Source organism: Lacerta agilis, chromosome 6, assembly GCF_009819535.1.
Source record: "Lacerta agilis isolate rLacAgi1 chromosome 6, rLacAgi1.pri, whole genome shotgun sequence".
Classification (NCBI taxonomy): Eukaryota; Metazoa; Chordata; class Lepidosauria; order Squamata; family Lacertidae; genus Lacerta; species Lacerta agilis.
In genome coordinates, this window is record NC_046317.1 from 50,077,300 (window position 1) to 50,219,790 (window position 142,491).

Here is a 142,491-nt window from a genome sequence, read left to right on the forward strand (position 1 = left end):
GTATTGTACAGGAAACAGAGCAATAACTAGTATGAGGTAGACCAAATTCTCAGAAGCTTATCCTATAGGAGGGCAAAACCTATATTGCCTTAATTGTCACTAGTGTGTTGTATACTTAGTTCAAAAGCCTTTTGGATAGCAATTTTTTTCAACCCAACAATGGCCTCAAAAGCTGCTGCACTTTACTGTTGGTACTAAAATAGTAATCCTAAAGTATTGAGCTTTCCCCCCCTTCTAAACTTCAGATTTGGGGAATGTTACACTTTTTTATAAGCATTGTCAAGAGAGCTAAAGATGATTCCTTGTGAGATTTATGTAACTGCATTCTACGTGGTAGTAAGAGAGAAATCACTGTTAATAGCGTTATTAGGATACCATAGTTAATACTGTGAAAGGAGCCCTGCTTTTTCATATTCTTTCCCTACTTCTCACCCTCAAGACTCTGATTAATGAAAGCTTAGGAAGTTGCTGCAAGCAGAGAATTGTAAAATGTAAGTGTTTAGCTGGTGGCATAATATACTTTGGAGCTTTATCTTTCTGAAGCTTGGATGCAGAGAGCCCTGATGTGCCTTTTGGGATAACCTAGGAGTGCTCTACAGGAAGTAATGGGATCATAGTGACTGGTTGTTCAAAGGATCTATATGGTGCAGTTCCACTTCTTGGGCTGTTGCCATTAGGTGGCACTGACCCTCTGAGTGCCCTCCCAGGCTCTGCATGATGCAGCCATCATTTGGTGTATCTCATGTAGTTCACCATATTGTTCAGATAACTAACTTTGAAATCATTTGTTCAAGACAATGGTAATCTCCAGACTGAGGGTGGGGGCAGGTAACGGTACAGGAGGAGACCTAGTGCATCTGGAGCCAAAATGAAGGCAGGAAAGCCAGAGGAGGAGACCTAAACATGATGACTTGGGATGGTCCTTGTACATCAGGATATGTTACCGGGCAATTTAGTAAAAACATTAAGCTTTCCTTTAGTAAGGTGCTCTGATGCCCAAGTAGGCTGAAAGAAGCTGAAGTCCTTTGTTCTTGTACAAAGGTAGGGATCAGGATTCAGTTGTAATTTAGGAGACAGTCGTCAAATATTATTGTTGTCTCTTGCCTTTAGAAGATCTGATGAAGCCTGCAATATTTCAATAACAGATGTCTTAGTCATTTTCACTGAATGTGCATAATTATGCAGTAGTTCACTTGGCCTCTGATGGTTCACCTGTCCTTATCAGATTGGAGTTTTAGCAAATTAATTGGAGGGATTACTGTGCTAAAACATTAAAAACTGTTTTAGTAGTGGTTGTTCTCCACTCTGCACTGTTACACATGCCCTCACTGGTAGGCAGTCTTATGTACTGGTTTGGAAATCATCATACCATGAGTGTTTCCTATCTTTCTTAGTACTCCTATAAATCCAGATAGATCCCATTCCTTAGTTTTCTAGATGTGGCAATGCACAGAAGCTTCAGAGAGAAGGTCACTAATGTAATATTTTGCATTTAGGCTTTGTCCGCAAAATGTATCTAGAGAGGCTATAGGGAAGTAACCCTTAATCCTGCTTTAATATATCCTCTGTGCCTAGTTTGTAATTATTACTGTGCTCCAATGACGTGTCCCACATATGGTGGGGCTAGAGTTTTGCTTACTTGTTAGATAATGATGGGTTTAAAGTTAAATTTCTGGTGCTTGCTGAACGTTGAAACTATGTAGCATACATAACTGGTGCTTTAAAAGCCTTTTTTTAAAAAAGCTGTAGAAGGTCTCAGGATAACCTGATTGCCTAGAGAGCTGCCCAGCCAATAACTTGCACAAAAGGGAAGAAAACAAGATTCTTGTATGCCTCTTTGATGTTTCCTTTTGCATTATGACCATTTAGCAAAGCATCTCTGTGCCACAGTGTGACAGATGAGTGCAAGCATTATGTGTACGTGAGTAAATTAAATTGCAGTACGAGGTGTAATTTTCTGTCTTCTACTGTTGGGAATTTTTGAAAGATTTACTTTGTGTATTGTAGTGAGAATGAATATAGCATATTGTTATAACTGAATCCTTGTTCCTGTAGTCTCTGCAGCAGCCAAGAGCATAGTTGAGTTGCCAGAGGTCACCCAGTGTGCTTAATTAACACTGCCAGTGCAGTGAATGAAGGCTCCCCACAAATAAGGACATTATGCATCAACAAGCTTATGGAAATGAGAATTAAGCATTTGCGAACTTGGAACATCCGTCTAGGAACCATTTTCTTTTTTGGGGGGTGGGGTAAAATCAATGCTGCCCTCATAGCAGCATTATAGCTTGGATTCCTATGGTTTTGGGTTTTTTTAAAAACAACAACACTAAAACAGGAGTATTAACTGATATCATATATTGGCTGTTGCAAAGAATGTTGGCTTCCTTTTAACAATTTTTTTAGAGAGCTTCCGCATGAACTCTGTCACTGCAGTAAATGTCCTCTTAAATCAGTTAAGTATTCTGTTGGCACTAATTTAGAGAATTAAGGTTCTCATTTAACCAAGATCTGAAACCTGTATTTAAATCCTAGTTAAACAGGAATCCCAAGAAGCCTTAATGACCATTGTAAGTGTCAATGCTTAATGCCAATGCTTAACCACAATTAATGTGGCAGGGAGTGCACAATCCACAGGTGGCTGCCAATCTCCTGTTGCTAGCTCTTGTCACCCTGCAGCAGCCCATAGTAAATTCTAGAGAAACTGTTGCCTTTCTGGGGTGGCACATTTCTTCTTCGAAAGCAGTTTTAGATCTAGAAGCCAAACAGTTACACTGCTTACTCATAATTCAAGTTGGTATCATTTTTCTGTTTCCTGCTCTACTGAGGTATTTAGTAACGCTGATGTCTCTCTGGCACAACAAAAAGCTGCAAAATACTACATTTTTGGCGTGTCTGGGTACAGGAGAAAATTCCTGGCTGAGACTTAAGATGAGCAAAGCTGCCAGTTGTGTGTGATTATTAGCAGAGTATTGCACTTAGGTACCGCTTAACCAATGTGCCTGGGTTCCGCCTTATGGCAGATGAAAATTGATTTTGTATCTGCATACAGCTGTAACTACTTGCAGTGTAAAATTTCATATACTTTGTACATGATTCTGGGGTTTTGTGTGAAGACCAATTTTTATGGAAGTGTCTTTGCATTCTGAGCTGTTTAAAATACTTCCTCAATAAATGTAGTTTTGCTAATGTTTTGTGAGTTATTTGAATTGAAAAGCTTATTGTTCACAACAGATGACACTGAGGTAATCAAAGGGGGGGGGTGCCTGGATGTATTTGCTAAGTGTGTTGATTAGGTGCAATTAGAGTGAATAATGAGCAATAGACATGTTCACGTTTCCAGTCGCTGAATCCCCCCCCCCCCGACATCTTCATTGAAAGTTCAAAAAGTACATAATTATATGTGCACTAAACATGGTGTGATGTACATAAAAGAGAAAAATGAAAAGAGAAACAGCACCTGTGTAAAAGGGGAAATAAAGGGGGGAGGGGGGAAACCCAGTTCCTGAATTTAAGTTTTGGAAATAGCATAACTTCGGTAAGGGAGGCAGGATAGAAAGGGATACAGAGCACTGGATAATTACTGGGAGGGATAGGATGGGGAACTGTAGATAAGGCCTGCCTCTCCAAAGAAAGTGTCGTAGAAACCCTTTTGGTTATGCTTGAGAGCACTTACGAGCATCCTCCTCCTCAGCCATGCATTTTGCAAACTTTTGTTCTAACATGAAATATTTTCAAGGTGGCTTCATGTGTGTTAGAGATTGGGGTGGCACCAGGTGTTTCCTGTTACACGGGATGTGGCTATATACATTCTTTATACCATGTGTACACACAGGTGGGGGCTGGGGCCAGTGTGGCTCCCTCCAGAGAGTACAGGTAGTTCTTTAGCATCAAGGAAATGCAAAGAAAATGATTTTCCAAACCATATTCAAGTTGACTAGAAAAACAACAACCAAAGAGAAGACACAGCATTAGAAACAACGCATCAGATAAAAGGCAACTCTGAAAACTATGATGCAGGACGTAAGCAACTACCAGAAAAGTATTAAAAAAATTTTTTATTTAAAAGTATGATAATGTAAACACTGAATATTGAACAAAATAAAAAAGGAGAAACTTGTCTTTGTGCCTTTTTAATTACAGGTAATGGAAGAGGAAGTAAATCACCCCAGAATAGAAATATCCCATTAGTCCAATATTCCTAGTTGGACAATGCTAAAGTATTAAAAAAAAATTATTTAAAAGTATGATAATGTAAACACTGAATATTGAACAAAATAAGAAAGGAGAAACTTGTCTTTGTGCCTTTTTAATTACAGGTAACGGAAGAGGAAGTAAATCACCCCAGAATAGAAATATCCCATTAGTCCAATATTCCTAGTTGGACAATGCTATATATATATATATATATTTGCATCAGATATAAACACATTGTTTCTTTGGAAAAGCAACCTACTGTTTGTGAAAAGCTTTTAGTGGCTTATATTGGCTCTCTGAATGTTCAGTTATAATTTGGAGTTAAGTGTAATCTTGCAAGTCAGGTTTGACTTTATTTGCAATGGGCATTCTTCAAGTTCATTGCGGTTGCCTCACTTTTGAAGTTCTTTGTTTTTGGAATCCTAAGAGTTGCCTCTCATTTTCTGTGGCAGTTGTCTTTGCTTTTGCCTATACTAGTGTGTCTGCTGCAGCTAATGTAAAATGTGAAGGTAAGCTATATGTTCCTTGAACATGCAGCAGACATGGTCATGTTGTTATAACCATTGTGGGCTCAACATGCATCCCTCAATGTCTAGAAACTTATATCTGATTTTTAGCACTTTCTTTTGGAAACACTAATGCAGCTGTAGCAAGCATGGATACTATATGAAATTGTGATCTTCTAACCAGCTACTCTGAAAATTCCTAGGTTAGTTAGATATTTTATCAAAAATTCTCACCACCCCCCTCACAGGTAAGTAGTTTCTGCAAAGGACAAGCACATCAAACCAGCTGTAAAAGTGATTCAATTTTCTATCAACATTCAATGCATTCATGGGAATGGGTCTTACACGCATGTGAGAATGGCAAACTTAGCTTACCCAAATTTTGCCTTTATTTTTGAATTTAATACTGGAAGTATTCACCAATAATTTTCATGTTGGGGTTTCTTTTAATGTTGACACCCGTCTATAAATCACCCTATATTTTTCTAATTATATACTTTTAAAAATACCCCCTTGCACAAGTAATGTGGTTTGTATGCTTTTGAAAAACGTTGCTGTAGGCACTTTCGTGAGAGGTTGAATGGCTGTTTAAATAAAATAATTGGAACAGAAATGATAAAAGCTTCCTTGATACAGTTCTAAGGCTGCAACCCTATGCACACTTTCCAGAAAGCCCCTTTGAACATAATGGGAATTACTTTTGAGTATTTTTGTATAGGATTGTGCTACAAGTCTGCTTTAACATCTTCAACAGTTCAACAATAGCACAGTCCATTAATCTTGCTTGGAAATAAAACCCTAAAGTTTAATTGAAAATTAAAAATAACATGTGTTACATAAATTAGTGACCTTGGGCGATTCTCCCTTCACAGGAAGTATAAACTCGAATTATTCTGACTCTGGAAAGCTATCTCCACTATCTGGCAATATCTATTCACTTAATTCCTCTAAGCAGATCCCAAGTAGATGGCAGCCAGCTACACATTTGTTCTTTTGAGACTCTTAAGATAGAGATATTTGGTGCATTGATTTTTTTTTAAAGTATATAATTGCAGGTGCTGATAGTTGCAAAGTCCTCTACATGTTAATTCAGACCAGCATTAGACACAACCTGTTCTAAAATCACGCTTAAGTTGTTGAAAATTTAGGACTTTAGGTGTGTATTTGCTTTCTTCTGCAGTAAGATTCTTCATTTGAATGTGTCAAAAGTTTTTTCTCTACTTTGCAGACGATGGGCTAAGCTTTTGAAGCACCTTAATGTAATGGGCAAGTGCATAACTCACATAACTGCCAATTCCCACCCATCCTAACTACCAGCATGTTTCCCTGAGCTCACCCATCAAAATCTCCCTGTACACTGAAAGCTAACATTCTGGTGAGAAGTGCTAGCTTTCTTCATGTTAGGGCATATTTTATTATAAAATCTTAAATCCCACCAAACTTTTTTTTAAAAAACATTGCAAGGTTGGTAATGATCCGAACATCCTAGCACCGAAGAGCAGCATTCCCTCTGCCCCTCCCATCAACAATCCTAAATCACAATTTCTATTGCAGCCATTAAAGCTAAACATCATCCAAAATCAAGACGGGCATTTCTGCTACACGCATTGTGAAGTAGTACAGCCCCTGCAGCGCTAATACCATGTGCTGTTGTTGAACATTTGAAGAGGTTCAATATTATATTTCACGCAGGTGGCAGCAAGATGAGAGTCCTGAAACAGATCCAAGTAAGTAACACAAAATAGAGAAGATTGGCAGGGCTATGCTGATAAAAAAATCATAATGTTTATGCACTCACTGTAACCTTAAAAGATATTCCTACTAATTTACAAGGAGTCATAATAGAGAGCAAGTTACAGATACATCATGTAGAGAGATACTTCTTCATTTGTATGGCTGATTATAAAGAACTGTGCCTTGAGTTGAAAAAGCAGCATTTTGTAGTGCAGACTGGTATTTGGTTTCTTGAAAACTGCTGACTCAGAGTGAACTTGTTTGGTATTCCTCTGAATCACAAGTTTTCAATCTCTTCCCAGCAGATCCTGGAGATTAAGAAGTAATTTAGGGAGTTGGTGGGACAGCTACGGAAACGGAAACTTTAAAAGAAACAACACTGGACTGCATATCCTATCCATTGTGTAGCTGCACCCAACTGATGGGAAGCATAGTTTTTTATTCTTACTGATAATTTCCCCATGATGGTGAAGTCGTCATTGCTATAGAGCTTGGCCTATTTGTAACTAAGCAATAGCTGCTAAGCATTAACACAGAACTGTATGTATATTTACACCATATTTATTCCAATTCAGTAAGAACATTTTATTTCTGTTCTTCGACAGGGTGAGATGTAAACTTAATTCCCAGAGTCCACGTTCTCATTGGAGAATACTTGGGAGGCCTCAGTAAATGATGTAATAACACTAGTCCTTTCTACTTATGTAGAATGTATTTAGAGAATACAGCAATTATGGTAATGCAATAGCTTTTAAGAGATCTAGTTGTATGAAAACTAGCAGCAGGCCGATCTGGATATTCTGTCCTGAGCCAATCAATCAACCAAATCCATTTGAGAAAACACTGCACTTTAGCTACATTATTCTGGAAGCTCATTAGGATCCATTTGAGAAAATGGTGCATTCAGTCTGTCAAGTTCATCCACCTGGGGCCGGTGATGTAGCATAACTTCCTGGTCTTCCGCCACATCTTCCCCTACTGCCACGAGGTTTGTTAGAGATTTGCTTCTAACGCACTGGAAGTCAACATGGCGACTCTTTCCCTCTTCCTTTTCCCATGACATCTGGATGAATGGGCGTTGCACATAATTATAGATAACTTCCGAGCGCCCTCCAGGCCTCCTCTTCACTTTCTCTTTACAGGTGGGGTAACCTGAAACAATTATTTTGGCACTGTTAACCACCTCGGTCTACCCCAGCGAGCAGCCCAAAGGAAGAGAATCCCCAGGGTTCAGACTAGGACTGTGCTGATGAAACTGTATAGGCTGTATACACAACACTGTTTAAAGTGGATTCAAGGCATCCCATGGGTGCATTTTTTCCATGCCATCCACATGGCATTGTCCTCATCCAAATGGCAGCCTGTGCTCCCTTGTCTCTCCAACATTTAATTTCGATTGTCCTGATCTGTGGACAATGCAGTAAGAAAGGGGCGTGGGGTAGGAATACAATATAAAACTTTCCCCAACTGCAGATGAACTGAAGCACATTGTGTCAGTATTCTTGTTGTGTGTGCGGTGATGTTTTGCTGGGTTTCATCTATCAACACACCCCTGGGTGCAACACATACACACACTTTTTTAAAAAAAGTAACCTGCCTTGTGCAAGTCCGGTATACCTGAAAACGTGCATCCCAGAAATACAATAAAAATTGGCAGTGCACACAGATGAACAAATACTGTGTGCGCTATTTGTGCAGTATGGACTTCAGGTTTCCGGAACTCAAGGAGGGTGAAGAGGGGAAACCAAACACTGTACACCTGCCTCCTAGAGTGGATGGGAAACACTGAGGCAGAGTTCAATTGAAAGCACTCATGTGGGTGAACAAACTTCCCCAAAGCATACATGGAAAAATAGAATCTGAACAACCCACGTGTGCAATAACACTGGTGTGTACACAGCCTTCAGCCCAGGGGTGACTGCCAAATAGCATTTCCAAAAAAACAGCTAACCCCAGGGCTCTTGCCAGCAGCTTCAGATACAGGCAACGTTTAGGGCTTCCTCTGCAAAAAAAGGTTAGTCATGAAATTGGTGACCCAAAATCGAAGGGTTCCAGAGCAGCAAAGTTAGTACATGGGTGACTGAGCTATCTGTTAGTAGACCCAGTAAATGCAGAGTTGCTACAGGAAACTTCTGGCTTCTTTTGAAAAGCTTTTACTATTTAGAAAACATTGTACTTGCCTTCAATGCCAATTCGGATGTTTTTCAGACCACGTTCTTTCAGAACCGTTTTTGCTACATCCCGATTCTCAATGTACTTGAAGAATCTGTACAGCTTAGAACTATATAGAACTACAAGAAAATCGTATTTTAAAAATCTGACAACTGTAGCAATGGCTAGTTTGACAGGTTAGCAGTTTTTTAAAAAATGAGTAGAGCACTGGGAGGACAGTTAAAACCTTTGACACTAGCAATTTCACATGTGCTGGGACATTCACTGGTTCTAAAGTCTGGTTTTTTACCATTTTTTAATCAATATTTTGTGTAAAACCACTTAGAGGTTGATTTAATTTTTAACGGTATAAGAATCTTGTTAAATAAATATTGCAATAATAAATAATAATGCCGAATAATAATAATAAATAATTGTGATATTGAGCACCATTTGCTAGAAAGGCAGGATACACATTTCTCAAACAATATTGGGTTGCATCCTGACTTCACCTTCCACACATGGAACGTATCCTTCTGCCCATGGACGGAAGATGGCAGATCTGCCTCCCACACCAAGCGGATATTTGGAACGCACAAGGGGAATTGGTAAAAGTTGCCTCTCCCACCTCAATCCAATTTAATACAGAATAATAAATAAATATTCTGCAAACCATTAATAATAGCAATGCAAAAATTTGCTTCAGAAAGAACTGCTTCCGCCCCATGGCAAATTTACTGTTAAGAGGGAGGGTGTGATGAGTTCAGATGTTTGGATCCTGAGCAACATTATGAACAAAAACTACAGATTTACTACATGTATAGATTACTGGGTTGGTAGGCATTCAGCCTATTATCTTAACATCTAGCCATAGTTCTTACACATGGTAATCAATTGGACTTTGATAACCAGACACTGAAATGCAAGGATTTTTGGGAATAAGCCTCTGCACAAGGCAAAAAAGAAATTCCTATCCATTTCTTATTCATTTAACCATTTTATATGATCCTTATAACATTTTAAAAATGTTACACAATAATAATTAAATGTTATATAGAGAATAATAATAATAATAATAATAATAATAATAATAATAATAATTTTTTGTACCCTGCCCATCTGGCTGGGTCTCCCCAGCCACTCTGGGCAGCCTCCATCAAACATTAAAATACATTTAAAATATCAGAGATTAAAAACTTCCCTATACAGTTTGGATTTTTTTTTTTGGTTGGTATAAGTGACCCCCATTGTAACTGTATTTTCTTTCTTTTTTCAGCCTTTGCTAAGACAACACACACCATGTATACCATTAAGTGGGCTTTTAAAATAACTTTCTAGAAATTGTATAAATAAAATAAATGCAGATCCCTTACTTTGTGAGTATTCTTCTCCTATTGGAGGTGGGTAGTCTTCATCCCAGTCCACTATGTCTTCATCCGTTAGCACCACAATGTGACACTCGCGTTCACCCTTCTTGGCATTGCCCACCATTATAGGCAGGATCAGCTCTTCCAGGTAGCAGTCAAACTGCTTGTGAGCCCCATCGTTGGACAGCTCATGCAATAATGCACCTAACAGGAAATAAGTCACATGTGAGCCCTTTGCATACAGCTGGAAGGACATTAAGAGGAGCGCTGCTGCATCAGGCAAATGGTCCACTGAGCCCAGCATCCTGTTCTCACAGTGGCCAACCAGGGGCCTCTTCTGGAAAACCCGCAAGCACAAGATCACTCTCCCCGCCTGTGGTTTCTAGCAACTGGTATTCAGAAGCATTAATGCCCCCGACCGCGGAGGCAGAGCATAGCTATCATGGCTAGTAGCCATTGATAGCTTCTTTTAAAGCCACCTGAGAGAAAGTCAGAGACCCAACTCCCTACATCTCAAATGCCACCCTGACTAGCAGGGCCTGGAGCGGAATGGCCCCGACATGCGCAACATTTACCTGCCACTCATTCGACTTTGGCCACACTTACTTAAGTCTTGACATTTGATTGTGTTGAAATCAAAGTTGATGCAAAGGTAGTCACATGTGTCTCTGAGATCCGGAATAGAAATCCCATCGGGACAGTTGATGATTCCAGTTTTGTAATAATCCTGAAAGGAAAGTACAGCTGTGTTTATTATTGCTCTTGTTTATTTCACTTGTATCCTGTTCTTCCTTCCCAAAGTATGGAGGGATGCACCCAGGGCACCAGGCAGCCTCCCATCTGGTTATTGACGGAAGTTCAACTAATAGAATCGTAGAGTTGGAAGGTCTCGTGAGGGTCATCTAGTCCAACCCCCTGCAATGCAGGAATCCTTTTGCCCAACATGGGACTCGAACCCACGGCCCTGAGATTAAGAGTGTCATGCTCTACCAACTGAGCTATCTCATTACTCTGATCTAACACAGAAAATGGATTAATGCACCTTTTAAATCATTGTGTTTGTTTTTTAAAGCTCAACATTATGAATTAGCACCATATTCTACCATGACACCAGAGCTGGCACCAAGGATTGGCATAGTTGCCCCATATCCCATCAGAGGATCCACTGATGACGAGAGTCCCCTGGATCCGCTCCTTCCCTTCACCATTGCAGCCTGCTTGTTCACCTGCCTCTCACTCTGGCCTTCGAGGGGATCATCAAGCAAACAAAAATGGTGGAGAGGAGGAGGAGGAGGTGGTGCAGGAGCTGCTGCCTCTTTGCTCATTGGCTGCCTGGCAAGTGAGCAGGTGGGAGCAATGACAATGAGGTGGCAGAAGAGCAGCAACAGCTGCCCATAATGGCCGTGAGGTGGTAGACTCACTGAGGGAGGGGGCCACCACTGGGGGTGTCTTGTCCAAGGACATCACCAAACCTGGAGCCAGCACTGTGTACATACACCATGAACAAAAAACATTACTAGTTATATGGGACAAAGCAGAAAGTGTTATTCCCAATAATACACATTTATCAGTGATAGGCACTGACTTAGAAGTAAGAAATAGGAAGGAAACGAGAAAGAAAGATCTATAAATAAAGCAGAAGATACATGAGGAGCTCAAATTCCCTCTGAATGTGAAGGCAGGAATAGGAACTTTACAAACTGGAGGAAGAACCCCACTTCTGCAGCTTTGGGAGCTTCCTCACCAGCACAGTCCGGAACACCGTGGAGCTGATTCCATCCGCAATCTCATATTCACCCTTCTCGTTCGGCCGAGTGAAGTTATATTCTCGTCCTGGTCCAAACATTCTGAAATGATAATCCATACATGGGTTTAAGATGGCTGTCCCCAAAAGCCAGCTGGTGTATTGAAGTAAACAGAGCACACTGAAACTATCTAAATAAAGAGTTATCTAAATCATGGCAAGTGTTTCTTTGATAATGCAGTAATTATTAAGCCCTTTATTAAGATGGATGGCATTTTACACAGCTGAGAAAATGGCATACAGTTCTCAAAAGTTCAGATGTCATAATCTGAGAAGGAACTGTGTGCCCACATAATTCCATCTTGCTCCTGCCTTCATGCATCCGACTTTGACACTTACAGGTATATCCTTAATTCCTAAACCAGGAAATGAGGGTTTACATGCTGCCTTCAAATCAGGATATAATCAGGATCTGATCACTGGACGTGAATTAAGATAATCTAAAAATGTGCTGAGACTGGCTATGTCACAAAAAAAGCAGCCACGGGGAGGCTGCGGGTGAGTGGGAAGGAATTCAGATCAGGATGATGTTATGGTGGGATGGGAGAGCTAATGTCCCACACCAGCGTCTTGCCAAAAATTGTCCCCATAAGCTGCTATTTGCTCTATTAAAAATAAAACTAAATTGGGACAGGCACCAGTTACTGGGGGCAGAGGAGAGAGAGCTAGAAAAGGGTTAAACCACTATTCCTCTCTTTGTGGCTGCTTTTTGTAAATAAAATGAAAATGTATAAAAGCCTCTTGTGGTTTGACTGTAAGAGAAGGATAGGGAATCTGTGGTCTTCCAGATATTGCTGGACTACAACTCCCATGGTCCTTTAGCATTTGCCAGGCTGGCTGGGGCAGACAGAAGTTTTAGTTCAACAACTTCTGGAGAGCTAAAGGTTCCCTATCCTTGCCTTAAGACTGCTCATATCTAGAGTGGCATTCACCACATAATCTTTGGGATGTCTCATAAGGTCAACATACCATGAACATCTCCAGGGGAACCTTCATTCTGGTCCCTCACGCTAAACCCATTTACTTGGGAATTAATCTGATTTCACTGGAATGCATTAACAAGTTAAATGCAAATAATCTCGTGAAGTGGAACACCTTCAGATTCGAATGGGATTTTAAGGACTTGATCGTGCCCAAATGATGAGGACAGAATTCTAAAGCTAGGTGGTCTTCCAAAATTACAAAGCATCCTCCTAAACCTATTAAGGCTGCAAAGCACACCATCTCAGCATCAGTAGCGATACACTTTGTTTCCGTTTATGTAGTCTGCAAGGTTTAAAAAATGGAATGAAGACGCTTACCTTCCTAACATAGTATCAGGATGAGCTGTGAAAATCTGGGGATTTACAACAAATCTAGTGCCATCGACGACAAGAGTCACTTTCTCTGGCGCTTGGACTTGCGTACTGTTGTTCAAGCTGCTACAACCGCTCCCAAACTGCTCTTGGCTAGTAGTGTAATACTCAAGGTTTCTTTTACTCCCCACTTGGAAGAAAATGCCTTTGGTGTCTTCAAGAGTGTTAGAACACTGAGGACTTGCTGGGTGGGAAGCGTATCTGAACTCTGCATGATCTAAACAAGGCAGATGAAAGCCGCAATTGAGTTAAATGCATTAGATAGATTGCAAAAAAAAGAAGCAATCTACTGTATAACAAAAGTTTAATAACCAAATAGATGACAATACAATGCTAAGAGTATTTGCACCATTGACTTAGTAGATTACTAAAACACCCTGACACATCTGTAAACGGCAGTCCATGACATACAAATCAGTCATGTAAGCACAATCTGATCATACACATACAGGTATTGGTATGTTCAAGTTAGCACACTCACATTCATTTTAGCAACCATGCTCTCCTTGATGATAATTCAATCTATTCTTTCTTCCACCTGTTTTCTGTCCCATTCCCCCTTAGTCAGCATCCATGGCCAGTAAGCACAGTCTTTATGGGACTTAAACTTACTTTTTTATGTGTAGAGTGGGAGAGTTCCAACTTCTGCAAACCTTAATATTCCCCCAAACCTTGGCATCTCTCTAAGCCTGCTGATACCTCCCCCTTGGGCATGGGTGGTGCTGTTTTGGCTACACGTGCAACAGACATTCACAGCCCAGTTCTTTTTAAAATTTCAAACACCATCTATCTATGTGGGAAGGAGGCTGATCATGGCGAGGGAAGGGGTTAGGGTTAGCTTAAAAAAAATTCCCTCCATCCCATGCAGCGATCCCTATGAAAATTCCATTTCCTCCCCGTGGTATTTGGCATAGGAGGGAGGCTGTTTCCTACTCTACAAAGTAACAGCTTGGTGGTGGTGATTTTAATTAGGGCTGTGGCATGGGAGGAAAGAGCTTCACCCTTTCATGTGTCGTGGTCCCAATCCTAATTCGGTCTCCTCTCCAAAGCAACAATATAATGATTCAATGCTCAAAAGATTCATTTAGTATCATGTGTAGTTGATCTGAAAAGGATCAACAGGGCTGGGCTGTGCGTTGCACATTCTAAAGCAAACACTCTTGACTTTACCATGATTTCTGCATAGTGGAGATATGGTAATGGTTTGCCCACACTGTTTCTGGCTGCTTTCTCCTAGATCATGGATTGTAGAAGTCATGTTTTCAGTCATCTGACAAGATTCTTGATTGCTTGATCGTTCCATTCCAGTGACACGATTAATACTCATTTGAGGCATCCGTAATTCAAAGTGACTGCTCATCTGGAGAAAAGTCCTGTAAGGAAGAAATGCTAATGAGGGTTACATCTGGAAGAAAGCTCTTTACCTGATGTGGCCTAGCGGGAGTGGCCCACACCTATGTCCCATCAGCCCCAGCCAGCAGGGCCAATATTCAGGAATGATGCGAGTTGCAGTTCAATAACATCTTAAGAGCACCAGATTCCCCATCCCTGCTATAAAGTTTACTGAGCTTGCAATCCCGAGTCCCACTAAATTCAGTAGGACTTACTTTTCAGTATATATTTTGTAGAATAGGGCTGGTTTGGTAAGGGCTGCTAGGAATTCTATTTACAGGTGGGTAGCCGTGTTGGTCTGCCATAGTCAAAACAAAATCGAAAATTCTTTCCAGTAGCACCTTAGAGACCAACTGAGTTTGTTCCTGGTATGAGCTTTTCGTCTGAAGAAGTGTGCATGCACACGAAAGCTCATACCAGGAACAAACTCAGTTGGTCTCTAAGGTGCTACTGGAAAGAATTTTCGATTTTGTTTTAGGAATTCTATGAGGGGGTAAACTAAAGTGCCCAGACCTCTGAGAGAAAGACTGCGCTTCGAATGTGCTTTAAAGTTATAATGTGTACAGAAAAACCAACAACAGTGTTCCTCTGTCCAATTTTAATATAGAAAGCAGCTGTTACCACATTGCTTGGTGCTGGGGGGGGGGGGGATATCCTAAGGCTTGCTGTGTTAACTGCCAACATGGACCACAATATTACATGAACAATATTTAACACCACTCTGGAAATCTAATGAAATGCCCAATGGCTTTTCCTAGTCTGCATCTAGCGGTCTAATGTTAGCAAAACTTAATCACATTGTTGACATATTATTATCCAGTTTCTGTATACATAACCTTAAAACTGTGCCCTAGAAACATAATTTGCACCAAGAGGCAGAGCGGACTTGAGGTCACCCTCTGAATGCCACTGTGGTTCCCCCCCCCCTTTTAACACAGAGTTACTCACTACGTGGCATATAAAAAGTGTGTGGGCTGCAATGGTTTTTCTTCTAGAGATCCGCCTCTTTATCCCTGCATCTCTCACTCCTACAGTCACCCCCTTATCCTTACTTGACATCTGCAGCATCACAGCCAGGGCGGGCTGAAACCAGCAGCAAGAGGAGCTATTTTCGGTCAATGAGCACCAAGCCTTCAGTAGTCAGTGGGGTGTGTGTGTGTGTGTGTGTGTGTGTGTGTGTGTGTGTGTAAGGAGGACTCAGCTGAGCATAAGAAATTGTGCCTTTGGAGATGGGGATTGTGAGTGAGGGAAATAGATCAGTGGAGAATGGGTCATTCATTGTAAGCACACAGAGTTATGCAAAACAGCATGTTTGCATTAAACAAGACCTCCTTTTCACAGGAAGGTTTGTAGTAACTGAGGCTGTGCGCACCCCCCTCCCCCTTTACTTGGCATCCAGAGTAAGTATGTCACAATCCCTTATTTTTTCTCCAAGGAACTCAGGGCAGCAATAGATGCCCTCCTGTTTTATTCATACAACAACCCAGTTAGACAAGAGGCTACAGACACATCACTGGCTTAAAATGGACCTAAGTTGTTCTTTTTTCTCAGTTCAGAATGAAGCTGGCTTAGGGGAAAACACATCAAAATACAGTATTTCGTAAGAAATGACAGGATAGATACAGAATAGATTTGGGCTGTGCCTAAAACCATGTTTACTCTGCTTCCCAAATCAGCAGTGGGAGCACACTGGATGCAGAGTAAACAGGAGTGTGTACACAGCCTGAGAGATCATGATATGTCTAAGGTCATGCAGGTGAAACCGAGCCCTAAAAATGCCATAATAAACCTAGAAATAAACTTCAGTACTGAAGATGTCACCAATTCAGTTACTGTGCAGTGCAAAGCTCATAAACAGCTCAATGCAAAGCAACCCAGCCAGATGGGCGGGGTACAAATAATAAAATTATTATTATTATTATTAAGATAACAATCAACACAACTTTTAGATGAAACTATGTGGTTATACTACCCACTCCAGCAGCTAAAATCCTAACAAAACCAGGCAAATCCACCCTAGAACCAGCAGAAGCCAAGAGAAGAACTAGACACAACCGACTGAAATGACTCCATTTGTTTATTTGATGCATACGGCCTCTTTTCTCCAAGGAGCTCAGGACAGAAAATACATGGTCATGTTTTCAATGTGACTCATGCCCTGTTTTCCCATGTTTTTCCTTGCAACAATCCTGAGAAGGTCGTTTACACCAAAAGCTAGGCCCAAGGTCACCCAGAACTTCATGGCGGAATTGGGAGATTTGAACCTCGGTTTCCTGTGACCTAGTTCAACACCTCAATCACTTTCCACAATAAAATCTAAATTTCCATAAGTATAGCTAATGTGGAGCGGAGGTAAAATAGGAAGATGTTCTGTTGTTCAAAAGACATTCTAGAAATACACTAGAAAGAAAATAAACTAAAAAGTGTCCTCACTGATGGAGACGCAGGATAGAACCACACCTCCAAGATGAGCAGTTCAAGCACATCTTCATCCAAAGCCCATCTCTGGGCCATCTTGCCATCTGAGGTAAAACTGGTGACTGTGCAAGCAATTGCTCCCAGGCTCCAGAATTCCTGTCTGGGGAAATTGCTTGGCTCTGTGGCTGCTTCCAGATGACGTGTTTATTGTGCTTTATTTGCACACATTTTGTGGCGAATGTACCTGCTATTTATTGAGCGTTTGTTCCATTTGTTTCTGGGGAAGTTATACGACCACTGCAAGAAGCAATTGTTATCACACACTTTGCCATTGCATTTTCCTACGACTTTTCTTACCTCAAAAAAGTCTTGATTTTGGGGAAGTGGTTTGCTGCACAATAACAAGCCAAATATTCCAGCCAGAATTTGTTGTTATGTGATTGAATCCCACCTGAAAAAAGCACCCCATATGCCATGAAAACCCTACGGTTTCAGAAGTCATTTGGGGAAACGGTATACTGACGATGCCCTGATATTGCAAATTGTTACGTCTGTACTAGTGATTTTTTATTTTAAAGGATTTTATTTTTATAGTACTATGACTTTTTAGGACAGTGTGGCATTTAAGTGATCAGTTTGTGTTTTATTTTTTATTTGGTTGTGTGTGTCTATGTGCATGCATTTTATTAGAGGCCTTATGTCCAAGTGACAGAAAAGCAGAAAAGGAAAGTTTGCCTGGCACCTTTAGGCACCGGGCAAAAACGTTCCTTTTTAAGCAGGCCTTTGGTGGATTTGATTGATACCCTATGCCCTTTAAAAATGTGGGGTTTTTTTGGGGGGGGGGTTAGTGGGTTGTTGTTTTTATTTTGATTATATATTTTGTGGTTTCATATTTTGATTTTGTTCTGTGAACTTCTTTGAAACCTCCGGGTGTAGGGCGGTATATAAATTCAATAAATAAAATAAAATAAAATAAATAAGCAGGATATAAGCATTTTAAAATAAATTAACAGTGGGAGAGAGCTTTCTTGGGAGCAGCATCGTGTCAATTACGGCATCCATTGTTACATCTAATAAAGTTGCTCAGTATTGGGGGAAATAGCTTCTTTTCCTTCAAGGAAGGAGTGGTTATGAATACTGTTGTGAACTGCAAACAGGTGGGGTGGAGAGACAAGTGTCCTTATGGTGTCCTTTTATGGTATATTGGAATCAACATGATGCAATGGCGAGAATCCCTGGGATTCCTCGTACATACCTCAAAAACAGGTTTAAAAATAAAATAGAATTAAAATAGAAATGTAATTGAAATTAATAGAAATAAAATAGAAATGTAATTGAGATTAGTAAGATTTTAGAACACAGAAATAAAGAAAATCATCAAACCATCAATTCTAGCACGCGGGGGGCTACCTAAATTATATAATCTGGTATTTGAACAATTGGTATTATTAACTGGATTATAAATTGGCATTGTTATAATGAGGCTATTACTGGAATGTAATTGAAAACTAATAAAAAATATTATATATTTTAAAAAATAGAAATAAATAATTAAAGGTGCAGTACACAAAACAACCGGAACAGCTATCCTATTCCCCCCCCCCCATTGGACAGGATAAACAATGTTGGGATTTCTACCTATGGGGCCTGCAAAAAAAAAAAAGAACCCCACACTGTAAACTGTTTATGGATTGTAGAAGACCTATTAACAGATTTCCGTAATGTTTTAACAAAGGATTGTGAGAAACTGTACACAATGCTTGCTGCCAAGTTGCTCTCTGGCAGCTTCCCAGAGGCCTGCACTAAACATGGAGCGGGGACTTCATTCCAGCACAAAATAAAACAGGATGTTTTCTATATGCCAAAGCAAACAATTTTGCCTTTACAGGGGCACCTTTTATAACTACACACACTGAACTTTTCCAGTTCTTAAAAATGCCAGTTTTGGGACTTTACCACAATTCTTATTTTCACACGTCTTAATTACCGGTATATAATCTGCATTTAAGACACTAGAAACCTCACACATTTGTTTGTTTTTTCTTTTCATTAAAAAAAAATGTTCTAAGTTTTGGATATAATCACAAAAGCTCTGAACAATTGAAACACTGATCTAAACAATATCGAATTCTATTATCGGAATCAGGTTCCCATAGGGACAGATACATTTTGAGAGCAAATCAAATATCGTCTACTTACCTAGATGTCAGAAAAACGGTCCCAGCTGATCAAAATCAGGTCAAAATCTTGAAATCTACATTTAATAAAGAACGTGGACAAAACCAAGCAGAATAGCTGACAGTTAAAATTGTTTGTGCTGTTGCAATCGAATTCTCCACCCCCTAACTAAGCTCAGATGGTGAGTCATGTACATATTTCAAATTAAGAGTCCCTGCCCAGCACATACAGAAAACAAGAGATGGCATGCCTATAGCCAGAGCCTGGAGTTAGCTCAGATACAAGGAAATAAATAATATGGACATTCCTGGAATGTCTTAAAAACATATATCAGAGCAAGTCAGTTTTGCTCTCTACCCAAGAACCTATCGTTGCTGTATTAACCCCTTCTTGACTCAACATTGTTAAGTTTTAAATATCTTATTATTTAACCAAGAGAAAAATATAATTAATTAATTAAATTCATATGCCACCCTCTCTACCTGTAGATCTCACGGCAGTTCACAGCATAAAATTACAATATAAAAAAATACAAAATGCACGATAGAAATAAAAACAGAAAGAAACCAACAACCCCCTCTTCCACAACACATTTAAAAGGGCATTGGATGTCAATCAGTCAAAGGCCTGGTTAAAGAGGAATGTTTTTGTCTGGCGCCTAATGGTGCCCAGAGAGCTTCCCTGGGGAGAGCATTCCACAAACAGGGAGCCAGGGGTGTAGAAAGGTAAATTGGTAGGGGGGGGGGGCAAAAGTGCTCCATTGAACTGAAATTTCAGCTTTCACAACATAGGAAAACAGCCAAGTAAACAGCTATTTTGGTGCAGGAGGGTTAAGATATTAACCAATATGCATGAAATTTCATATATAGCTATATAATCCCTAGTATAGTAAGACCAGACCTTCGGAGCAGGCATTTTTAAAAAAAGTTTTTATGAACCGCCCTAGTAGGGCAATAATTGTTCCTTGAAAATTTGTCACCCCCTCAATTATGGAATGTGGGGTGACCCGCCCTCCCTTGCTACGCCCCTGGAGGGAGCCACTGCAGAAAAGGCCTGTTCTCATGTTGCCACCCTCTTGTGGAGGAGGCACATGAAGAAGGGCCTCAGAGGGTGGTCTCATGGTCCAGGTAGCTTCATATGGAGAGATGCGGTCCTTGAGGTAGGCCTATTGCATCCAAACAGAATCGACAACTCATTCTCAAAAGGGAAGAATCACAGGAATAATCAACATACACATGTAAAAATGTATATACAGTATATATCATTATATGTCATGAGCCCTTTCACATGCTGTTCTTGTTTGGAGAGAAACTTCTAGACATGCCTGAAAATGGCCTCAGCTGCGCGTGCAAACCCACCCACACAACCACACCCACCCCTTTAATTTTCAGATAAATGAACTAGGAATAACTATCACACTCGTGATTTAGACACAATTGCAAATGCACCTTGGATCATACACGCCACAGTACACATTGAAAAAGTGGGCAAAAAAATGATGCTATTGTTCACCAACTTGAGGGTCATTTCCCATAACAATTATGTATCTTGAAATACTTTCCATGCAGATCACAAGAATCCCAATCTAATTATCTAATCATATGGGACAAATTCCCATGCCTCTCTTTCACTGGGCCGGTTCAGACATAACACAAAATTCAGCACTGCATAAATAAGCCTAGGTGAGTCTTAGGGCTCAAATGCACTCCCTTCTCCTCTGGTGTCTTTCCTCTCCTGCTCTGGCTGTGAGGAAATGAAAAGCTTTCACTTGCATTTTAGAAGAACCGTAACTTGCCATGTCATCTAAACCTAGACAAACAGTGGTTCATTATAACCATTGTCGGTGGAACAAGCAGTTTCCAACCATTGTTCATGAAGTCAGTTTCATAAACCGATACAGTATGATAATCTTGTTGGTTTAGGGTTTGGATAACATGCTATATTCCAGTTAATCTAAACCATAGGTTGAAGCTGGCACTCACCTGCCCATAGGTACTTTGGTGCTGGCAAATGACAACTATGGGGAAACAGATATGTGCATTCATTATTTCTAATGAAAAATGTGTGAAATTCATGCCATGGGGAAATTTGTGTTACAAATTGGGTTACATGTGCTTTTAGGGGGATTAAATCAATTAAAAGGGTAACTAATCCACAAGTTGCTATAATTCCATACCAGTTGCTGGAAACTGCAGGAGGGGAGTGTTCTCACACTCGGGTCCTGCTTGTGGGCTTTGGCAAGCCCTAGGCTCTGTGGTTTAACCCACAGCGCCACCTGTGTCTCCTAAATGGGGCTTACTCCCAGGTAAATAGGCAAAGATTGCTGGCTACATATTTACCTCAGAGTAAGCCCCTTTGAACTCAATATATTTACCGGTAAGTTGTTCGTGTAACTCTGAGGAGTTGGAAACAGCTGACTTCTAAACCATGGTCACAACCAGGGATTAAGAGTTACATAAATCTGGCTGTTAAAGATTGCCTTGTGTACTTACCAGGGTTTTAAAATTCACATTTTAAATCTTCCCTAGTAGGTACAGCGCTCTCATTTAGGTTTCATAGGATCAAAGAATTGTAGAGTTGGATATCCCCTCCCCCTCAAAATAACATTCATGACAGTTTGGGGGTATATGTTGTGAAAACCTGGACACCATTTTCATAGAATCCTAGAGTTGGAAGGTACAGTCCAGTGCTGGATTTACATATAAATTAAACAAGCTATAGCTTAGGGTCCCACTCTCATGGAGGGGGCCCAAAAAAATTAAAGAAAAAAAAACTGGATGTACATTTCCAAAATACAGTGTAAGATAAAAAAAACAAATAAAATAAAACCTACATAAAGCAACAGTGTTTTGTGTTGTGTGGGCTCCTAGGATGTAATGGGCCCCCGCCTGCTCGCCTGCTCCCTAAAATATCACTGGTTTGCTCATTTCTATATATAAGCTGCCTACATTCTGCATGGACTGGTTGCATGGCAACATGTGCAAATGGCTTTAGATACCTGATAGGTCCATAAATTACCATCTAGCCTATGTTCAACACAAAAAACAGCAACAATTTGTTGTTGACAAAGGACAGCTGTGTGGGATGTCAGTCAAGTCCAACATCCTAAGGGAGGACCAACTGCCACTTTGTGCCAGTTAGTTTTGGTTTGTTGGTCGGTTAGGCTGCTGCTGCTTAAAGATGTGTTAAGAGACTCACTAATATAGTTTATATCTTTTGTTTTGTAACCTAAATATGTACATGAATGAATCTGTCAGTAAATTACTTTACTTTGGTTATTAATCAGATTCATGTGTATCTTTATTTTGAGGGGGATAAAGGGATTGACAATCAAGAAAGGACGAAAGACTCAAACGAGTCAGCAAGCCGTTTGCCCCTGTACAACGTTTAATTCTGCTACTATATTATATAAACGTTCCCACAAGCTGGACATATAAAGGGCCCCATTACCTTCAGTAGATTAGGGCCTCATCAAACCTAAATCCGGCCCTGAAGGTACCCCAAGAGTTATGCAGTCCAACCCCTTCCAATGCAGGAATCTCAACTAAGGCATCCAAGACCGATGGCCACCCAACTTCTGGTTATACAGGTTTCGTCGTCCATTGCACAGTGAAACTGATCGATTTGCCTTCTGCAACTAACAACTGCATCGTGACAGCAGCTCTACTGAATTGAGGAGGGAGTGCATAAGCGCTAATCCTTCCCTCGGAACGGTATACTATGTTAGCCTTTAAGGCGCCACGGGACTTTTCCTTCCAGGAAAGCAACGCTCCTGTTTGTCCTTTAAGCGCACTTCTTTCAGAAGCCCGGCTGCTCCCCGCCAGCCTCTTCCTCGCCGCTCGCTGGGCACAAAGAGGCGGGACCAGCTGGCGCACAAGCGGCTGCGGGTGCTCTGCGGACTGAACTCCAGCAACCTTCGGATCCGGCTTCTTTCGTTTTCGTTTCCCGGAAGGGTAGCGCAGTAATTGGAGACCGCCTTTGCTTGCCAAGCAGGGAGGGAGAGAGAGGGAAGGAGGGAGAAGGGGGCGAGGATCGATCAGGGGGCAGAAGACTTGCTTTGCACCCAGAGCGCCCCAGCCCCCGGAACAGCTGCTCCACCTTCCACTTCCCACCTGTAATGCAGGTAAGAGATGCTGGGAGCCCGTGGGATATCCGCTCTGCACTCACCGGACCCCCCTGTACCTCCCCCCCTCTTTCAGTCCTCTGTGTCCCGTCTCCTGCGCCAACTCCGTTTTCTTTCTCTCCTGTCTCTTTTAACGCGCATCCCAAGTTCATCGCACACGTGGTCCCCATCCTTCTTCGCGTCCCGAGCGTCACTCAGGTTGTACCTGAGACCCTCCCACTTTCCACGTTCCTCGTGGACAGTTTCAGCTACCCAAGTCCTCAGATAAAGTTTTCTGAGTTGTTTTTGTTAATTTGCTTATTTCAGGCTGGAGAAACTCTGGAATTCCCCCCTCTCCCTTCCTAGTTCATTTCACAAGAGGGAAGGAAAATAAGCTAATGTTCTAGAAGGAGAAGCATTTTGGCGGAGAAAACTGGAGGGCCAGGGAGGGGGTATAATTAACTTTAAAAGAAACAAAAATGTGTGTTGAAACTTAAACACTTTCTTTTCCTTTTTCCTTGGCTGACAGGCTAAAGCTTTTCGATTGTTTTCACAAGTGACAAAGACAATTTTGGGCTGGAATATGTCATTTGTGAATGTTGTGACTAGGCTGGAAGAGCAAGAGACCATATTTTAAACCCATCATTTATTTTTAGGCAGTGAAGGTTGTACATTTGAATTTCATATATGGGGAAAGCAAAGAGCAACTTGAGCTTGTTCTTGAGGATGTATTGCCAGAAATGGAGAAATAAAGTGTTAGCTGGACAGTCTGATTAATATTCGGTAGCAAGGGGGTGTGTGTGTTTGTTTTTGGCTAATCATTGCTGTTGCCATGCCTGCACAATGTTTAAATTAGACCATTATTTAATTTCCTCCTCTACTTTTCTCTATTTTATTCTGCTTTTTAAAATACTTTAGAAGTGAAGTGTAAAAATGGGTGGGCATCTTTCAGTTTTATTTTCACTGGGTGTTTTAATCTGAAACATTTTTAAACTGTTGTGTAAAGAGTGCCTTAAGTGTGGTTAAGGATAACTGTAACAGCAAATTGTATTGTAGCACCTTCAAGACTTATCAAATGCATTGTGTTTTTTAAACACTTAATTAGATGGATGATAGACTTCAGTTCACAAAAGCTTGTTCAATAATCCGTGTATAAACAATACACAATAAGGTGCTGCTGATTTTTTTTGGGGGGGGCAGATAACAACCAATTAATTCAATTACCTCTTTGCTAATTAAAATAGCTAACAAGCCAATCTATGTGTGTTCAAGTCATTTTTAAAAGACACATAGACTTCAGTCTATTTACTTTGGAATAGACTTCTTAGTGTCAGTGAGAATACACAAGTACTTGAGGATTTGAGACTTAAGTTTCAAATAGTAATATGGTAAAGATTTCATAGAGATATAGGTTAATTACCAGAAATATGGCTTAAAAATAGCTATAGCATATGAGATCTGGCATATCAGCCTCAAGTTAGCTTTTACTAGCCTTCAATTAGTTATCATCTGAAGGCAGCCCTGTTTAGGGAAGCTTTTAATGTTTAACAGACTTTTATTTTAATATTTTGTTGGAAGCTGCCCAGAGTGGCTGGGGAAACCCAGCCAGATGGGTGGGGTATAAATAATAAATTATTTTTATTATTATCAATGTTATAAGATTGCAGCTTTACAATTCTATATGTGAAGAACAAACTTAGTTGGTCTCTAAGGTGCTACTGGAAGGAATTTTTTTTATTTTTTATTTTGTTTTGACTATGGCAGACCATCATGGCTACCTACCTGTAACCAATTCTATATGTGTTTACTTAAAAGTAGTCCCATTGAGTTTGGTGAGTTAAACACACATTGAATCAGGCAACTAGGTCCTGTTTATTTCAGACATGGAATTGCTTTCTTCCATCAAAATCAATAAGATCTAAACTTCCTTAATTTTGTCTGAATCATTGCCTTAAGTTACAAAGTGCTTTGCATTTATTTATATTGCATTTCCCTCTACAACCACCTTGGTATCTATTATTCCCATTTCACAAAAGGTGAAAATTGAAGCTGTGTGTATACACCATATATTTAAAACACACACACACCTGAATCCTGGGAACTGTAGTTCACACCTGGTAGAAGCAGCACCCCATACAAACTAAAGTTCTTAGTATTCTCTGTGGTTTTTTTTGGGGGGGGGGTGGGACTTTAAATTTATGGTTTATACATAGCTTGAAAGAAATTGCCTTGCTCAAAGCCACATGAAAAACACTTTGCATAGATGTATCCTATGCATGGCGACTATTATTGATGAGGGCTATGGTTTCAATGTCTGGATTAAGAGACATATAGCAATTGTGTGACAGCAGTGCTGTAGTCTCTAAACAGATTGAGAAGAGGATAACTCAACACAAAAATGAAATGAATTTCTTCTTCAGATCTGTCTTGCCTAGAATTTGCACTTACAGAAACATCCCTTCTGTGCTTGAAATTTGGTGAATTACTGCCAAAGGGTGAAGATGGCTGTGTACACACCAGAGTGTTAATACACACGTGGGTCCCCCAGATCTGATCCCCCCGCCCCATGGGGTTTTGTGCACTTTCAGCCACATATGAACTCTTTTAGTTGATTTCTGTCCAAGGTTTCCCATCTACATTAGTAGATGGGATGTATTTGCATGGTGTGCTGTTGTCCTCCCCCCCCCCAGTCACTTATTTCCCCACCCTCCTTGAGTTCTGGAAATCCGAGGTTTGTTGTAGGCAGGTATTTGTTTACCTGTGTGTGCCTCCTTTTGAGATTCAAGTTTTCTGATATATCAGACTTGCACAAAACAGTAGTTTTCTTTTAAAAGTGTGTGTCCTTTCCAGCCATGCCAGTAGCTTGCCCTTCCTGAGTACTTCAAACTTGAGGTCCATTATGGGCATGCCTGCAGGTATTGGTTTGCCTATGCACTCACCATTTTATTATTTTTATTTTTAGATGCAAGATATATAGCAGATTTGCACAAAACAGTGGGTTAAATAATAAAAAAATAAAAATGTGTGCCATGTGATATGGGTAACTCTTCACCAGCCTTTCCTGCACTGTATCATGATTGAATGGCAGCAGATTATAATGCAAAAACCATTGCTATTCATAAAGCTCTGCTATCCATTTTTATCTCACCCTCCCTTTGGGGATCAAGGTAGTATTTATGGGGTTATCTCATTTTATCTGCGCAACAAATCAAGGATGTGGAGTAGGCTTGGCGACAGTAAGCAGCCCAAGATCACCCAGTGAGCTGCATGGCTTAAGTCAGAGGTCGGCAACGTGCAGCCCATGGGCCAGATGCAGCCCACGAACACCGTTTTACCGGCCCACGAGCCGCCCCTGAACTGAGCTGCCCGCTTGGTGAGTCCTCCATGCACTGTGCTAAATCAGCGCAGCGCGGCGTGGCGACTCACTGAGCGGCACCAGAAAGTGCATCTGTGCACACGCAGATACAGGAAATCACGTCTGAGCATGCGCAGAAGCAATTTCCAGTGCCGCGGACATGCGCAGACGTGGGTTCCGGCATTGTGCTGTGCCAGCCTGGCCCACGGACAATCTCCATGGGAGTGATCCGGCCCATGGCCGGTAAGCCTTGCCGACCCCTGGCTCAAGTGCATGGCCCTGTCCATCATCCAACAAATGTCCTTCTACACTGCTCTCATCGTCAAGCTGCCATTGGAACAGGTTCGACTTGCTTCTGTATAGCACAGAGTGATATAAATGTTGCAGTGGGGCATGACTCAAACATAGGGAATCCAGTTTGTTCTCCCCATCTTCGGTATGTTTCTCCTTTCTAAAGGGTGAAGTGGCAACTAGTTCTTCAAGTCCCGTGGCAACATCTGCTTTGCCCCTGCAATTCCAGCCCACATCTGTTCCATCCTTACTCTACGAGGGACAAATCTGCACATTACCAGGCTGCCTCAGTGAGTAGAAGAGTCATGATGTAAGGGACCAGTGATCAATACAATAAAAAAAAGCAAGACCTGCAACAAAATGTTGCAGTATGAAGTGCTCCTATTTGGATGTTCCATTTCATTACCTCTCTCACCCGGTCTTCTGCCCCCCTCATAACAGACAGACCACATTCATTGGCCAGTGAGCGTGATCTTTTTGGGGAAAGGGCACCCCACACAGGATTTCCCCTGTAAAGTTTGTACTTCTGCAAATCTTGAGTTCCCCCAAGCCTCCTGATATCTCCCTTTTGCAGATGGATAGTTTCCTTTTTGGCTGCTGATCACTCGCTTCTGATCATCACTTATCATATGTACAAATATTTTTATGGAGCCGACCTGGGTCAGGTGATGCACTGGTCAAACATACCTACTGCCTGCCACATTATTAAAGCATTCCTAGTGTAAATGAAGACAGACGTAACATTTTAAGAGTGGAGGGGTTAGTCTGAAAGCACTCTCAACATATTCTGTGCAAAGGCAACTTCCAACCCAGCTTTTCTTTATACACAACGTCTGTCTTCTTCGCCTATTAAGGCAAAGTGATCTTAAGAGTGTCTTGTGATGTGATTGAGAGAGAAAGCAGAAGGGGCGCTATAGAGTGGGATATACACTCTAACCAACGTTTCATTCAATTTTAGAGATGCAGGAAATAGGAAGCCTATTTAAGTGCATGTCTGAAGCTAGCCTGACTCAGGGTTGTGTATTTTGATGAGATACTTCCAGGCATGGCCAAACTTGGCCCTCCAGATGTTTTGGGACTACAGTTCCCATCATCCCTGGCCACTGGTCCTGTTAGCTAGGGATGATGGGAGTTGTAGTCCCAAAACATCTGGAGGGCCAAGTTTGGCCATGCCTGCTTATACAATGAGAATGCAGAATTGATTATTTGATGCAAAATTCAGTATTATAAGGACCTCACCCTTAGTTTTCTAAAAAGCTATTTCCTAGCCCACATGGCTGTGAATATAGACTTGAAAATGTATAAGAACTACGTGGGGAAATCTCAGAAGCTGGTTGGTGGGGGGAGGGGAGCATTGCCTTGTTATTTTAATTTAAATATCAGTCTCCTTTGGTTACAGGAATCCAGCCCTCTCTGTGGAGCAAAGATGATGTGAGTCACTGGCTGAGATGGGCTGAAAAAGAATATTCACTCAGGGAAACAGATGAAAGCAAGTTTGAAATGAACGGGAAAGCTCTGTGTATTCTCACCAAGGAAGATTTCAGATTGCGGGCTCCTAACTCAGGTTAGAGATGTTTCCCCTAATAACTCAAGGGAAATGAAGGATTTCTTACAGGGAAAGAGAATTAGAAAGGCTTGGATGTAGGTATAACACTAAAGGGAACATGTGGAAATAATGTACAAAGTCTTTGCACTCAAAAGGTGACAACATCCAAGGGCAGGAGTAAAATCATTTTGATTAGGTCAAATACTTTGTTGAGTTTAATGGTGGATCTCAGTTTCTCAGGTACTCAGTAAACTCAGCATCTGGCTCCCAAAGCAAGATGGAAATTCCTGACTGACAAGGATGTCTCTTGAGATGAGTTGACCTCTCCAAATGTGGACTCTCCTTCCTTGGGGGTGTTTAAACAGAGGTTGGATGGCCACCTGTCAGGGATGCTTTAGTTGAGATTCCTGCATTGCAGGGGGATGGACTAGATGACTCTTGGGGTCCCTTCCAACTCTACAATTCTATGAAAATGGTGCCTAGGCTTTCACAACATATACCCCCAAACTGCCATTAATGTTATTTTTTTGGGGGGGATATACATACCGTAATGTGGGATTGGTCTTTCTCTATTTCTTTTCCCACAGGAGATGTTTTGTATGAATTGCTTCAATATATTAAGACAAAGAGGCGAGCCCTTATTTCTAGCCCTTTCTTTAACTCTGCCCTTCGGGATGCAGAACACACACAGGCTCAGAGTGCTCCAGAAGGTGAGTGCTATGGAGTTGTGGATTAATCTTGGTAAATTACCCTTGGCTGGTACTCCAGCAGCCTTGGATTCAAATCTTGGAGTCTTACATGCTAGGAGGCAGAATCTAGACCTTAAAGGTGGGAAGGGACAAGGCTTAGAGAACCTTGATCAGCAAAGTGAAGGTTCAAGTATAACCCCTGATAGCTCCAGTTAAAAAGGTCTCAGCCAGTGGGACACAGCACGAAAGGAAAAGGAGATGGGGAGGAAGGAGGAAAACCAGAAAACTTAAACACCAGTTCTTAAGAGTTCTAAAGCTTAGCTCTCTAACCGCAGGACTGATAGCCTGGTGCAACGATGCCAGGATATTGGATCCAAATAAAATAAACTGCTTCCTTCAGTTTTCTTCTATTCTGAGATAATCTTTGGGATTCTTCCCATAGGTGCCAAAGTCCATGCTAGACACATAGTGCTAGGAAATAACTTTAGCCAGTTAGTCTGTCATAGTTGCTTTGGGTCCTGGGCTTACTCTTTGTTATAAGTTCATTTCATAGTATTAAAGTGACTGAGAATATACTGAATGAAGCCCTGGTCTCCTCACAGGCATGAGATGTAAATTAGATGGTCTCTCAGCTGATGGCCATTCACACCCAAAAGAAAGGTTGATCATCCCTACAAGTCATCCAAGCCATGCAGACCAGACTAGATCTCCAACCAAGATCTTCTACAGCCCTGGGTCCATCAGTCTCTCTGATCATAATTTGGGGATCAATTACAGGGGAGATATTATTTGCTCGTTTCCTGGGACACCAGCTCCAGTCAGTGGTAAAATTGCAGGTAAGCATGAATTTTCTGCGTTCCTTAGCTCTGTTGTCATAAATCAGATTATATTTGTAATTTCTGTGGCACCTTTTCTACGCTTTGATTTTTTTATTATTATAGACTGTGTTTCAAACAAAATGTTTCCCAAAGTGGTTTACAAAAATATACGCAAATAAAACACATGAATTTTTTTTAATATGGGGAGTAGCAGCACTTTCAAAGGCAAATATGGGGGTGGGGTGGCTGGTGGAAGAGGGGATGCTTCATCCTCTTCCCTCGCCCTGTTTTCAATATCACTGTGAATATCTCCTCAGGGCCACACTCTCAAACTGGAAGGTTAAGCAAAGGGAAACACAGCCAGCGGACATTTTCAGAGGATAATTGGTGGGAGAGCTCAAGCACACATCCTACCAGCTTGCTGTTTCTCTCCTATAAAAGCTTTATTTGTTCCTGGATTACCTCAGCAAACACTGCTATGGGAACCTGTGTTTTGCTGAGGTTACATTTACAGTAGTTCCTCGCTTAGCTGCAGGCTGCACAGGGGTAAATGCTGAACTTTTCACCCACTGAGACGAACTATCGGGCACAAAATTGCAGCGTGGTAGTCCTGCTCTTCCTCACATCATTGGTCACTTATTTGTGGTAGCTTGGAAATGCACCCTCACCTAAATGATGATACAGAATTGCCCAGTAAAGATGTTAACTTGTGTCATCCTAGCTGATTGAACCACAACCCTCTTTTTCTGCTATACTACAGACTGCAGGTTACTTTGGGATTATGTCTACCAGCTCCTCTGTGACAGCCGATACGAAGCATTTATCAAATGGGAAGATAAAGAGGCCAAAATATTTCGCGTTGTTGACCCCAACGGACTAGCCAGGCTCTGGGGTAATCACAAGGTACCCAGTAAGCTTCTCATGTGGAATTACGTAGATGCAGATTTTTATTTTAATAAAAGTTGTTTGGGCCATCCCTAATCCTGGTGAAACATCTGAACAGAAGGGATACTTCCAGGTTTAAAAACCCAACTAATAAAAATAATGTACAGTATAAATGTTATTATTGAAGCTGCCTTTAGGGTGCATTGTGTGAGCAGGCATATGGGGATATCAGATCTGCTGGTTGGTAAGAGCTCCTAGCTGACAGATCCATACCCATGTAAGTACCCCTAGAGTACTTACTCATGAGGGGATCCATTGATTTAGGCACAATGATCAGGCCAATTTTTTTACTGGAAAAGTTGGAATATTGTCTTAGATTTAAAAAGTGGGTAAATTTATTTTACACTGCCTTGGAGTTTCCACGTTGCCATCAACAACTATTTTTCTTGAAATAAAGTCCATTGTCTAAAGATCTCAGCAGGTGTCCTGTTCAAGCAGTAAACATGGTTTACCAGGTTATTCTATTCTAAATTCTTAGCAACAATCTAAAAGGGATTGCAAGAGGGAGCTTGGTGAGAGAGCACTAAAATTCTAAGTGCAATCTGTTTTAACGCTTGCTAAAAGGACTCAGGTTGCAGGAATGGGAAAGAGCTGCTCCTGATATGATGATGAACCACAACCAATTGGAATAGAAATCACTGGGCTAAATGTACTACTGATGTACACTAAGGCAGCTGTTTGTTTTTGTTTTTTAAAATCTTATTAACTCACACTTTCAAATGAAGTTGCTCAAACCATTCGTCGCTCAACTCTGTTTAAAACAGCATCTGTTGCAATTTACTGTATTAAGTTTGGAATTGAGTGTTCAAGTGTTTGGAATTGAGTGACCACTGAACTACGATTCTGCAGGAAGATCCTATGGTGCTATTTAGCTATCCGAGCCTAAATTATTCCTATTGCAGTCAAAGAAAATCAACTGTCAGTTGAACAAAACCCATAATCTTTTGAATCTACAGAACCGTAGGAACATGACGTATGAGAAAATGTCAAGAGCTTTGAGACATTACTATAAACTGAACATCATCAAAAAGGAACCTGGGCAGAAACTCTTATTCCGGTAAGAAAATAAGAGTTCAACCTGTAAAGTGAGCTCACTGGGGAGTTACTGCAAGAGAACTGCACATTAGCAGGGTAGGTACTGTTTGCTGCATAGAAAGTGCTCTGCTCTCTAGTGGAGAAGGATGATAGAGGCAACTTGGTTGTGTCCCACCTGCATCAGAGAGATGTTGTGCACCACAGTGCAGATCTACTCAGCTAAAAGGTATGAAACCTTTTGAAAATTTGTTTTACTCAGTTAAGGGACTTTTCCTTGGTGGCAAGGAACTCTTGAGACAGCAGGGTTTGAGCCAAGGACCTTCACCCAAAGGATGAGCCCCTTAGTCAGCATGGAATCCTGTATGTCAGGCATGTCCAACAGTAGATTGCAATCTACTGGTAGATCATTAGACATTTGTGGTAGATCACTGGCTCTTCCCAAAGAAGTTCAAGAACTTTGGCTTCCCTAAAAAAAGCTCAAAAACTTAGACCTGAACCCCAAAAAGGGCTTTCCTTCCTAAAAAGAAAGCTCAAGAACTTTGACCTGAACCCTTAAAAAACGGGGGTAGATCACTGCCAGTTTTTAACTCTGTGAGTAGATCTCAGTCTCTTGGGAGTTGGCCACCCCTGCTGTATGTGATGCTGAGATGCAGACCAAGCTGCATGTGACTTCAAGCAAGCATGCTTACTCTGGCCATTTTTATTTTACAGAAAAAATCAGCTATGGGGCTCAAACCTACAGTGTGCTTCCAATCCAAACTGGGGACCCATACCAGTTTTATGCTGTTTTCAGAAGACTGCTGGTGTTGGTCCTTAAACTGGATTGGAAGCATGTTCTGGATCTGGTCCATAACCACTGATTTTTCTACAAAATGGCTAAGTTAAGCTTGTTTCCTGGGACACTTTAATGTGTCATTTGGCCCAATGACTGTACCTTAAAGAGTGGGGTTGGAAGTGGGCTTGGGAACCAAATGGGAATATGGATTAACTCAAAGTGTGCATGTTTGTTTCTTTAAAATTCCAGATTCCTGAAAACTCCTGGAGAGAGAAAACCTGACAAGTCTAGTGAATTTGAGCAGCTGGACAATGAAGAGCAGGAAGGAGAGGACTGGAAAGAAGATGTGCTGGAAATATCACCATAGAACATTAGCCAAGCCACAGAAGCACTTAGAGGCTGCGTTGTGCAATGGAAAAGCTTTAAATGACTGGACGATGTGAAATGATGTTTCGGAGCTTGTGTATCCTGTTGCTTCCTACAGTTCATATTAATCCACTGGACCTCTGCTGCCTTAGAATCAGACCATCAGCTTTTAATCTACTGCTGAACTGTAAGCAAACTCTGTGCTTATATAGCAGTCAGCATTTCTGTTTGAAAATGGCAGTGCTCTGAATCACATATCTATAGCCACTGCCCATCTTGTTGCTGGGTGATTTGTAAGCCACTCTTTCATAGACCAGCCTCTTAAGATCTATAGATCCATAACCCCATAATTCTGCTATTTTTTTGATTGTGTGTGTGTGTGTGTGAACGCTCTCTCTACATTTTATAAAAGTGTGATGGTTTTGCCCATCTACTACAGCATCTCAGATGCTCATGGGAAGCCCAAAACAGGACCTGAGTGCAACAGCATTCTCTCCACTTCAGATTCTCTGCAACTAGAACAAGACAACTTGCTTGGCCAATATACAAACACTACATAAGCTGATTGGGACCATTAGAGTTTAAATATTTTCACATATTTGGTTAAACCATTTGAGTAGCAACAATTGGCCTCTCTAAAGTGGAACATCCTGAAATTGCAAAACCAGCTCCTCAAACTTTTTAGAGTGGCCCTTAGATGTTTTCAGTGTAGACCAGGGGTCAGCAAACTTTTTCAGCAGGGGGCTGGTCCACTGTCCCTCAGACCTTGTGCCGGGCCGGATTATTTTGGGAAAGAAAAAAAAATGAACAAATTCCTGTGCCTCACAAATAACCCAGAGATGCATTTTAAATAAAAGGACACATGCTACTCATGTAAAAACATGCTGATTCTTGGACCGTCCGCGGGCTGGATTTAGGTGATTGGGCTGGATCCGTCCCCTGGGCCTTGGTTTGCCTACCCTGGTGTAGACAGTGCCAGCTGAATCATAGAATTGTAAGTTGGTACCCAGAGGGTCATTGTCCACCCCCCTGCAATGCAGGAATCCTGCCCACAGCTGTCCCTAGATGGGCTCGATTCACCAACTTTCTGGTTAATAGCCAGACACGCTGATCCATTGCACCACCTGAGGGTGCAAAAATTTGAAGCCAATTTACCAATGACCCCGTCTAATTTAGATTGAAATCCAGATAACGGTGATTTTGACAATATATTATTTCACAAATTGTTTTCTTCTTTAGCTTTGACATTGCTATTCTAATTTTCTGTTTGCTTTTTTACAAATGGGAAGTGGAGTCTGAGAGATAAAATAAAGGTACTCTTTTAGCATAAGCACAACTTTCCTCCCAGCTGCACAAGTATAGAACACCATCCTTCCATTACTGTGCTATGGTAGGAAGAATCAAGTCAGTCTCCCAGACACATTAATAGCAAACTCTGAGCCTTTTGCTTGCAATTCTTTCTCTTTGAAGTGCTTTCTTTTGCTTTTCTCTTAACACTATCAAATAATTTAATTTCCAAACCAGGTGGTTTTCATTTCACAGTTGCTGATAATAACTATATTGAAATCTGATCTGGCTCTGGTTGCATGCTACTATTCCTGCAAAACAATTAGTGGCCCTGGATGAGAATGCACATTCATTGCTGCATCGAAAGATGCATACAGCTAGTTCAGTAAGGTCTAGATGAGCTCTGCAGTGTGAATGCAGGTGCTCATCTGAAGCAGTGATGGCATTAGTTAATTTTAGACTCTGGACCTATTGGTCCTACAGCCCCTCCTCCTCTTGGATGGTAGTGTTTATTGCTTCATTTTCTTCAAATTCTGGTAAGGCACCCTCCCTTGGGTTGCCTTTGGGTGGCCTTCCTGCTCATTCTGCCCAGCTGGGTCCTGAACATACACCCCAAAGGAACTGATCTGAATGTACATTACTTTCATGCATGCAATCTTGCTTCTCTTTGATTTATTTAGGTGAAGGGAGTGGCACTCCAAACTGCAGGGCAAGCCACACTTGGGGTGGCGGGACGATGACCCAAAGTCTATGCAAAGTTCTAGGAAGGAGTAGGATCCTGATACGGCTAACTACTCCACGCTGGTTATGTGGGGGTGACTGTACCCTTGTTAAATTAGTGGCTTGTGTCCAGTGCAAAATAAATGAAATGTGACACAGTGGTTGGGGCAACCCAGTCAGATGGGCAGTGTACAAATAGTAAGTTATTATTATTACTGGGGAAGAAGGGAGCCCAGAAAGAGCTGCTGATTTCTTATTATGTTGCTGCCCTGTGTATGACTTTAGGAAGATGCCACAGATCCAGTGCTACTACTCTTCTAATGTTTGTTTTGGGATTAATACCTCAGACCACAGAACCTCACATGCTGCAGCAGGATCTCTGCATACCTATTAAGCAGAATTGCATGGTATGTTAAGTAGAGGGTGGAGGACAATGTGGGAATGAAGCTTAAAAGGGAACCAGAATCTGGATGGATTTGAAAAGTGCAGGGCTGGATGAAAGCTCATTTTGCATTTGAATTCTAGTGATTCTTATCTTGAATTAAATACAGCCTTGTGCTAAAGTGTGCACTTAAAGAGCTCTGTTGCAGCAGAAAGATTGTTGCACTGATACCTAATGAGGATATTGACTTTGTTTTTCAAAATAGATGGCACTATAAAATAAAACAAACAGGAAGCATGAATCAAAGGATTTGTTGAGTTTGTGAATAACACATTTTAAGCATGCAAGCCGATTCACCATTCATAGATAGAGGAATTTTGTTGTTGTTGCAATGTTCCAGTTTTACAGATGGGAATCTGAAGCTGGAAGGCAATGACTTATGAGAGCTAATGAGCAAAAACTCCTGAGTCCCAAGTTTGGTTCACTATTCAGTGGACTACACTAGCTTGCTCAACAATGAAGTAGTTAACAGCAAATAAAAAAATACATTGCTATATGCACTTTCATAATCAGTGTTGTTCAAATACCATACCAAGCTGCACTTGGTGCTATATAATTACTATTATTTACTACTATTATGCAGCAAAGCATCTGAAGCTGATGCTAAGTAGTGAAAACTTCTGTCCACTTGACAATGATGGGGAACACACAGGAAACCATACAGAGGGGTAAACCTTGTCAACATTGAATGTTTCTGCATGTGCTAACTTGCACATCACATTTTCCTTAAAACACATGACCTGTTTTCCTTAAAATGAATGAACCGTTTGCACAGCTTAGAGGCATTCTACACACTCTATAATACAGAAATATGTGTGGACTCTTCAGAAATATAAGTCGATCCAATTAAAAGATATTACCTTGCATTTTCACTTTAACTGATGTAACTATGACTTCTCAGACATTTATTTCTTCTGCCAATTATTCCCTCAGGAACAGTTAAAGGGGATGGAAGATAAGGAAATATAAGTCCAACAGAGCAAAACCACAAAGTTTGTGTGGCACCAAGCTGCAAGAGAGGCAGGCTCTTGGACACAATCTTTCAAACTCCGAATTCCAAAAGTGTCTCTTGTAAACTTTATTTTATTATATAATCTATATTCCATTATACCTTGTGAAATTGCAAACCACATGAACAAGGTCATGCCGCAGTATTTTATAAAATGGATATACACCCATATACAGTAGTTTAAGTACATGATTAGATGACAAATTCATCTACTAGGCTCTTGTAGGTATTAGTTATCCATACCTGTTTTATATATACTATCCATCAATGCTAGGCTTTAATATATTTGTGTGTTATAGACTTGGAGGGGTAGGTATCAGAACAGCTACTGATGGATCAAAAAATAAAACAAAGCAGCAGGAATTCGTCACCCCGATTCAACTTGTGCCTCAAGCTGACACCTCATGTCTGAGACCGATGTGATGCAGCTCTTTCTGAATTGTTCCACTCCAGGCTACTGGCGTGGGCTTTAAAATTTGAATGCTGCTGCTCTCTACACCCCAAATTCCCTTGCTCATGAGGAAACAAACTTCAGTTTCCCAGCATGCTATTCTGAAAAAAATGAGGCAGCAATCAGATGGTGGACACCCTGCAATCCAGTTGCTCCTATAACTTCGCTGGAATCCATTAGCTGCAGTCAAAGTCTTATGCTCAGTGCAAACTATTGCATGTTAAAAACAAAGCATGTCCAAACTCTTACTATACCCCTAGATTGCAGGAGGAATTCAACCTCATACTAAGGCAATTGTTTCATCACCAGGGCAAGCATTTCACCTTCTCAGGAGGAATGATACCCTACCCCCTGGCTCTGGTATTTAGTTATTTCTTCTCAATTGCTGAGCAGGAGTGCAGTTCCAAATGATGCATGAGTGATTAGACTGTAAGTGATTACAAATAATGATAAATAGTAATCAGACTTGAAGTCAACAGCATATTTTATAAACATTTTATTGGCTGAATAGTGTACACAGTACTTACAGTTGTATCTATTAAAGACAAAATACACTTCAAAATGCAGCATAAAAAATTATAAACTTTTGAACTATGTACAAACTTTGCCTTACAGTTTCACAAATATCAATACTCCAATCCCCATTCACAACCCAAGAAATTGATTTTTTTTTACATGCAAAATATTTGAAGAAGTTTAGCCTTGGGGGTTTCTACGCCAACCCTTAAGTATCAAACCGCTTTAAATGGGCTCAATGTTCCAGTGTTTTATAGGTCAATAGAAGAATTTAGATTTTCTTCAAAACCAGCTTTATCCCTTAAGTCTATCCCCAATTAAGTATTTAATAGCCTGATTTTTAATTTCCAATTAAGAGTTTGCACTTGGCATTACTTCTGCTTTTAGTTTTTTTATCCAGGAACAGAACATTTTGCAACACGTTGCAGTCTGAGACTCCTAATATTAACAAATATTTTGAAATAAGTTTGACCTACACACATGAAGTCTAAGCCATTGGTATAATAGATCCTATCAGGACATTTTACACCATTGCAGAAAAACCTAACTACAGACCAAAAATTAAAAAGGTGTCTGCACCATCTACATTTAGGTATCAAAGAGCATTTTTTGTTTTTAGGTTGAAAGGGGTAGCGATGGCTTGGTCTTTTAACGATGCAAATGTCATATTATGATTTTACACACACAAAGAATTAGGAGAACCTTGATTCCCTTAACATCCCAGTCTGCAGTGATAAAACTGATAACTGAAAAGGGAAACACATGGAGAAACATCTTCAATTCAGACTATACAGTGTTTCCTCCTCACCATGTCTATCAGTATCTCAGAACGTACCAATGCTTTATATATTTACAACTGAAAAACAGTATTAAAAAAGTATTCACTGTTTCTTCACTAAGACTGGATATTTTATTGTAAAACCAGTGAAAAGAAACACTAGCCTGTTGAAGAAAACTACAATGGTAATCAAAGGCACCCAGGATGCTGGCAAATGCAGAGAAGCAAACAGAAAGACTACTGGAGATTAAAAACAAAAAGGTTTAGAAACATGGAACCTGCACAAAGGCTTAAAAGGATAAGTGCAGTTGATACAAAAAAAGCGCACATCTTTGCTTACAATAACTTATGTTAGAGCACTGGAACACCATGTAAAAGCATGGTGATAAATAGCTTAAACTCTGCTCCACATCTCACTTTACGTTGTTTTCACCAAACTCATTCTAGAGTTTGCCATTTGCGTATCAGTTGTCTTAACATTTCATTGGCTGGAATTAAGTTAGCCAATCTGAAAGCTGCACTGTTCTAGTCCACTGGATAAGCAATCTCTGCTGATTTACTAGTACCAATTATTTTCTCTCAAATCCACTCTCCTGAATTGTTATCTTTTTATGTCATGAAAAAGGGGCCTTGTGAAGGTGCCCATATCCAAGCTATTTCTAATCAAGTGACGAATGATTTCTACTTTTTTTTAACTAGGGAGAGCCACCTCCAAACATCATGACACCTGTTCTGATGCCATGAGATCCCTCTTAAAAACTTAACAGTCAACTTCCAGGCACCTTATTTTTATGCAGCCCCTCAGTCTTGCTACTGTAGTTCGTCTCCCATCTTTCAGAGACGAGCCTCCTCCAATCCTCCTTCACTCTCAATCTCGGTAAGCAATGCAGGCTTAAACATAAGCCTGTGAATATAAAAGAACATAACATAGTGCTAGCTGGACCTCATGGCATTGCCCAAGTAAGTAGCAATAAAGGAAGAAAGAAAATCTTGGGAGAAGTGAAAAAGGTAGCAAGTGATTCTTGGTAGAAAGAAACTCCATTTCTTTTTTGTCACTTCTCGTAATGATTAACAATCCAATAATGATAAACATAATGATAAACAATCAAAATGAGGAAAAAGTCCCTCAGAACAGAAAACGAAGCTTACAGAATTAAGTGCCATTTTACAGAGATTATTAAATAAAAAGCTTGAGAGGACTGTTCCATGTTAATTCTCATGGACAATGCAATCTGAGCTACAGGAGGATGATAACATAGGGTTAACAACATAGGGTTTGGTTGGAGCAAAGTATGTGTCACATCCTGACTAATGCTCACAAGTCACAACATTGTATCTAATGCTCTGATATTGGAGAAACAACTGCACCAAAGACAGCGGCAGTATGTGCATTTCAGAAGATGTGCATTTCTCAGCCTGCAGGAACAGCATGTCAGTGAACTTTAACTGACACACATTACTAGCTCTGACACCAAGATCTATCCCCACCCCCTTCCCCCAACTACCTGTGACTGTCTTCTGGGCTACTATACAATTTCTTTGCTATCCATTGGAACATGCATGCATTACCCCAAGTCTTCTAACTTCCCAATACTTTGTGATAATGGATTAACTCTGTCACAAATAGTTGGCGACAGTTTACGTAGGACAGTACGCTGAGAAAAACTTTCAGTGTCGTGTCAAGAGTTCTATTACAGAAGATGCTTCTGCAGTGGAAAGATGCGTTACTGGAAGATATAAAATCTGAGGTTGTGGGGAGCAGCGGGGACCAAGAAGGCTACATTGAGGGAAAAAATGCACGACAGCTCTGGCTGCTTCAAATATTAGCATTCCTGTGTGGCTTAAGAGCCATGGCTTCCAAATGGTGTAACTAGCCCTATTTCAACCTGCTAGTTATTGCTGAGGCAGTGGCAGTTTCAAGCTGTGCCACACTTATTGTCAAGGATGTTAAAGCTCTGTTGAGTCTGACTTTTCAACTCCCTGGTCTGAACTGGGTGGGTCCATAGGTGTTTCCATGTGCTGTGTCCACTGCAGTTTAAAGTCTAAGACAAACCACTCACTGAGAGTGTGGCATTTGTTCTTAAAACGAGAACAGGCTGTGCATATGGCAAATTTTCCCATTCAGAAGTTTGTTTGATAGGTAGGATAGGGAACAGCTCCAGAGAGACAAGGTATTAGTCCAGACGCTCTGTTCTTTAGCTGGCTGTTAGGATACTCTAATCATCTGTGTCATTGCTTCTTCGTTTGCCTGGCTAGGATCCTATACAGATGAGGAGGGGGGGAAAGAACAGTTTTGTAACCTGCAGCCTCTTCATAATAGCATTTAAATACAAACAACAGCAGCCTGCCCTTTAAGGTAGACACCCAACTGTTCAGTGCTGTGGCTATAGCACTGAACTAGATGTGGAGGAAAGTGGGTTTGTATTATTTTTTTACCCACTCTTCACCATAAGGACTGAAGATGGGTTACAGCAACTTAATCATATAATTCAAACAAGTAAAAAAGTTCTAGACAAACGCAGCACAGCTTAGGTTAAAAGCCCTCTCAAGTCATCATTCCCTGCATTTCCGAGGGTGTCAAAACTACCAAAGGAGTCTCTCTGAAGGAAGAAGTACCTAGTAAGAGTTTTGTGCTACAGTTTACATTTTGAAACATGTCAGTCATACAGCTCCTAATAGACTTTGGCCTATCCGAAGCAAAAGGAATCAGAATATTTCAAATCAACCATGATGCAGCCCATGTAGCTAATAAACAGCAGTCAGACTGCTTCCCCACCTACTGTGAAAAGTAAAAGCAATTCTATAAAACAAACCAGATTAGCTTGTCATCTTTAAAACTGGGGTTGAATCTTATCAGCGACAGCTTCGAGCCAGTTTTGTTGGCCACAAGCTTGTCTGTATAATGATGCAACTAGTATTGTACAAGAGCATTATTATGTTATTTTAAAGAGTATATTAGAAATTAGAAGTATTGTGTGCCAGATGGTATGCACCAGTGCCCACAGTTATATGTCCCAGAAAGTATAGCCTCCCAAACTTGAAATGTTGAACCATCCCAGATCAATTCTAGTCTTTACCATAAGAGGAGTATTTTCTAAAGTGGATCACATCGCCACAGAGGGCAAAATCCAACATTGCATGAACTCATTTCCACTTCTTCAGCAGGCCTTCACCACCCTCTCTTCTCCCTACAAAATCTGTTTGATGGTCCCACAGATCTCCAGAGCAAAGTGAAGGTGTGCAGAGGGGATGAGAGTGTAGCAAAGCCCTGCTTACTGCATGAACAGAAGTCTGTTCTGCTTTTGCATGGACAGCATTGAATACCACCCAAAGTAACTTGTAACTTAACAGGGTTGGGAGATCTCTCTGAAAGCTTCAGTGGGAAGCAGGAAGAATCACAAGCACTTTGAAACTAGGTCTGCAAACTCAGCAAAGTTATTAGAGATGTTGCACAGAGGTTTATTTGGAACTGGCTGCAAATAAATTGGGAGCATATGGATGCAAACTCTGGTTAAAACAAAGAGCAAAGTTTTGCTCACCTGCATGTGGGGGCTATCCTTTTCTTTCGGTGAAAAAAACCGTCCACCTTCCCCCCGCTTCCTTGCCATGGCATGACGATGTCGGGACTCATGCAGGTATTTCTGCACAGAAAATCACAAAGTTGTAAGCATATGCGCATGTGTGTGGCTAGATCATCCACTTTGTATCATAAGCAGAAAACAGGCGCAAAATGCAAAAGACTCTTCCAAATCTACAACATGGAAACACAGCGAGACACAAAAGCCCCACTCCAGGTCATTGAAAGCAATGGAACTTTAGTTGTTGCTAACCTATTCTGTTAGTTTCAGCTGGACTTTGCCACAACAAAGATTTGATGACTTGAGATCAAAGCGCAAAACAAAACAAAAAACCCCACCTATTCTTTGCCCCCAAATGAAACCAAGAGGGGAAAGAACACCCCAGTCCCCTGCTTAAACTTCTAAGAACATGTATTAAAACTTTTAATCTAATTGAAATTAAATTTAAATAAAACCATTTATCTCAGTTTTAAAATAGTTACGGCTGTGGCAACCTGTGCCATGTCCCCATGCCTCAAGTAGATGGGGCTATCAGGGAACCATCAGCTGTAGCAAGTGTAAAGTTGTTCTCCACATTGACCAGATGTGGTTCTCCTTAATTTCTAGGAAAACAGCCCTTTAAATAGTGAGCTGCCAACCAACATTTTCCAAATTAATAATTTATGCTATATCTAAATGAACCTAGGACTAATTCTGCTTCAGTGCTATAAGGAAGAAAGCTTCTGGTGGCCAAGTCCAGAAAGCATGTTATTTGAGCCCAGTATGATTAAAATATTTGAAGTCTACTGTAACTAAGCAGAGGAAAATGAGAGGAATTTCTATAATAGAAACATAGGCAATTTTAAGGACACACAGCAAACATTAATCTCTCTCTGCCTCTCATGAACATTAGCCTTACCCTCCTCTCTTTTGGAATTTTCCCTTCGGCTTCCAGCTTAGCTCTTGCTTGCCTCCTCTTCAAAATCCGATGGTACTGTTTCGCATTCACGTACAACGGCTCCTCTTCAAGCATCTCAGCTCCAGGCAAAGGTATTCTCTGGATGGCTGGCACTGATCCAGCACCAGGTACCATCTGCATCAAGGGAAGGGAAGAGATTAGTTAAAATGAATGCATCTCTCTGCACCATATTCAATTCAATGTAGTCCTGAATATACATTACAGAAAGCCAAAGGTCAAATATAACTTCCTAAAATATATAAACCCCTGCTCCCATTATGAGCAAAGCAAAAGGCTGCCTAGTGGAATAAATCATTTATTTCACAGATTCAGTGCATTAAATTCAGCAAAGAAATGGGATAATTAGAAAAAGGCAATACGCACCATGACCATTCCACCTGAATTAACCACATTTCCAGCAACAGGCAGCGTCACAGTTACAGTTCCTTGTCCACTGTTGGTTGTATTGGTGTTGGCGCCAGTCTGAACTATTTGTGCTCCAGCCAAACTGGCTGCTGGGATGGTGATCATGCCTGTAACAGGGACTGTAACTTTAAGGAACAAAAACAAAAACATACACAAACACAAAAATGAAGGGAACATAATTAGTCCCACTTCGGATTTTATTCACTTTGCCCTGAAGTTTACCTGTGGATTTGAAAAGATAATGCTATTTTTTCAGAGATATTAATAGATTAATCCACATTCATGTGCTCCTCATACAACACAAAAATAAAAGACTTAAGACAGTGTGAAAAATGCAAGAGATGGAGTTTGAAGATTTTAACTTCCCCTTGGCAAATAACTGAACTAACACCACCAGCGCAAGAGGCAGCAGCGTCTAGATTGGATGGCTTTAAAAGGGGATTGCATGTTCATTCATGAAGGATAGGCATATCAAGGACTATCAGCCATAACTGAGAAATGGGACTTATCTACACAGCTGAAAATAAAACATTTCAAATGTGTTGTATAGTGCAATATACAAATGTGACACTAGATGGTGAAAGTGAGCTATGCAAAATTCAATGTATTTTTCAAAAAGTTTTTTTTTTAAAAAAAGCATTTTCACAGAGTTTTTTGTATGTGTGTAGAATCCACCATGATTCTCCAAGTTTAGCAACAGCATCTCATTGACTACTGTGCTTCTTAATGAAGATTAGTTGACAATGCACATGAAATGAAGCGAAACTAGGATCATTCACAATCAGTTTGCACTGTCATTTATTTCTGGACTGTAACCAAAAATCCACATGATTCTGAATTTGAAGACTCAAATGTTTAGGGTCTTTCAGGTTTTTTTAAAAAAAATATTTTGATGCTGTAAGACTGTACAGGTAACTCATATAAGTAGTAAATTATTTCATACTAATGAATATAACTTTCACCACACAATGTCTGCTACTTTGATAGTTTTTAATTTTTCAGTGTGCGAAGTATACACAATGCTGCCCAAAGAGCACATCTAGGTTCCTTAACTTATCCTTGCTGTAACTAGTTGTATTACCTAAAGTGGGGTTTTTTTTAAGAAAACTCTTTCATCTGTGTCACCAAATTCTGTGAAAAAGAGGTCTATTGTTGTGTAAGTGTAAATTTATAAGAAGAAGCATATGACTTAGAGGTTGCATATTTGTGCTTAGGCACACACTTTTTAATACAATCCATGGGCTCTTCCTGGAATCTCTGAATGATCAATTTTAATTCAGGGAAATAAAAACCTATTTTGGTATTTCAGGAGACTGGGACTTTTGAGTTTCACTTCAGAAACCACACAATAGTCACCATGGGGTAAACATCCCACACTTCTTCATAATTGCACACTCCTTCCTGAGTATACAAATGTTCTAACTATGAACATAGAATTGTAGGTTCTTGGTACCATGATCCTAACAAAACAGGGTTAAAAACGTTCATCAATTTTAACGGCATCACCTTGGTGTCTAAAGGCTATAAAAAAGCAAACAGCATGTATCCTGCTCTGGCAACCGTATTTTTTTTTTTAAAAAAAAGAAAGTGACATAGTATACTGTGGCATATATAATTCCTACCTTGTTGAAGAATTGTTCCATCAGCATTAACGGGTTGATAGACAATTGTCTGTCCCTCTGCCGTCTGGGCTACTTGTTGTCCCTGAACCGCAATTTGTGGCTGTGTCTGCAAATTAAAAACATCCCATGAGATGAAACACTAAGCAATGCAAAACTACAATGCCTTGGGACTTCCTAACTTCACACTGCAATTCAGCTGTGCCAAGATAAGCATTCTTGTTCGTTTCATTTCCCTCAGTGCCCCTTGCAACCTTCCTCTTTTATGTTACCTGTGTCTGGCCAGCAGTAACTGCTGTCTGTGGCTGCTGGATGATGATTTGCTGAGTCTGGCCCTGCTGACCCTGAACTTGCACTGCTTGACCACCCTGAATCTGAATCTGACCAGGCTGGACCAACTGAATCTGTGAAAGGAAGAATCAGCAGGACAGAATAATCAGATAAATCTAAACTTAATATTAACAGTATATAATATTAAGACAATCAAAACATGTAAAACCAAATCCGGTACTGCTACCTTTAAAATGGAGGCATAAATTACTTGCGCTCAATGATAAAGCAAAGATGGGAGATTTGTCTGTGCTACTTACTATACCCCATCAGGACTGTAACAATGGGACTATTAAAGAGGAGGGCTAGAACAATACTTTTAAATCCTAGGAGCCAGTTATCACATTTCAATATTAGCAGCAAAATCTCTCCCTTTCAGTCCTGAGCAAACAAGACCATGCATATGATACAAGACAATATTGTAGATAAAGCAACCAGCTTGAAAGAAAAGTGGCAACTTCTTTGTCTTCCTCTAATATAGAACTGAAAAAATGGGACCCTAGTGGTGGGAACAACCTAGAGAAAATCTACAGCTGGATCAGAGGAAGGCTTAAAAAACAAAACAAAAAACTTTCATTCTCCCAGGAGTGAAATTCTACAAGGGCAAGTGGCAGCAGTTCTCTCCACTAATACTTTCTTAGGCTATTGCTGTCTTTGCTGTTAAACTGGGTTATTTAGTTTCCAGGCTGGTGGAAAATCTTTTATGTATACTTGAAAAGTTTTTATTCTCTATAATTCAGTTTTCACATTCATTTTTAACATAGGAAGGTTCTACCAGTAAAAGTCCTTCCCATCATTTCAGCACGGCAAGACAAATATTTCTTCTGAATGCACCTCTATATGGCAAGAAACTAAAATTTATGAAATCCATTAATTTCTGCAAAGCAAGGTACATTGGAGATGTTACTATGAAGGGGTGCAATTCAGGAGCAACGCTCACAATGCAAAACCTGCTAAAAATTGCTGTGACTTTACACAAATACTACTGTATGAAACACAGCTAAAATTATGTTAAGGAATGAAGGTCCCTTCTAAAGCCAATTTCCTGTAATATAATTCTATTATATATCATATTTTTGTAGGAAGTATTTCTTCACACACACATAATTCCCATATTGTATTTGCCCCCAGCAGCACAGATGGTTCTTAAAAGGAATTAAACTAATGCATCAAGAATACCAATAGCTGCTAGCTAAGACAATGAAGAATAGAGCCTGTGTGATCAGCAGCATCATATATCTGATCACCAGATGATGAGGTCAAACAGGAAGTGACGGCTGCCTTCGTTAATGTGCTTAGTGAGCTTCCTTGTGGTATCCAGCAAGCCACTGCTGGCTTTTATTACAGCTCATAGATTTGGGCATACTGACCTGCTGAAGTCCTTGTGATCCTGAAACTGGAACTTGCATAATGGTCTGACCTTGACTCCCAGGTACAGCCTGTACCATGATTGGCTGACCAGTTGATGTGATCAGTTGGCCTCCACTCACTTGTACCATCAGTGGCTGGCCCTGGACCTAAAGAAATGAATAATTTCTATGAAATAGAAGTCCAATAAGCCTCTTGCATCATGCATGATGATCTACCGTTCAAGCATTGTGCAGAAGGCCCCAAACACAGCAGTAATGAAGTTTCGTTCATGCATCACCTCAGGCTCAAACTTCCAGCACTGATGACTTTAAAATGATTGGTTCAAGGAATTTCTCAAATGCACAATTACATCAAATCTAAGAGAAAGAAATAATTCACCACCAATGGCTATGCTGATAAAATATAAAGCAAATGGCCTATATAGCCAGAGACCTGAAACATTGTAAGGAACTCAAGTTTGCATATCTCACTAACTCATTAAACAATATCATATCCCTCAGCACATCAAATGTATTGCAGCACAAGGCAGCCTTTGTCAACCTGGTGTTCAAAGGATGCTGTAGACTACAACTCCCACCAGCCCAATGATGCAAGTTGTAGGTGAAAACAGCTTGAAGGCACCACATTTATGAAAGCTGATATTAGCTTTCACAGGCTGGATCTCACTTCACTGTTCTTGGCAGTAGCTCCACATTGTCTGTAACATGTAGTTCTGCCCTCAGCCATGTTGGAAAAAAGGAAGACCAAGAGTGTTTTAACCTCTGCCCCTGTCTTATGTAGCAGATTGCAACATGAAGCAACCAGAGCTCTGGGGAGAGACAAACACTACCTAATCACTGAGGTATCCAGGCAACTCACATAGTAAATAAGTACCGGTATTAATAAACTGGATATGATATGATTTTTAAGTAATATTTTATATCATTTAATATAAATGAACCCCAAGAGGTTTAAAGAAAATATCCAGAGCAAAATATTACTAACCATAAAAATAAATAACTAGATCGCTTAATATACCTATCAACAGAACAGGGCAGTAAACTTTAGAATCCAGGGGAAGCCTGCATAAAAGTGTGTTTTCAATAAGCATTTAAATATACCTACTTTCCAGCTCATGGACTGCAGGTGGGAAGATGTCTCAACCAGAAGGCCAGCCTTTTTGATGTCAAAAGGTGGCATTCCACTGATTTGTGTTATAACCAGGAAGATCTTAACAAACTGATCATGGGTCTGTATAGGGGGAGGAGATCTGCTAGGCATCCTGGTCCAAGGTTGTTTGAGGTTGTATATGTCAATAGCAATACATGAACTCAGTAGTGAATTGGCAAACATTTCCAAGTAGTCCCTTTAAATTATGAGAATGGAGTATGACACATATAGTACTCTAATTTGTCTTTAGGAGCTTTGATTACTACAGGTGAAACTCGAAAAATTAGAGTATCATGGAAAAGTTCATGTATTTCAGTAATTCAACCTAAAAGGTGAAACTAATATATGAGATAGACTCATGACATGCAAAGCGAGAGATGTGAAGCCTTTATTTGTCATAATTGTGATGATTGCAGCATACAGCTGATGAAAACCCCAAATTCACAATCTCAGAAAATTATAATATTAAATGAAATCAGCAAAACAAGGATTGCAAATAGAACAATATTGGACCTCTGAAAAGTAGAAGCATGCATATGTGCTCAGTACTTGGTTTGGGCTACTATTGCATCAATTACTGCATCAATGTGGCGTGGCATGGATGCTATCAGCCTGTGGCACTGCTGAGGTGTTAATGGAAGACCAGGATGCTTCAATAGCGGCCTTCAGCTCTTCTGCATTGCTCGGTCTCACGTCTCTCATCTTTCTCTTGGCAATGCCCCATAGATTCTTCCGCATAACTTTCCATTAATGTGCTTTGATACAGTACTTTGGGAACATCCAACTTCTTCTTCAATTACCTTTTGAGGCTTTCCCTCCTTATGGAGGGTCTCAATGATGGTTTTCTGCACAACTGTCAGGTCAGCAGCCTTTCCCATGATTGTGATTCCTACTGAACCAGACTGAGAGACCATTTAAAGGCTCAGGAACCCTTTGCAGGTGTTATGGATTGAGTAGCTACTGCAGAAGAAGTGTGCATGCACACGAAAGCTCATACCAAGAACAAACTTAGTTGGTCTCTAAGGTGCTACTGGAAGGAATTTTTTAATTTTGAATTTTGTTTTAACTAATTTTCTGAGATTGTGAATTTGGGGTTTTCATCTGCTGTACGCCATAATCATCACAATTATAACAAATAAGGGCTTGACATATCTCGCTTTGCGTGTCATGAATCTATATTGTATATTAGTTTCACCTTTTAAGTTGAATTACTGAAATAAATGACCTTTCCCAAAATATTCTAATTTTTCGAGTTTCACCTGTATGTGAGTTACCTTGAAACGTCAATTGTTAGCTTGTGCTGTGAGGGAAAAGCCACAGAGTTTTATGGACCATTATCTTGACATAAGAAATATTCTTATGAATGAATAAATGGGATTTGGACTAGTTCATGTAGAGTTACACTTCATTTAGGAAATGAAAGTAGTCAAAAACAGAAGAGAAGAAAGCTAAAGTGAGATGTATTTTGACAAACATATCTGCTGTAGAAATCAACAAAAGTCAACTCTACCTTTCACAAATTGTACAATAAAGTTTTCCGCAGTCTTAGAATGACAGGTTGGAGAGCAGAAGAGGAACAAAATATATAATCCAGGCGAAGTCAAGCAAATGCAAGCAAGCCATTTTAATTAGTTCACCACTCAGAATAATAAATTACTGAATTCTAATTCAAATGCTCTAACAAGCAAAAAACCCCAAGTCAATTCAAGCCAAATTAGAAACAAACAACACCACTCGAAAAGAAATAAAAACATCCACAGCTATTCTGGCATATTTAACCAAATGAGATGATGTTCACAATGACATTAATAATTTCACAGAGCACAAACCAGGGTTTGAAATATACCTCCAATGGATGTCATTTGTTTTTGTTTCATTAAAAAAAATCTAGTTTACAGATTTTCTGATTAGAACAGAAATGATCCATGATCTACACTGGTCAGGCAAGATTTTTATTTATTTATTTATTTAAAAAAGTGTGTCTTCTTCAAACAACGGACTGGGTGAGGGGAATCTGTCACTCTCTCAACATGTATAATTTCATCTAGATTTTCCTTCCCAAAGAGAGGCTATAAGAAAGGGTTACTCATCTTTGTATTTGCGAAGCATAAGTTTCATGGATCTGGACTTGCTGCATGCATTTTTATCTGCAAGGTCAGTTCCAACCATGTTATCTTTCATGTTACTGTATCTACAGTTAGCATAAGCCATAACCGGTTACAGAGCAAGTAAACTGCCACTATTCTTCTGTTCCTATTTCAAGCCCCAGTGCAAACACAGCATCAAACATGAGGTGATGGGGTGATTCATGCAGTGCTCACATAAACACAACAGATAGGACACCACTACCTGGAGGGTCTGGACTTGCTGGCCTGAGGCAGATGCCACCTGGGCCTCAGTCTGCAACTGGACAGCAGTGACACCGCCCTGCTGCTGGGAACAGGAACAGGAAGAGCTTAAAACTTTGCAGGAGGAAAGGAAGAGTTCAAGACAAGAAACAGCCTTACTGCAGGGAGAAGGACAAGGAGTCCTGTGAAGGGGAGCTACCTGGTTCACCTCCAGTGTTTGGATTGAGAAACAGGCTGAAAAAAGAAAAACATTGTACTGCTGCTGCTCCCAGGATAAATATACCGTAAAAGCTCTTCAAAGTTCCTTATAATGAGCTGCAGGTTTCATGAGGAGCACAAAATAAATAAATAGCCCACTGAAGGCCTTTATACTCTGAATAATAATTCTGAATACTTTCTTGCCACATGGAGCCTAAATCAGTGCAGCCTTAACATTGTGGTGTCAGGACTTTTCTCAGAATAAAGCACATACACATAAGAAAATGGTAGCAAGGTAAGATAAAGGGAAATAAAACAGTCTATTTTCCAATTCATACTAAAAGAGCACCTATTCCCTTACCTACATATTGCTACATTGTCTTTTAAAGCTTAGAGTTGGGTTGAAGGACATCTTAATACAGTACTACACAAACAGGATCGTAACAACTTTACAAAAATGACGAAAACACCTACCTACTACGAAAAAATAAAAGTCACCAAAGATTTCATTGAGTCACTAACTATTCATTTTTCCATAGACTATAATAAAATTTCATAAAAGTAACAGCTTACACACTGTTGGAAAAAACTAGAACTACTTTGGGGACTGGGTGGGAACAAATTGGAAAAATACAAATTTGAAAGACAAAATGTCCTGCAATTATTTATTGTGCTGCATATTCTTAATATTTAAAACAGGTATGGAGTTTTTGAAAACACACACACACACACACACCTCTGAATAAAGTAATAATTAGCAATGAAGAATCTATTATTGTTGGCCTCTAAAGCAGAATTTAAGAACCAAATGCATGAGTTAGACATTCCAAGTAATTTTCCGCACCTGTTGCTGAATTTGTCCAGCCTGCACCACGATCTGTTCTGTTGAACTATTGCTGTTTGCTGTGTACTGCTCCATTGTTTTTGTAGTGCCAATCCTCTATTCAGACCTCAACTGGGAACCTAAAAAGCAGAGATTTCAAACAATGATCAAGATCTGAATTCACTTATGATAACTACAAATGTGTTTCGATACCTGAGCAGAGTCCTCCTTTCCTTCAAATAATCCCAGTGTTAAATAAACTTTAGCACAATACATTTGATAACTTGTGCAGCCAATACAAATAACAAATGTGGCTATGGAAGGACATTTCAGAAAGACAAGCTTTCATCTTTCTTAAATGGTCAAGTTTCATTTTTGTTTTCTTTACAGTTTGGCTTAAATTTTTCACTTAAAAGCACCTTAGGCATAAAAGATTTTGGATTCTGCATACCCAGATTGTTGCCTGGACATTTCATATAATCTGCATACCACAAGATCCTGTCATTCTGTATTTTTGTGCTGTTTTTGTATATTAGATACTCCGTTCTTCTCCTTTTATGCTGCTGAGATAATCTGTATTTATTGTCAAAAAAAAATAAAAAATAAAAAAAATTGTTCCAGTAGCAATTCCTGGAAGGAATTTTTTTATTTTGTTTTGACTATGGCAGACCAACACGGCTACCTACCTGTAACTGTATTTATTGTGTATCTCTAATTATTAGGATTGCATTTATAGAATTAATTTGATGTTTATGCTCTGCAAATACTATGCTACATTTGTGTTGTATGTTGCAAACTATCCTGTGGTCTTCTGATGAAGGGATGTCATACTTTTTTAAAAAAATAAATAAATAAATTTTATTTACAAGACTCTTTACAACTTGGAACAAGGATACCTTAAGAACCCCAATACGTTGTATTCCTGACCAGTCACTGAGGTCTTTGAGAGATTCACTGTTAATGCCTTTCCCACTAATGGTTCAGATACACATCTTCAACCACCAGGAACTGTGTTTTCAATAGGTTGAACCAATTCTGTGGTGCTTCCTCCAGGATGGGATCAGGTAGGACCCCTCCCTATTGAACATCTGGTGTTTAGTTAATATGGTTTCCGTAGGCATTTTTTGAGTTTTCTGATCTTATGGTACACTGTGTCGAAACTGCAGTATTAAGCAACATTTACAATTTAAAACACAAAACACTATTTCCATGGCCTTAACCCAACAACCTATCCAACAATTTCCTATCTGAAAATTCAGATACAGCCACCACCACCACACCAGGTGACAGACTGCATTCTAAAGTATTTCAAAGTAATAAAGTTTATAACACACTCTGTAATTTTCTCTCCAAAATGCCCTGTTGCAAATATTTCTAATGCTTTCAACAAGAATTGCACCCAAGTTGATGCAACAGAGAATTCGAAGCAAGGATTGCCAGAAGCGATGTTTCAGGCAATAGGGATTGGGGTGGGGATGGAATGCATGCTCTCCTAGCCCTGTTCCAGTGCTACTCAACTGTGGAAGCTGCACCACCAGCAGGGCTTTTCTGTCCTACAGGTAACATCACAAGCACAAGACTACATAGCAGAAATCTTCCCAAAATTGGGGCAATACTCATCTGAGAAGGAGTCCATTGCAGATTCTGCTCATGTGTTGTGGGCCTCCTGATGATACATTAGCAGTGAGTAAAGAGTCACCTTTCAGGGGGTTCCATGCTGCACAACTAATGTTAGAATGGACTTACTGCTTCTGCTTCTATGGTAACCTGGAAGCAACTCCAACAATGGAGTCTCCTGTACCTTCTTCCCTGACTTCCATGCCATGCTGAATATCTGCATGCTGATCTACCTACTTCTTCTTTTCCCCTCAGCATTACTGCTGTCTGGAACCCAAGCAGGGCTAGGAGAAAACCACTGTCAAAGGCAGGCAATCAAACCCAGCTGGAAACTGAAAGCTGGAGATAAGAAGACATAAATTTACTTTAAGCTTAAACTCACACTAACCAATTGGCAGCAGAGCAACCTCCAGCAGAGCCAAGCTGCAAAGTAAATTGTGAACAAGCAACAGCAGGATCAGAAAGGTGTGATAGTATTATTTGGGTGACACTTCAGTTTTTCTGAAGTGTTCACATCACCTCAGGATTAATCTTGGAGTTGGCTAAGGAAGCAATCCAAACACCTGTATAGCAGGCTTAAGGCAGCAGCCTAGCCTCTGCTGTATCCACAGCCCTACTGCTCATGCTAGTAAGGGAGAAGGTTGTTGAGCCACTTGCTAGGCTGAGATAATCCAATGAACCCTATGTCAGTTCAGCCCTGCCCCTCCTCGATGTATTTCCACTATTTCCAGCAGTAGTAGCCTGTCAACTGTTTGGGTGGGTGCACTGAGGTACTCCCTTGCTGATAACTTGAGCTCCCTGGAGGGACACTTCCGCCTCATCCAGATGATCTCCAGCATAGCTGATGAGCAAGGGTGGAATGCCCTGCCCATGCATTGATTTGGACAAAATTTGGAAAGCAGGACCCCCAAAAGATGGCAGGTGCACAAAGTGCATATATTGTATTAAACCAGGTAACTAAATTCATACAAAATATATGCCAACTGTGTTTCAGCTGAGATTTCAAAGGAGGCCTTAGATATTGGATGAATGTGACGCTTCCTATTACCGCCAAGTCTTCACCTCTTTCTTTGTTTCCAGCAGAAAAATGTTGCAGATTTCTCACCTTATGAAGATAGATCGGGTACCTGGTAACCATCTACTGCCACAACCCAGTGTGGATTACATTTTAAATTTCAATTCTTACATTCTCTAAGATCAACACAAAGATCAATAAACATGGCCAAGAAAAGCTTGATAACATTACTGCACTACATCTTGAAGGCAAAAAAGCAAGAAAAACATTGCCTGAATATCATGTTGGGAATGTCTATCAATTGCCTACAGCTATGGTTAATAGCTTTCCTCATGAGCACCTTTTAAAAGAACGCTTCTCCAAGTTTAACTAGAATTCTGAAGTTATATACTGTACATATCAGAGAATACATATAGCTCCCATCACTTACAGTTCAACCCTAAATAATCATATAATGCGTAGGTATATCATAAATAATCATATAATGTAGGTATAAGAAACTTCATTGATTTCTACTAGATTTCATTCTTACGTCATTCATAGGATAATGAAATCATTATCACAAAACCCAATGGAAAAATAATTGAACTGCAAACATGTAATTCGGGCAGATGACAGATCACTCCTTTGTAATGCAAACATGTCAGCTAGGATGAAGTTTAATGCAGAAGTTTTGGTTTTTGCTGTAGGAAGGATATCACAAAGCCAGCTCACCTCATCAAATTCACAAAAAATACAGTAGATACTAAATTTCTAATATGAGAGAAGAATACACGCTATTAAAAGATACTGAAATCTAGCATGACAAATAAGGGAGAGATGCCTGCCTTTGTGTAGCGAAAGGCCCTATCACTTGCAGTACTGGGTCTCAGCGAAGAGTACTTTTTTATGACAAAGGCCAGAGCTGGGCCCAGAAACTGGCAGGAAAGGGTTCGCATGGGACCCTGAGCCCTTTGGTCTTAGGTTGTCGTGATCAGCGTCCGAGCAAAACTGACCTCGTTGGGCAGTGGTAGGCAGCCACACGCAGGGTGACGAGTCCCATACTGGGCACAGCCGTGTCAGCTTGGAGGGAGAACCGGAGGCCGCTTTCCCCCTTCCAGGAAAGCCACCCCCATAACGCGACTTCTCCTGGGCTCCCCACACTTTCCTCCTCAGCAACCTCACCCCCAACCCAGCGAGGGCCACAAAAGGGCATCCCAGAGGTTTCTCCGGCGGCCCCGGGAGCACCGCGCCAAGGGCGGAACGGCACGCACTATCCCTCCTCGTCCTCTCCCCATTGGGGTGACCCTCCCGGCTACCCCATCCCGCCTCAGAGAACGATCCAGGCGCCCAACGGGCCACGTCCACTCGCTGCCCCAGCGCTCGCCCAGCCTTAGCCCGCGCGCGGCCTTCTGACTGGCCACTCGGCCCCGCCAATCCCGGCTCTTGGGCCGGCGCTCGGGGGCTCCATATTGGCTGCTCGCACTCACCGTGCCTTGCTCCCCCGGTTCGGGTCCCGCTCTGATTGGCTCCGCCACCGGTCCCCGAAACCCAATCAGCGCCTCCACTCAGCCGCCGCGCAAAATGGCGCCCAACCCCCGACGCCCAACAAAGAGAAGACGAGGGTGGCCTCCGCGCAGGCGCCGCAAGAAGAGCTCCTCCCGCCGAAGCTTGCGCTAGTTTGAAACTCTGCGCGCACGCGCTGTTGGAACAGTCGTGCGCTCCCTTGTTAAGTCGCCTCGTTGCATTCTACTTTTAGATAGCTTCTCTACGCATGTGCAGGGCAGGATATTTTGTGTGTGTGTTTCCTATGGTAATTTGTGCTCTGAGGCGACATCATAGAGTTCTCTGCCTAGAAAGGCATACGTGTAGGTAGCTGCCATTTTGTATCTTGCGTTTACGGGAAACTGGAGGGCCTCCCCTCCGCCGGCCAAAACAGGCTGGAGAGCGACGTTACACGTTTGCCTTTACACGTTATCGGTGACGGACAGCGCCGCTTTTCCCCGGGGGTGTTAGTAGCTTCCGCTTTTGAAACAGGCGAAGGCGCCTTCCGTTGTGGAGACACCTAATAGTTCAGCAGCCGTTAGGGCAGGTAGTGGAAACGGGTCAGGGGGACGCTCCCCGCTTTTATTTCGCAGCTACCTCAGAAGGCCGTTGGCAGAATAATTATACCGAAACTCTTGGGGGGCTATCTGTAACGTTTTAAAAAGAGTCCCCTAAAGTAAAACCGGTGGGGGGAGCCCTTATTTGATAACACCCCCGGCCCCCGTCCGCCGCCACAGGGTCTCCCGTGCCTCGATTCGTATTTATTGTTTTTGGGCTGCTGTTGCCTGTCATTCCAGTTCGTTTTTCCCATAGGAATTTTACTTTATTTCCAGTCGTTACGCCTGAAGAAATCCTGGAAAGCCCTCTATGCTATGGCTGCAAAAGGAGAGCGAGTGCGTAGTGGAGTCTTTTCCCCTCTATCTGTTATAATTCAGCAATTCTGTTTTGCTGGTGTTGGTGCCTGCTGTTTTAGTACTCGTAGCAGGAAAGCGGGGTATCTTTATTGTAATGTGCAATCCTATAGTTGTGATGTAAGGGGCGAAAGTTTAGGTACAGTGGTACCTCGGGTTAAGTACGCTTCAGGTAAGGTTAAGTACCCTTCAGATTAAGAACTCCACTTAAGAACAGAAATCGTGCTCTGGCGGCTCAGCGGCAGCAGGACGTCCCATTAGCTAAAGTGGTGCTTCAGGTTAAGTACGCTTCAGGTTAAGAACGGACCTCCAGAACGAATTAAGTACTTAACCCGAGGTACCACTGTATTTGGTTTTGATGGTATATTAAGCAGATGTATTCTCAAGACTTACAATTTGCTTGGTACGCTACACCTGATAATACAGTACTGGACCTCGGTTGTTTCCCTTAACACAGCCTTGCCTCAAAAGCGCCGAAAAAAGATTCTCACGTTCACTAGTGCAATACATTGGAGCCGTAAAGTTTTGGATCCTGCCTGTGACTGCCACCTAATGGGCTCGTCAGGAAACTTCACTCAATTGGCTCTTTTAAATCTTATATAAATAGGCACTTCCCCGTGTGTTGAACAAGTCCTCTTGTAGTCATTACTGTTTTCTTTCATAGGTGGTGATCAAAAGGATTCTGTTCATTTTCTTGTAAGCTTTAGGTTACAGTACAGTAAATGATAGAATAAGTTCAGATCGACACACACAACTATTCACAATCTGACCGTTGATTATTATTTTGGAAATTGTTCTGTCAGTCATGTTCACCGGTTCTATCCTTGTTGATTCTACACCAAATGCCTTTAATAGAATAAATCACCAAGTATAAAATGGCTGGCATTTTTGCAAATTAAGATTAAAAATGCTACTAATTCTCATGATGTTTCCCTCTAGCTCTCTCTTAAAAAACAAAACAAACCTGCCTGATAGCCATGTTTGTTTTCAGCCATTTGGCTAAAATTTTCCATTTGGCCTTGCTGCAAATATATCTGCCAGGTTTTCATAATCCATATTTTATAATGTAGTAAACTTAGAAGATTCAGACTCCTTGGGATAGGTATTTGAGTTTTGAATCAGTGTGATCCTAGCTTCCAACTGCTTTGGGCATTTTCCATTTTGGCTTGTGTAAGAAATTAATTCTCCCTGATTGTCAGACTTTGATAGCACTCAAAAGAAAGCTGCCCAATTCATGTTATTTTCCGCAGATTGAGGCTCCAATTTGAAGCAAATCCCATTGAGAACATAGTGGCTTCTGTGTAAACATAATGAGGGTCTGTGATAAACATGCATCTTAGTATGAACAGAAGCTCATGCTTTTTTGTTGTGAGTTTAGCTCTGTCATTTTTGTAAGCTCCTTGTGTGCTTAGAAATTGTCTGTGACTCCCAGCAGGAAATACTGTGTGGTGATTTTAGAAAGCTTTCATACTGTTGACATTGGCTATACAGTATTGCTGACATCAGGCAGCCAGAGGACGGCTGGCTATTGCTTGCTGGTCTTGAACTTCTTGTACTGATTTTATGTTAGGTAGTACTGTTTCTAAATGGAATCACATAGTTAAAACTTAATTAGTGGCTACTGCATTTATTGTGTAGTTGTATAAAGACATGGGTTTTAGATTAATCACGGAGTGCCCCCCCCCCACTGTTTATAGTGAAGGTTTGCAGTTTTATGACTGGAATGTGTTCTAACTTTAAATACCAAGTACAGTACTGTATTATGAACTGGTAAATGATAGGAGAATACTCCAAGTAAGTTAAATCTATAGAAAGAGGTGGATAAATTAATTAGCTATCTCCACAGTATTTATGTGTAACATTTATATAGCTCAGAAATAACTTAGAACTCAACACTAATAGAACTTAATTATGAAGACAAAGTCCTAAGCAGGTATTCTAGTTCTAACCAAGGTTTATAGTAAGCATCTCCCATTTGTTTCAATGAAGCCTTCAGGTAAGTATAAGTAAATAATACTGAACTCACTGGGAGTTACTTTGGAGTAAATATAGTAGATGTTATTAGGTTTCTTATCAACACTTTACCATAAAGTTCCAGGATGTGCTGCAAACAGATTTCAGAATTCTTTAGTCCTAGCACATGCCTAAATATAATGAAGACAGGAATGCATTGATGTGGATACTGGCAGCACAACACAACACATGTTTATTTGGAAGTAAGTTCCACTGCCTTAAGGGGGATTTACTCCTAGGTGAGTGTGCATAGTTCTGAGACTGTAATATTTTGCACTCATCAGAACAAACCTTAATTATTGTGTTGGGACTTACTTGGAGTACATACAAATGCACAGGATCAAAGGAAGGTGTCAGTGACTTAGATGGTGTCACGCTTTGTGATACTGAATGTTGCCTGGTGTTCTGACTCAAATGCCTTCTTTCTTTTCTTTTCTTTCTTTCAATCCTCAGATCATGTACATAAAGGGGGACCTTTTTACGTGTCCTGGAACAGAGTCCCTTGCTCACTGCATCAGTGAGGATTGTCACATGAGTGCTGGCATAGCTGCCATTTTTAAGAAGAAGTTTGGTGGTGTTCAGGAGCTCTTGAACCAGAGTAAGTAGTAAAGGAAAATTAATGCCTTATGTATATAAAAATTATAACCTAAAACCTAGGTTCTTAATACAGTTGTACTTTGGAAGTCGAATGGAATCCATTCTGGAAGTCCGTTCAATCTCCAAAACGTTCAGAAACCAAAGCGCAGCTTCTGATTGGCTGCAGGAAGCCAAATCAAATTATATATTGGCTACTTTTTATGCCCTTTATGAATGTGTTGAGGTGTGTGTGTTTGTTTGTATGTATAGGTATGCAAACACGCATTGGGGAGTAGGGTGCCAAACTGGGTCTAATAATAATAATAATAATAATAATAATAATAATAATAATAATAATAATAATTTATTTATAGCCCGCCCATCTGGCTGGGTTTCCCCAGCCACTCTGGGCGGTTCCCAACAGATGATTAAAAACACGAAAGCAAGACCAGGACAACACATTTAAAGGTGTATGCATGGCTGTCCCAAATTAAGAGCAGACCAGGGAAATTCACATCAATAACCCTCTTCCAAAAAGATTCTTTGACCCAGGTGACAAAAAACCTAGTTTTGGCTCTGTTAAAGATTTTCTAATTCGTTTTAGAAAAGAAGACTGGAGATGTGGCTGTTCTGCAGAGAGACAATAGATATGTGTACTATCTGGTAAGAGCAGGGCACATGATAGAAGTTTGGGTACATGATATCTGTCTGTATTAGTATTTCTGCTTCTTCATTTGTGAGTGAAAGATAAAAACACCCTTAATGATCTAATCATGCTGCAATGCAACTTCAGCAACAGCTTTCACTTACATAGGCCTTTCATTAAGAGTTCAAGTGCAAACTTTTGCAGAAATTGAAGTTGCTGTTTGAGTGGTGTGTTATTTAGTAAATTTCAGAGTAGTCTGTACCATCCAATATTCAGATGATCACAAACAATACCTTTGCTTGAAATCTTATTTGAAAACACAGTGATTCAAGAAGTGGATGTATTCACATTCGTGTTATATCTGTCTGGAGCTAAGTTGGGAACTGTGTTAAATGCAATTTAGCATGGTATATTTCTTACCTTTTAAAATATCTCTTTACATATTTACATAGACAATTAGCTATCTTCTCTTTTTGCTGTTATACTATGCTCCATTAAGAAGTTCCTGGCAGTGTGAAATTTGTTTGTTTATTCAGTTGAATCATATTCTCCAAAAACACTCAATAGCTGAAATATTTGCTTCCTTGTTTGTAAATTGCATTTGTAATATGAAGTATGGCTGCCTTATTCTGTCATATTCTTTCAAAACAGCTATTTACAAATACAGTGTTACCCTGGGTTACACACGCGATCTGTTCCAGGTCGCGGTACGTAACGCGGGCATGCGTATCATAAACGCACAGGGGGGGGGAAACCCTGGAAGTAGCGTGATTTGAGCGCTTCTGCGCATGTGCGAAGTGTGCAGAACGCTTCTGCGCATCCGGGGGTCGCGCACGCTCCGGAAACACTTCCGGGTTGCGGGTGTTCGTAAGTCGAACGTCCGCAACACGGGGTGTGCGTAACCTGGGGTACTACTGTATGTATCAGCAGGAGGAATATGGTTAAAATTTTGTAACAAAAAAAGTCTTTTCAAAATAGAAATTTGCAGGAGCCTTTAAAAATAAATAAAACAAACATAAATCAGAATATTTACCTGCAGAATCTCAGTGTTTTTAACATCGCAGGGGCCAGGTTTTATTTAATGTGTGTGTGTCAGCTATACCAGTGTTTTTCAACCACTGTTCCGCGGCACACTAGTGTGCCGCGAGATGTTGCCTGGTGTGCCGTGGGAAAATTACTTTATATATAGTCAATATAGGCACAGAGTTAATTTTTTTAACATTTTCTAATGGTGGTGTGCCTCGTGATTTTTTTTCATGAAACAAGTGTGCCTTTGCCCAAAAAAGGTTGAAAAACACTGAGCTATACTGCCATTTTCACGTCCCACTGACACTGGTGCAAATTGCTTAGTTTTGGGACTGCACTGGTGCAAATTAGTTAGTTTTGGGACTGCAGCCTGAAGGCCCAGATTTTAGCAAATTTTAACATGTCTCAGTTTGCTAGTCCAAGCTGCCAAATTAGTGATCTAGATTCATGTGATCTATCTTTGGTTAGTATCAACAGTATTGGTTAGTGTCAACAGTATTGGCTAAAAGTACCTAATAAAATAATTGAATGTAATACCTCAGCAACACAGTCCTTTAAGTGTCTACTCAGAATTATATACCACTGACATCACTAGTCTCAGGTAATTTTGTACAAGATTTCAGCCTAAGACTGCAATCCTAAATATGCTTACTAGACAGTGGGTCCTATTGAATTCAGTGCAGCTTATTCTGAGAAAGCACATGTAACAAGGGATGTAAAGATGCCTAATCAAAAGTATGGCTAGTCTGCATTTAACCTTGCACTTGCTTTCAGATTACAAAGAACAAATACTTTCATAAACCTACCTATGGCAATTTACAGAAGAGTCTGGAAGCTATGAAACTCCACTGCATGAATAATGGCGTAACTTGCATTTCTATGCCCAAGTAAGCAAATTTGATACTGGAAAATTACTGCCACATATTTTGGAATGTTCATATGATACAAATAATAATAATAATAATAATAATAATAATAATAATAATAATAATAATAATAATATTTATACCCCGCCCTTCCCAGCCAGAAAACCGGGCTCAGGGCGGCTAACATCAATTAAAATCACAGCAAAAAACATAAAAACGATCAATTTATATAGTAAAATTTTATTATTCTTTGGAAAATTTCAAATGCTTTAAAATGTATTTTGACTGTGGAACTGAAATGCATGCTGAAAAGCAAATTTCCGCAGTAAGTCCCAAAGAGCTATGAAACATAGTTATTCCTACCTTTTAGATATGGAAAGCATTTCGTCCTGTGTAAAAGGTAGCTACTTGAAACATCTAAATATTAGGGGGTTACTAGAATTCATTATTCTATATATATATATTTACAGATGGCATATGTGTGAAAGAAATTACCTTTTCTACTTTGTTTAAGTTTACAGTCTAGAAATTATGGAGGACAAAATGTGTTTTGGAGCAGATTTATGCTTTTTGAGAAAACAGTGCTCTGACCACCTCTGAGTTGATAAAAATGTTGTGGAAAACAAAAGCTAATGTCAGAACTAAAGCCCGGAGTATTATATAGATGATATGCTGAGAAATCTAGACATTAGTAATATTTAGATGATCCAATAATATGTCTGTTTTAGCTTGCTAACTTGCTTGCATTTGAGTACATACTCTGCTGCAGTTTTGAGGGCAACTACAGTGGTACCCCGCAAGACGAATGCCTCGCACAACGAAAAACTCGCAAGACGAAAGGGTTTTGCGATTTTTTGGTTGACCCGCAAGACGAATTTCTCTATGGTCGTGCTTCGCAAGACGAAGCATTCGTCTTGCGCGGTACCACTGTAAGAAGAACCCTCCCGCTTGCGCTGGCCCTCCCTGCTTGCCGCTCACTAACGATCGCCCTACCCACGCTCCCCGATCGCACTCCCAACACCCGGCTTCCTCCTGCTCACCTTCCCTGCGCTCCCCATCGCCCTCCCCACGCCTGGCTTCCTCCCGTTCGCCCTCCCCGCGCTCCCCGATCGCACACCCGACACCCGGCTTCCTCCTGCTCGCCCTCTCCACGCTCCCCATCGCACTCCCCACACCCGGCTTCCTCCCGCCACCGCCGCTCACTACAGTACTCTAAGTAACCGCTCTCCCCGCTCGCTTTCCCGACACCCAGCCCCGACTGGTTTTTTCCCATAGGAACGCATTAATTAAGTTTCAATGCATTCCTATGGGAAACCGTGCTTCGCAAGACGAAATTTCCGCAAGACGAAAAGACTTGCGGAACGAATTAATTTCGTCTTGTGAGGCACCACTGTAGTTATTGATTTTATTTTTTGTTGCATGTGTAAATGGATGTACATCTTGTTATGATATTTCATTCAAATCTTGATTTGGTTATTGTTCAGCAGACTTTGTGTTCTCTTTGCATGCCTGTTCCCTCCCTCTCTTTTTAGTTTATGGTGACCTCTAAATTGGGTGTAAGTACTTCCAGTTAAGATTTGGAGACATAATATGGTTTGCAGTAGTCATAATTGGCCTGATATAGATGTTGTGGCATACTATCTGTAAAGTCCTTGGTTAGTTGTTCATGAGTAACCAGGCAAAACTCCGACCTTTCCTTTAGTAGTTTAATTGTGCATACTATGTACAGTGCAGAGCTTAAAAGTTCATGTCTGTATCAAACGTTGGCAGAATCTGGGAATGGCCCCTTTCGGTTCTGACCCCAACAAAAGGGTTTCAGTATACGAAAACCCCGCCTTCCATCATTTCATTTCACCCCTCAACGCCTTTGGGGCGACGGAAATTGTGTGCCTCCTTCCTCACCCCTTGGGCTAGGGGAGTGTAGGGTCTCTCCAGCATCCTCAGAGCCTCGACCCTCCATCCCCTGAGTCCCATGCCCCTCCCCACTAGAAGCCTCGCTGCTTCCTCCGCTGCTAGAGGAGGTGCTGGTGGTCAGGTGGTGCTGGGGCTCTCTGTAATATCCTGAGAGCCCTTCCACCAACTTGCGCTGCGCCGGGGACAGTTCCCTGACACTATCATTACTGTAAATCAGGAAGCAAGAGGAAGTCAAAGCATGCAGAAAGAGGAGGAAATGCAGCTGCACATAGCATAGCACATTCATGATGCCCTGACCAAGATTTCTCCATGACTTCAGAACTGGGCACCAATTCATGACTGACAAATCTGGTTTATTCATTTTGTGATGCTATTTGTATGTGAGACTAGTAATAATTCTAACTGGCTTTGCTTGGGAGCAATTACAAGTAGTATGATTAAACTTGATGATGATGCTACAGAATAGCAATTTTTAGGATATTTCTCAAGGGTGAATTGGCAAGAATGAATGTGTGGGAATACTTGGGCATTTTTTTATCTTCCAGGATTGGGTGTGGACTTGACCGCCTGGATTGGAATAAAGTTTCAACAGTGCTTGAAGAAGTATTTGAGGATACAGATGTTAGCATTACAGTTTATTCCCTGTAATTATCAGTGCAGTTGCTCTGTTATATTGTCGTATTCTGTGTTTGGGACTGATTTGGAAAAAGATGATGGTATGATCTTGTTTCAGTTTTCTTTACTCTTGCAGACATTTCTCACCATTACTAGTGTCCAAGTATGGACAGTGTTTTGTAGAAATTTATAATTGGATCTTTCAAGGAAGTTTATCTAGCCAGCAGATGAGTGTGCTTTACTCAGCAGACAAACTTACAAATTAAAAACAAACAAACATACATACATAAAGGCTTTGCATAGCTGTGTTTTGATTAGTGTAGCACTTTCTGCTGTGCAAGCCTGTGTTTCAGAATAACATGAAAACTATGGGACCTCAGTGGTTAACTGTTGTAGGTCTATATGCTCTGTTTAAAGTACTGTAATTAGATTTTCCTATTCTGTGTAAATAAAATACCTTTTCCAAGAATGAGTGAACTGTTTAATTTTTGAACTAGTGTTGCATCTCTGTGCACATGCAATGTCTGATATGTGCATCTACTACAGGGCTGGATTTAGGTTTGATGAGGCCCTAAGCTACTGAAGGTAATGGGGCCCTTTATATGTCCAGCTGTCCTTTGTCAACAACAAATTGTCACTGTTTTTTGTGTTGAATATATGTTATATGGTAATTTATGGACCTAATAGGTATCTAAAGCCATTTCCACATAACAAAATATGTATTTTATCAAAGTAATTGTTGAACTGAAATACAATTAAGAAGTTTCTTATATTTTGGAAATGTACACCCATGTGTTTTTTTTCCTTTAAATTTTTTTGGGGGCCCCAATAGAGTGGGGCCCTAAACTATAGCTTGTTTAGCTTATATGTAAATCCGGCACTGATCTACTTCTATTGTTGAAATTATTGGAGTATCCTGCATATGTAAGAGCTCTGTGCGTATTGGCATACATGTGGAATTCTGGATCAGTTCCATTTAGTCCATTTGTTTCATAAACCAGATATTGCTGAGCAGCAAAGGAACACATCAGTATTAAATAACATGATATTAAGCAACTATTAAAATACCTCTTATATATCTGACATGGGATTTTTCTAAATCTTGCCCAAAACTCTACTTCTGTAGCTCTTGTTCTTGCCATACATGGTCAGAGCCCTCAATGTTGCTTCTTGCAGAAAAATAAAAGCTCTTATAACATATATTAAAATAAATATTGTTTCCCTTAGATCTGTATGTGCAATAAATATAAGAAGATAGGTATTATCCAATTAGCATATTTCATTAAATTAACTGAATAGTGTGTCCCTGAAAGGATGTAGGTACCAGAAGACAGAAATTGTGCAAAAATAAAGAAACTCTCTGGGATCAAATTATTCATTTCCCCATATGTTTAATGTGGAGAATCTGTCACTACTGTTGTCCTTTTGTTGAAATCATCAATATGCCTTTTATCCGATCTTCACATAGTTGTATCACAGAGCGTTTTGCAGTACAGTGATCTTGGAAGGGAACTTGTAAATCTTCATTAACTGCTTTATTAACTAAGAGGTCTATGCTAGTGGTTCCCGAACTATTTTTCTCATGGACCATGTGAAAAATCTCAGAGGGTCTTGGTGAACCACTTAATATTTTTTCTGCCTGTTGTAGCACACTTGCTAGATGCAGTATGCATTTTAATTGTATTTTTACAGACACATCATGGGCCATCTGAATGAAGCTTGCAGAACACTGGTTCCACAGTTTGAGAACACCTGGTCTATGCTATTACACATTTCTCATCATATTGTAATACATTCTGTGATCTAGAGAACCCCTTTAGGCAGATGCAAAGGGTTACAGTATGTAGGTCTACCAGAATTTTGGCACCCCTCTCTCCTATAAGCTGTTCCTTGCTTTGCTTCAGAGGTACACCAGATGTTTCCCCAAACTGGAGCTGGTATGGAAGAATGGCCATGCTGAAAAGAAGAACTCAAGCTGCCACACATGTTTCTGGATTGGGACCATTTTTTCTTACCTTTTGGGCGGCAATCCTATACCACTTTACTTGAAAGTAAATCCCATTGAATGTAATGGGATTTCCTGCTGGGTAGACATGTAAGGAAGCCGACTGTTCAAACAAGTGAATCTGCAGAGCGTATAGCAAGATTTAGGCATACAGGTAATTCTAAGTGAATTGTCAGATAGCGAGTGGTTGAATAGCAAGACCTACGTATACTTATTTTTTGTTCTCTTAAAGAAGATCTGAAATAAAAGAGTACCACATTTGCTAAACTTATTTAATTTGCATTATTGTTTTGGTAAGGAGCTCTTTGGTGTGGTTTGACTTGTTTGCCTAAAGTTTTCAGTGATGAAAAAGCTTTGCACTGCGGATTGTTAACTTCATTCCATATCATAATGCTTTTTCCTCCCATGTGAGCAGCAGCACTGCAGGTTTATGTATTTCAAACAACCAAATGCCTACATGCAGCATAATAAATGTATTTTTAGTCAGCAGGGCGACATGTCAACCAGAGACTTGTGGTGTTGTTTTTCTTTTTCAAAGCAACTCTGGAGGGCCGAAGGGGGAGTCCCAGATGTCAAAGTATATCATGTTTGTCTCTCCATAGGGTTGGCAGACTTCACACATGCTGGCCCTGGGGAGAGAAAGGGAGACTTGAGTTGCTTTTCTCAAATGTACGGGGCTTTATTGCTCAAAATAATCAGTGCCTCACTAGTTTGTTCCTCTTGCATAATGGACAAAATGATATAAAATAGCTCTCCTTTAGCTTGGGGTGGGGTGTTTTCCGGATGTTTTTCTTCACCCCTTCCCAAGTTCCTAGAATAAATTCCATGTGGCACATCTTGTGTTTTAGAATACAGTGGTGCCTCGCAAGACGAAATTAATTCGTTCTGCGAGTGCTGTCGTCTAGCGAAAATTTCGTCTTGTGAAGCACGGACGGGGGAAGCGCAGTTTGACGGGGGGAAAACCGCGAAAATTTTTTGTCTTGCGAGTCGCGCCCTTAGGAAAATTCGTCTTGCAAGTCATCCTTTAGTTAGCGAATGCCTTTCGTCTAGCGAGGCATTCGTCTAGCGAGGCATTCGTCTTGCGAGGTACCACTGGAAGGTTTTGTCTTAGAATGAGGTGCCTAAGATTCCTGTTGACATTTTATATGGAAGCTGGTATAGGACTTTGATTGTATACTGATGAGGTTCCAGATGAGGTTTGTTGTAATGTCATGTGCCTGCTTTATTAGCATTTGTTTTCCATAATATTTTAATCTGTTTCCTTCTTTCAGTGCTTGTTTTAAATAGATGGGATTCAAAGTAATGAATCTAAACTGCAGGAAAAATAATGTCTTTTGAAGTATGCCTCTAGAACTTGTTTGCTGTATATTGTGATGTAGAATATAATAAGATTACCTGTTCCGACAGAGCAGCAGATACAGCCCAGGGGATGGGGCCATAGCTTAATGGCAGAGCACATGGTTTGCATGCAGCAGGTCCCAGGGCTCCTCTAGAAAACCTATTTATTGAGCATTCACTCTGATTTGATGGCACAAAGCTAACATGGAGCTTACAGTAGGCTATGTTTGTTCTCTTTTGAACATTAGTTCTGCTTTGCTACTGGGGTGGTTATACAACAGTGAGTATTCATCCTGAACTGCTTTTGGTGTTTATATATCTTCCCGTTGCTCATTCATTCATCCAAGATTTTTCAGTGCATTTCCAACCACAAAAAGTCTTTTTATGTGGATTTGTCACATTTGGGTGACACAGTGTATTAATCCACTTTAATTGCACAAGCCTAAATTTTCAGTATGTGCTTGAATCCCCTCTGCAAAATAGTGATGGTCTGGAGGCATGCCCAGTTATAATCCATGGCATCTCTAGGTAGAGCTGGGAAAGTCTATTATCTGAAATCTTGGAGAGCCACTGCAAGTCATTGTAGGCCAAGGTCCTCTGGCCCTCCATATGTTGTTAGATTCCAGTTCCCATAATCTCTGGCTGTTGGCTATGCTGGCTGGTGTTGGGAGTGCAACAACATCTGGAGAGTCACAGGTTGAGATGGTTTAAATAGGTTTAAGCCAACTTTCTGTTCAGATGCTACACTGAGAGCACCTGCAAACCTGCCATTTGGCAGGGCAGTTGGTCTTCCACATATGCACAGGAGCTGTGTAGGGTCTCTTCCATACAGAAATAGTTTTGATAGGCATCTAGACCTTTCATGTAGCTTATGAAATGGACTTCAGTATGGCTCTTCTGAAATGGGGAAAATTAAAAAAAAATGTCTCCAGCTCTTTGCTTTATCTTATTAACATTGGATAGAACAAAATGTATTTTTTTCATGAGTTAGATGGTCTGAGAAACTACTCTAAAAAGGAGAAAGCTTTTTGAAATTAGTTTTCAGAATTCATTACGGTACTGTACTTACTTGAACCTCAGTGCAAAACTTCAGCAAGCTTTTCTTCATAATATAGGAAGTTCTCTTGAATGTCCTCCCAGGGTGTAAATGCCTTAGGTTCCTCACCTTCCTCCTGCTCTACAAAATTCTTCCATACATACTCAAAGTCTTGAGGCTTCATGATTCTCATTTTACAGCCAGCTGCCTTCATTTTCTTCAGAGCAGCTTGGATGTCAGGCTCTTCCCACATGAAGAGACGGCCCACTACGATGGAGAGCTTCAGGTTCTTGTTCTTCTTCAGTGCCTTAGTTATCTGCTCAGCGCAGCCGACACAGGGGCTAGAAGAGACGTACCAAGTAACATTGTAGCGTAGGCCAGATTCACACGTGGGCAAGATGGTATTGAAGAAGGCATCTTCTGCATGGGCTGCTGCATGTTCATCCTCCAGATAGCCCCGTAAGGTTTTTGGCTCCTCCTTGCCTTGAATCTCTATGATGTAGCACAGGAAGGTCTTGTTCCGTCCTGAACTGTATTCTACATTCTTGAACTGGAACTTGAAAAAGAAGGCTGGAAACCGTTCCCTGTTTAAAAGAGTGAAAGAAAGCCTCAGTGTTACACACCTAATAACACACAACCTCCATCCATTAATTTCAGTGTTATTGGTGGTGTTAAGGTAATTTTGTAACCTTGCTATTCCCTTTAAGGCCTGAGATGTAGAAGAATTAGGCAATGACTAAATTTCCTGAATATATTTAATTCTATGTTCAAGTAATTTGGAGGTGTATGGTAGAAGTTGGTGAAAAAGCTTTGGTATAACCACAAGGGAGTTGCTATTGGAATTGGGGGAAAAGTTGGAAGAAATAAGTTGTCAGATGTTTCCAGCTTAGAGGGCAGGTTGTGTTTGCACCAGCTGTTTTTCAAGTAATCTGTTGCTGATATACCCAAGATAATTTCCCCTTTTGTGGTTTTAAAATGATTTGAAAGAAAGTATGTACAAACTAATGGTGAGCTATTCACCTGCCTGCTCTATTTTTCTATATTCATTTAAATCTACTGGTTATTAAGATTTTTCACTTCTTCCTTTATTTTTCTAGCTTCTTTCTTGTATTCAAGATGCCTCATCTTGAATTACTCTTGGTGTAATGCCTGCAAGTTAGCACTTAATCCCAGTACGTACTGTATATACTTGAGTATAAGCCTAGTTTTTCAGCACATTTTTTGTGCTGAAAAAGCTGCCCTCGGCTTATACTTGAGTGAGGCGGGCGGTGGGGGCGGCGAGAAAGAAGCCCTTTCTCTCCGCTCGTGCTTCCACCCGCTCTCCCCAGTCAACCATTCCTTAAGAACAGCGGTTCTTTACTCTCCCCAGGCAGCTTGTTCCATTCCTGAACTGCTCGCATAAATGCAAACTTGCCAAAGAAGGAAGAGGAAGGAGCAGCCCAAAGGGCTGCTTTTGGGCTGCTCGTTCCTCCTCCTCCTCCACAGCGGCAAAGGTGAACCGGCTTATACTCAAGTCAATAAGCTTTCCCAGTTTTTGTGGGAAAATTAGGTGCCTCGGTTTATATTCGGGTCGGCTTATATTCGGGTATATACGGTATTTTCTTCTCTCCCTCCACCCCACAGTGAGATTTCTACCTCTTAAGAAAGAACCTTCTCTGACCTTTCTGCAGCAAGCTTAAATTCAGACTCTGCTTGACTCATAGATGGGTCAAGATTTGGAATCTTCCATGATAGTTGCACTCTTCATTGCCTTGTAGAAGCTAGTCATTCTATTGTGTGGGATTCAGCTAGCAAGTCCCGCTAGTGGAAGCCAGCACAAGGGCTCCTGCTAGCACAACAGGACTTCCTCCCCTCTTCTTAGGGAGCTGGGTATGTTTAGCCTGGAGAAGAGAAGGTTAAGGGGTGATATGACAGCCATGTTCAAATATATAAAAGGATGTCATATAGAGAAGGGAGAAAGGTTTTTTTTTTTTTTGCTGCTCCAGAGAAACGGACACGGAGCAATGGATTCAAACTACAAGAAAGAAGATTCCACCTAAACATTAGAAAGAACTTCCTGACAGTAAGAGCTGTTTGACAGTGGAATTTGCTGCCAATGAGTGTGGTGGAGTCTCCTTCTTTGGAGGTCTTTAAGCAGAGGCTTGACAGCCATCTGTCAGGAATGTTTTGATGGTGTTTCCTGCTTGGCAACGGGTTGGACTGGATGGCCCTTGTGGTCTCTTCCAACTCTGATTCTCCTGCATGCCCCCTTTGAGTGTGTGAGAACCCCCTGAACAGCGCATGGGAAGTGGAGAGGAGGATGTAGCACTACATTGAATTTCTCCCACTGAAGTAGGAGAAGCATATCCAACCAGCTCTATGTATGTCCATTCTTCTGTGTGGGGCTTCAGTGTTTCACTTTGCTCTTTTAGCAGAGTATAAAGTTATATGATCTAACTACGTGCATCCATTTATCTCCCTCAAAGTCCCATCTTGTAAAACTGGGCTCCACTGTATTTCCTGCCAGGTGAATTCATCTTCATATTTCTGTTTATGTACCAGATGTAAGAGGCTCTTGGCCTTCAAAGGCTCAAACTGTAAATAAATCAATTTCTATTTAAGGTGCCATAGTTTGGTTTGTTAGTTTACCACAGGAAAGACAGTACAGCATCTTTTACGGAATTGCTCAGGTTCACTGGATTCAAAGCAAGGAGAATTTAACATGCAAAATGAATGGCAAATTTTTAGGTAGCTCAAGGTGGCTGGGAGTTATTGAAGTTGTAGTCCACAATATTTGGAGAGTGCTAGATTTGCTACCCCCTAGACTTTCTAGAATTTTTAAGTGCCTGGTACACCTATGAAAACATTGCTCGTTGTGGATGCCAATATAGCTGCACTGTTTGATGTAGTGCTTATCTCTATAGTGTCTGCACTTATTTGCAATTAAGCAGAACATAGCTGAGTGCATATTCCAGTGTGTGTGGATTCTAAACTCGTTGCTGGAAAATATCTTAAACAGATCTTGCCTCAAGGCTTTGAAGCCTCTGTCCTTAGCAATCACAAATGGTAGCAGATTGCTTGTGCCCCCTGCAGCTCTGAAACGCTTAGTTATTCATCACTGAAAGGGCAAGGGGAAAAGAAACCACATGTCCCATAAATCAGCACATACGCGCACGTCTGTGACATAGTTGCCTTTCAAGCTATCTTGTGTGCTGTTCAACTTGCCCCTAACAATAGCTGTTCTCTTCTAACCTAACAGTGATTCAAAATGCTCAAGGGACTTCTACAGCACATTAAAATTCATAGTTCATTGCAGTTCTGAGGCTAGAAGGGACATAATAGCTGGCTGACTGACTTACTCCCCCAATTTGCTGTGTGAGGTTAATTATTTCTTTCTTTATTGCACATTTCTGTTCATTTAAAGAAGACTGAGCATATTTTATATGTGAGTGTTGGGAAAGACATATATCCACATTTTACCAGTGAAGAAAATGAGCTATATAAATCCTACTGCATTGGATGACTCCTTGAAACTAGAAGCTAGACATTTGGATATTTAGAGCTCTGTTGTAAACATAGTTAGATCCTCTCTGTGTTACCTTGTCTCCTTACAGGAGTACTTTTTAAATTATTCCCATGCAAGGAATACTTGTGAAAAACATTGGAATTGAAATTCCGAGTTGATTTATGAGGTAGTGCTGGTGAATTTATTGTCCTTAAGATATCTCCTTAAAAAAATAATCTCATTGCGGTTCTAATATTTGAATGTTGTGTATTCCTTCTACATAATGAGTCTGGAAGCACTCTCTTAAATTATGGTGATGCGCTATAACCCACTGTTTCTTGTCTATCAGGCCCTATTATTTTGTATATATAATTTTCTATCTTAACTCCATTTGTGAAATTGTCTGGGAAACTAGTAATGTAAGAGCCACTATGATGTAAGAGCAGAGGTAGGCAACCTAAGGCCTGTGGACCGGATGTGGCCCAATCGCCTTCTCAATCCGGCCCACAGACGGTCTGGGAATCAGCATGTTTTTACACGAGTAGATTTAAAATGCATCTCTGGGTTATTTGTGGGGCCTGCCTGGTGTTTTTACATGAGTAGAATGTGTGCTTTTATTTAAAATGCATCTCTGGGTTTTTTGTGGGGCATAGGAATTCGTTCCTACTAACATGAGTTTGGCCAAACTGCGAGAGGTAGTGAAGGATAGGCGTGCCTGGCGTGCTCTGGTCCATGGGGTCACGAAGAGTCGGACACGACTGAACGACTGAACAACAACAGGAATTCGTTCATAATTTTTTTTCAAAATATAGTCCGGCCCACCACATGGTCTGAGGGACGGTGGACCGGCCCACGGCTGCAAAAGGTTGCTGACCCCTGTGTAAGAGTGTCAGATTATGACTTGGGGAGATCTAGGTTCAAATCACTACTCAGCTGTGAAGTGCAAAATTTCTTAGCTTAACCTATTTCATAGGCTTGTTGTAAGGACAAAGTTCTGTGTGTATCGAACTGATCAAACACTATGAAGAGCCAAACAACATGCTGCTTGCTGTCTTGAGGGACTTTGGAGCCACAGTATCAGGTATCCTCATGATCATGACAGCAGTCTGCCACTGCCAAAGAGAAGGGAGCAGGATTTGCACTTTGTGTTATTCCATCCTTTGGGCTGAAGCTATTTGTCTGATTTGTCTGCCATTTCCATTGCAGAAGGATGCAGTGCAAATTAATGTATCTGTAGGAGTCTCATGAAATGTACATGGCAGCTTTAGGAAGAGTTAGAACACTATAGAAAGGGATAGGAGGATATTCTTAATTATAAAGATTGGTCAGATTCTCAGTGCAGGTTCCACAGCTGCTGCACCTGTTGGGGACAGCATCAAAAAAAAACCTGGCAAGACACTGTGAAGCTTTTCTAATCTACAAATGGCAATTGAAATGCTTGAACTTCCATGGGGTAATTAGGCTGAAATGCTGGTATGTTTGGTGTTTTTAATCCCCTCATTAGCTAGATGACTGGCTTCATCAGACTGAAGCTTATAAATAAATAGAAAATTTGATCTGAGATTTCTCTTTGCAGCTGCAGGGGTTATGTTGTCTTAGAGCACAAGATATTTAAAGAATAATAATTATGAAGAAAAACGCCCTCCTTGGTGGCTGCAGATTCAAAGCTTTGATGAGACCACTGAATTAATAGTGTATCCTCCTATATTTGGTGCATGCAGGCTAAGCATGTTCTTGGATACCAGCAAAGAAGGGGCACAAAAAACCAGATTTTCTTTTTAAAGAATTTGACATTAGACTTTTTTTAAAAAAATAAATAAGTAGACATCATGGGAAAAATCAGGCATTTATTAGACTTTCTTGCATCCACTCACACTCTTCCCCCATTTTCCTGTTTTATTTTTTATTCCTTATCACCACCTAAACCAGGGGGCATAACAAAGCTCGAAATAATGCAAGGAAATAAGATCCCATCATATGTTGCAATAAATCTGTTTTATTTTTGATATTTTTTCAGTTCTATATACTTGATTAATTTGTTTTCTTACAGACACACACATGTGGGTGGGGGGGTATGGTTTAGTATTCTTATGTTGAAATACATATGGGGGCACTAATTTTTTCATTGCATAGGGTCTCTAACGGTTTTAATCCAGCTCTGCTTGTATTGACTAACCTTACCCATGGAAAGCAGTTAATTGAACTTAGAACTGGTTTCGAATTTCAGATCACTATGAACTCCTTTGATCTTGGGCAAATAATACTTTTTTACTTTCTGCTTCTTATTTGACAGAGATGATAAGAACTTTGGAAGTACCAATTGCAGTTCATACGATTATGTCAACGATATATGTTTTCTCTACAAGTTCTGTTTGAAACCGATATTAAGTTCATTTTTTAAAAAACAGTTGAAATTGAGCCTACTAAAGCCTAAAAATCAGCAACAAGAAATTCTTTGGAAAGAATGCTCAAATATTGTAATACTAAGTGGCAGTATCGATTTCTGAGCCTGTGAACACAGATGTCTCTCTGAAAGACTGGGCATGCTGGATCTATACAACATAGTAGTTTAAATTATACTGGCAGAATGCCTCACCTCATGCAAAGGCATGAATTCTACCTAGCAAAAGCATTACAATAAGTTACATACAATGAGCATCTTCAGAACAGAATATGAAGGTTTTAGTATTCGGCTTTATGGCTTTGTATACATGACCTTGCTCCAGTGAACTACTGCTAGTGTTTGAAGTTGTGTATATGTGATGTTGGCACAATCCACATCCAACCTGTAGCTTCCTGAGGAATGCTGCTGTTTGATGTCTTCATTCAAATTTGGAAATGTAAGTCACATTCTCTTGGTTAAACTGAGATCTTTACATTTTAGACAGCTGTTATGCATGTGCAATGACAGCACATGAGCAGCTTCATGAATAGGAGTTCTGGGGTTGAGTGGGTTGCAGGCATGGGGAAGCCAAACAGGCAATGGGCATCAGATGAAGACATCCCTGCCCATCTCTGGTATGTACATCAGTGAGCAAGTGCAACTTGCAACACAGCAGGGCAAAGCAGCCTTGCTGCATTTTAAGCCGCTAATGTGTGAATTGCCAGAGTTCCTTGTTTGGTCAAGACTTGGGATTACTGTGCATATCTGTTAGGACATCTTTGGTTTGGACTAGTTGGAATTGTTGGGGTTCATTCTTACAAAACTGAGGTTATAGCTAGAGCTTAAATAGTGTAACCTTTTGTAGTAGTAGTAGGAATAGTAAAATAACAACAACAATAATGTCCATCTCACAGTGGCGGAGCTTCATGCTCCGGCACCGGGGGCGGGAAGCAGGCGGGGGCGGGGCTGGTGCGCATTCTGGGGGCATGGCGCGCGTTCTGGGGGCGCGGGAGGCGGGGGGCAGTCGAGATGGAACCCTGCCGGGATCGCGCTGCCCGGGCCGCCCCGCCCCCTACGTCCTGCCCTTCCTACGCCAGTGCCATCTCAACAGCATTATTATTTCTAATAATCCAGTATTTGCACATAGCTATAGTGCTGTGGTGCAGTGTCATACTAGGAGTGTCAAGATCCAGATCTAAATCCCCACTTTGCCATGAAGCTTACTGTGTGTGAGCCTGAGTTAGTCATTGTAAACCTAACCTACCTCATGGAGTTGATGTGAAGATAAAATGAGCAGTCGTGTACACCGCCTTGAGCTCCTTTGAAGAAAGACTGGGTATAAATGTCAGAAATAAAGAAATAAAATAACACTGCCCGTTCCCAACTCCCCAGAGGTCCATGGTTCAATTCCTGTTTTAGTAAAGCTATCAGAACTATTTGCTTTGTGTCACAATCAACTGATAAGCATTAGAATAATAGAATTGTAGAGTTGTAAGGAATCCTGAGAATCATCTGGCCCAAACCCCTGCAATGCATGAGTATGCAGCTGTCCCATATGGGGATCAAACCTGCAACCTTGGCAGTACCAGCACCAAGCTCTAACCAACGGAGCTATCCAGGCTGAGAGGCATGAAACACATATGGTAGCATGAAGCCACTGTTGTTATTGATAAGAAAATTTATATACCACTTAATGCCAAATAGGCTTCTAAGTGGTTTGCATAAAAATAAGTTGTTTAAGTATTAAAATATAAGCATTCAAAATTAAAATGCACAATAAAATGATATACGTAATTAAAACATTAAAATAAAAACATCCATAATTGAAATGCACAATGAAACAAGCCCATCTGGTCACGAGTTCAGAGAAATGCCTCTGTAAACAGGTGTGTCTTTAATATATGCACCATGTTCATTTGTGGCACAATCCAGTGCATGTCTGCTCAGAAGTTAGCTCCAATGGGACTGCCGGGTAAGAGTGTAAAGTAGGATTACAGCCTTGGGCACCTAATCCCAAATAATTCAGCAATTAGTGGTGTCAAAAGTTTATATTTACAGTTTCTCTTGCTGCTATTTCTGGTAGAGACCAAGGAATGAATAACATTTAGTCCTTAAACCATAGCTCCACCCAGAAGTGGCTTAACTCCATAGAATAGAATGAGATGATAATACTCATCAAAAGAGCGTAAGTGTATGAAACTTGCAACCAGGAGCCACCTAGACTCTGGATGATAACAAAGCATTGTCTTGGGGATTAGCACCTTGCCCTATTCACCTGCATTTATGTACAGTCGTACCTCGGGTTATGCACTTAATTGGTTCCGGGTCGCTGTACGTAACCTGAACAACGCGTTTTGCGCGAAGTGCGCAGAACGCGCGCAGCGGGTTACACTTCCAGGATATGGGAGTATGTAACCCGAAAAGTACGCAACCCGAAGCGTACGTAACCTGAGGTACGACTGTAGTTGGGTGTGCCTCATTCTTTTTCTCTGCAACATCAGTACAGAGCATAGCAAAGAACAGTGTTGCAAACTCAAATTGCCAGCTAAGCTACAATTACTGCAAATTCAGGTCCTTGTTTTAAAGTTTATGACCACTTTTGATTTGTTTTGGGAACTGAATATCGTGGCATAGAGATCATGGTAAGAGGATAAAGGTGTATAATATTGATGAATTCCTCACTACATATTGTAGTTGAAGTCTTAAGTATCAAACTTATATGGTACTGTGATAAATATTATTAATGCTTAAAAACAGCGGCTCAAAAGATTTTTCTAGATGAATCAATCTCTATGATTAAAGATTTTCTGATTACATTATATGCCTGCTGTATTGTATAAAAACCCGTTAGATCTCTCAGATGACTTAGCGTTCACCTCTGCTATTGGTCTTTTCAAACAATTTGATTTTATCTGCCTAGATACAAACAAAAAATTGCAGCTATAACTCTCCGTTTCAGTGTTGGAATAGATGCAAAGTCCCTCTAGTCCAACTCAGAAAGTTTCCTCTTTTTTCATTTTAATGAGGCTGCATATGTGGAAAAGGTTAACCAAATGCATGACATTCTTGCTGGCTCGTGGGAGGGCACACAGCCAGCAACCTCTTGCAATATGATTAAGCCCACAGGTGAGCATTTTCCCCACTGAGGGAGAATAACGGTTTCAGTGCCATAAATGATAATCGTAAAATAAATACTTGCTGTGAGTTCATCCTGCTTGAATAACATTTAAGTCTCTGTATTGCACCACAAAGCTTAGAAATAATATGGGTCCTCGTTCAGAGCAGTAAAACCTTGAACCTGAGGCAGACCCCTTTTTAAAGAAAACAAAACCCTGCAAACATTGTGGTGGCCAACTTCTGCAAAAATCTTCTCTTTGTCTTCTGTGTTTTTTTGCCGCCATTGAGTATGGGATAAAACAGACCTCTTACCCTGTTACAATTTCGAAGGGTGGCAGCACCTCCAGCTCCTTTGGCTTTTCGGCCTCCTCTGCATTCTCTGCGTTCTCCGCATTCTCTGGATTCTCTGCATTTTCAGCCTTTTCACCGTTCTGGGAGGCTTGCGGCTGCTCCTGCTTCTCAGCCATCCTGTTGCAGTGGATGTCCAAAGGCTACAGCAGGGGCCAAGAGCTGTGCTCAGGCTTCAGATGCAGAAATGTGACAGGAGGTGGTGGTGGGGAGAGCTGGAAGTTCCAGCCCTAGACACAGTTGTCAGGAGCTATATATGGAATGGCAGCAACCACAGGGTTGGGTGAAGGCTAGGATGACTCCAGCACTCTCGGATGTCACCTCTTCACTTTCACTCTGGCTGTGGCCTCTCCCTTGCCTCTCTTTTATATTTTAACTATGAAGTGACGAGTTCAGTGTGGGCGGATGATGGATGGAAAATCCTGAATGCAGAAGTAACCTATTTATCCACAGCCATGACGGAAAACTGGCTTCAAGCAAGGCTGGTCACTGACCAATGTCCCTGGACAGTACGCTCTCCTCCTGCCCTTGAGGGACCACCCTTCCAGACTAGACAGGAGGAGGAAGGCACAATGCCGTTGTTAGCTTTTTTTAAAAAAATTGACTGGTTGTTGAGCCAAAGGTTGATGAGGCCTTTTGTTGAAACCTTTACATACATATGAAAATTGTGTCCTTTGAAATGCCTGTTTCCATAGGGCAGGGATGTGGCCCTCCATACGATATTGGACTGCAACTCCCATTAGCCCAAGGCAGCATGGCCAGTAGTGAGGAATGATGGGAGACGTGACCCTACAGATGCTGTTGGACTATAAATTCGCTACCTCTGCCCTAGGGAATATATTGAAAAACAGACTGAAAGTTGTTTGGAATCAGCACCACACACCGAAAGTATGTTGGGGGAGATATTCTGCTACCGCAAAATAATCTGAATGACTGAAGTTCTTGAACCTGAGAGTAAACCCATTGTACAGGGTTTGCTTTTTGTTGAGGATCTGTGAAGTTTCTAATACACTGGAATATGATAGCATTAGTTAATAAGGAATATATAGGAGAAGTATTATGTCTTTTAGGTGGCTGCTTTTTCTTCTCCACAGTCAGTCTATCTGGAGATGTTTTGCTCAGGTAGAATTGCAGTGAGGGGACTAGGACCAATACTGCTGTGGTGGAATTTGATATTTAAAAAAATGAATGCAGATTGGGGAAAAGGGAAATGATAATGATGATGATAAGATGAGTTGTGAATAGGAGCCTGCTTGATGCAGGGAATATGCAGCTGGTTTTGAACAAGTATAAAAATGGCTATTTTTTTTTAACCCACTGGATTTGGGTCCAGATCAGGAGGAAGTGCTGTGAAATGTGTAGATTTTGCCTATTGGAGCTCAGTAAGCTGAACATGCATTCTGGGGGAAAAATAGCTTGCCTACAAGCTAGTTTGACCTGCAACAGTTTGGGATGTCTGCATTGCTCTGCCCTGAGCTATCCAAAACTTCCTGAGGATGGAGATTGCCTTGAATACCTTTCATGTAGGATTTAGACTATAAAGATTGAAAAATTCCAACATACATTTTTATATTAACACATTAATAATGCAAGACAGTATTTGAAATAAGTGTATGCTGGATTTTATTTAACAGATAACTGTATACGTTTTGCTCTCTTACATTTTTATTTCTCCCCATCCCCTGGTATGTTTTGTTGGGAACCACATAGCAGCTCCCCAGTGTCCAAAACCTTTTTGAACTCTCCAGTGTTTGACAAATGTGCTTCAACACATCAAGTTTTCCTGCACAGTATAAGTGTTTGAAAATATGTATTCCTCACATTCACACTTCACAATTTATGAACATAGTATGAAAAGTGGAGCTATGAACAGGGGGAGCTGCTGCTCTTGCAAGGCTAGGCATTCTGTTTTCACTGAATCTGCCCCTATCTACTCCAGCCACTTCTCTCCCTGCTCCAAGCTGTTCCTGAGAGGTGGGGGACCCTCCAGAACAATATGTATCATGATGCAGAGTGTTGCAGAAGATTGGAGGATTAGTGAAAATCAGGTGAATGCACAGAAGTGCTTTCTACTTGCACAAAGCAGCCAAAGGCACTATTGGACATATGATATAGAACCCAGCCTCTTTAGAGATTTTTGCTGCTTTAAAAAGTTGAGCTGCTTCTTTAAGAACAACAAAATTCCATTCATACCTCTATGAGATTTCCGCCCATTCCTTTTAACTGTTTTTAAAAAGACCACTTAAATAGAAGCTTACACACTAACACACCAATTGGTCTGTGGCATAACCAGCAGTGATTTCACTGGGCCTCTGTAGCAAGCAGACATTGTGCACCTGACAACTGCCTCTTGGACTGGGTTTTATTATAAAAATGAGACAGAGACAACAGGGGCTATAAGGCAATCTATGATCAGTTTTTTCAATGGTATGGAATATGTTCCATAGGAAGCGTACTGTATTGTTTTTCTCCCCTCCCTGGTTACTATGCACCCCAGACCAATCACTGTCACCTTTGACATTTTAGGGAGGAATTGTGGGGGTGGGAATCCTGAGCTGATGAGTGATAACTCTTCCATACCCCTTCTCGTGTCCCTCTGACCCACTTTATTTTTGGAAGCTCTTGACTGCTGGATTAACCAGGGTCCCATCATTCTTGCCGCTTTAACTTTCGCTGGAGCCAGCCAAGCTGCACGAATCAATGCTGAGCTTTAATCTAATCTTTGGAATGTGGTGCTGGGATTGTGGCTCCATCTCTTTCTCAGCTGCTGCTGAACTCCTTCTAGGGCAGTGCTCTGCCTCCATGCAGGCAGACACCACACAGGCTGTGTGTGGACCTGAGGGAAGACAACAGAGATAGTGCACTACACAGAACACAGTGGTGGTATGCTTTGGAATTTGGTGTAGCAAAGAAAGCCTCATTGTGTTTGGTTCATTTATTTGAGTGTGCATCAGTGACGAACTGAAAAAAACTGCAAAATACAAGGATGCCTCTGCAGAACCTTTATCATTCCATGAAGGCAGTCCAGGCAATGGCATATGGCATGTAGTTAACAGGAGGCTATGCTATGGACATGTTTCAGACTAGATTCATCCTCATGGAGATTTCACTTCATAAACATGAACAACACTATAGATCAGAGCATTGGAGGAATCTCAAAAGTTATCTAGTTCAACCCCCTATGAATGCAGGGAATCCACTACTACAGCATCCCTGAATTGTTGCCCTATAACCTCTGCTCAGAAACCTCTAATGAATGAGGCGTTGCATTGTTAATCCAACTAATTTACATTTCAACAAGCTATTAAAGAAAACAAACGAACAGGTTTTTTTAAAAAAGTCTATTCATTTCTGAAACAACAATTTTCAAAATAAATTTAAGCCTTATGTTTTTATGTTGCAATATTTAGTTGCTTATCCTGACAAAATACTGCATTACTTTACTGTATTATACAAAGGTTGTGTTCGCACTCCCATTTGCTGTGCACTCACTGTTTTTCCAGTGCTGGGTTTGTAATCCGTGTTCACATGAAGTTCTCCAAATGCATATGTATCCTGTACTTCCCTATAAAATGCTGCTGTTTGATGCATTGTCAGCTTCTCACCGATTGGAGTCCTTGAGCTGTTCCTTAAACTGACATTGCTGCCTCCTCTGTGCGTACAGAAACAGAAACTAATCTGACCAGTCCCCCCCCCCCCGGATACTCAGGGGTATGCATACCCCCTGAGCCTAAGCATTTTGTGAATCTAAGTTTGGCCTCATTGAGGGGCAGCACTAAATCTGACACTACTGAAGTAGAGATGGTGTAGCAAATGTAATGCACTGTGCTAGATGCTGTATGTTTTAAAATTGTGTTTGTACTGTATTGCTTCTTTCATTTATTTTATTGTATTGCAATTTGCATTCCACAGGATTCAGATTGTAACAGGGTAAAATGCAACTTGAGAAATAAAAAGCAATACAGATACAGTTGGAGGTCGATATGAATATGGAATGCAGACATGCTGCAGACCACCTGAATGAAGCTCAGATTGGGAACCCCTGCTGTACAACTTCATGGCTTGTTGGTCGTAGTTTGCAACTAAATCTTAACTGTGCCTGCTGTAGATAAGGCTACTTTAAAAATCACTGTCTTATTAGTGTCATGCAGCAGTCCAAACTCTCCCCAGCTCTGCCCGCTGGCAGGGTGTCTAAAAACCACAAGTACTAGTCTAATATTCTCCGATGGTCTGTTTATAAGAGTTGCCCTTTTGTCAATGTGTGTGTTTATATCCTCTGTTCAGCTGGGTCTACCCCCTAGGATATTTTCTAATTATAAAGGTGCCTACAGAGGACAGCGCCTTGCAATCCAGGCTCAGGAAATATTTATTTGGCCAGAAGCAAAGATGAAATAAGACACTGTCTGTGTTGGACAGGGTTGGGATGTGCTCTTTAGAATAAAAAGGACAGCTTGTTATCAAAACAAAACGGATCCCTGGATACGTTGTTGGGCAGTGATTCCTCTGCTCCCCTCCTGTAACTACTGCAACACAAATAAACAATAAACAAGCACACTTAGTAGCAGTAGAGTGTGTCTTCCTTTCCAGCAGCCCACCCACCCAGTCTGCTTATTTTCCAGTGATTTCAGGAACAGATTGGCATGCTTTTATACCTCTGTACAGATTTGCTACATGCTATAGAACCATATCCAGGACTACAACAATACAGAGAAGCTTATCAGGAGAGCAATGCTGGCACTCTTGTCTCAGGCTGACTTGGATTGTCTTAATTAGTAGGCATCAGTTAATTTTTCTGTGGCACATCAAAGCTACCGCTTATAGGCACCCTTGTTAAGATACTCAGAAGGCAAACAAAAGTGTTAATCTAGTGGAATCTACCACTATGTATATTCTTCAACAACCTGATGACTAGGTACAGTATTATTTTACGGGGGGGGGGGGGAAGCACACACAACCTGTTAGCCCTTCAAAGAGCTTGGAGAGCTGTGACATTGACATTCACTTATGCTAGTCCATGAAAAATAAGACTGGGAAATAGCAGTTTGAGGAATGCTGGCATTCATCATTCTTTCCATTTCTGCTTGACCTTAGACCACTGTAGCCAAAGGACATTGAATATTGCAAATAAAAGGAGCTCCATGGGGTGTTGTATATCTAAGATGTAACCACCCTGAGATCTATGGATATAGGGTGGTATATAAATTTAATAAACAACAATAATAATTTTAAACCATTTATATATAAAACTGTATTGGGTAAGTGCACAAATGTGATTTCAACTGTGTCTGAGCAAATTCTATTCCAGATGTAAGAGCCATGCTCCTCACCCTCCTAATTCTATATAACATTTATTTATTTATTTATTTATTTATTTATTTATTTATTTATTTATTGCCTTGTGTCAGTTGAGGAAGCATTGGAGCTTAATGGCAGAGCATATGCTTTGCATTCTAAATATTCCACCAGGTACAATCCCTGACATCTCCAAGTAGGGCTGAGAAAGGTCCTTCTTGGAAAAGCTTGGAGAGCTACTGAAAGTAAGTGTAGACAGTATTAAGCTTGATGAACCAATGGCTTAGCATAAGACATTCTCTTTCTAAATAATAATAATAATAAGGCTCAGTGGAATTTCCCTCTTGGCATAGTTGCACAGAAATTTATAAATAAGTAAATCTGCTATCTAACCACTCATCTTCATAAACTCTGGAAGCCTTCTTGGATAAAAGGAGGAGTGTAGAATGCTTACAAAGAAGTAAATGAAACAATTTATTTTACATATACGACTTAATGATTTGACTCAGTGTAAGATTCCATGGTTCTTAAGCAGGAAACCCAAGTGAAGAACTGAGGAAGCTTGAAATAGCATGAAACTGCCTTTAATTTTGGAACAGAGCCAGTTGGATTGTTCAGTCATGTATGCTTTATAGCTTATTAGAACTCTTCAAATTTCAACAAATAAAATGCAGGTTCTTAACATAAGGAAAGCATGCAGTTTCATATACAGCCGATACATTATTGAGTGGATCGGGAATTGCATGGGATGACACTGGTGTTGAGGCTTTTTACATGTAAAAGTATCGCGGCAGGTGATAAATGTGGATGTGGTCTTTCAGTAAGATCAGCCAAAGCATTAACTTAGCATGGAGTACATTATCTCACTGAAGGCTGGGGGAATTGGAAAGGTGTCTTTGTTTGTGGTGGCGCCAGTGGTATATGAATATCTCAGTTGTATGCCAGCATCAGATGACTTGTCTAGCTTCGGGACTCGACAGAAACAAAATAAATACAGTGCTCATAAGCTTGCATGTAACACAATGTTAAATGATACAGATGTTTTATTACCTGTTTCAAAATGCCTCTGAATACCAATTGCCGAGGAACCACAGCTGGAGAGTAATTGTGTGCACATCTCCTGATTTTAGGCTTCCCAGTGGCACCACCTGGTTGACCACTCTGGAAAAGAGGATGCTGGACTAGATGAGACTTTGGTCTGATCCAGCAGGACTCTTCTTTATGTTATTTGTTTTTAAAATGTCTCTCCTGTTCCCCACTCCAACTATGGTGGTAACTCAGAACAGCTAACAACATAGAAAATCATCAAGGCAATATTAAAAGCAACAAGAGATTCTTGTTTCAGCCTACTAAAAAGACATGAAATAGACATGAAGCCACAGGCAACTGTGCTGTAACCAAAAATACTCTGATCCTTGTGCCTGTAGTACTGAATTACAGTCACTGGAGTTACCTGAAGCAGAATTTTGGGAATCAAGTGGAGTATATAGCAGGGCAGGTGCTTAGGATCTACAGGACTCAAGTGGTTTAGGGCAGGCATAGGCAAACTTGGACCACCAGATGTTTTGGGACTACAACTCCCATCATCCCTGACCACTTGTTCTGTTAGCTAGGGATGATGGGAGTTGTAGTCCCAAAACATCTGGAGGGCCGAGTTTGCCTATTCCTGGTTTAGGGCTTTAAAGGTGAGAATTAGCAAGCTGAGTTAAGGCCAGAACAGTTGATCAAGGCAGATCGAAAGGGACTGCAGTTATATGCTCTGTCCATCCCATTCCCAGGCATTAGCTTGGCCAGTAGCATTTTGAACCAATTTAAATTTCTGAACACTTCAAAAGCTGTCCTGTGTAAAGTTCATTGCACTAGCCCAGTTTTGATGTTCTTGGTGCATTAATAACCATGGCCAAATCCACCTAGAAATAATGCTGGATCAAGAGACCCTCTGAAACTGTGAACTTCCAGCATAAGGGAGTGTTCAACCCCATCCAGCACAGTCTGTACCTCAAGCCCTGGACTAACTGATCTACCAGCAAATAGTACTTTGGTGATCTGGATTAAGTTTCCCATATCCATTTCCTTACTGCCATTCAGCATTGCTTCAAGATTACCATTCCCTCCCTAGAATCTGTAAAAATGAGAGAGATACTTGATTATGGTTATAGCTATCTGTTCATGATACAGGTCAGAGTGGTGTTTGAATGCTGAGGTTGCAAACTAAATTTGTTCCATATAATTTACCCCTTAAACTCTTACCGACAGATAAGAAAAACTCCAGAATCTGTATTAGTCTTATTGCATAGGTCAACAGAAACACAAATAGTGTGCAAGCATGCATGTTCTCCAGAACACTTTTGTAGACTAAATGGTAAGCAGAGCAAGGGGTGGGGGCCAGAGAGGGAAACACATCTTGTCTGGCACCAAACCCATGGAGTTTGCATCTGGTCAGAGACTTATGATGCAGGGGCAGCCCACCCATGAGGCAAGGTGAGATGACTGCCTCAGGTGGCAGGATCCACAGGGGAAGCAGATGTTGCCTCCAAGGAACGCATTGCCTGTTGCTGTTGTTGTTGCTGCTGCTGCTGCGGTGGTGGGAGCAACAGCTGCAGCACACTTCTTGGAGGGCAGATCTGCTGACAGCACCACCACATACACCCCCACCTCTACAGTGGCCTCTTGGCAAATAGGAGGCACTGGTCGTCTCCTCTCACCCTTGTTCCCCATGCAGATCGTTATTCCTCACTTGATCCTTCCCTGCTGGTGGGGTTGGACGCCATTTTGTGGTTCTCAGGTGCCAAAATGTCTTGGGCCAGCACTTAAGATGGAATTGGAGAGGGTGGAGCAGGGAGTCGAATGAGGCTTCTTTTAGGTGTCATGTTCCAAACAGGTCTTGGTACAACCTGTTATCTATAGCACCTAAAAAGAGTCACATTTGAATGTCTGCTACCCTCCCCTACATTCTGCTTTAAAACTCTGACCAGAGGCAGACCCCAGGCCTTAACATCAGCCAAAATAGTTTTCTTCCCCTTCCCCTGCTGCTCTGCTTACCATCCAGTCTGATGAAAGGTTATGGAGAACTTAAAAACTTGCACGCTGTTTCTTGATACTTTGGATAGCCTAATAAAGGTATTGCCCTGATAAGGATTCTGTAACAGAACCAACATAGCATTTGTGTGCCTTACCTTGTATCAGAAAAGTAATCACTAGGTGGCGCTCTGGCTCTCTAAATAATCATTATGCACCAGGACTGGGCAGATTACATGAATTAAGTTCTTTGGACGAAAGCTCATACCAAGAACAAACTTAGTTGGTCTCTAAGGTGCTACTGGAAGGAATTTTTTATTTTATTAAGTTCTTTGGATAAGACCAGCTGATCTTTTAAGGGACAGTTTCAGTGTAACATCAGCCACTCTTTCTTATTTTCCCCTTCCCAAGTAAAATGTAAATTAACATATTTGTGTCACCTTTGCCAAACTATAACTGTAAGCACTGTGTTGTTAGTCATTCTTGGGAAAATTTCAAACCCAAATATTTTATTTAATTTACAATATTTATGACCTGTGCAAGGCAGTATGCAGATTAAATTCAAATTATCAGGTGCTTAGAACAGATGGGGTGGTACAGCTTGTGAATTTGTCTGAGGTAGCTGGGTGGCCACTCTTGAAGATGGACCTTTGTTGGATCTTTAGTCTGGCCCAATTGTGGCAATGCTTTTATTCTTATGGTAGAGTGTGTTGCAATGTGAGCTTCTGAGATATGATGCGTGGAAGGTGAGATCTTGCTATTTTGGCAGATCTTCTTTAGCAATGTGTTTCTATTATTTTGATAAAGTTAAATCACGTACACCTTTGCCGACTGTTTGATCCTGTTAAAGAATGAGTGCAAAGTTCACGATGCTCTACCATTCTCTGAGCCATCGTGCTCTCTAGTTGACTCACACCTTTGTTTAAAAACAAACTTGGATGGATGGCCATGAATCACCACTGAAAAGCTAAAGAAAACAGGCTCAGTTCACCAAGCACGTATCCTGCTGCACAAAACTGTTTACATAATTTGCATCCAGTTCAAACTGGGCTGGAAATGTTCCCAGTCAGAGGTATACTTACTGTCCCTTGCACCCCTGGCAAGGAGCTATATTGCTGCCCCCCCCCAAAAAAAAATCAGAGGAGGACAGGTTGCCTGGACATCAGGAGGGATGTGCCTCCTTGGGCCTGGATGGGGCACCCACACTGCTCTCTGCCAGGAAGCTGCTCTGAGGACCCCTTTCTGTTCCCTCCAACAGCAGCAGCAACAGCTTTTCCTGCTAGAGATCTCAGCAGATTCCTCCTGTGGGCAAAGCAGGGGCTGGAGTGCTGAGCCAGGGTGTGTGTGCTCTCGAGGTGTCATTGGAGGACTCCAGTGCCTGTTTCACCAACCCCCTAGGTATGCCTCTATTCCCTCTGTTCTTGAGTGTCATGAAGGGAAACACGGAGTTGGCCTTTGACCAGTCAGTCATGATTTCACAGCAATATTAATAGTAGAATAAAATGAGGCAGGTTTTTAAAATTAGGACTCCAGAATCCTGTCTCTCCCAGAAGCTTTCCAGAACCCCATACAAGATCCCACGGAGGAGTCTCTATCGCAGAGCAGATGCATTGGACTTGCCAGTCAGTGTAATTCCTGTGATCACTTGTGAACAGTGTCAGAGAAGAGCTGTTGCTCTGTGGTTGTGCACATGAGAAGGTCCACGGTTCAATCTCTGAAACTGCTAAATCAACATCTATGAGTACTGATCTAGATTGATCAGTGGTCTGACTAGGTATGAGGCAAATTCATATGTTCCTATCCCACATGGTGGCCCTCAAAAGGCATTTCAAGGCAATTTCTGGTTTAAACACACAAACTGTATATGTGGGTGGGTAAAGGAGTTGATGTTTATACCTTGACCTCCAGATGTCCTGAAAACCATAGAATCATAGAGTTGGAAGAGACCACAAGGGCCATCCAGTCCAACCCCCTGCCAAGCAGGAAACGCCATCAAAGCATTCCTGACAGATGGCTGTCAAGCCTCCGCTTAAAGACTTCCAAACCAGCCTGCTGCTCTGCTTAAAGACTGTGTTGCCCATTAGAAAAAAATCCAAAAGCCACAGTAGGGCAATACCTTTATTAGGACAAAGCAAAATTCACAAAGTCATGAGCAAGCTTATGTTCCCCAGAAACAGGGGGTTTTTCAGCCAGAACATGCTGGAACTCAGTTCCAGCACCTCTCAGGTTGGTGCCATTGCCATTAGAAGGGAACAAAGGAGGCATTCATGGTGAGTTCTGGCACCTCTTCTTCTAGAAAAACACACTGCCCAGAAACACTTAGTTAGGCTGGATGTTCAACTAAACATGCAAAGGGGAGAAAAAGCAGAATATGATGTTAAAGCCCCAAAGTCTGCAGTTTGTAGCAGTATTAGGAGGGTATTGGGCAAACTTCATTAAGTAAGCCTCTGCTGGATGCTAAAACAGATTTCAGGTTGCACCAAGGGCTACTGGGAGAAAGAAGCAATAATAGCAGCTCCCCCACTTTAAAAAAACCCACAACTTATTAAATCTATTTCCAAAGGGCTGGCCATGTTAATCTCAAGCAGCAAAAGCAAATATACTATACTATAACTTTTGGGGACTCAAACCCATTTCCACCAGTTGCTCGGTTCTGTCCCCAGCACTAAAACTGAATTCCTTTACTTTAAACAAATGAAAACACTGCTTGTGAAATACCTCATCATGGTGCATTCATGTGTAACCATCTGCCCATGTAATAACTGACTTGTAAAAACAGAGCAAACCTTCCTGTCGGGTAAAAATAATTCCTGTTCCATTCTCAGCGCCTGAGCCTTCTCTTACATTCACCCAGCTATGCCACTGAGTATCCACCTAACAGAGTGCCTGAGGCTATTCCCAACTCTGAAAAACCAAACAAAAAACCAACAGTGCTTAAACATCCACACTTTACATGTTTAGGTGTATAAAGACTTGCACCTCAGTCCTATACACACTCTCCTGGGCGTGGGCCCTACTGAACTCAATAAAGCTTACTTGCAAATAGACATATGTAGGATTACACTGCTTGCTTATATGCCATTGGAATGAACCCATCAAAAAAATGTAGGTCCTTGCCCCAATGTGCTTACAACCTAATTTATGGCACTTGGGGAAAAGAATGAAGAAGGGAGGAAATGGGAGAGGAAAAGTTAATGTATGCACCTAAAAAGCAAGGATGTGTGAAGCAACCCTCATTAGTACAACACATATGGGTATTCAACTCTTAATGAGTCTAGTCACAGGTGGGTAGCCGTGTTGGTCTGCCATAGTCAAAACAAAATCGAAAATTCTTTCTAGTAGCACCTTAGAGACCAACTGAGTTTGTTCCTGGTATGAGCTTTCGTGTGCATGCACACTTCTTCAGATGAACTGTGGTTTTCAAACTTAGAATGTATAACAGTCTTTGCCATTGCATTTCGTAAAGGATTCCCCATCTCCCAACTCTTAAATGCTAAATGCTTTTGTGCCAATTAAATTAACTTCCTTCCATAGTACCGGATCTCAGGATCAAAGAGTTTTGCCAAATATGTCCATTTCCCCAGTTCCTTCATTATTCTTTCTTCTTTCCCTTTTCAGGATTGTCTTTCCAGATACGGTAGGTAAGAGAAGAAGCTAAGGTCAGCCAGGCAAGGTAAGGCAGCATCAGCAGTGTTGCTGTTTTGTTAATAGGGTACCAGGAATACATAGTGCCCAGCACTAACCCATAAAGACACACAATGTCGATCAGGGCCTGGAAAAGAGAAATAGCAATGTCTAAATGATTGACACACTGGGCAGAATGCAAAAAAAAGCAATCTCTTCTTTTACCACAAGGGTGAGAATGATCCTACACAAAGCAAGTGGCTGAGCACTCCAGGACTGCCCCATTTGCTCCCATATACCTCTCAGGCTCTTCACGCCAGAGCTTTTTGTCAGTGGAAGCATTGCTCCATTGGCAACTGGCCCAAGTTGCTGGTCCCCTCATTTCTCTGCCTCCCTTGCAAAGATCTTTGCACAATGCTCTTCTGCAGGAATCGGGACAGGAGCTTTTATTTAGCAGGCACTAGTGGTAGTGATGGCGGCTGGCTCAGTGCACGGGGTGGATCCAGCACATAGTGGTGGAGAAAGGTTTCCCCAGGTGTCAACTATAGAATCCTTTCACCAGATACTATGCTTTTGTGCCAGTACACAGCAGAGCATAGGATGGGGCTGGGTGGGCCATATTCCCTTTAGCAGGGCAGGATAAGAGTTACTACCCTTATTACCAAATTTTCCAAGTTGTAATGTCACTTCCATCTGTGCTTAGAAATGTTGGCATTCTTCCTCAGTTCCCTAGAGGCTGGAATTTAGCCATCTGAACACTTCAGGCTCTCCTTTTCTTCATCCCTAATGCAGCGCTAAGTGTCTAAATGTGCTAATCCAAACAACTCCTATCATACATATTCTCTTATTAACACTTTGGCATTTTACAGTTTAATAAGGCACATATGAATAATGAGCACACCGAAGCTCTAGCCTTTGCTCGCTGATTAGGTCAAGGTGTGGTGCTCAGAGCTGCTTATCTCAAGACACACCATTCTCAGTTGAAAAATATGGATCACCCCGATCATAACGGTGCTAGCTTCACACCCTTCTCAAGGCAGCCAGCTGCTTTAATTTAGAAGGCGGTAAACAGAACTGCAAGGGGCTGATATCATTGGCGGGAGCCAGCTGCAAAGTGGATACAAGCCATGCAAGCCTTTTGCCCCAGTTCATCAAAATTCTCCTTGCTCTTGCAACTAAATGCCAGCTACAAACATTATGGAGAACCTCGCTTGAAGACTCATGTATTGTGTGCCCAGGGAACTTTAATCGCCACTAAAACACATTAACGTATCTGCCTTCTTTGTTCCGTAGCAGGTTGTTTTGCCCTCTTTTTCTGCTTTACCCTTTGGGAACATGGACAGAAAATCAAGAGCTTGGGGCCAGAGAGGGCAAAAAACAAAGCCGTAAAGGAAGTAGTTCCAGTTTTGTTTGTTACATTTATATCCTGTTTTTCCTACAGGGAACTTTGCCCCAATTTTCTCTCCACAACAACCCTGTGAGGTAGCTTATGATGAGAGCTTATGACTGGCCCAAGTTCACCCAGAGAGCTTCATGGCAGAGTGGGTGTCTCCACAGTACTGGTCTAACATTTGAAGCACTGTGTCCCGCTGGCTCAACAACTGAAAGCCTCAATCTGGACTTTCCTGGTGTTGACATTTCTAGCAGAAACTCAGTATATTTTCAGGCCCAGAAATAGTGTGTGCATTTAAATAAACATGCCTGCTAGAGGATTTTTTTTTAAAGAGTCTGCACATTCCACTGAACAATTGTAGCCCAGCAGTTTCCTAGTCAGCCTCACTGGAGGTCCCAAAAAGGTAACTGCAATACAGGCAACATAATGGTACAGCAAATGACTGGGAGACATTACCAGCTTCAGCTTGTGAGCTCCAAAGAATATAGGAGTCCATGCCCAGTTCAGTGCAAGCTGAGCTCCATAGAGGCCCAGTGGGACAACTGCTCTACTGTTGAAGCCATCAAGGTCCTTCCACACCAAATATGAAGCATACCTACAGAAAAGGAAACCAGACAATGCTTTGCTTTTGAATGCCACATTATCAGCTTTGCTTCAGTAGGATTACTACTCTGAGCAACCCCTCCCGTGTAAGCCTTAACACCAGCTAAAATACATCTTAGAATGATGATGGTTTAGTACCTTTGAATCTTTTTCACTAGAAATCTCAAACATAGACATAACAAATCTATGGTGCCGCTGCGCTAGCACTTAGTTTATAAATGTAGCTAGAATTTCACTACAGAAAGCCTGCAACTTACATGGGGGTTACGTTCTGGGGATCGCGCCTGAAGCCAAAATTTTGTATAGCCAAAACCCATTGGGTTCAATGACGGGTGGGATTGCCAACGTCATTTCCCCAGGAACCCAGCCCCCTTTCCACCCCTTTTTAGTTTTTTGCTACACGTGTAAAGCTAAATGTGCACAATATAAATGTGTGTTAAGTTGTGGGCTTACTCTATATTTCCCAGAGCTAGTTTAATATTGCATCATTTTCGGTTATCACTACCAATCTAGCAGGAGTTCTGAGACCTCAAGGAATCTGCATTAAAGAAGTAGTGCAGAAGGGTCTGCTATATTAAGTTCAATTCTACAACTGTCTACTCAGAAGTAAGGTCCACTGAGTTCAATGGTACTTTGCACTTACTCTTAAGAAAGTGTGTTTAGGATTGCAACCTAAGAGTCACAACCTCTGTCCTCCTGGATGGAGACAGTAGATTAGAACATCCTCATGAAAGGCAGCATCCTGACACTACTTAATCCATTGCAGGGGACTCTAGGATAGCCATTCCCAACATGAAATGCAAGAAGGGATATGGAAGCAAGGAGCCATTGGGTCAAGATTAATTGCAACAGTAGCACCGAACTAAAACCCATTAAAATGAATGTACCTGAGTTAGTTGTGTCTATTCCATGGATCTATGTTGAGTGTGACTAACTGGATAAAACCCATCGCAAAGAGGAAAGCCAACTACTGTAGTTGCTACAGAGGCTACCATGGGAGCAGCAGAGGCAAATGGAATTGCTGTCAGTCTGATCCCATATATTTTTTCTTGGACCTAAGTTCCACTGAATTCACGTTGGGCTTGCTTTCTAGCATGTGCTTAGGACTGGAGCCTTGAGTGAAGAGGAAGGGGGTGCCCAGGAAGCCTTACCCCATGCCTGTATACAGTGTAGTCCAAGCAACTGGGAACATTTTATTGGGTGGCCGCCATGACGGTTTCTTCAGATCTTCAAACCACGTGGGCACTTCCTTCCGAGTGAAGAACCAGCCCAGGAATCCACCAAGATGGGGCAAGGCTGTGAAGCCAAGAGCGTGGACCCACATCCTCAGCCAGACAGTTCTAGCAAATACAGATTGCCTCTGTGCCTTTGAAACTGAAAATTGGTAATTGTACACCGTTAAGTTATTTACACATTGGGAGGTACTTACTCTCAACTTAGGATGTGTTTCCTTCTGTAAGTTAAAGCAAATAAAGCAAAGATCTTTTTTCTTTTATTGGTTAAAATGAGGGACAGATGCAGATGCTCCTTTTCCAGTGATCTTTCCTTCGAGGATGCTGTTATTAGCATTTTAAAGTTAGAGTAAGCCATTTTACTATATCAAGAATGCTGTTAGGACCATGGCAATCTAATTTGGCAAATTTATCTCTCCTTGGCAGTCTGCTGCTGTTCTTCAGGTAGGCCACTTACTACCCATTAGAAGCTTCATGTTCAGAACTAGCATATATGTCTTGTGTATGGGATACTGGAGACAAAGAATAGGGGATGCTGTCGGAGACAAGATGCTGTAGTAGATACAGTGAGGGGGGAAAGTATTTGATCCCCTGCTAAATTTGCCTGTTTGCCCTTTGATGAAGAACTGACCAGTCCATAATTTTAATGGTAGGTTTATTGTAGCTGAGAGAGACAGAATAACAACAGGAAAAACCCCAGAAACCCAGAAGACAAAAGTAAGAGATTGATGTGCATTATAATGAGTGAAATAAGTATTTGATCCCCTATCAACCAGCCACATGTCAGACTACCTGGTATCTTCACTGTATGTACCAAGCTGAAATTAGAAGCTCCTGCTGTAAGGGAGAGGTCTTACTTGTAATCCCAGCTCGTTACAGTACCTGTACAAAAGACACCTGTCGACAAGCAATCAATCCAGCAGATTCCAAAGTAGCCACCATAACCAAGACCAAAGAGCTGTCCAAGGATGTCAGGGGCAAGATTGTAGACCTGCACAAGGCTGGACTGGGCTACAAGACTATTGCCAAGCAGCATGGTGAGAAGGTGACAACATTTGGTGCAATAATTCGCAAATGGAAGAAACACAAAATAACTGCCAACCTCCCTCGGTCTGGGGCTGCATGCAAAATCTCATCTTGTGGAGTTGCAATGATCATGAGAACGGTGATGAAGCAGCCCAGAATTACATGGAGGGAACTTGTCAATGATCTCAGGGCAGCCGGGACCATAGTCACCATGAAAACAGTTGGTAACCCACTATGCCATGAAGGACAGAGATCTTGCAGAGCCTGCAAGGTCCCCTTGCTCAAGACAGCACATGTACAGGCCCGTCTGCAGTTTGCTAATGCACATCTGAATGACCCAGAGGAGAACTGGGTGAAAGTGTTGTGGTAAGATGAAACCAAAATTGAGCTCTTTGGCATCAACTCAACGCTCTGTGTTTGGAGGAGGAGGAATGCTGCCTACAACCCCAAGAACACCATCCCCAGCCTCAAACATGGAGGGGGACATATTATGCTTTGGGGGTGTTTTTCTGCTAATGAGACAGGACACCTTCACCGCATCAAAGGGACAATAGGCGGGAACATGTATCGCCAAATCTTGGGTGAGCACCTCCTTCCCTCAACCAGGGCATTGAAAATGGGTCGAGGATGGGTATTCCAGCATGACAGTGACCCAAAACACACAGCCAAGGCAACAAAGGAGTGGCTCAAGAAGAAGCACATTAAGGTCCTGGAGTGGCTTAGCCAGTCTCCAGACCTTAATCCCATTGAAAATTTGTGGAGGGAGCTGAAGGTTCGAGTAGCTACACATCAGCCTCGAAATCTTACTGACTTGGAGAGGATCTGCAAAGAGGAGTGGGACAAAATACCTCCCGAGATGTGTGCAAACCTGGTGGCCACCTACAAGAAACGTCTGACCTCTGTAATTGCCAACAAGGGTTTTGCCACTAAGTACAAAGTCATCTTTTGCAAAGGGATCAAATACTTATTTCACTCATTATAACGCACATCAATCTCTGACTGTTGTCTTCTGGGTTTCTGGGGGTTTTCCTGTTGTTATTCTGTCTCTCACAGCTACAATAAACCCACCATTAAAATTATGGACTGATCATTTCTTCATCAGATGGCAAATGGGCAAATTTAGCAGGGGATCAAATACTTTTCCCCCTCACTGTAGGCCTTGATCATAGAATTGAAAGGGACCTTAGAGGCCATCAAGTCTCAACTCACTGTTCAATGCAGGATGTGCAATGCAGGTTGTGACTACAGCATCCCTGACCCTGCCAGACAGCCACTCAAGCTTTATTTAAGGCAAAGCAATTCCCATGCTTTATTTTTTCATTTGGCAAACCCTTACCTACATAATTACACTTCACAACTGTGTACCAGACAGCAGATTCTCTAGTAAGCAGTCGGGCATAATGATCAGAAAACAGATCTAGTATGCTTCTCCATTCCCTGAAGTATGTCTCATTCATTTCAAGTAGTTTTAGGATTATAACTAAAGACTTTTTAGTCCCATTGAGAGCCTGGTGTTAAACTAGAGTTTGCTGAGGAACAGATTTCTTATCAAACAGAAAATTCTGATAGTGTTTGCCTTTATAGGAGATCAGGAAAAATATATTTCACAGGCCCTGCAGCCTGAACGCTCTGTTAAAGATAGGAGGAATAAACAAGTTATTTTTGATCGCTTCATTTAATTCCATTGGGAATTTCCCCTAGGCAAGATGTTTTTTCTTGACTGAAGTATTTCCTGTTTTCAATTTTGTTTTTGTTTTTTAAAATTACTTCCCGCTCCACAGACAACAGGAATCTTGATTCCCAATGCCATTCTTAAATTCTAATACGCATTCATATTCTCAATCTGTTACACTATGATGAACAGATGAGAATAGGTAACACTGTAGGTAGGATCATTGTACGTTTCTAGAATTATTTTTTTAAAAAACTAAACTTTCAGCAACAGCAAGAGAGCCCTGCTGCTGCCTGCAGCCTGTGAAAACGCTTTGCACATACGGCATACAAGCTTTCCCGGACTAGAGTCGCGCAGGAAAGCTCTCCCGCCACAATCCAAGGGCGTACGGTTGGTCACGCTTCAGGGTGACACAGGGGTCTTTGCTGTTAACGTTCCTAGAAAGACGGAGAGGTAGCTTGGCTTGACCTTCCGCCTCGGCGCAGCCCAGCGTGGCTTAATTGGCTGCATGCTGTGTGTGTTGTGGGGAGAGCCATTGCTCCCGTTTTGCTTCTTTGAGAGGCATTCGGTTGTCCGAGCGGATGGAACGTTCCGCTTTGCAAAAGAACGCGACCACCGTGGCAGAGTTGCGCGGCTCGGGCTCCCCCCACGCGCCGCCTTTTGTTTCCCTTACCTTCCCGGAGCGGAACTTCCCCGTCTTGCCAGGGCGGACGCGAGGAGCGAGCCAATGGGCTTCGGCCACTCTCGAGCTCTCGCTGTGCCCAAGCAGCAGGAGAGAGAGCCTGGGCGAGGCGTCGCGTTTGAGAAGAGCCTGTGTGGGTCGGGTTACACAACAGGGACTGCGGCGTGCAAGTACGATAAGGAGAGGAGGAGATATCTCTCGCTCTCTCCCCGGCGGCGCACCGTTTGTGTAACAGGCTGCAGAGGGCGGGGTACAGCAGCGACCCTTCTCCAAGGCCAGTCACCCGGCAGAGTTGGACCGAACGGCTTGCGGAGCCAGGCCAGGCTGAGGAAGCGCGCGCAGGCATCTACGAGCTGGTGCAGTTCCTAGAAGAGATTTAGAGCTGAACCAGGAAGAGATTCTCCTTTAAAAAATATCACATCTGCCATAATCAACTTGTGGAAGGGCCTTGGGCAGGCCACTGCTCAGTCAGTCCTCACCCACCCACTTCCACACCCAGAATATGGTGGTGATAGTAGTGTCCTACCTTCCAGGGTTGTTGTAAAACCTTGGTTAAGGAGATTCTTAAGAAGAGGATGAGGTGGTGAGCCAGCTCCCAGGCTGTACACCAGGAATAGAGAACCTCAGGCCCCATTATAACCCTCCTGGCCTCTCCCCAGGCCATCTTCTGTGCCACACTCCTTACCAGCCCTTCTTTGCACCCTCGGTTTTTGAGTGGCTGGAATATGTCCTTGAACTCTGATAATGCGTACTGATCAGATGGAGGATAGAACCTAGCGTCCTCTACAAAGGTAACATTTACATTGTTGCTCTGCTTACATTTGCCTCTGGCTCCTCCCACCAGTGGCATGTGGAAGGTTTCACTGAAGGAAACTGTGATCCTCGGGTTCCCCACTCTTCTGCTTTACACCAAAGAGAGCTGCTAGCCTAACCTCGTACCACTGTCAACTCCCTCCACTCATCTCCCATCCCTCTGGGTTAGCTGCCGGGCATCCAGTGGTCCTCAAAGGGCCAAATTCTTGTTGCAAAGCTTACCAGCCAAGATAATGTCTACAAATCTCTGAATGCTCTGGTCTTCCCCAGTTCCCTTCAAACTCCATGCACCCCTTCCCATGCATTTGAAACAGGCCTTTTGAGTATTGAAACCCTTAGTGCATAAGCATCTGAGCTGTTGCGCTTGCTGTTTAATTACTGGTGCTCTTTGCTGTGCAACCTTCATTAACCATATGCACTTGGGAGCACCTCTCTGCCAAAGTTAGCATAAGCCGCTTGAATAAATAACAGCAACATTACAGATGCATGCTAAATGCAAATAAAAGCTAGACATCCATTTCCATTAGCGGCTTGCCTGCAACACAGAGAGCATTAAAGACTCATTCGCTTTGGCTATGGATAGTTATCTAATTTTTTATGCCTTGAAACAAGGCTGATGTGTCCAGATGGAATTTAATATTATTGCTGTTGCACATAATTAGTGTTATGTTTTATTGCACTTGAATGGTGCTAAAGAAAATTATTTGGTGGGAGACATTTGTGCTAAGGAGCAGATGTGAGCTGGTGTGATTGTGGAGAGCTTTCTGAAAGTGCCGTTAACTTTCTGCATGCAGCTGTCCCTTCAAAGTAGCAAGTGATATGCATTAATCCAAGAATGGGCATCTGGATGTCAGTACAATGCCTGTTGCAGCAAAGAGCTTGAGAAGCGAACTGTGTAACTAAGAAGTATTACTACTATCTGTGAGATCAGCTTAGGGCAGCACACCTTCAGCAAGCCTCCTCCTTGAGTCTTATCTTCTCGCTGTCATTATTGCCACATGCTGTAAGAGACAGTGTGCCGTTCTGCTGAGTGTTTTAGGTATGGGAACTGGAAGCTGGAATTAAATGTGAACAAGCATTTGCCTCAACAACACAGGGAACAGAGATATTTTATGTTCTTCAGCATAGATAGTCACTGAACATGGACTATTTATCCCAAAGCAATTTGGCAGGTGGCACTGTGGTCTAAGCCACAGAGCCTAGGGCTTGCCGATCAGAAGGTCGGCAGTTCGAATCCCCGCGATGCGGTGAGCTCCCGTTGCTCCTGCCAACCTAGCAGTTCGAAAACACGTCAAAGTGCAAGTAGATAAATAGGTACCACTCCGGCAGGAAGGTAAACGGTGTTTCCGTGTGCTGCTCTGGTTCGCCAGAAGCGTCTTAGTCATGCTGGCCACATGACCCGGAAGCTGTACGCCGGCTCCCGCGGCCAGTAAAGTGAGATGAGCACTGCAACCCCAGAGTCGTCCGTGACTGGACCTAACAGTCAGGGGTCCCTTTACCTTTACCTTTAATTTTCTTCATAGGGCCTTTGGGAATAGCTCATTGGTGTTTTCAACTTCTTGAGACGCAAGAGCAAAGGCGCTTGAGATCTTTGCAACAGAGTACTTAACATTCTTCCTTGTTTGACAATAAGCAAGGAAGAACTGATGTGAAGATTGAATGACAAATAACAGTTCTGCTACATCCGAAATTTGTCTGCGGTGTTGGCCTAGGAAAAATCTGGAGCCCCAAGTACTGCTTAGATCAGCTATTGACCCAAGCATCAATTACATGTGTGTTTATCAAACGTATTTACTCTAAGAGGTCAGGGAGGGTGAAAATAAAAAGCAGATAGAACCAACACAGAAGGAATTTAGGACAACATTGCTGGTTCAGTCCTGATTCTCCTTGCAAGGTGCAGTGTTCCAGGTGTGTTGGTTGGAATCTGCACTTTTTATGGCTATTCTCATGTTGTACGAAGGAGCACGTGATCTATTGTTTGGTATAGATCAGGGGTAGGCAACCTAAGGCCCATGGGCCACAAGCGGCCCATGGGGGTCGTTTAACTGGCCCACGAGCCACCCCTGAACCGAGCTGCCCGTTCAGCGAGCCCCCGCGCACTGTGCTAAACCAGCACGGCATGGGGACTTGCTTCCATGGCACCGGAAATCGTGTCTGCACATGCTCAGACGCTGGAAAACACGGGCACACACATTCACACACATGCAATCCAGCCCACAGAGGGATCTCCGCTGGAGTGAACTGGCCCATGCGAGGTAAACTTTGCTGACCCCTGGTATAGATAGTTCTCCAGGTATTGAGGATGAATATGAAAAAAAAAATAACAGAGGGACCTGATATTTGCACATTCTTCTGTGAACCCACCTGAAGTTACCTGCTTGGCTAGACCAGACTCAACCAGATCCCCATGCTCCAGTCGCACAAATTTGCTCCAGAGCCAAGATTGCAGTGTCCACAGCAGACAGTTTCATAATGGAATTGCTTTGGTAATGGAAATCACACTGTAGGGCTGCAATCTTAATGCTTCTTTCTGCCTGACTGTTAAGACAGTGTGCAGCTGGGTATCTAGGGAAGCAGTTGCTACTGTATTAAATGCAAACTGGAAAGAGCAAACTGTGAAGTTAATGAGAAACCCAGTTTATTTACTAAGGCCATAGGAGAATGTTGTGATGAAGGACGGATGCACTCCCTTTTGTTAGCCCCTGTCTCAGTTGTCAGATAAGTGTTTGCTATATATGTGCATCATTGGTGTTGTTTGGATATAATATAAAATGGCAACCTGGTCCCCATGCCATTAGATAAATCTGATTCTCAGCATGCAAACTGGACCAGACCCAAAGGGAACAGGCTGCATCTACAATAGTACAAGGTGTGCTGATCTCCAGTTCTAAAGAGTGGGACACACATTTCCCTGATCCGAGTTTGGCTTTGCAAGACAAAGGTTTCAAAGACCTCCAGAACAAAATGATCTCCTTGTGCCATGGGTCATGTAGCAAGCACAGCAGGAGTTGGACTTTCAGCCTGAAATAAAATATATCTGTATCTCAGGGGTAACTGCTTAGAGCTGATTTTAGTATGATGCTGGGCATGTATTAAAAACAGCAGTAAACTTACTTGTGCAAAATCACATGCACCCAGGGCACTGTGCCCCCTTCCTTGCATATACAAGAAGGATGGAGACCCTGTGGCCCTCCAGACATTGTTGAACTCCCCTCTCCCTTCAACCCAGCATCGACAGTGGTCAGGGACAATGGAAGAAGGAGTGGAACAACATTGGGAGGGCCACACCTTCCCAATTCCTCCTGTGCAGGTGTCATGAGTCCCAAAGCGTCACTATGCTGAAGAGTGGGGTGGCAGGCTGAGGCAGATGACGAAGGGGAAACAGGAAGATGACCTGGGGGTGCTGAGACCAGGAAACAGAGGCTGGTTGAGGCAGGTACTTCCGCTTCCCAGGATGTGACTACTTTGGATGGGGGAGCAGGGTCTCCCTTAGTTGCTATGTCATTTTAGGGCAAAAACATAGTATATACTAAGACCAGAGGCAGCCACTGTGTAGAAATACCCTCAGACACATTGATGTAGAGGCACTGGGGCATATAGGATTAGAAAAGTCTGAGGCACATTTTTTTCTGTCCGGAGCTCACTGGCTGCTCCCATCCTGTTTTATTTTTGTTTTGGTTATGAATGTATTGGTCATTTTGGTACCAATTTCTATTTTTAAAAAATCACAAAGCAGCCAATAGAACATTACAAAATATCAAAATATAACATGACTATGAGAGTCAATTATATGCCTTCCCCTTGGGTCTCTTTCTCCCCCAGGACAGCTGCTTTTAAAAAAAATGTCCTGTGAGATTAGGTGAAGGAGGCTCAGATTAATTTGGTGTTAGGCCCATTATGGAGCTATTAGGCAGCAGTGAAGTCTGCTTCAGAACTTACATTCCTTCACTCCAATGCTACCTTTATTTAAAGGACCAAATGTGAAAACTTAATTAGGTCTTAACCTTGGCTGTTGTGGAGTTGGTAACTACAATTGAGAAGTTCGGCTAACTACTATTATAAGTCTCTCTCTTTTTGTGGGAGGGGGGTTGTTAGACAGCAGCTGCCCTTTTTATGAGGGCCATTTATCTTTTGTTAAGTTTAACCTCCAACTAAACAAAGAGGGAGAGAGAATCCTGCAGGAGCAAGTGCAGCTGGTAGCATTCTTGGTGTGTATCTTTTTATGGGCGTCTGCTGAACCTGTTATGAGACAGGAAGGTTAAGAATAGACTATGATCTCGCTTAAGTTACAGTAGCACATTGCTCCTCATCAGCAAATGTAATGCGTGCTCCGTAGTGTTGGAGCTGGGGGTTACCAGTGCACTCTTGTTTCTCTGTGGGTTAACCTGGTTCCTCAAGTGATCCTTGGTATCCACAGCGTTAGCATCGTTGAAATAACCATTATTGTCCCATTTCTCTGGGATGCTTGTTAGAGCTTCTTGCAGACACCACCTTATCAGGAGGTCCATTCCACCCAGTGTAGGAATCAGGCCTTTGGTGTTGTAGCGTCTACCCTTTGGCATTCCCTTCCCTTGATTGTTAGACAGGTGCCATCTCTGTTCCTTTGCCAGCACCTGCAAAATACGGTACATTCCTCTTTGAACAAGCCTTCTAAGTCGAGCTCTTTCCTAGTCTGCTCCTGTAGTGGAATTGTTTTTAAAGGAGGGGAATAAATTGAACAAACAAACAAACAAATAAATAAAATAAACTCTGTGGACAGAATGAAAGGGCTTTCATGCGATGAAGGGCCGGGACATGAGTGACAGCTGTTCCTCTGGCACTGCTTGGCTGCATTTGCATCTCATTGTCATGCCAGGGTGCCAGAAACACTTAGAAGGGAGAGATAGTCAAGGGCAATATCCAACATGATGTGAGCAGACTCCCATGCATGCAGCAGCACTTCCACACCAAAACTGCACTTACCCTTTACCTTATATTAAGATAAGGAGCATTAACAGTAATGACAATTCTATAAATCCATAAATGGAAAACTTATTTGGGAATTTTAAACTTTAGGCCCGGTTCTTAAGTCATGTAGGAACATAGAAAATTGCCTTATACTGAGTCAAACTCAATGTTTGCATCTAGCTCAATGTTGTCTACACTAACTGGCAATCCAGTGTTTCAGACTAGTTCTCTCCCAGCTTCCTTGAAGATGCAAGGGATTGAATCTGCATGCAAAGCAGATGCTCAATCCAGAGTGATGGCCCTTCCACAAAGCTCTTGTGCCCCGCCTCCATATTTCTGGATTACAATACCCCATCACCATTGATCATTGGTTATGCTGGCTGGGGTTGATGTAAGCTGAATCTCAACATCTGGAGGGCCACACATTCCCCATCCTTACGTTAAGAGTATGCCTAAATTTTCTCCATTGCCTGATTGAAAACGGTCAAAACTTAAGCATTTGGGGAAATGATTTCCTGTGGCAGATTAGCAGTGAAATCAAGTGGAAACTACTGGTGAGGATGGAGTAGGCAGAAAAAGGTGTCAAGGGCTCAGAACAACAGATGCCTACAACTCCAGAGGGAGAGGCAATGAGGGTCTTTACATCCAGTTGGATGGCTAGTTGATCTCTGAAATGACATGGAGATGATTTTTTGGGGGGTTCCAGAATCCTCCATGAGCTCTTTGAGCAGCTGCAGATGCTGTTAGAGGCAAAGAGCATTAGTGGGAATGACTGGCACAAGCTGGCATCCAGACGTGGCATCTGTGGCATGAAAATCAGGTGACTTTCAGTTTTAGGACTGATTTCGGTGATGTTATTTGATATTGCTGTGATTGTTTTTATTATAGCTTGTGTATTTTTATCCAGACTATAAGCTACCTTGGATATTTTACAGGAAGGTGGGATATAAATTGTGTCAGTAACTTACCTACCTTGGAATGGCAGTAGATTCCACATGCACACAAAAATAGTTGGGCAAGGCAGAATAGTGTCTTGCCAGGACCTGTTGGTCCAGTGTGCAACAAAAACATACAAATACTAGTTTGAAATTGACCAGCCCTTGTGTTTTTATCACATTCGGATTGACTGTTCACAAGGATGGCCATGGCAGCTTTCAGTCAAAACTCCTACAAATGCAATCCTATGCATATCTACTCAGTACTATGTCTTATTAATTTCAATGGAGCTTATTCCCAGGCAAGTGTGCTTAGAATTAATCGTAACCTAAACCTGCTTTTTTTGCCTGGGATTTTGTCAGGAAGTAGGCAATGCTGCTTTTATGGCTATTTAAAACTGTTGCCTTTTCCAGTCTTCATTAATTGCTTTTAGCTTCCAGTTTCCTTTTATTGTCTTTGTTTATCAGACTGCCAGCGTGGGAAATGCAGGAGGCGAGATGAATCTCTGTGCTTCCGTCTTTCATCCTACACTGCAGGTAATGTTCTTAATACCCAGGTTGTTTCCTGACAGCCTGTTTATTTTGCATTCATCCTGATTTGTTTGCAGAGAGGTCATATGATATCACATCAAACAATTGTTATATTACTTATTCCGGTGCACTTTCCTGTCACTTTATATACTCTAAAGAGCCTGATTTTGGGGGGTGGGGGGTGGAGAGCTGTGCAGAGTGCAGAATTCACTTCCACTGCATAAGCCAAGCCATGGCTTGGTGTGAACGGCAGGGTCTTGGAAAAGAGATTGCACTCCTATTGCTGCTGTGCCACACTGAGCTAAGCCATACTTGACTTAGAATGTTGTCCAAACCCTCTCCCAGACAAACCATAAGCTGTAAACTATAGGGGAAACCTTGGTGACAGCTTGCAGTTAAGTCTGGAGAGAGCTAAACCACATATTAGGCCAAACTGAACAATAGCAAAATTATCAGGAAGGAGAAAAGCACCTACGAACATGTTCATAATTTTCATTTAGCATTTGTGCACTAGGCCATTGCATCACATCTGCTGTGACGCAGATGTCTTCAAGATGGCTTCTATAAACTGTACAACTTCATGCGGTAAGTGGGATGGCACAGCTATGGAAGCATAAATCCAATTTTTAAAAAAGCATAAAATATCAAAACAAAGCCACTTCCTAAATAGGTCTCCACAGCAACAAACAAAAACAGAAACACATTAAGGAAACACCTTGTATTTCGAGCTCATGTTCATACACTTAAATAACATAAAACCATCTTTATTCGCATATAACTTTTATTTTGACATATATATTACAGAAACTACCATTTAACATTTACTTAGTGCCAGTAGTGTGCCAGGCACTTCACAATTCAGAAGTACATAGAAGGCATAGCTTTCCAGTAAAACAACCCAGTGCATTCCCCATGAATACCCCATGCAACAAATGCTGGAGTGCTCATTTGGGGAGTGTGATAAGAGGCACCTTCGCTGTATCTCCAAAGGCAGTAGCACCACCATGCTGCCATGGAGGGGTCAGATCTTGATGGAGGTAGAAAGGCACAATTGTTTTTTGCTTGGTGCATAATGTGATACACGCAAGAAACCTTATATACCCAGATCCAATAGAAGGGGCCCCCTTTCTTGGTCTTTTGAGACCAGAACAACAATCCCTGCTAGATGTCTGTGTTGTATTAAACACCACAGAGGGACATCTTTCCAAATCCCAAAGCAGTCTGTGTATACAGCAGGAGATATAGCTGTAGACTCATTTCCTCCAATAAACACTCAATTCAGGATCTGCATTTAGAGCTGCAGTTCTCCAAACTCCTGGCCATGCACACCACATTGCCATTAAGCAATGTGATTTGAAGAGGACTGCCCCTTTCCTTACTTGTATTTATTTCCCCGGAAGAAGTTCTTTCTTCTTCCTCCAGCGATTCACATGTCCAGCAGTGATTTACATTTTGAGCAATTGCCTTGCAGGCAAGGAGGCAAGATAATGAAGAGCAATTCTGCTGGATGCACTGATATCTTGGGTACCTCTGGATTATTAGCTTCATTCCCTTTGAATCCCTGAGGGCAAGGGGGTTGTTAAAGCTGGGTGTGATGCACGGAAAATAACAAGCAGCTTCTTAAATAGAATACAGAACAAAGGGAGGAGATTCATAGCTACATTATGGCTTCAAGTATGTATGTAAAAACTTAACTGTCATTCCCAAAGATTTCCTCAGTGGCTCATGTAGTTTTGACTGCTGAGCAGTCTACGTGGAGAAGCATTGCCTCTACCTATTTTATGGCTATAAACCCAGAGCTGCCACAAGTGTCACCAGGAGTGTTTCCTATGCTCTAGAGGGGCAACCAATTCTATGGCACAGATGGAGACTTTAAGCTGGAAACCCTTGAAGAAATGAGTTGGACAGAGTATTAGTTAAAGCCTTTGATATATGGGGGGGGAGGAGGAAATTAATTGCTAGGTAGCAGACAGTCAAATGCTACTGACCAGCCCCCAGAAACTGTTCATTTAGAACCTAAGAGGCACCTGCTACATCAGGCCAGTGTCCCAACCAGATGCCTATGGGAAGCTGCAACAGCACGCATCCCTCCTGTGGTTCCCTGGGTGTGTACTTTCTCCGAAACAGGAGGCAGAATTTATCCATTGATAGCCTTATTCTTCATGAATTTGTCTAATCCTCTTTTGAAGCCACACATTCTTCAAACGTTTAAACAGCATTTCTCAAACCAAGATGCTGGTGAAGCCCCAGCTCTGCTTCTACCCAGAACTCTATGCTCTGAAATTTAAAATGCTTTAACCAGCATAAATTAGGCAAACTTGCACAAATGCTGATTTTGCAGAATTTAGACTGCACTCTTAATCCCATTTACTGGGGAGTGAGACTCACTGGAAGGGCAGATCCTGAAGCTGAGGCTCCAATACTTTGGCCACCTCATGAGAAGAGAAGACTCCATGGAAAAGACCTTGATGTTGGGAAAGATGGAGGGCACAAGGAGAACGGGACGACAGAGGACAAGATGGTTGGACAGTGTTCCCGAAGCTACCAACGTGAGTCTGACAAAACTGCGGGAAGCAGTGGAAGACAGGAGTGCCTGGCGTGCTCTGGTCCATGGGGTCACGAAGAGTCGGACACAACTAAACAACAACAAGGCATGGTTAAGATTGTCCTGTTAGTCTGGTTTTTCCTAATCGTGGGATGAAAAAGCTATGGAGGTCACTGGTGCCCCACTGCTAGTCATTAGGTATCTTAGTTAACCACCTCTGAGATTTCAGCAGCATTGCCCATCATTTCAGATGCATCTTCACAGTCAAAAGAGCTTAGATTCTTGCTTATTTTGTAGAAGAATCAATGCTGAGATTCTCAAGAAATTAAATTCTGCATCCAGTACCCTAGCCTGTGTTTCTGCAGCTTTGTCATTTACAAATGCCATACCTGCATTCACTGAAATATTATATATATATTTGAGTCATTTATACAACAGTTGCTAGCCTGGTCCCAAACAACAGAAGATATGACATGACACGTTTAAATCTGAAGCAACTTAGAATGGTGCAACCTTTTGATCTACACATAATTCTCCATCAGTAGAAACAAAAATTCATAAAGCGATACAAAGATTTATTGGAGCAATTCCAGTTCCCAAGATTCCTTTTCTCCCACAATTTTACTTGGTTCTTCTTTGGCAGAAATGGCTATTTGTTGAAAATATATTGCTGCCACAAATCTCTGTACGCGAGTTCTCGTTGCTAGAACTTTTACCATCTCTGTATCTCCATGGACACTTTGGTTGGTGAAATCCACAGTGGTTGACAGCCACTGTGTGGATCAGCTAGTACCAGGGCCTGCCTGCCTCCTGGATTTGCTTTTTTACTCCAATTGTTTGCCACCCAGCCCTTGAGTTGAGTGGCAGGATGTGTACCTATCCAGCAGGGATGAGCAACCTTCTTTTTTCCCCTGCCAAGGACCACATTTCCTTGGGGGAAATCTCCCAGGGCCTATATACTGGCAGTGGGCAGAGTCTGAGCCAATGGTGGGTGGTGCCAAAGATCAAAGTGTTTGGCATAAACTAAACAAATAAAAACCACCCTGCTTCAATTTTCACCATGAGTAGTACCTTAGATTCCCAATCTTTTGTAGATCTACTTAGAAGTAAGCTACGACAGGCCTGACAGATTATATCCACATAAGAGTACAATGGATTTTTAAATATATATATATATTTGCTACAACTGCTGTTCTGGAGAGTAAGTAAAAAAGATTCTTTTCCTACTTTAGTATGATAAACAAACACACACAGCAGAAGCCTACCGATCTGTTATCAGAAAAATCCCAGTTTTAGCCTGGCCAGTGGTGAGGAATGATGAGATGTGCAGCTCATCGCCAGGCTATAGGTGCACTGGAAACAAAATGGGACGTCAAAGAAGTAAGATTGCATTGGACAGGGATGATGTTCAGCCTGCGCCAAGACATAACCATGACATATCTTAAGGCCATGACAAAGTTAAATTGTTAGCCAAATCAAACATTTTAAACAAAGCAAATATCGCTGGCATGCACATTCAGAAAAAATCTAGGCAGTGTGACTTTTTAAAAAAACGAACAATGCATACATTGCTTCTAAGTATTTGTCTTAAGAGCTCTTGGTAACCAAGAAAGAGACGAAAGAAGCTACAAAGTAAGCTTTTGCCTTATAGCTTTGTAAAGGGAGGAATTGCAAAGCTCAAAATCTTGGCTTCACTGCAGTCAATGCAGTTTTATCGTAGTTTAAAAGCTATACAAAACAAGAGTTAAGTAAGCAATGCGGACAGGTTGGGGGGTTGGTTTTTTTTTTCTTTTTAATAACTAAGCAGGACTTTGCAGCTAAGGACTTTGAAAACCAGAACTCCTTCAAATGGCAAGTTCCAGCTCTGCACATTTGCTTGGAGTCAAGGACAGCTCCACATCATGCACTTCCAAATCCCATCAATTTCGTTGGGAGACATAAGCACATGCTCGTCTTTCACACTAAAACCTGTAGGAAATGCAAAGTTAGAGAACCTGTGGCCCTCCTATAGCTCCCATCATCCCTGATTACTGCTCATGCTGAATAGGGCTGATGGGAGTTTGTGTCCAACAACATCTGGAGGTCCACAGGTCCCCCATCTCTCATCCCTATCTTACATTCATGTGTTGACTTTTTGATGCCATTTGTGTCAAAGGGAATTGAAGCTTTGGGCTAGTGATTGTCAAAGGGGTAAATAATTATAATGGAATCAAACAAAAAAATGCATTCCCTAATTCCTTCAACAACTTTTTGCCCCCCCCCCTCCCAAACTGCATACACAGACTATCTGGTCAAGGTGGACAGCAATAATGCTGACATGCAAGGAACCAAGAGATCTCTGTTGCATGAAAAGAAGCGTATTCATAAATTCTGCAGTGGCTGGCGCTCTCCACTGACAGAGAAGGATCACTGCAGCTAAGTTAAAAGTAAGTGAGGACATGAGAGTGATCAACTAATGAGTACTGAGCTCTATTCCTGATCAAGGAAATAATCTGGTGGATGACAAATGGGTCTGCATATACAGTGGAACCTTGGTTTTCGAGTGTCTTGGAAGCTGAATGTTTCGGTTTTCGAACGTCGAAAACCCGGAAGAAATTGCTTCCATTTTTGAATGTGCCTCGGAAGCTGATCAGCTTCTGCTGTGTGTTTTTTAATTTTCTCAATAGATTTTGCTGACTGCCCATTGCTCCTTGGTTTGTGAACGTTTCGGAAGTCGAACAGCCTTCCGGATTGGATTATGTTCGAAAACCGAGGTTCCACTGTAATGAAATATTTTAGACATTGTCTCACCCGGCCACCCCTTCTGGGATAGGCTTTGTCTAAGTGTACATCTACAGATCTTAGAAGGTGCTACTCATGCTGATAACCAAGGAGCAGATCTACAGGATCTCCCAATCAGCCACATGATTATTTCAGCACTAGAAAAGCATAAGGCATAAGGTACTGAGCGAACAACAGTGCTGTGCATGCTACTTGTCCTTCTGCTTTCTTTAGGAATGGAATTGCAAAAGCTGAGATTATGCTGGTCCTGAGAACGTTCTGGAAAAGGACTTGTCCTTCTTAAGAGATTTCAGGGAGGAAACAACATCCCTTGCTTTTCCTCTGGCAACACTGTGAATGTAACCAACCTGTTGTTTTCTCACCCCCCCCCCCCGGTGGTCTCTTGAAGTAATAAATCCTCTCCCATACTCAGTTCCACCTTTTTAAATACTATGCTGTGGATTTCTTGTGTTTGAAATCTCCATGTGGATGGTTAATAAGCTGGTGTTGTATTGGAAGATGATAAAGAACCATCTGGCTTCCTTTGGTTGTTTCCTGAATCCTCCTTGACAAGTGTCACCTCCCAGGAGCGAGTCAATGGCTGGGATGCAAATGGCCAGTGACACTCTCCTTCCCTGTCACTGGTTAAAGAAGCGCCGCATCACAAAGTGGCCCAGCAAAATCACAGCCGCCACTGTCACCACGTACTTCCAGTAAACGTTGCTTAAGTCCAGCGCTGCTGCCTAGAGGAGGAAAAAAAATTCTGTTACCTGCAGAAATGTTGGGAGGACCCATTCCAGGGCAACCACAACAGTTTCTTGGCATATATTTCCCCCCTCCCTGAAAGAAAAGTTAGATGCCAGGAAGGTGCACCAACAGCTTATGGAGGCAGCAGCAAGCCTGAGGTTGCACAGGTGCACCAACAGGCCCTGCACAGCCCCAATCTCTCCCCCCACACCCTCTCAGTTGACAGCAATGACTCCACTGTTGGGAGGGCAGCAGCCTGGCATTGCCCTACTGCGCCCACTCTTGCCCACCCCAGATCAGCGCCAGCATACTTTCATAGTAAAAGAAATGTGTGTGTGTGTGGTTCACTTACCCATCCTCCCTGCTGGGCAATCCACTGGGCAATGTGGTTTCTAAGCACAAAGTCAGCCATGTAGCGGGCGATCCTGCTTAGGAAGCCGGTCAACCCCTGCTGGTACACATGGATTGCCATCCTGTAGCCGAAGCCCAGCAGTGCTATCACACGACCCCAGTTGATGCCGCTCTCAAACAAACTGCGGAAGAGACCATTTCATTATTATTGTCAGAAAATTCAGGGTATGTTTTATGACCAGCCCTTTGCTACCCTCTACTGAGGCACAGCTTGTTCACAGTCTGCTGCTGTAGCATTAAAAGCAACTATCTGACCTGCCCCCTCACCATTCAACAGCGTGCCAGCGTCTTCCCCTAAGCAGTGCTAAGGCACAAGGCATATTTAACAAGACTCTTATATTGCCGAGGGGGGAAAAGGCTGTGTATATGCCTTCAGTCAGTCAGATCTTGTTCAAGCTGTTCCTCCCAAGAATCCAAATGTACACAGATTATTAAAATGTAGATACTTTCTATTCAGGTACTTTTCTACAGATGAGAAGTGTGCGTCCCGGAAGGCCAGCCACATGGGCTTCTCAAGGGTTGCAACTCCTCTGGCAGTGAGACTTCATTCATTCATTCTGTTCCTAAACTACCCTTCATCATAAACGCATCCCTGGGCTGTGTACAGCAAATGATAAATACAACAACACAGCAAATATATATGGGGGCAGGGACCAGAGACCATAAAACCATCTATCTTACTGTTAAGACTCACAATGAAGAACAATTCTCAGCTCACTCCTCCTCAAACACCTGACAGAACGAAAAGGTCTTTACTTGACTACGAAATTGTGTGGCCAATCCACAGCTGGGAGGCCACAGTAGAGAAGGCCCTACCCCATGTCACCTTGTTAGGTGGGACCAGGAGTAGGGCTTCCTCCATAGATTGTAAGACTTGAGGTGGGAGATATTGGGAGAGGTGCTCCTTCTATAACAAGGAATAGAAAGAGGTAGAAGCATCCCGAGACAGTAGAATAGACTGTCATTTCAGACTGCAGGTGGTGATGACTTTTTAAATATATATAATATTCATACAAATATGCTAATATTCATACAAATAAAAATGAAGAAACAACTTTGTAATAAATTTACACTTAAAAGCACACACACAAATATAGCACTCCCCACCTGTGGCTTCAAATGGTACCTGTCTCCCCTAAATTCTGCTTGAATGCACAGGCCAAGCCTGTACTGCATTAGCTGTTTTAATTCTGAATTTTAGATAGTTGTAACCTGCCCTGGGACCTGCTAGTAAAGGGTAAGTAATAAATATGATAAAAATAAGAATATAATGAGATCTGCTTCCAAAAGTCACGTTGGAACAGGGTTAAGGCTCAGTCACGTAATTTCATCTAAACAGAAAACAAATTTTCTTCTGTTTGTACAGCTGCAACACCACATTATGTTCATACTGCGAAGTGTAAGCACTGGTCTGTGGCAATGACAAACATAAAAAGTGATGGGCTGTGGCAAATCCTATCCTCAGTTGCACCCCATGGCGCCATTTACACTGGAGGTGGCCATAATCTACTGTTGAATAACCCAGCAAATAAATCTGACCCTGTGTTCAAGTGCCAGCAACATGGTCGAAGGAAAACAGTGTTCACTCTAGAAGCAAAGCAACACATACGGGGGGTGGGGGTGGAAATAAGACTTGTGAAAGCTGAGAATTGCTATCCACATAAACAGCAAGACACATCCCATATTATGTCTGCTCTGGCACGTAAATCTTCAGGATAGCTCTGCTCTGGGTACCACAGTCTTTAGGGGGAAGGAGTAGGGCCTTTTCTGAGGTGGCACCATCTACAGAACTATGCCACCTCTTTTTGCATAATGCTCAGAGACATTTGCCCAGTCAACTTGGCTAATATTTCACTGAATTTTACATGCATTTCAACTTGATTGTTAGCTGCTCAGAGAACCCCTTTGGCTGACGGGCAGAATAAAAAAAAAATCACAACAGGATTATAATTATTTTTGTGATGGTTGTTTTTATTATTATTATTAATCAGAATTATAAGAGTGGAAGTGAGACTTAAACATGTCTCATAACCTTGGAGATTTGTGTGCCATTGTAAAAAGTTCAGCAGGCATAGTATGGAATGGAGAGAGTTTGCACACACATCATCACTGAAAGAGAGGGAAGAGAAAGCACTGTAGGTTAATTTACCTGGTTGCAGTACACTGACCACCTCAAGGTGGCAAAGGGGTGAGAGCAACGCTGCTTGGCTTCCCAAGGAGGGGAGAGCAGGAAGAGAGGACACAAGAGACAGTTAAACAACATTCACAGGGAACGAGTATGGGTGCACCCGTCTATAGGCATGTATGCGCTGAGGATCAGGTAGCAGAAAGAGAATTATAAGGGAGACACCTGACCCAAATCCTTCTTTTGGCAATTGACCACCATGGACCAGCTCAGGACCGCAACAAAGCCACTCGTAGCCAGACCACCTATGGTAATTTTCCTACCTGCTGTGTTAGAAAGAACTTGGCAGGAAGGAATGGATTGATCCTTTACTTTGCAATATGGCATGGGGAGGGTCCAGATGCTGGCTCACTACTTTGAGCAGAGCTTCTGCAAAATCTACCTTGCCCACACAAGTGGCGTGAACATGCAAATAAAGTTGTGTGGGTCAGTACTGTACAGAAAATGACAGTTAAGATGGAATCCTTGTAGTGGCATCATTTTTTTTCCTTAATAAGGACCAAAAATGGGTACAAAGTCCCTTCCTAAAAACTGCAGTTATGTATCTAGTCTACAATTACTCCCCTGTTTTAATCATCCAATTTTCTGTAATGACTTTTGTGAAATATGCTACTATCTGGAATTCTTGCTAACTTTTCAGCTGCAAGAACATCGTAAGACCTGGAGGACAATAGCCTGATATTTATAAATGAAACAAGTACATTTTTAAAGTTGCTGTCCTCCAACACCAATTGTTGTCGTCATTATTCTTTTTCCAGAGAATGTGAATGCAATGACCCAAATCTCTCTCTATACATCTTGTGTATGTTTAATCTTTGTTCAGTTATATTGTTGTCCTTTATTTCTTTATTGTTGTGGGTTTTTTTTAAAAAAAGAAATAATCTCAATTAAAACCAAAACATCAATAAAATCAAAGCAAACTACATTAAAGTAAGAAGCCCCAAATTTGTCTCAATCTTCTCCCTCTTCTTATGAGGGAACCTAACAGAGCAACCTCTGAGAACTCTTCATATCAGAAAATTGAGCCAGCCTCTCGCTTTTTGGGAAGGGAAAAGTAGAGGCTGCTTGACCTACCTGGAGGCTATTTTGACGAAGTACTCATAAGCATTGTCCCTGGAGGGCTTCAGTGACTTCAGCATCTCAGAGAACTCACTGTCATACCGTGCATTGATGTCATCCCCTATAGTGGCCAGGCGCCTGCCCACTTGGTTGTTGATGCTGCCCAAGAGACAAATGACTGTGTTAGACATGTCTGTGGAGGCAGACTGGCGTGTGGCTTGCATTTTGGGTATAGGTTTCAAATATGTGCTCTTACCTGTCAAGCTCCGGCCGCATCACAGCTATTTCTGGATCTATTGGCACATCCTGCCCAGTCTGCTCCTGCTCTTGTTGGTATCGATAGAAAGCATAGCTCTGGAAGACCTCTTCTGTCTGCTGTGCCACCTGGTCTTCTGCAAAAGGACAACGAGGAGGATAAGAAAACCGGCACCCCCATCTAGAGCAGAACATGTGGTCTTCCAGATGCTCTAGTTCCCAGGAAATGCAGCCTGATCTTCTGCATATTTACTCTGATCGGATTGCATTTATTAGGGCAAAGTTAGGGAACCTGTGGCCCTCCTACAGCTCACATCATACTTGACCACTGGCCATACTGGCTGGGGCTGATGGGGGATGGAGTCCAACAATGTCTGGAGGGTCACAGAGTCCCCATCCTTGCTATATATGGGAGCTGAACTCAACTGTCTTCTCCCACATGAACCTGGCCACCAACTGAGATCTGCTTTCGAGACCCTTCTCTCAGCACGTGGTTGCTTAAGGGAGGACCAACACCTAGAAGGGAGCGACTTTAGCTCTGAAAAAGTGACCAATGCGTGATTTCAGCTCTAAAGGGAGTTGGAAAGGAAGAAGAAAATCCAGCGAAGATCCCAGGATCTTCATCCAATGCGTGCAGGGGGCAGAATGAGTAGAAATGGCGCTTCCCTGGCTGTTTGAATCCAGACCCCGCCCCCCAGCCAGTCCTATTGGCAGGCTATGGGGCTTGGCACGGCAGGAAGGAGGGGACAAGGCAGGGGGCCGAACACGCCCCCCTGCCAGCACAGGAAACGGCCCCCGCCTGCAACTCCTCCCCTCTGGAATGAGGAGAGGTCTTATATAACAAAAAAACTTGCACACTAGGTTGCATCTAGTTGGCCCCAAGGTGAACTACTTTGAGGCATCAGATTCCTGATCAGCTGCACCTGCTGAATTTTCTTCCTCTGCACAACTACTTAAAGGTACAGGAGCCTTGTCCTCTGGCACAGGGCCACCCTTAACTGTTGCCCATATACCAAAGCAAAATTTCACCGGAGAACAATGGCAGAGGTTGACTCACATCAGTTTTGAGGAATCCCGAAGCTCAGGCTTGTATCGCTTTAGCAAATTTGCACTTGGATTTAATTGCTCTGATCTCTTTCGGTTTTTATAGAACTGGGCTGTTTCCATTTAAGCACCGCCTGTCTCAATGTAGACTCACCCCTGGCAGAGATTCACTTCTGTTTCTGTTACAGGTAACAAACAAAGACGGGAAACCGACAAGGTGTGGCATTCTGGAATTCTGTCTACAGATACAAATGGAGCAAGGAGGCGGAGCAAGGAGTTACTGTTGTGGTATTTTTTTAAAAAATAAGGAAGACTAACTGTTCTCTGACACTCCATCTCAAAGCTAGGTGTGGCTGTACAGACTTGGAAAAATCCAACCTTTCTAAGGTCTGCCTGAATTGTCAGTTGTGAAGAGGGTCGAAGTTGAAAACGCAGTGGCTGAGGACAGAACAACCAAGTAATAGAAACACGGAGAAGGCCAATTTACTGATGGCACATCCATGAAGCTCTATAAGGAATGAGGAACATGTAGCTCTTCAGATGTTGGTGAACTACAACTCCCATCAACCCTGCCTATTGGCCATGCTGGCTGTGTTTGATGCGAGTTGTGAGTCCATCAACATTTATAGGAAGATCCCTGCGACAGCTCCCTCAGAGCCCAAGCTAGACATTCAGCAGAGAGGCGAGTCTGGAAACTGCTCTGTCTTTACTCAATTCTCATCTCAGCACTGGGCTTCCTTTAAAGCTGCAAAAATCCTGTGAAAGGCCCTAGGGACATGTCATACCGGAAATCAGGGTTTAATGCAGGCCTCTTGTGCCCAAAAAGTAGCAGGGAAAGGAAGACCACAATTTGACAGAGAGAAGGTGGGGGGTGGGGGGAAGGAGTCAATTCTTTCCCCTGCACTCACACTCACCCTCCAGCTCCTAGTAGCAGGCAAGCAGGAGCCCTGGAATCCCAGTTTGTGGGGTGCAAATAGCTGGCAGGGGAGTGAAGCTAAGTGGGAAGGCAGGGAGAGAGATGCTTAACCCTTCCCTGCTTCTAGAAATTCTGTCTTCTGCCAGCTTTTTTCCCCCAATGTTCAATGGAGATCCAGGTCTACTGCCAAATGATTAGATTAGGCTATGCACCTAGACTGCAGACACAACTAGCAAGATTAGACAAGGCACATTCCATGGATTTTGGACAAGTACAGTCAAGTGCAGAGTCTGCTCGGCAAGGATTTTGCCATCTCCACTCAGTTTGACTTTCCGTATCAGAAAACACGAGTGTGCACACACACCTCTGTTCATTTAGTCAAATGGAGAGTTTTTAGACTAGTCACATTAGCATTCACAGCTAGTTCAGAAAGGGAAAAGGTTCCATCCCATCTTTCAGCAAGAGCAAGTGGTTTCTTTTACACTGGGACAAGGGCAGGCAGCTACCCTCTTTGTGCCTGGGCTCTGGTGAACGGGGATGGGGACACCGTTGGACCTGTTTGCTTGCCTGGTGTCCTGAGAGAGGGATATGGAATACAGGGCTGAAGGCTGAGGTTAAATATGGTGACTGGGTTGAGTGAGATGGTCTTAGACCAGTCAACTACCAAATATTCTATAGCGACTTTGCTCCCTTCTGTAGTATTGATGATTGATTTATTGAACCTTTTATTATATACTAGGTTGTATTAATATGCAGGGATCTTTGGGTCCCAAAGCAATATATAAATAAGCAACAACAAACCACTTTTTTTTTTTACTTTGTGAACACATTTATAAAAACTATCAGTTCCAACAGTATGATAGGTATCGCACACTAATGTTAGAACCAGCATGTAGTATAACAGATATAGTGCTGGCCTGAAGAAACCCCCGTTAAATCTCAGCTCAACCATGAAGTTAACTAGATGACCTTATGCCAGCCACTCTCAGCCTCACCTACCTCACAAGGTTGTTGTGAAGATGTGGGGAGAGGGGGAAATGTTCCATCTTGGGACATCACAGGAAGGGCACCATAAAAATGTATCCTTACTGAAGTGTGTGAACCTCATAGGCCATTTAGCCCATGCACATCAAAGGCAGCAATCCTAGGCATGTTTCCTTGGGAGTAAGCTTTGGTGAACATGGGACTTACTTTTCAAGTAAGCATGTCTCAGGTCTTGCTAAAAGAATTCTTAATACAGAAGAGCTTTGCCTTCCTCTCATGACCCTCTGATGGGGCAAGATCCATTTGGGTCCAGAAGCAAGTTTCCTGCACAGATGGCCCTTCTAAATCCGCCATCTATTAAATGGAGGTAAAACTGTACAGTGCTCCTGAAATCTTGCACACATTGCTGAACACTTTGGCGCTGTAGGCTCCAGCGTGGCAAAGTAGAAGTTTATATTAGGCTGCAAATCAGGTGAAAAGTTAACTCCTTGCTATATGCAGTGTTATCAAATCTTTCCCCGGCACAACTTAAAACATGACCACAACAACCTCTTTAGGTGGCTGCAAATGATTATATTTACCACTTGGAAACTTTACAGTGGTGCAAATGTGACCACAAATGGAAACCTGGTCATTTGTAACAAGGAGTGAGAAGTGTATTTTTTACCACCAAAGCTGCAAACTTCAGGGAAGCAGCAATGAAGTAGAAACAGAAATATCATGTGACTGGGTGCTACATTTCCCAAACTGTTATCTGCAAACCATGCTCAAGTTTCCAAGAAGTTCAACAGTCATTTGCATCAGTTAATCAATAACTGCATTATAGTACGAAGATGCAAAGTGCCATGGAATTCTTAAGCATAACTTTCATTGAAAGAGCCCACTAATGCACCTTTCCCCTCCCCCTGGCCTTTTTAGGGTCTAACCCTTTCATGAGATGGAGGGAGCAGGGTGGGGTGGAAGGTGCTTCATCAAAGAGTACATTCAGTAGGTTAGGCAGGTTAAAGTGAACATCTAAGCAACTGTCTGTTCAGTAAGATATTAGCCGTGTTTGCACATCATAATAATCCACAAACCATGATTTACTGTGCATGCAATGTATCCAATTTACTCCTCACTGCTAGCATTGTGAGGAAACAAACCCTGATCCCTGGCTTAGCATTATACTGGAACTAAGAACTGTGGCTAACAATGAGCTGTGGCCCAGGTTTGCTCTTGGCTTGCCAACAGTGGTTTGTGGGGAATGAAACAAAGCAAGACCCATTTTGGACTTAATGCTAAGCCGAGGATTGTGGCTTGATTCATTCCAACATTAATGGGGAGGAGGGAAGTTGAGTGAAATTTATTCCTTTATGGTATGCCATGGCTTATTGTTTACAGTAACATGCGAAGGCAGCCATAGTATATCCTGCTCTATACTCTCGGTGACCCAAGGCACAATTTCACCAGAATATCTATGTGAATTAACGCTGGGGGACATCTGGTTTTCAACAACATGATGTATCACCAGCTAAACTTCGTGATATACTGATAAATCACAATGTCTGAAATAAGGGTGTAGAGGCAATGGCTGGCTTCATGGTTTCCCCCACATTGTGATTTTTGCGTAGTACACACAAATCATGATTCACAATATATTGCAAGGTCAAAAATATGATATGAGCTTGAAACTGGTTTTGGATGATGTATTGATATATTGCCCAGTCCTAATGTGAATAAGATAAGATTGCCCATGGCTGGCAAAACATAATGGGTGTCACCTCACTCCCATCAGGATAATGGTCAAGCAGCTCGCCAGGCCAGACTAGATAAGGCAATGCTGATCCTTGGAGAGGGCAATGCCAACACTTGAAACGGAAGGGTCCCTTTTAAGGAATAGTGATACCATGATGTCCTAAGAGAGACACCTGTTTATACAAACGTTAACACTGCATTTGAAAGCAGAAACATAGGCATTGTCAATAAATCAAACAATAAAAGCCTTGCACCAGACCAGTCCTGGGTGGGGTCTTGTGAAAATGAATACCAGCAGCTGACTCATATCAGGGTACAATTTGGTTGCAAATATTCTAACCACCCACAAGCTGTAAACAACGAGAACGAAAAACACTCACATCTTCAAATATTATTCTTTTTTTTTTTAGGATTCCTGTGTCTCCATCCTCTTCTGAAACAAGAAGCATCCAGTACATCATGGCAAACACAGCCAAACAAGGCATAATGAATGCATACTTTTCAAAAGGAAAGCAGCAGCTGAGTGCAGGGGGTATGTGTGGGAGCAACAGCACTCTGGACCACAGGGGGGGTTGAGTTTAACCCTTTCACTCCTTGCCACAGTCCTGATAAAAATTCTGCTCCCCGTGAACAGCTATTTCAATGTCCTGAACCCTGCAGCTGCTCACAAGGGCTGGCTACTGAATATTTTCTATAGAGAAGGGAGATTCTGGCAACAGCCAATATCCTACATGAAGCAAAATCCAGAGGAAGAACCGATCTGCAAAGTTATCTTGGCGGAGAGGTGTTCCTGATAATTCCCATTTTCAAGCCAAGCTCTCTAGGAATGCCAAACCTTGCCAATACTAGAGTCACTTAAAAAAGCAAAACAAAACACTGATAACCTTTGAAGTTCCCATAGAGATATCCGTTTATACAAACGATGACAAGCTATTACATTGTGGGATGTGACCACACACCAAAATTTAACTGTTGCAAAAGGTATACCTACAAAGGAGTTGATCTCTCACCTTAAGCGAACAGACGTTTCAAGCCCAGCACCACACATTCTAGGCAGGTACTGGGGCTGGGGCACACGCTGCCCTCAAGGTAAGGCTGAACCACACATCAAGCTGCTTACAAATGTGACACAACTCCAGTATGGATCTGGTGGTCAACAAAAGAGGTTTAAAGACTCAGGGCAAATCTTTAAAAAATGTATTATAAACACCAACAACTGGGAAACACTGGCCTGCAAGCACTCCAATTGGAGAACAGCTTTTACCAAAGGTGTCATGGACTTTGAAGATGCTCAAACTCAGGATGAAAGAGAGAAATGTGCTAAGAGGAAGGCACATTTGGCAAACCCTCACTGTGATCAACTCCTGCCCGGAAACCTATGTCCCCACTGTGGAAGGATGTGTGGCTCCAGAATTGGCCTCCACAGTCACAGACCCACTGTTAAAACTGTGTTTATGGAAAACTATCTTACTCGGCTATGAGTGATTGCCAAAGAAGAAGAAGAAGAAGGATGCAGCTCTTATGCATCAAGGTTGGGGAACCTCCATTCCACTGGCCAAATGTGGCACACCACATTTCCTGCAAACCACACCCACTGTGTGATGTCAGGCAGAGTCATGGCTGCAGACTGAACTCCCTTCTGCCTCTGCATCAGCTGATGGAATACCTTCCTCCCAAAGTGCCAACTTTGACAGGTGGGTGGGATCACCCACCTGTCAATCACCTGACATCAATATGATGTCAAATAAATGAAAGGTGGGTGGTTCCGCCCACCTGTTAAAATTAGCTTGCCAGTAAGGGAAAGATAAAGATCTGGCCAACCGGTTCAAAAAGGTTCATCACGCCTGATATAAATGGTAGATACAGAGGAGAGAAAACACTGCTTTGTAGATACCTGAAACACTCTCCTTTTTTTTTTGCTATACACAATGACATTCCTATAAGGAGTTAAGAGCCGGGTTTATGTTAAGAAATACACTCTCTTCTTCTGCTCCATGCTTCTGCTAAAAACTTTTTAGTTTAATCTACTGGTGTATTTCAGTTGAAACCAGGCTGTTTCCCTTTGCACAAACCTAGTTGAATTGTAACTGTTGACTCACTAACACTGATGAGTCAACTGAGCACCGAACAACAACAAATTTAATACACGGGGAAAGCAAACATCAGAGGACATAACCTGAAAAACACCTAGGAACAAAGGATTTCAAGGAAGAGGTGGCAGCCTTCGAGTGACCAGAAGTGACCAAATGTGCTTTGGGCTTGGCTGAGTAGATGAAATCATGCCTGGTTCACACAAGAAGGCAGAAATCTTGCTTTGTAAATACCAGCTTTATAAACAGGACGTGGTCAAAATATAAAAGGTTTGGGGCAACCTATTATGCGAAGTTAGCAAAACCTTTGAAACGGAAAATATTTCTATTTTGAAATCATCACGAACTTTTCCTGTTTTGCTGCTCCATTTTCACTTTGTTTAAAATAAGCTTTAAAAAGAAAGGCACAATGCCTTAGGATGCTTTCCTGCACACATGCTATGTCAAAATGAATGAGAGCAGCCCATGAGCACACTTGTTATGCAGTGTCACTGTTTTCCTGTTAGATTGTACTCTTTCAGAGCACAATCCTGTACTGAAGTTCCATATACTGTAACAAACAGTCTTTTCCAAGTACCCACCAGATTTTGCTGCTTCCAGCATCCCAGCTATTGGCCATGCTGGCTGAGGCTGATGGGAGGGATAGTCCAGAACATCTAGGCACCAGGATGGGAAAGGTTGGGCTACAGGATTTGGCACAGCATCACCACCATGCCAACAGAACTTCAGATATGCTACTGCCATGACAGATACACCCATGGAAGGGCTGAAATGGGGCAGAGTCATGGGGAGAACACGGGTGGCACAGGGAAGTAGTGTCATGATTAAAACACAGCTTACACCTCTAAACATTACTCCAGTAAGTTGGCAACCTTAATAAGCAGAAGCATTAGGGCCAACTTGTATATCTGTCAACCTGATTTATGCTTATGATATATTCATATATAAAGCTGTTTAAAACATGCATTGAATCTGCATATTCTTTTCTTTCCTTTTATTTTTAAAAGGTACAAGTAACTTGTGCTTTTGTAGGGTACTTTTTATTACTACGAACTGGATTTGTGCACTGCCTCCACTGGAACCTCTAGGCTGCTTACAAAAACAAACATAATCTCAAATGCAAAATTCAAAGTGCATCATTACATCTCCTCTAGTTCACAATTCTCAGCCATGCGCCGGTCAATGGTGCGACTTTATACCAGCCCTGAACATGGCACATGCATGACATGGAGGCCACAGAGAAAAAATAATAATTATAGCAATTCCCACACTGAGGACCACTCCTCCCACATCACCACAACACATCAGAAGATATGATGCAATTCGAGCAGTCAATCATAACAGCAGCACTCTATAAACTCTGGATCGGGAAGCAAAGTACATGTCCTGAGGCTACATCTCTCTCTAGACCCACATTGCACACACTTAAAGCTCGCTCCATTGTTGAGACACAAGAAGTGGGATTTTGCACACACTAAAAGAGGAATTTGCAGATAATAGCCCCCCCCCCATCCAAAAGAGCAGCAGTATATAATGCAAGAGCCAAGGAAAAGTGAGTTTGTCAAGGGTGGTGAAGTGGTTAGCATGCTGCAATTTGGCTTATGCACAGTTGCCTAGGAGTAAACTCTGTTGAACTCAGCCACGATGCAACTTGTAGAAAAACAAACCATTGAGCTTAACACAAGCCAGCTTTCATTTGTAATTGGACGTGCCAACTATCTTGCAAAGAAGTATTGACATCTGCACTGCTAGCGGGAAGCAGGAGCCCCATCCAAGAAAATAAGTGCCTGGCTTCTACCTGATTGTTTCTTTCATTCTCTCTGACTTCCACTATACTAAATCTGTCACAAACTCTCTTGTAATATTAAAACTCGTGGACATTCAACAATGCTGAATGTTGGAAGATCCAGGGCGGACAAAATAAAGTGCGGATACTGCTGTGATACAAATTATACAATGTAATCCTGTCTAAAAAGATAAAAAAGCCAAAGCAAAGCAACATAGGAAAAGACTGATGTTGCAAAGAAGGATCACACTTCTGAATGAGGAGATAAGGATTATCTCCCAGTCTTAATTGTGTGGGTTAATTGTCGTGGTGTAATAGTGAGTATTGGACTAGGAACTGGGAGACCAGGACTCGAATCCCTACTCAACTGTGAATTTTGGACCAGTCGCTGTCTCTTAGCCTAACCTAAAAGGGTTGTTGTGAGAACTAAATAGGGAAGGGTTAACCGTGTACACCATTACTTTGAGCTCCTTAGAGGAAAAGTTAGTATATAAATGTAATAAACAAACAAGCAATGGTAATATTGACATCATGAACTGGGGGGGACGACGCTTTTTCAGTTACGTACTTTCCATTTTTAAATTTCTCTCTCTCTCTTGTTTTATTTAATTATGATTATTTCCCAACACAGTGACTATGTAATGATTTTTAGAACGGCCACTAAGAAAGACTGCTCAAAACACATTCAGCATTTTGAATTAAGTTCAGTCTTGGCACTTTTAATTATATTGCACAGATTCCTTTATAACAGGCACATTGGAAATTTTGGAGAGGAAATAGATGACAGCTGCAGCCTGTACCTTCCACTGAATGTACTGAATCAGGGATGGGGAACCTGTGGTCCTCTAGACATAGTTGGACTCCAACTCCCATCAGTTACTACCAGCATGGCTACTGGTCAGAGATGATGGGAGTTGTAGTCCAGAAACATCCAGAGGACCACAGGTTCCCATGCCTGCATTACACACCTTCACCCAGTCCATTCAAATAATGTAGGGAATCTAGCCCTCTGTTTTTAAAATCTGCAGCAAGTTCTGTTTTGTTGTACTTAATGCTAGGATTATTTTTATTTTTAATAGCTTTATGTTTTACTTTGCATCTCAATTGTGTTTACTTAACTATATGATACGGGATGGCATACAAATGTCATCAATAAACAGTCACATACTGACTTGAGTGTAGCGTTAAGTACTGAGATAATTGTTATAAATCAGTGGTTTCCTGTGCACTGTTGTTACATGGTTAAAACGAAACAGGCCTCTCTTGTAAGTATCTAAGGAAAGGTGGCCTATGAACTCCACACACACACAAAATATTATGGGAAATAAAATCTTTTATTGCCCATAATATTAGAATCTGGAGACATCCAATGAAGCTGAATTATGGGGGATTCAAGACAGACAAAAACCAGAAGTACAGAGCAGAGCTAAAGTTTAGACTTTGCTGCCACAAGACGTCCAACATCTTAGGTGGCTTTGAAATCAAATTAGACAAATCTAAGGAAAACTACTCAGGATGGCCATAAGGCTACCTTTCATGATGAGAGGGAACCAGTTGCTGGGGAACAGCAGCAGATGGACCTCGTTTCATGTACTGCTTTTGGGCTTTCCAGTGGCATCTGATTGGCTGTTGTGGGAAGCAGAATGCTGGACTTCAGATAACCCTTTGGGCTGATCCAGCAAGACTGGTTTTATGTTCTTATAAGGTCAAGATAGATCTTAAGATCAGCAAAGAAAAGCAACGGTTGAGGATATAATTCTACTCATCATTTTACAGTGATCAAAGCAAAAGATCCAGATAGTCACATCTCTTACCTGAGGCAACTTCCAGGAGGGATGATCTGTCTCTCTCTGTCCTCCTCCTGTCTGCTGGGTCACTGCCACTCCTCCTCGAAGCCATGTTGGAGCAGAGCTTTGGGAGAACAGCGTTAATCTGCAAAAATTCAAGGGTCAGAGAAACTGATTTGTTAGTGTGAGACTCAAAAGTTTGGACCTGGATGCTAGAAAGAATCCTTGGGTAATGTGACTCGCTGTGTGATTGCAGCAGCTTTCTCTTCCCTGAAGAGCCTGTTAGCTCCACCTCTCAGTAATCTGACTCTCTGCTCTTCTTACTCACTTCAATCTCGTCACTCCCACTTCTTAGAAAACATCCTGTCTCTCCTTCAGTCACTATCCAAGTCTGGCAATACTCCCTTATTGGTGGATAAAACTTGAAGTCCCAATTCTTGTAAAGCATCTCATATACACTCAGGATGATTTTACACATGCCAGAAATAGCATCTTTATAAGATTCAACTCTAATTGCGAAATACCTAGCTGCTGATGGGTGCAATTGCTGAGACAATAGCGAACAGATTGAGGATGTTGGACTTATTTCAATCATAGCTGTTTCTCTTCAAATAAGTGATTGGAATCCTCCACTTGCTACCGGTATTCAAAGTCTGCAGCAACAAGACTTTTGAAAAGCAGATCAGGAACACAAGATTACTATGGACATCTGCAATTTAAAAATGCAGGGACGCTGGATTTCTTTTTAATGCAGGTATCCAATAGGGACCCAGGTGGCGCTGTGGGTTAAACCACAGAGTCTAGGGCTTGCCGATCAGAAGGTCGGCGGTTCGAATTCCTGCGATGGGGTGAGCTCCCATTGTTCGGTCCCAGCTCCTGCCCACCTAGCAATTCGAAAGCACGTCAAAGTGCAAGTAGATAAATAGGGACTGCTCTGGCGGAAAGGTAAACGGCATTTCCGTGCACTGCTCTGGTTCGCCAGAAAGCGGCTTTGTCATGCTGGCCACATGACCTGGAAGCTGTCTGCGGACAAACGCAGGCTCCCTTGGCCTATAGAGCGAGATGAGCGCCGCAACCCCAGAGTCGGACACGACTGGACCTAATGGTCAGGGGTCCTTTTACCTTTACCTTTATCCAAAGGAGAACAACAAAATAGATGTATGCTGAAATAGCATGGCATGAAGAAAACATGCTTTAGCAGAAGATCTAAATGGATGTAACGAAGGCAAAGACTATAGTTGCAATACAGGGATTTAAAAACAGATGGTTAACTGCCAACATTTTAGAACAAGCATTCATGCAGAGAAAACTACCATAAAGTCCACAAGCATCATGTCTAGATAGCTCAGCTGGTTAGGGTGTGGTGCTAATAACACCAGGGTTGTAGGTTCGGTCCCTGTATGGGACAGCTTCATATTCCTGCATTGCAGGGGGTTGGACTAGATGATCTTCGGGATCCCTTCCAAGTACAATTCTATGACAGGACTAAAATTTCAAACTGTCAAATGCATTTCAGCCACGCTGGTATTCTTCAGTAACTTGAAAACAAACCAAAACCCCAGTATCCTCAACTCCAGGAACTGAAGTATCTGATGCAGGATTCCAGTCAAGTAATAGAGAGCTGCTGGAGAATGCTGCTGAAATCCATGCCTTGCTCATCATGTCCATAGTCTCATTTAAGTCAATGCCATTTTAAGCAAACGTGGATTTAAAGCAATTTGAGCAATCCAGAAATGGCTGAATGCCCACTATTGACTTTTAAATTCAAAATTGCATTATACTACCTTCAAAAAAATCATTACAGGAAGATGTAGTATCAAGGAAATAGTACATATCCTTACAATCTTGTCACATTCCACTTACAACCAACATAGCTAATTGTCATCACTAATTTGACAGTACACCATGCTTTGCGCATATACTTTAAATGAAAAAACAACAACAACCAAGACATGTGTCCCCTTATCCTGAAGGGGTCACAGACAAACCTGTGCATTTTCACCAGCATTTTGAAAATCTTCTACTCTCACATCCCCAGTTCAAAGCAGAAAAGCCATTGTTTCTATGCTACCCACATGTATCAATGTGTGTGGAACAGCTTCCATTGTCTGAGAGTCCAGATAGAAAGAACCCAGGGAAATGGGAACCAACAATGCAGAAACCAATAGTGTGTACACCAAATACTATATGCATATGCTTCAAGGAGAAGTAAAAAAACAAACAAAAAAAGACCAGAAGTATTCATAGTGGGGGGGGGGGGAAGCGATTGTAAAGCGCTTGACAAGTGCTGCAGTTACAAAGGGAGTGCATCTGCCTCCCACTTCTTTTGCTAACTTACAGCACAATCTTTACATCAGGGACGGCCAACTTCCAAGAGACTGAGATCTACTCACACCATTAAAAACTAGCAGTGATCTACCCCTTTGGGGGGGGGGGTTTCAGGTCACAGTCGTTGGGCTTTTTTTAGGGAGGCAAGCCCCATTTTTTGGGGGGGGTATCAGGTGAAAGTTTTTAGAGGGCAAATAATGAGTAATTGGAAAAAGTCACTCAACAACATATCGCTAATGAAGCAGTCAGCCTTGAAGCAAAAGCTCTGTCTTCTGCTCTAGCGATTGGGGGTGGGGCAGGATGGAGGAGCAAGGGATCGACCGTGATCTACCTAAACCTCCCAGGGATGGACCAGTAGATCGTGATTGACCTGTTGGACATCCCTCTTATACATATCTAGTCAGAAGTAAATCCCACTAATTTCAATGCCTAGGTGTACTCCCAGACAACTGTATATAAGACTATATATGAGTACAGTATGCAAAAAGTCCACCCCAAGATATATAAGGAAAATGCATCAGCTTTTACATGTTTAGCTCTAAGACTACCCTTTGAATACACAGAATACCAAGTGACACTGAAGACATTCCTTTCTGTCAGGCTAGAATTCTGAAAAAAAATCCTTTAAAACGCTTGGAACTGCATTGAAGGATCTCATGACTAATGCTTCTCAGATCCTGACTCACTGATGATGGTGCTTAAATCCTCAAAATTAGTTCATTTTGTCTGACTCAAAAGAAATTCATTTTTGGGAGCCAAGCAGCATCAGTGAGCCCAATTCAGAAAAGCAGAAATCTAACCCACTTGGGAGCAAAACAGAGAAATATTGCCATATCCAGGAGCTTTCAGGACCTCATTCATTCATTAAACTTTATTAAGGTCACAGACCAGCATAAGAGAAACATGTGAATAAAATAGCAGTTAGGATTTAGACAGGTAATTGTTAGAACATAAAAGAACAAAGAAGCATAGGATAAAACATGAGAATAGAGTACGAGATTAAGCACAAATAATTGATGAGTAAGAAATGATAATTAAAACAGATAAGGACTAAAAGACACGCAATTAAACAACTTCAAGGGGTGGAGCTTAGGGGAACAACAGTCTTGCAATATGAGCCATCAGTTTAAGACTGGTTTGTAGCACAAACCATCCTTCGGCGAATATTTATCATGGCAGCGCAAAATCTAGCAAATGAATATGTAACATCTGGGTTTTCATCCTGGAGTAGTAGGGAGATGTTAAGTTGTTCCGTGCATCCTGGGAATTAAGCAGGATAAACCTGGCTCATATGTCTACATAGTACTGGCAATGGAAAAAGGCATGATCCGTTGTTTCCTGTTGCCCAGAACTACATGGGCGTTTCCTCTCCTCATATGGTGTCTTCCTATAACGGCCTTCCTGAATGGCTGAGGGAAGGGCCTGACAATGGGTCAGAGTGAAAGCCCTTTGGTGTTTTGAGATTTCAAGGTTGGTTATATATGGTATTTGGGAGGTGAGGTATCTTCTGGTTTCGCTGATTAGAAATTTTGGGGACCTGGCTAGATCCACTTGGTGTTCTGTGTCTTCCACATGCTGTTTAATGTTTTTTTTAAGCTTGTTCATGCCCCATGTCAAGTAAAATCTATGTGTTGAAGCCTAGATTAGTTGTTATATTTTTCGCTGCTGGTTTCCATGTTTTGAAATCGTCCTTAATAGTCAGGGGAGCAAGGCCGCTTGGGAAGAAAGAGAAGTCTCAACCAGTAATTAAGAGTGGCGAGACACACTCTGGCCTTGATTCCTATGGATCCAGTTTCAAGACGTATAGTAGCATGTCAGGTTTAGCACTTCTCCCACACAAGACACGGAAGGCTGGCAGTTTAAGTAGCTGAGGTTTATTTCCCAATAACAGGCTTACAGCAGTCCACGCTTCCACAACTCATCCTTCACCGTTGGAGTCAGTTGACTTGACTGGCCTCTGACCCCTCCCAAGGCCAGATATACGCCACATCCTCCCCCTCCTCCTGCTGGCCCGCCTCTGCTCTAATCGCTTGCTCCGCCTCCTACTTCTTGGCGACTCAGGTGCAGCCAATTCCTCCTCCTCTGAAGCTGGAGAGTCAGGTGAAGTCAATTCCTCCTCCTCTGGAGGTGGAGACTCAGGTGCAGCCAATTCCTCCTCCACCTCTCTCTGCTGGGCATGTCTCTGACATAGCATTTGAGACGTGTTCAGGACCTCAAATACAACAGTTCATGTTGCAGGGGGAGATATATGAGAATTTCTTTCATTAGCTCCTATGCAGCAAGAACCTTAGCACATAGATAGCAGTTATCAGTATCAATGAAAGGTAAAGCACCCACATTTCTGCATCATACTTAGCATTAAAGAGGCCATTCCATTCCTCAGTAACCAAGAGTAAACCTCTTGAATATGGTTAAACTGTTGCTGCCTAATCTTGGCAAGGCATTTTATGGTTGCCAGAAAACAAACAAACTGCAGGCTGCCCTGCTAACTTTACATAAAATTAATACATATGACTCAGCAAAGGCACTTGAGAGAAACATTGTCACCTGTTGACATTTGCAGCTCAGATTTGCTGTTAAGACACAAAGGCTGGAGCAGGGATGAGGAAAATGTAACCCTTCAGATTTTGCTTGACTCCAATTGCCATCTGCCCAGTTCGCATGGTCAATGGGCTGGGATGATGGGAGTTGTAGTTTAACAACATTAGGAGGGCCAAAGGTTCGTTGTTGCTGGTTTAGTGTTGGAATAGGACTGGGGAACATGCAAAAGTTGGCTGTAAACAGGTCCACTTCCCACAAGATGCGCTCCCCTCATGGAAGCTATTTTGGTTGAGGAAACTGTGTCCATCTTATTTGAATGCTACAGTTGACATCTGAATCTTGCCATGTGCACAAGCAGCAAAATAGACACGTGATGAATATGCAACTTCCACCTGTTGACATTAATGTCTAGTTGTCTTCAGTTTGGTTGACATACTGAGATCAACCTTTGAGTAAGTCTGGGATCAAGTAGCTCCACATCTTTTGTGTGGAGGCATCAAGCAGCCATACTAAAACCCACTTTGTGGGGGGGGGAAGAGTATACTTAATGGCTAATTGTGCCTATCTACATGATAAGGGGAAAGTGTTACGGTAACTCCATTGTATGTTTTGGAAAGCTCACAATGGTCAGTAGTGGTGGTGGGAGCCATAAAATAAGGGAAATGATCTCTTGTATAAGTAGAGTTAATGTTCAGATTGCCAGAAGCAGGAGCATTTTTTTTCAGGGATAGGCACTGTAGGCAAAATTACTGCAAAATGTGTTTGTGCTGAAAGGTCATGCTATATCTGCCTGGTACGTGGGGCAGCTACCTTCTCTTTCTGGCAGAGTTTTCATGGATGGCAGGCAGAAATCAACAGAGAGGAGAAATGATGGGTAATGCTTGACCTGTTGAATTTCATGCAACTGGAAAGTACTAATTCCGCTTCTAGCAAATAACACCGAAGCACAGAATCAGTGTTTGTTTATGATGGAATTAAGACTGCTGTGTCTTTAAGAGCTCTGCAGCTGGGAGAAATTAAGAGATGTGCAGAGTACCTTATGATTGCAACTCCATGCAAAAACTTTTTTGGCCACTCACTGAATTTGCTTGTCATTAAGTTTTTAATGCAGGGGTGGAGAAGTGGTAACCCTCCAAGCCAGGGGTAGGCAACCTAAGGCCTGTGGGCCGGATGCGGCCCAATAGCCTTCTCAATCCGGACCATGGACGGTCCGGGAATCAGCATGTTTTTACATGAGTAGAATGTGTCCTTTTATTTAAAATGTATTTCTGGGTTATTTGTGGGGCCTGCCTGGTGTTTTTGCATGAGTAGAATGTGTGCTTTTATTTAAAATGCATCTCTGGGTTATTTGTGGGGCATAGGAATTTGTTCATTCCCCCACCCCCAAAAAAATAGTCTGGCCCACCATATGGTCTGAGGGACGGTGGACCGGCCCCACAGCTGAAAAAGGTTGCTGACCCCTGATCCAATCATTGCTGGCCTACAACTCCCTTCATCCCTGACTACTGGTCATTCTGGCTGGGGCTGAAGTCCAACAACTTCTAGAGGGCTTCAGCTTCCCCTATTGTAACAACAGAGAAAAATGAACAAGGAATTGCTGAGTGGCTGTTTCCTGGAAAATCTCTCTCTTCCTCTTTCACCCATTCCCGCAGCTTAAATCAATCAATCAATCAGATGATTAAGAGAAAGATGGGAAACACTGAAGGTAATGAAAGAAGCAGGTCAAAGAATAGTGTGGTGATAGCTTAATTTCACTCAACAATCTAACGCTGTTACTTTCATTCTGACAGGATCTCTGTGCAAATATATTTTAAGCTGGAAAGAGAACAACCTGGTGGATTATAGACCTCTTAGCTTGATTTTAAAAAAATTGAGCACTGTAAAATGAATCACCAAGCAAACAATCTGCAGAGGAAAATGGAGAGTAATCAGCATGGACTTGGATGTGATTAAATGATGGCACACCAAACTCCTGCTGTAGCAACACGCAAAAGACATAACGAACTTCTTAAAGGTTTGTTGTTTTTGCTGTTTTTATCCCACCTGCCCTTCACCAGCAGGTCCCAGGACATGATACAGTATTTTAAGAATTAGTTTTGACTTTTAAACTTTTAAACACTGATAACAGTCACAGGAGAAGGACAGGTTCTGAAAATACATAATTCAGGTGTCAAAGGCTGGAGAAACTATAATGAAGGTGTAAAATGCATCTTTGTGCTGACGGAATTCCACAAGCTAGGAGGACCAAGAAAGAGGGCAAGCAGTCTTTCAGATATGGGGCGGGGGGGGAGTGATAAATAGAGGACAGTGGGCTCCAACTTGTCCAGACCCACCTCTGACTCCCAACATGAAATATGGGGCCAACTTTCACATTTTTATTTATATTTAATAATGCAAATAATGCACATTATTAATGGTAAAAATGTCAATTCAGAGTAATATACATTATAAAATAAAAAAATATTTCCAGTAGCACCTTAGAGACCAACTAACTTTGTTCTTGGTATGAGCTTTTGTGTGCATGCACACTTCTTCAGAAGTCACCAGATCCTTAAATATAGTGAGGGAGTGGGGAGGGGTATTACTCAGAAGGGTGGTGGGAATGGGTGATCAGCTGATAGGTGTGGAAAACCTGTTGACGACTCTTAATGGCTGCAATTACAAGGGGTGAGATGGCTAAAGATAGCTTTGTTATGTATAATGAGATAAGAATCCAATGTCTTTGTTCAGACCAGGTTTCTCCATAGTTTTAAGTTTGGTGATTAGTTGCAATTCAGCCACTTCTCTTTCCAGTCTATTTCTGAAAATTCTTTGTATTAAGACAGCTACTTTGAGATCTTTTATAGAATGTCCTGGGAGATTGAAGTGTTCTCCTACTGGTTTCTCTGTCTTGTGGTTTCTGATATCAGATTTATGTCCATTTATCCTTTGGCGTAGGGTTTGGCCTGTTTGTCCAATATAGAGAGCTGAAGGGCACTGTTGGCATTTGATTGCATACACAATGTTGGAAGATGAGCAATTAAATAGTCCTGAGATGGTATGTTTGATGTTGTTGGGGCTAGTAATGGTGTTGTCCGGGTTTATGTGGCAGCAAAGTTGGCATCTGGGTTTATTGCAGGCTCTGGTACCAGTGTCCATGTTGAGTCCTGTTGTTGTATTATTGTGGGTGAGGAGTTGTTTAAGATTGGGTGGCTGTCTGTAGGCGATGAAGGGTCTTCCTCCCAGAGCTTGAGAAAGAGAACTGTCATTGTCTAGGAGAGGTTGTAGATCTCTGATGATGCGTTGTACTGTTTTAATTTGGGAATTGTATGTGATTTGTCGCCCTCCTAATACTTCTACAACTGTGTCACAACAGTGTTCAAGGAATAGTGTCTGCAACTTTATTCCAGTGACTCTGTGTCTGCAGTGAATGGTAACTGTAACCACTGTATAGCACCACACTGACTTTTGCGGGGAAATAGGCAATGAATCATTCTACATGTTGCATAACACGTCCTTTGAAAGACATAAAATGTACTGTTTGATCTTCCTAAAACAACAACAACAACAACAACAACAACAACAACAACCATGCAACAGTTGGAAACACGTCCGTGGAATTTTCTTATTCATGTCTCGACCATTTCAGCATTTTTAAATTGCCTTTACTATTTAATATAGTAAAAAATGTTGTAACCTGTCCTGGGACCTTGAGAGTGAAATATAGGAAATAAAACAAAGGGAATAATAATAATACCCTCTACAATTAGTTTTGTGCTACAGATTTTCTGTAACTTGTGTCTCCTCTTCACCTGGCACTCCAAAACACTGGTAGTTAAAATACATCCATCACTATTCTAGTCATACCTTGTGCTGTTAACCAGAATCTTAACCGCTGGAAGTTAATCCGAGTTTTAACTTGGGTTTTTTGCAATTTTTGTTAGCAAGCGGATCTTTCATATGCCAAATACAGTATTCTGTGCTGCTGAATTAGCTCTCATTGGTTGACTAAATATTTTCCGGTACAGGAACTGGTCATACACAAATTACTTTATTAGTAAACTCATAACTGTTGCCAGCTCAATTGTGACTGATGATTATTTACCTAATGCCATCACCATGCATTGTACTTTAGACAGTACACAAGGAAAGGACCCTGCCCGCTCTGTAAATCATTTTGAATAGTGCTAATTATCATAAGCACCTGTATATCACATTTCAAGGACTCAGAAACTTATTCACGGACATAAAATAAGGGGCACACAGAAATGAAAATAATAGGAAGAGAGAATGTTCCCACCAAGAACCCTTCAGGTTTGTGTAATTAAGATAAGACCCTTATTTGCATAATACTTCAGATCACTTTGCATGGATGTAACATGCTGTCAAACATAGTAAGGAGGGCTAGGCAATGGGAAGCAGTGCCATTTCACCACTCTTTCCAGTATTCTAACATGCCTCAGTGACTGTGTGTCGGAAAGCAAGATCTCGTAGTTATTTTAGATTAATTAAAATGGACCACAAGGTTGTAACTATATGTATGGAATCAGGAGGTGGAATCAGGAGGTGGCCAGTAGTAAGAGCATTCCCATTTTATGTATATTCATTTAAAATATTTATATTCTGCCCCTCCCTCATAAAGCCACACTCTGGGCAGCTGGTATCAAATGAAAACAATCCAAAGAACACATTACATATGATCAAGAACCCACAATCAAACTGGACTCAAGCACTCAGACAGCACAAGTTCTAATGTTAACCAGCTGGAAATGGGTTAATCCAGGGAATACCCGTGATCTTTGTTTCCACAGAGGAAATCGAAAGAGTCAATTGCCAGAAACCAGAAGCTGGCAGAATGGATGTGGATGCAGCAGCAATGCCAGGAGATTGCAAACATGCTGATCTTATCAGAAAGTGCGTATCATGCAGGCGCTCTGCCTACTTGGTCCCAACTATAAAACAGACCTTTGCCCTATCTATGTTTCCAGTTCCCACAGTACGTATATATTTATTACACGCACACATACAGGGGCACGGCTTTGCAAACTCTTCCTTTTGCATCCAAACCCCTTAGGCAAAATTTTCTTTTCACAAAATATGTGAGCTCTCTGTTACATACAGGTGAAATATCGTGGAAAGGTTCATTTCTTTCAGTAATTCAACTTAAAAGGTGAAGCTAATATATGAGATAGACTCATGACATGCAAAGCGAGATATGTCAAGCCTTTATTTGTTATAATTGTGGGTGGTTATGGCGTACAGCTGATGAAAACCCCAAAGTTGAAATTGTTAATTTGGGGTTCTCATCAGCTGTACACCATAATCATCACAATTATAACAAATAAAGGCTTGACATATCTCGCTTTGCATGTCATGAGTCTATCTCATATATTAAACTCCAGTAGCTAATGAAAACATTGCTTACATAAATGGACTTTTCCACGATATTCTAATTTTTCGAGTTTCACCTGTAAGTGATACATAAAAAAGCAATATGGAAACTAGAAGCAAATTTGGAGTGCATTTGGTATTACTCAGAAGGGTGGTGGGAATGGGTGATTGGCTGACAGGTATGGTAAACCTGTTGACGATTCCCACTACCCTTCTGAGTAATACCCCTCCCCACCCTCTCACTATATATAAGGGTCTGGTGACTTCTGTTTCAGTGTATCTGAAGAAGTGTGCATGCACACGAAAACTCATACCAAGAACAAACACAGTTGGTCTCTAAGGTGCTACTGGAAGGATTTTTAAAATTTTTTATTTTGTTTCGACTGCAGCAGACCAACACGGCTACCTACCTGTAACTAGAAATTTTAGCTTGTAAGCTGCTCAGGGCAGGGACCTAACCTTCTGCAACATGCACGACGATAGCATAATAGTGGTAATATATGAAGCTGCTATGTGATGTTGATAATAACCCAGAGCAGATGTGAGTTCCAGCAGCTATGGGGGATTCATTTTTCCAATATGCAGAAGGCTCACAATTGTCAGGTTACTGACATGACAAGAGACAGCCACTGAGGCATCCCATCAATACCTCAAGTTAGCCACATCCAAATCCATTTCCTGCAAGCAGAAGTTCAGTCTGTGGGGTCTGTGTTTGCAGGGAATGACAAATCACCTCTGGTGGATAACCCTTTTCTAAGAAATGCATATATGCTTCCTTAAAACAAGCAAGCAGGCCACCCCCAATCAATAAAAATACATAGCTAACTGAGGTTCTGCCCCCCCCAACAAAAGGCCTGGTACCCCAACAAAAATCCTAGTTACGCCTGTATTATCCTGCCCCCTTCCTCTACTTTATCACAGTATATCACAGGTTCTATCAATGGTTTGCTACAAATTGCATGGAAATTATATGGAGAAGACAAGCAAGTCAACTCGGATTCTCAAAAGAGCTTGGAACTCAAAATTTAATACTGCTTTTTAAAAAAGGATTCCATTTTTCTCAGGCCATACAGCTAGCCAGACAATCTCAGAAGTTAAGTGTGTGTTTGGAATGTCCCAAGTATTGGCAACGCACATAAAGTGATTTATTTGATGGAAGGGACTGAACTGTTAACATGACATTACCATCCCAAGATCAATTTCTCCGTTTATATTCAATGCACTCTACTGGGTGTTGAATAACCCCAGTATTCAATACTTTAAGAAAAAAGTATTGCTTAGAATGAAGAGTCCTCTATTACATCTGAATAGTTTGCACATTCTGCAAGGAGCAAGATTTGCTTCAGCAACAAGGCCTGCTTTCTTTGTATGGTAGGCACATTGTGAAAAAGCTGGTACTTGAACATGAGTCCTTTCTTGCGCAGTGATGCTATGATCTTAGATTTGCTTTTGGAAAACTACCATGCATCAAGATTTGACCTCTTGACCCACTCTCTGTCCTCTCCCCATTATCAAACTCTTCTCAGTATATAAGTGCAAAATAATGCAGAACCTATCTGGAGGACTTTGCAAAGCCTCAAAACCAAGCAACTGAGTTTAAGAATAATTACAGGTAGGTAGCTGTGTTGGTCTGCTGTAGTCAATTTTTTTTAAAAAAAAATTCCTTCCAGGAGCACCTTAGGTAAAGGTATAGGGACCCCTGACCATTAGGTCCAGTCGTGTCCGACTCTGGGGTTGCGGTGCTCATCTCACGTTATTGGCCAAGGGAGCTGGCGTACAGCTTCTGGGTCATGTGGCCAGCATGACTAAGCCGCTTCTGGTGAACGAGAGCAGCACACGGAAACACCATTTACCTTCCCGCTGGAGCGGTACCTATTTATCTACTTGCACTTTGACGTGCTTTCCAACTGCTAGGTGGGCAGGAGCTGGGACCGAGCAACGGGAGCTCACCCCGTCGTTGGGATTCGATCCGCCGACCTTCTGATCAGCATGCCCTAGGGCCCAGGCATAGGCAACCTTCGGCTCTCCAGATGTTTTGGCCTACAACTCCCATGATCCCTAGCTAACAGGACCAGTGGTCAGGGATGATGGGAATTGTGGTCCGAAACATCTGGAGAGCCGAAGGTTGCTGACCCCTGCCCTAGGCTCTGTGGTTTAACCCACAGCACCACCCACGTCCCTTTAGTAGCACCTTAGAGACCAAATTTAGTTAGTAGCACCTTAGAGACCAACTAAATTTGTTATTGGTATGAACTTTTGTGTGCATGCACACTTCTTCAGATACCAGATGAGTTTAAAAATGTATATTTGCAACTCTGGACATTTCCTAGGGCACCTCAGATTCAGGTGGTTGAATGTGGCCCTCTAGCCTAACGGACCCTCCCCAAGGTGTGGTTTTCACCATCCCTGTTCCATGCTCTCAGCTGCCTCTGACAAGCTAGAATATGAGTTGAACTGTAATAATGCCTCTAGCTTGGCCGAACAAAGAATGGAAAGATGAGGGCATGGCATGTGTGTATGCAGAAAAGCCTGACTTACTGTGCGACTGGATAGTAGTCTACTGTATGAGGGTAAGAATCACACCTCTTGCTCCAGCCCTGCCCATCACTGCTATGTGGCCCCTAGGAGGTCGGTCATGAGAGACTGCAGGGCTAGGGAATAGACCCTATTGAATTTAGCAGAGCTTACTTAGAGATTGGTCTAGCTAGGGCTACAAGTCTTGGTAGCTGTACACAGAGGACATTTACATTCACAGAGTCTTGAAAGGGATGCATAGCTTTCACCCGTTTAGCCCTGCCTTCACTTCCATTTCCTTTGTCTGTTATTTCACCCACCTTGGATGAGCCCCTTGGGACAGAAAACTGTCTTCATATACCATGCACACAGATGAAACGACGTCAATAAGGTCATGTCACAATATCCCAAAGACCACCTCCTTCCCTACAGACCCTCTTGGGTGTTAAGATCAGCAGAAGGACTCCTCTTGGCAGTTCCACCACCCTCAGAAGCTGCAAGAGGGAGCTCGTAGGTTGTGGAATTCCTTCCCAAAGAGGTGCATCTAGCTACAGGGGTAGGCAACCTAAGGCCCGGGGGCTGGATGCAACCCAATAGCCTTCTCAATCCGGCCCATGGACAGTCCGGGAACCAGTGTGTTTTTACATGAGTAGAATGTGCGCTTTTATTTCAAATGCATCTCTGGGTTATTTATGGGGCATAGGAATTCATTAATTCCCCCCCCCCCCCAAAAAAATAGTCCGGTCCACCACATGGTCTGAGGGACGGTGGACCGGCCCACAGCTGGAAAAGGTTGCTGACCCCTTCTAGCACCTTCACTGTACAGCTTTTATGATATGCTAAAAATGTACCTCTTTGCCCTGGCCTTTGATACCTGGGATATGTGTTTTGGGGAATCATCCTATTCCTGTGACTTGCTTCAACTGCTTTCAATACTGAATTTTAGATTGCTGTAATCTGCCCTGAAGCCTGCTGGTGAAGGCCACGTAATACATTTAGTAATAATAATGTATTTCAATTACAGTGATATATAGAGATACTCATAGAAGAGAACATGAACGCTCTCACTGATTTTCATGGCCACTTCTGCTAGGTGCTCTTTCCTTTGACTAAATTATAAAACACCATGCACCACTAAAAAGAGGGCTGGGAAACTGTTAAAACATGTCAACTTCAGAGTTATGGAGAAACATTACGCTGGCATCCTAGAAGGTGATGTAACAGTAGGCGCCTTCTGTGCCAATTTTTAAACACCTGCTGAAAACCTTTCTATTCCACCAGGCCTATGCAGACAACTAAGAGTACATCCCTCACAATGGTGTTTGTTTTTAATTTCTTTTTGCTTTTAGCTTGTTTTTAACTTTTTATGGTTTGGTTTTCTGTTTCTATATTGTTGTAAATGGCTGTGATATATTTTTATGATACATTGGCATATAAATATTTTAATAAATAAATTGATAAACTATTTCAGAACCTTGCAATAACCTGCCCATCCCGACCCAGTCCTGATTACAAAATGCATTATTCCATTGTAACAGTTTCCAGTGAGGTAGACATGTCAGTCTGTTGTAGCAAGCACAACAATGAGGCCTTGTTGCTTCATCAGATGCATAAAGTTGTTATCTTCGGTTGGGAGGTACTTGGGTATACAAAGAAGAAAGTAAACAGTGAGATAAAGTGGTAATGAAATGCCAAAAAAGCATGTGACAATTATATTAAAGCTTAAATGCAAGTTACACGAAAGGCACACATCAAGGATTCATTGACCACACTCATCTTCCAACTTGATATAATGTCATCACTGCCCTTCTGCATTCTACATGGACAAATAGGCCAGTCTCTACACATAAGAGTACCCTGGCACAAATCTTACATTCAGCAAGAAGTAGAATACAGTGGTACCTCGGTTTAAGAACAGTCCTGTTTAAGAACGATTTGGTTTACAAACTCTGCAAAACCGGAAATAGTGTCATGGTTTGAGAATTTTACCTTGGTCTAAGAATGGATTCCGAACAGTGGAAGGGCACCGGCGGCGGGAGGCCTCATTAGGGAAAGCGCACCTCGGTTTAAGAACGGTTTTGGTTTAAGAACGGACTTCCGGAACAGATTAAGTTTGTAAACCAAGGTACCACTGTATTTCAACTGATCAGGGCTTTCTGCTGCTGCTCTGAAAAATTGCTTTTAAACAGAGAAAGACTCCGGCATGAAACTGACTACAAGATATCAAGAAGTTCCATTCTATTATATTTTGCTTTAATAGGGATTGGGGCTTTCTGTCCCATAATAATAATAATAATATTTATTATTTGTACCCCGCACATCTGGCTGGATTTCCTCGGCCACTCTTACTATGAGTAACAATGATTGCATTATTACTGCTGATGTGAATTATCACTACGCTTCTTTAGCATACATTTACTCTGAAGTGGAATTGTCATAGATAGTACTGTTTGCATTTCATTGCCATTTGATCTCACTGTTTACATTCTTTTCACAACATCTTCTAGCCCATGAAAGTTTTTGCCATAATACACTGTAGTACCGTGGTAACTCTTCTCTGTTTTATACAAATACACGTGACTGAGATTCTTGTAAAGTCAAAACAGAAACTGCAGAGATGAGGCCTGTAACGGTTCAGTCCTATATAGGTCTACTTAGAAGTGAACCCCATCGAGTTCCTGAGAAATTCCTCCCAATATTTCACTCTAAATAACATTAACAAGGAAAACAAAAAACATCAGAATTGATCGCTATCAAATTACGCTATGTGTTATTTTTCCATCAAAAATGACCGGCTTGGCATCTGGACACACTGTGAGAGATACATGATGAAGTTTAGGGAACAAATGTACCGGTAACTTACCAAAGTTCATCAAGCAACATTTGAGGAATGTCAATCCTCTCCATCCCACCAGTGCACTAATTCCTAGAGGACACCCCAGTTACCACATGGGAAGATTAAGACTGCATAAATACCATATATTTAAAACACATTACCCCACAGAAGAATCCTGGGAACTGCAGTTTACCCCTTCACAGAACCACAATATCCAGCAACCTTAATAAACTACAATTCCCAGGATTCTTTAAATGGATGGTATGTATGCAGCCTAAGGCATCAGGAAAGTTTTGTGTGTGTTTGTGTGTGTATCTATAAACATTTAATATAACATTTAATATAAATGTATCTATAAACATTTAAAAACCCTTTAGAAAAAAATGCAAGACTCAGTTAAGAGGCATATAAAAGCACCCTTAATGAACAATGTATAAAACTGCAATTTTGTTTTGAACTAATATTATATTTTGAACAAATATATTAAATTAAAATATATATCCCAACTTCTCTTGGAATTTCTGCTCATTTGAACGGTCAATTTCTTCTTTGGTTTTTCCAACAACTTCAATGTTCCCCCAATTCAAATAGGATTTCCCTCATTACCTTTTTTCTGTACAGAAAGCTAGGACTACTTTATACCATAGTTAGTTAACACAGCATCTTTATCTGACATTACCACTCAAAATGCCTACCAGAGCAGAATGCTCTCTGGGAGGCTGTGTTTTGTTGTTCCTAAAAAATCCAGCAGCAGCTATGCACATTCCAAAGAAGTCACCTTGTTACCTTCTAGGCAGCAAGTACCACTGAAACCAAAAGGACCAATTATAAACACATTTATTACTTATGAACCACTTCATGAACTGTTCTGTAATCAGTGCTTTTTTCTTTTAAAAATGTTTAGAGGTGCTCTCATTTTATCGTTCAATTTGGGAAAAATAAATACAGTAAATGGACAAAAGTACAAAGATTCACAAAATGTTTAGGGGTATGTGTAACCCTGTTTACCCCCAGAAAAAAGCACTGTCCGTAATCAATATGCATAGGAGCCAGTTGCATAAGGGGCTGAATGTGCAACTTTTTCAAGTTCTTGGTCAAGGGAGTCAACCCTTTAAAACATGAAAAGGACAAACTTGGGGACCTTTTTCTTCACTTTATTACTACATATCTGCACAATAAAAGTGCCACCATTAAGACAAGTGTTAGGGGCAGACTGAACTGTGGGTCCTGCCCCACCAGCTGCAGATCAATGGGGGGGGACACACTGGAGAAAGCTTAATCCACATCATAATTCTAACTCCCCAGTTGTAGCTGTGGAGCAAGAGAAGCATTTGTTCCTCCTTCACGTTGACAGTGCTGTGCAAAGCAATCATGTAGCCCTCTCCTAGATCCTGCATCCTCAGGATCACACCTGGCACTTACTGGTTACAAGTGTCAGACCTGGAAGGCCAGGGCTCAAATCCCCACTCGGTCATTACTCTGGAATAACTTGAGGTGCTGGGGTTTGCCAGCAGAGCCTTAAGCTACTGAAGGTAATGGGGCCATTTATATGTCCAGCTGTCCTTTGTCAACAACAAATTGTCGCTGTTTTTTGTGTTGAATATATGCTATATGGTAATTTATGGACCTAATAGGTATCCAAAGCCATTGGCACATAACAAAATACGTATTTTATCAAAGTAATGGTTGAACTGAAATACAATTAAGAAGAAGTGTATTAATAGTGAAATAATTATTAAGCTCTAACTTAAAATGATAGGGGGCCCATTACTTACATCATAGGAGCCTACACAACGCGAAACACTGTTGCTGTATGTAGGTTTTATTTTATTTGTTTTGTATCTTATATTTTGGAAATGTACATTCAGTTTATTTCCCCTTTAAATTTTTTTGGGGTCCCCAAGAGAGTGGGGCTCTAGGCCATAGCTTGTTTAGTTTATACGTAAATCCGGCACTGTTTGGCAGCCACAAACTCAAAATAGTAATAGTAATAATGATAGCCCGCATGCACGCGCTGAAGAGCCGGGGTGGATGAACACGCGGGAGCGCGCGAGACCGTATTCCGGATGTTTAAACCTTGCCAGATCTCAAGTAGCCGCGTAGGGGGGGCGGAGGGGAGCGTGGCGGAGAAGCCGAGCTCCACTTCCCTGCAGTTGCTGCAGCAGCTCCCCGAGGCGCTGCTGACTCCGCATTTTCCGCTCAGCTCCACGCGCGCACGCGCCCCGCTAGCTAGCCGGCCGCTGCGCTGCCGAGGCCGCCGGTCGCTTCCTCGCATCGGCGCGGCGCGCCCAGCAGTGCGGCTCCCGAGAGGCGACCTCGCCCGGGAGCGCGGTGTCCATTTCCCCTCGCCACCGCGAAGCCAGGGGCCTCGTCCCTCGCTCTCCCGCCTCTCGGGGACCTTTGGAGAATTATATCCTTCCGCTGGGCTGAGGCGCGGCGAAGAAACGCCTCCGGCTCCGAGGAGTAGCAGGCGCCAAGCGCCAACAGCAGCACCCGCTGGACCCTTTTGCCGCCATGACCCCGCTCCGTCCACCCTGCAGCCACCGATATATCCCCCGCCGCCCCGGACTTGTTTCCACTCACCCGCCTTCCCGCCGCGCCCCTTCCCTCCGGCGAGCTGTTCCTGGGGTTGCGCGGCGAGCAAGGGATGCGGCGCCGCTGCTAGCGCATCCTTCTCTGGCCGCCTTCCTGCTTCTCGGCCGCTTCCTCCGCTGCGAGGAGGGGCGAGGAGAGAAGGCGAAAGAAAGGCGGCAGGCAGCTGGCAAACCATAGACGCAAAGCGGCCGTTACGCAGCTCCCTCTAGGGTTGCAGCCTGGTAGCCGCGAGATGTAATGTGTATTATTAAAAGAGAGAGGTAGAAAGGTCCGGAAAGAGTTTATTCCCACCACAAACCAACCCCCCCCCCGCCAGATTTCCTGCAAAACCACCTCTGCAAAGGTTGATGTGAAATATTTGTTATAGGTGCGTCAGATGTTAGGCAACGGGAGTTTCAATTTGATCTGACAAAGGATTCCAACATTTGATATTTGACATCCTCATCCTAATCAGGACGTTTAGCATTCATTGATTCATTGCATTTATACTCCACTTTTCCTTCAAACAGCTCAAGCTTGCATATGTGAGTCTCTCCCTCATTTAATCCCCACAACAACCCTGTGAGGTAGGTTAGGCTGAGAGGGAGTGACTGGCCCAAGGTGACCCAGTGAGTTTCATGGATGCCCTGTGATTTGGACCCTATGCACACTCACCACCTGAGTTTGCTACTAGAGGTGTTGCGTGTGTTGGTTGTCCCTAACAATACCAGATAACGGCAAACACTAATATACAAATTTCAGTCATACGTAGTCTTTGTGGTGCCACAGGATTTTTGGTTGTGAAGGCAAATTTATTGTG

At 41.9% G+C, this 142,491-nt stretch overlaps 7 protein-coding genes across 28 annotated transcripts; 2 read left to right on the plus strand and 5 right to left on the minus strand.

Moving 5' to 3' along the window:
• Positions 1 to 6,979: 6,979 nt before the first annotated feature.
• KCTD20 (potassium channel tetramerization domain containing 20) lies at positions 6,980 to 19,293 on the minus strand. Its single transcript, XM_033152572.1, has 8 exons — positions 19,121 to 19,293; positions 14,282 to 14,484; positions 13,058 to 13,328; positions 11,697 to 11,799; positions 10,559 to 10,679; positions 9,959 to 10,156; positions 8,615 to 8,725; positions 6,980 to 7,586 (listed from the first exon to the last, which is right to left on the minus strand). The coding sequence occupies exons 2-8, from the start codon at positions 14,469 to 14,471 to the stop codon at positions 7,294 to 7,296; spliced, it is 1,287 nt and encodes a 428-aa protein (XP_033008463.1). The 5' UTR covers positions 14,472 to 14,484; positions 19,121 to 19,293; the 3' UTR covers positions 6,980 to 7,293.
• Positions 19,294 to 23,135: 3,842 nt separating this feature from the next.
• Positions 23,136 to 33,764, plus strand: ETV7 (ETS variant transcription factor 7). 2 transcript variants are annotated; one of them, XM_033152574.1, is made up of 8 exons: positions 23,136 to 23,222; positions 27,014 to 27,137; positions 28,247 to 28,411; positions 28,981 to 29,103; positions 29,685 to 29,918; positions 30,661 to 30,803; positions 31,802 to 31,902; positions 32,905 to 33,764. In XM_033152574.1, exons 1-8 carry the CDS (start codon positions 23,217 to 23,219, stop codon positions 33,020 to 33,022), a joined length of 1,014 nt encoding a protein of 337 aa, XP_033008465.1. In that variant the 5' UTR covers positions 23,136 to 23,216; the 3' UTR covers positions 33,023 to 33,764. The 2 variants fall into 2 exon arrangements, with proteins under 2 accessions (XP_033008465.1, XP_033008466.1); XM_033152575.1 differs by lacking the exon at positions 27,014 to 27,137.
• Positions 33,765 to 37,410: 3,646 nt separating this feature from the next.
• NFYA (nuclear transcription factor Y subunit alpha) lies at positions 37,411 to 55,217 on the minus strand. Of its 16 annotated transcripts, none has more exons than XM_033152586.1 (10): positions 54,631 to 55,035; positions 51,025 to 51,143; positions 49,981 to 50,067; positions 46,485 to 46,631; positions 45,057 to 45,188; positions 44,788 to 44,893; positions 43,124 to 43,290; positions 42,701 to 42,874; positions 41,764 to 41,865; positions 37,411 to 39,128 (listed from the first exon to the last, which is right to left on the minus strand). In XM_033152586.1, the coding sequence occupies exons 2-10, from the start codon at positions 51,097 to 51,099 to the stop codon at positions 39,117 to 39,119; spliced, it is 1,002 nt and encodes a 333-aa protein (XP_033008477.1). In that variant the 5' UTR covers positions 51,100 to 51,143; positions 54,631 to 55,035; the 3' UTR covers positions 37,411 to 39,116. The 16 variants fall into 16 exon arrangements, with proteins under 16 accessions (XP_033008477.1, XP_033008472.1, XP_033008474.1 ...); XM_033152581.1 differs by lacking the exon at positions 37,411 to 39,128 and adding an exon at positions 40,035 to 40,484 and having other exon boundaries at positions 54,631 to 55,030; XM_033152583.1 differs by lacking the exon at positions 37,411 to 39,128 and adding an exon at positions 40,035 to 40,484 and having other exon boundaries at positions 49,981 to 50,064; positions 54,631 to 55,029.
• A 141-nt stretch (positions 55,218 to 55,358) lies between these two features.
• On the plus strand, positions 55,359 to 89,463 carry OARD1 (O-acyl-ADP-ribose deacylase 1). 4 transcript variants are annotated; one of them, XM_033152594.1, is made up of 6 exons: positions 55,495 to 55,706; positions 55,993 to 56,052; positions 58,537 to 58,681; positions 59,264 to 59,322; positions 61,106 to 61,218; positions 63,657 to 64,013. In XM_033152594.1, the coding sequence occupies exons 2-6, from the start codon at positions 56,032 to 56,034 to the stop codon at positions 63,757 to 63,759; spliced, it is 441 nt and encodes a 146-aa protein (XP_033008485.1). In that variant the 5' UTR covers positions 55,495 to 55,706; positions 55,993 to 56,031; the 3' UTR covers positions 63,760 to 64,013. The 4 variants fall into 4 exon arrangements, with proteins under 4 accessions (XP_033008487.1, XP_033008485.1, XP_033008486.1 ...); XM_033152596.1 differs by lacking the exons at positions 55,495 to 55,706; positions 55,993 to 56,052 and adding an exon at positions 55,359 to 55,486; XM_033152595.1 differs by lacking the exon at positions 55,993 to 56,052.
• APOBEC2 (apolipoprotein B mRNA editing enzyme catalytic subunit 2) lies at positions 65,986 to 77,789 on the minus strand. Its single transcript, XM_033152593.1, has 3 exons — positions 77,402 to 77,789; positions 68,139 to 68,689; positions 65,986 to 66,360 (listed from the first exon to the last, which is right to left on the minus strand). Exons 1-2 carry the CDS (start codon positions 77,554 to 77,556, stop codon positions 68,146 to 68,148), a joined length of 699 nt encoding a protein of 232 aa, XP_033008484.1. The 5' UTR covers positions 77,557 to 77,789; the 3' UTR covers positions 65,986 to 66,360; positions 68,139 to 68,145.
• Positions 89,305 to 96,078, minus strand: TSPO2 (translocator protein 2). Its single transcript, XM_033152599.1, has 4 exons — positions 95,971 to 96,078; positions 92,519 to 92,741; positions 91,221 to 91,359; positions 89,305 to 89,519 (listed from the first exon to the last, which is right to left on the minus strand). The coding sequence occupies exons 2-4, from the start codon at positions 92,689 to 92,691 to the stop codon at positions 89,340 to 89,342; spliced, it is 492 nt and encodes a 163-aa protein (XP_033008490.1). The 5' UTR covers positions 92,692 to 92,741; positions 95,971 to 96,078; the 3' UTR covers positions 89,305 to 89,339.
• Positions 96,079 to 108,828: 12,750 nt separating this feature from the next.
• On the minus strand, positions 108,829 to 141,877 carry BAK1 (BCL2 antagonist/killer 1). 3 transcript variants are annotated; one of them, XM_033152601.1, is made up of 6 exons: positions 141,681 to 141,812; positions 123,536 to 123,653; positions 113,169 to 113,304; positions 112,928 to 113,071; positions 109,610 to 109,790; positions 108,829 to 109,253 (listed from the first exon to the last, which is right to left on the minus strand). In XM_033152601.1, exons 2-6 carry the CDS (start codon positions 123,618 to 123,620, stop codon positions 109,149 to 109,151), a joined length of 651 nt encoding a protein of 216 aa, XP_033008492.1. In that variant the 5' UTR covers positions 123,621 to 123,653; positions 141,681 to 141,812; the 3' UTR covers positions 108,829 to 109,148. The 3 variants fall into 3 exon arrangements, with proteins under 3 accessions (XP_033008492.1, XP_033008491.1, XP_033008493.1); XM_033152600.1 differs by lacking the exon at positions 123,536 to 123,653 and having other exon boundaries at positions 141,681 to 141,877; XM_033152602.1 differs by lacking the exons at positions 123,536 to 123,653; positions 141,681 to 141,812 and adding an exon at positions 123,253 to 123,276.
• Positions 141,878 to 142,491: the final 614 nt, after the last annotated feature.

Excerpts from the sequence above, each read along its gene's own strand:
- KCTD20 (XM_033152572.1), bottom strand. The coding sequence starts at position 14,471 with ATGAGCAGTCACTTTGAATTACGGATGCCTCAAATGAGTATTAATCGT. Across the intron at positions 13,329-14,281 it reads TCCACTATGCAGAAATCATG|ATCATGCAGAGTTCAGATAC; the intron begins GTAAAGTCAAGA and ends TGCCTTGTTTAG. Across the intron at positions 8,726-9,958 it reads AGGAGAAGAATACTCACAAA|TTCTATATAGTTCTAAGCTG; the intron begins GTAAGGGATCTG and ends ATTTTCTTGTAG.
- ETV7 (XM_033152574.1), top strand. Across the intron at positions 27,138-28,246 it reads CACATTACCAGGCTGCCTCA|GAATCCAGCCCTCTCTGTGG; the intron begins GTGAGTAGAAGA and ends CTTTGGTTACAG. Across the intron at positions 29,104-29,684 it reads GGCTCAGAGTGCTCCAGAAG|GCATGAGATGTAAATTAGAT; the intron begins GTGAGTGCTATG and ends GTCTCCTCACAG.
- NFYA (XM_033152577.1), bottom strand. The coding sequence starts at position 51,099 with ATGGAGCAGTACACAGCAAACAGCAATAGTTCAACAGAACAGATCGTG. Across the intron at positions 50,068-51,024 it reads CTGGACAAATTCAGCAACAG|CAGCAGGGCGGTGTCACTGC; the intron begins GTGCGGAAAATT and ends TCCTGTTCCCAG. Across the intron at positions 46,632-49,980 it reads AAGTCCAGACCCTCCAGGTA|GTCCAGGGCCAGCCACTGAT; the intron begins GTGGTGTCCTAT and ends TCATTTCTTTAG.
- OARD1 (XM_033152594.1), top strand. The coding sequence starts at position 56,032 with ATGGCTGCAAAAGGAGAGCGA. Across the intron at positions 56,053-58,536 it reads TGGCTGCAAAAGGAGAGCGA|ATCATGTACATAAAGGGGGA; the intron begins GTGCGTAGTGGA and ends TTCAATCCTCAG. Across the intron at positions 59,323-61,105 it reads ATAGATATGTGTACTATCTG|ATTACAAAGAACAAATACTT; the intron begins GTAAGAGCAGGG and ends ACTTGCTTTCAG.
- APOBEC2 (XM_033152593.1), bottom strand. The coding sequence starts at position 77,556 with ATGGCTGAGAAGCAGGAGCAGCCGCAAGCCTCCCAGAACGGTGAAAAG. Across the intron at positions 68,690-77,401 it reads CCCTTCGAAATTGTAACAGG|GGAACGGTTTCCAGCCTTCT; the intron begins GTAAGAGGTCTG and ends TCTTTTAAACAG.
- TSPO2 (XM_033152599.1), bottom strand. The coding sequence starts at position 92,691 with ATGTGGGTCCACGCTCTTGGCTTCACAGCCTTGCCCCATCTTGGTGGA. Across the intron at positions 91,360-92,518 it reads ACACTGTATACAGGCATGGG|GTATGCTTCATATTTGGTGT; the intron begins GTAAGGCTTCCT and ends CCTTTTCTGTAG. Across the intron at positions 89,520-91,220 it reads GAGCTCACAAGCTGAAGCTG|GCCCTGATCGACATTGTGTG; the intron begins GTAATGTCTCCC and ends TCTCTTTTCCAG.
- BAK1 (XM_033152600.1), bottom strand. The coding sequence starts at position 141,867 with ATGGTTTGCCAGCTGCCTGCCGCCTTTCTTTCGCCTTCTCTCCTCGCC. Across the intron at positions 113,305-141,680 it reads GGGGCGCGGCGGGAAGGCGG|AAGACCAGGTGGCACAGCAG; the intron begins GTGAGTGGAAAC and ends GTCCTTTTGCAG. Across the intron at positions 109,791-112,927 it reads TTCGTCAAAATAGCCTCCAG|TTTGTTTGAGAGCGGCATCA; the intron begins GTAGGTCAAGCA and ends TCTCTTCCGCAG.